Source organism: Ranitomeya imitator, chromosome 2 (genome assembly GCF_032444005.1).
Source record: "Ranitomeya imitator isolate aRanImi1 chromosome 2, aRanImi1.pri, whole genome shotgun sequence".
Classification (NCBI taxonomy): Eukaryota; Metazoa; Chordata; class Amphibia; order Anura; family Dendrobatidae; genus Ranitomeya; species Ranitomeya imitator.
The window spans coordinates 479,884,191-480,028,369 of record NC_091283.1 but is presented as its reverse complement, the minus strand read 5'-3'; the positions used below and the strand labels follow the sequence as shown (position 1 = coordinate 480,028,369).

The window sequence follows — 144,179 nt, the reverse complement described above, 5'->3', positions numbered from 1 at the left end:
CCAGGATGAGCCACATGAAAGGCACGAACAAGATCGGGAGCATGGACATCAGAGGCAAAAACCCAGGAATTATCTTCCTGAGCATAACCCTTCCATTTAACCAGATACTGGAGTTTCCGTCTAGAAACACGAGAATCCAAAATCTTCTCCACAATATACTCCAATTCCCCCTCCACCAAAACCGGGGCAGGAGGATCAACAGATGGAACCATAGGTGCCACGTATCTCTGTAACAATGACCTATGGAATACGTTATGTATGGAAAAAGAATCTGGAAGGGTCAGACGAAAAGACACAGGATTAAGAACCTCAGAAATCCTATACGGACCAATGAAACGAGGTTTAAACTTAGGAGAGGAAACCTTCATAGGAATATGACGAGAAGATAACCAAACCAGATCCCCAACACGAAGTCGGGGACCCACACGGCGTCTGCGATTAGCGAAACGTTGAGCCTTCTCCTGGGACAAGGTCAAATTGTCCACTACATGAGTCCAAATCTGCTGCAACCTGTCCACCACAGTATCCACACCAGGACAGTCCGAAGACTCAACCTGTCCTGAAGAGAAACGAGGATGGAACCCAGAATTGCAGAAAAATGGCGAAACCAAGGTAGCCGAGCTGGCCCGATTATTAAGGGCGAACTCAGCCAAAGGCAAAAAGGACACCCAGTCATCCTGATCGGCAGAAACAAAGCATCTTAGATATGTTTCCAAGGTCTGATTGGTTCGTTCGGTCTGGCCATTAGTCTGAGGATGGAAAGCCGAGGAAAAAGACAAGTCAATGCCCATCCTACCACAAAAGGCTCGCCAAAACCTTGAAACAAACTGGGAACCTCTGTCAGAAACGATATTCTCTGGAATGCCATGTAAACGAACCACATGCTGGAAGAACAATGGCACCAAATCAGAGGAGGAAGGCAATTTAGACAAGGGTACCAGATGGACCATCTTAGAAAAGCGATCACAGACCACCCAAATGACTGACATCTTTTGAGAAACGGGAAGATCAGAAATAAAATCCATAGAGATATGTGTCCAAGGCTTCTTCGGGACCGGCAAGGGCAAAAGCAACCCACTGGCACGAGAACAGCAGGGCTTAGCCCGAGCACAAATCCCACAGGACTGCACAAAAACACGCACATCCCGCGACAGAGACGGCCACCAAAAGGATCTAGCCACCAACTCTCTGGTACCAAAGATTCCAGGATGACCAGCCAACACCGAACAATGAACCTCAAAGATAACTTTATTGGTCCACCTGTCAGGGACAAACAGTCTCTCCGCTGGACAACGATCAGGTTTATTAGCCTGAAATTTTTGCAGCACCCGCCGCAAATCAGGGGAGATGGCAGACACAATTACTCCTTCCTTGAGGATACCCGCCGGCTCAGACAAACCCGGAGAGTCGGGCACAAAACTCCTAGACAGAGCATCCGCCTTCACATTTTTAGAGCCCGCAAGGTACGAAATCACAAAGTCAAAACAGGCAAAAAACAGCGACCAACGAGCCTGTCTAGGATTCAACCGCTTAGCAGACTCAAGATAAGTCAAGTTCTTATGATCAGTCAATACCACCACGCGATGCTTAGCTCCTTCAAGCCAATGACGCCACTCCTCGAATGCCCACTTCATGGCCAGCAACTCTCGGTTGCCCACATCATAATTTCGCTCAGCAGGCGAAAACTTCCTGGAAAAAAAAGCGCATGGTTTCATCACTGAGCAATCAGAACCTCTCTGCGACAAAACAGCCCCTGCTCCAATCTCAGAAGCATCAACCTCGACCTGGAACGGAAGAGAAACATCTGGTTGACACAACACAGGGGCAGAAGAAAAACGACGCTTCAACTCTTGAAAAGTTTCCACAGCAGCAGAAGACCAATTGACCAAATCAGCACCCTTCTTGGTCAAATCGGTCAATGGTTTGGCAATACTAGAAAAATTGCAGATGAAGCGACGATAAAAATTAGCAAAGCCCAGGAACTTTTGCAGACTTTTCAGAGATGTCGGCTGAGTCCAATCATGGATGGCTTGGACCTTAACAGGATCCATCTCGATAGTAGAAGGAGAAAAGATGAACCCCAAAAATGAAACCTTCTGCACACCAAAGAGACACTTTGATCCCTTCACAAACAAAGAATTAGCACGCAGGACCTGAAAAACTGTTCTGACCTGCTTCACATGAGACTCCCAATCATCCGAGAAGATCAAAATGTCATCCAAGTACACAATCAGGAATTTATCCAGGTACTCTCGGAAGATGTCATGCATAAAGGACTGAAACACTGATGGAGCATTGGCAAGTCCGAATGGCATCACTAGATACTCAAAATGACCCTCGGGCGTATTAAATGCAGTTTTCCATTCATCTCCTCGCCTGATTCGCACCAGATTATACGCACCACGAAGATCTATCTTGGTGAACCAACTAGCCCCCTTAATCCGAGCAAACAAATCAGATAACAATGGCAAGGGGTACTGAAATTTAACCGTGATCTTATTTAGAAGGCGGTAATCTATACAAGGTCTCAGCGAACCATCCTTCTTGGCTACAAAAAAGAACCCTGCTCCTAATGGTGACGATGATGGGCGAATATGCCCCTTCTCCAGGGATTCCTTCACATAACTGCGCATAGCGGCGTGCTCAGGCACAGATAAATTAAACAGTCGACCTTTTGGGAATTTACTACCAGGAATCAAATTGATAGCACAATCACAATCCCTATGCGGAGGTAGGGCATCGGACTTGGGCTCATCAAATACATCCCGGTAATCAGACAAGAACTCTGGAACCTCAGAAGGGGTGGATGACGAAATTGACAGAAATGGAACATCACCATAGATTAGCGAAATTAGGATTATTTAGTCTAGAAAAAAGACGACTGAGGGGCGATCTAATAACCATGTATAAGTATATAAGGGGACAATACAAATATCTCGCTGAGGATCTGTTTATACCAAGGAAGGTGACGGGCACAAGGGGGCATTCTTTGCGTCTGGAGGAGAGAAGGTTTTTCCACCAACATAGAAGAGGATTCTTTACTGTTAGGGCAGTGAGAATCTGGAATTGCTTGCCTGAGGAGGTGGTGATGGCGAACTCAGTCGAGGGGTTCAAGAGAGGCCTGGATGTCTTCCTGGAGCAGAACAATATTGTATCATACAATTATTAGGTTCTGTAGAAGGACGTAGATCTGGGGATTTATTATGATGGAATATAGGCTGAACTGGATGGACAAATGTCTTTTTTCGGCCTTACTAACTATGTTACTATGTTACCATGTACCCCCTGACAACCCCAGCTGGACACCGACATGGATTTCCAATCTAATACTGGATTATGGGCTTGTAGCCATGGCAACCCCAACACGACCACATCATGCAGATTATGCAACACCAGAAAGCGAATAACCTCCTGATGTGCAGGAGGCTTGCACATGGTCAGCTGGGTCCAGTATTGAGGCTTATTCTTGGCCAAAGGCGTGGCATCAATTCCTCTCAATGGAATAGGACACTGCAAGGGCTCTAAGAGAAACCCACAACGCTTAGCATACTCCAAGTCCATCAAATTCAGGGCAGCGCCTGAATCCACAAATGCCATGACAGAATACGATGACAAAGAGCAGATCAAGGTAACGGACAGAAGAAATTTTGACTGTACCGTACCAATGGTGGCAGACCTAGCGAACCGCTTAGTGCGCTTAGGACAATCAGAGATAGCATGAGTGGAATCACCACAGTAGAAACACAGCCCATTCAGACGTCTGTGTTCTTGCCGTTTAACTCTGGTCAAAGTCCTATCGCACTGCATAGGCTCAGGTTTAAGCTCAGGTAATACCGCCAAATGGTGCACAGACCTACGCTCACGCAAGCGTCGACCGATCTGAATGGCCAAAGACATAGACTCATTCAAACCAGCAGGCATAGGAAATCCCACCATGATATCCTTAAGGGCTTCAGAGAGACCCTTTCTGAACATAGCTGCCAGCGCAGATTCATTCCATTGAGTGAGCACGGACCACTTTCTAAATTTCTGACAATATACCTCTATCTCATCCTGACCCTGACAAAGAGCCAGCAAATTTTTCTCTGCCTGATCCACTGAATTAGGTTCATCATACAGCAATCCGAGCGCCAGGAAAAACGCATCGATATTACTCAATGCAGGATCTCCTGGCGCAAGAGAAAATGCCCAGTCCTGAGGGTCGCCGCGCAAAAAAGAAATAACAATCAAAACCTGTTGAACTGGATCACCAGAGGAGCGAGGTTTCAAGGCCAGAAATAATTTACAATTATTTTTGAAACTCAGAAACTTAGTTCTATCTCCAAAAAACAAATCAGGAATAGGAATTATTGGTTCCAACATAGCTTTCTGATCAATAGTGTCTTGAATCTTTTGTACTCTTGCCGAGAGCTGATCCACAAATGAAGACAGACTTCTAATGTCCATCGCTACACCTGTGTACTGAACCACCCAAATGTCTAGGGAAAAAAAAAGGCAAAACACAGTGCAAAGAAAAAAAAATGGTCTCAGAACTTCTTTTTTCCCTCTATTGAGAATCATTAGTACTTTTGGCTTCCTGTACTGTTATGAAAGGCAATTCAGTACTACAATGGACATAGCGGTCAGAGCACATACAGTGATCTGACAATAACCCAAAATCATAGAACGAGCTCTGAGACGTGGTAACTCTGCAGACCGCAATCCCTAATCCTCTCCAAACAACACTAGAGGCAGCCGTGGATTGCGCCTAACTCTGCCTATGCAACTCGGCACAGCCTGAGAAACTAACTAGCCTGAAGATAGAAAATAAGCCTACCTTGCCTCAGAGAAATACCCCAAAGGAAAAGGCAGCCCCCCACATATAATGACTGTGAGTTAAGATGAAAAGACAAACGTAGAGATGAAATAGATTCAGCAAAGTGAGGCCCGACTTTCTTAACAGATCGAGGATAGAAAAGGTAACTTTGCGGTCTACACAAAACCCTAAAGAAAACCACGCAAAGGGGGCAAAAAGACCCTCCGTACCGAACTAACGGCACGAAGGTACACCCTTTGCGTCCCAGAGCTTCCAGCAACAAATTAGACAAGCTGGACAGAAAAAATAGCAAACAAATAGCAAAGAAGAACTTGGCTATGCAGAGCAGCAGGCCACAGGAATGATCCAGGGAAAAGCAAGTCCAACACTGGAACATTGACAGGAAGCCAGGATCAAAGCATTAGGTGGAGTTAAGTAGAGAAGCACCTAACGACCTCACCAGATCACCTGAGGGAGGAAACTCAGAAGCCGCAGTACCACTTCCCTCCACCAACAGAAGCTCACAGAGAGAATCAACCGAAGTACCACTTGTGACCACAGGAGGGAGCTCTGCCACAGAATTCATAACATTCATCACCGAGCCATCAGAACTTCTTTGTGACAAAACAGCCCCAGCTCCAATCTCAGAAGCATCAACCTCAACCTGAAATGGGAGCGAAATATCTGGCTGGCACAACACAGGGACAGAAGAAAAACGACGCTTCAACTCCTGAAAAGCCTCTACAGCTGCAGAAGACCAATTGACCACATCAGCACCCTTCTTGGTCAAATCAGTCAACGGTTTAGCAACACTAGAAAAATTGCAGATGAAGCGCCGATAAAAATTAGCAAAGCCCAGGAACTTTTGCAGGCTCTTCACAGATGTCGGCTGAGTCCAATCGTAAATGGCTTGGACTTTAACAGGGTCCATCTCGATAGTAGAAGGGGAAAAAATGAACCCCAAAAATGAAACCTTCTGAACTCCAAAGAGACACTTTGACCCCTTCACAAACAAGGAATTCGCACAAAGGACCTGGAACACCATTCTGACCTGCTTCACATTTGACTCCCAATCATCCGAAAAGACCAAAATATCATCCAAATACACAATCAGGAATTTATCCAGGTACTCTCGGAAGATGTCATGCATAAAGTACTGAAATACTGATGGAGCATTGGAAAGCCCGAATGGCATAACCAGGTACTCAAAATGGCCCTCGGGCGTATTAAATGCTGTCTTCCATTCATCGCCTTGTTTAATACGCACAAGATTATACGCCCCTCGAAGATCTATCTTGGTGAACCAACTAGCCCCTTTAATACGAGCAAACAAATCAGACAGCAACGGCAAAGGATACTGAAATTTGACTGTAATTTTATTAAGAAGGCGGTAATCAATACAAGGTCTAAAAGAACCATCCTTCTTGGCCACAAAAAAGAACCCTGCTCCTAACGGTGATGACGACGGATTCCTTTATATAACTCCGCATAGCGGCGTGTTCTGGCACAGATAAATTGAACAATCGGCCCTTAGGAAACTTACTACCAGGAATCAAATTAATTGGACAATCGCAATCCCTATGAGGAGGTAGGGCACTGGCTTTGGGCTCATCAAATACATCCCGATAATCCGACAAAAACTCTGGAACTTCAGAAGGAGTGGAAGACGAAATAGACAAAAATGGAACATCACCATGTACCCCCTGGAAACCCCAGCTGGACACAGACATAGATTTCCAGTCCAATACTGGATTATGAACCTGTAGCCATGGCAACCCCAAAACGACCACATCATGCAGATTATGCAACACCAGAAAGCGGATATCCTCCTGATGTGCAGGAGCCATGCACATGGTCAATTGGGTCCAGTACTGAGGCTTATTCTTGGCCAAAGGCGTAGAATCAATTCCTCTCAATGGAATAGGATACTGCAAAGGCTCCAAGAAAAAACCACAGCGCCTAGCATACTCCAAGTCCATCAAATTCAGGGCAGCGCCTGAATCCACAAATGCCATAACAGAATAGGATGACAAAGAACAAATCAGAGTAACGGACAATAGAAATTTAGACTGTACCGTACCAATGGTGTCAGACCTAGCGAACCGCTTAGTGCGCTTAGGACAATCGGAGATAGCATGAGTGGAATCACCACAGTAAAAACATAGCCCATTCCGACGTCTGTGTTCTTGCCGTTCAGCTCTGGTCAAAGTTCTATCACATTGCATAGGCTCAGGCCCATGCTCAGATAGTACCGCCAAATGGTGCACAGCTTTACGCTCACGCAAGCGTCGATCGATCTGAATGGCCAAAGACATAGACTCATTCAGACCAGCAGGCATGGGAAATCCCACCATGACATCCTTAAGGGCTTCAGAGAGACCCTTTCTGAAGATTGCTGCCAGGGCACATTCATTCCACTGAGTGAGCACAGACCACTTTCTAAACTTCTGACAATATATCTCCGCTTCATCCTGACCCTGACACAGAGCCAGCAAGATTTTTTCTGCCTGATCCACTGAATTAGGTTCGTCATAAAGCAATCCAAGCGCCAGGAAAAACGCATCAACATCACGCAATGCCGGATCTCCTGGCGCAAGGGAAAATGCCCAGTCTTGAGGGTCACCACGTAACAAAGAAATAATGATCTTTACTTGTTGAACAGGGTCACCTGAGGAGCGAGGTTTCAAGGCAAGAAACAATTTACAATTATTTTTGAAATTCAAGAACTTAGATCTATCACCAAAAAACAAATCAGGAATTGGAATCCTAGGCTCTAACATTGGATTCTGAACCACAAAATCTTGAATGTTTTGTACACTTATAGTGAGATTATCCATCAAAGAGGACAGACCTTGAATGTCCATGTCTACACCTGTGTTCTGAACCACCCAGATGTAAAGGGGAAAAGAGAGACAAAACACACTGCAAAGAAAAAAAAATGGTCTCAGAACTTCTCTTATCCCTCTATTGAGATGCATTAGTACTTTGGGCCACCTGTACTGTTATGACCTGGTGGTCAGGACAATAATGGACCTGGTGGTTAAGAGCACACGGAATGACCTGATAGTTACTGATAATATAGGACGAGCTCTGGGACGTGGGAACTCTGCTGACCGCAATCCCTAATCCTATCAACCACACTAGAAATAGCCGTGGATTGCTCCTAACGCTCCCTATGCAACTCTGCACAGCCTAAGGAACTAGCTAGCCCTAAAGATAGAAAAATAAAGCCTACCTTGCCTCAGAGAAATTCCCCAAAGGAAAAGGCAGCCCCCCACATATAATGACTGTGAGTAAAGATGAAAATACAAACACAGAGATGAAATAGATTAAGCAAAGTGAGGCCCGACTTACTGAACAGACCGAGGATAGGAAAGGTAGCTTTGCGGTCAGCACAAAAACCTACAAAAAGACCACGCAGAGGGCGCAAAAAGACCCTCCGCACCGACTCACGGTGCGGAGGCGCTCCCTCTGCGTCCCAGAGCTTCCAGCAAGCAAGACAACAATCAAAATAGCAAGCTGGACAGAAAAATAGCAAACCAGAGAAAAACAAGCAGTCACTTAGCTTCTGCTGGGAAGACAGATCACAAGAACGATCCAGGAGTGAACTAGACCAATACTGGAACATTGACAGGTGGCATTGAGCAAAGCTCTAAGTGGAGTTAAATAGAGCAGCCAGCTAACGAATTAACCTCGTCACCTGTGGAAGGAAACTCAGAAACACCCGCAGCCACCAGAGAAAGTCCATGGACAGAACCAGCCGAAGTACCATTCATGACCACAGGAGGGAGCCCGACAACAGAATTCACAACACAAACCACCCTTGGGGGTAAAGGGGTTAAGGGTATGTGCACACGTCAGGATTTCTTGCAGACATTTTCCTGACAAAAACCGTACATTTCTATCAGAAATCTGCATGCGTTTTTACTGCGTATTTTACGCGTTTTTGGTGCGTTTTTATACGTTTTTCCCAAATGCATAGAATAGCGGGAAAAACGCAGAAAATCCACAAAATTAATGAACATGCTGCTTTTTTTTACCGCGATGCGTTTTTTTCGCGTAAAAAACGCATCATGTGCACAAAACATGCAGAATGCATTCTAAATGATAGGATGCATAATGTATGCATTTTTAATGAGTTTTTATAGCGTCTTCACCGCGAAAAAACGAAAAAAAAAAAACGCGAAAAACCTGAACGTGTGCACATAGCCTTACAATTGTTTGAATTATTTGACTGTGCCATTGCATAAAAAGGCCTCCACGTTGCTCAGTGGGGTGTACTTTTTTTTGCAATGTCAGCTTATATGCAGTGTTTGTCTCTGTATGCCTTTACATTGCCATATGTCAGAGACATCCACAGGAGATGTGTGTTAGGAGTAATTCCCAATCCACAGTAGTCTTCATAAGTATATTTCCTTTGAATAATTAATTTAGAGAAAGAAAATAAATTGTAAATGGTGAGGACATTAAAGGGGTTGTCCGGCCTTAGAGGGTACAAGTCTGCTATCACTCTATTTGACTGCAGACTTGTGAATCCTCCCATAATGTGCACTGCGTGCTGTGAGGATTCTCTGGTGCAAGCAGCGGGCGCGTGACTTCAAGTATGTGATTTGAATATGCCGACTAGACGTGCGCGACCTCTCTCAATGCAATTGATGCACGTGTATTGAGTGATGCTGGGCACAGTCTAGTCGGAATGTGGCTGGGAGTATGCAAATCACATACTTGCGGTCAAATGACTCCCACGCCTAACACCGGAGGATCTTCATGGCACGCAGTGCGTGCGATGTGAGGATTCACAAGTCTGCAGTCATATAGAGTGATTGCAGACTTTAACTCTACCCCATTAAGTTTTATTTACATATATACAGAATACCGCTATAATGTTAGAATTGCTATAGAGTGATAACAGTACAGAGTGATGATACAGGTACAATAGCCATTAGTTTCATGTTTTTCACACATGCCCATTATAGTACAGGGGTGGACACAACATTGGTGCAGCCTCTGCAGTTGATAGAGGTAAGTGGCCCACTTCTCTCTCTGCACTTTCCGCTCTCTGTTTTTCAGACTACAGGTCACTTTAAGCATGTGGTCTACAGAACAGGTGAGGTGCCTCTGACATTCTGTGTGTGCGTCGGCGCTATGACAGTCCGCCCAAGCGTCGCCGATGGAGTCGTCAGGATCCTGGATAAGGTGTATATATGATTTTTTTAAAATTTGAATTAAGACTTATAGGCCATCATAAACAATGGGTGACTCTGAAATAGTGGGGGCCCTCGTACATTATAGGGACCACTGAGGGGGTCCTTAGAAAATGTTAAGCCCATTATACAGTACTAGATGGTGGCCCGATTCTAAAGCATCGGGTAATCTAGAATATGTATGTAGTTTATTTATGAAGTTTTCAGAATAATGCAATTTATACACAGGATTTGACTGGCTGCGACCAATTAGCGAAGCGTGGTTCAAATTCCGCGCCAATTCGCGGGCGGACTGCGCCTGTTGCTGATTGTTCGCGGCCAGGCATGACCAATCAGTGAAGCAAGGGCGTGCTCCAGGTTTTTGAGGGCCTCGGGCGAAAGCGTCTCAGTGGGCCCCCCTCTTTAACATGTACCACAATTCATGATGCACAGAGACAGCAGAGAAATATAGCTCAGCCAAATAGCATATAACAGCCCACATAGTATATAACACAGCCCATGTAGTATATAACACAGCCACGTAGTATATAACACAGCCAAGTAGCATATAACACAGCCAACGTAGTATATAGCACAGCCCATGTATATAACACAGCCCACGTAGTATATAGCACAGCCACATAGTATATTGTTCAGCCACGTAATATATAGCACAGCACACATAGTATATAGTGCAGCACCCCAGAGACCTGGTCGTTGCAGTAATGTCGCTCTGCCACTAAGAGGAGTGATGGTACATCTGATGGCACTAAAGGAGTTCACCTCACCAGGTATCACAGTCACACACTACATTTCACACTCCGGCCACCAGGGGGAGCAAAAGGTTCTATTTACTAGGCCACTCCTCATACTTTGGTAAAACTGGGGGTTGGATAGGAATTTAGGCAGAAGCTGACTGGGTTTTGTCCAGGCAACATTCCGTGGCAGGGAGTGTTGCGGGGAAGATTCAGAGGGGTCCCTGTCAGGCGTGGGAACCTGGCAGTGACTCCGCGACAAAGACAGATCGTTACAGAGCCGCGCCTGCACTACCTTGCGGCGGCATCTAAAGAAAGGACACGAAGCGAAGTATATTGTGGAGAAGTGAGCAACGAGATCAAAGCACAAAGGAGAGCCAGTAGGAGTCGTGCCCCGAGATCGGCAACATCCTACTGAAGCGCGTAGCCGGTGGCCAGAACGCCGAGGAAGTAACTGACTCCAAGCATTACTTCAAACAGAGGCAGGACAGTTGATTATAGGTTGGCTGTCTAACATACATCACCTAAGCAGACATAGGGGGCAACCGTGGAGAGGGGCATCTCTAGGGTCCCAGAATAGCTCCGAGCCTACCCGTCATACGGGTGCGTCCTAGCCATAACAAACTGGGGGACGAAGCAGAACATCAGAACAGAAACGGCAGTTGTGAGGACTATCCCGAATGCTCAGCAGGGAAGGACTACAACACACAGGTGCTAGTGGTAGGCACTGATTTCTACCTGCAAAGGGAACTCTGGATGTGCCTTCGGACTGGCCGGTCTCAGCCAGCCCTGTTAACAGTGCTCCGGATTGAGGATCCTGAAGTCACCAGTAAAGAGGTAAAGAGACTGCAACCCTGTGTCCTCGTTATTAACTGCACCTCACACCATCGCCACCTACACCACTGGGAAGCCCTGGGGATTCACTTCACATGTGGGAAGGTATACCATCTAGCTGCCATCACATCACCCCAGCAGACCCCAAGCAGCATTGGTCACCCTGACCAAACACCACAGGTGGCGTCACAAACACCTAACAACTTCCATCACCCTTTCATTGGGTGCCCCTTAGCAGGGTCACGGACCGGGTCCAGCCACCGTGACAATCCTAGAACTGAGACAGAGAGGACCGGAACCAAGCAACCCGTGGCCCTGCATCTGGGGGCGCTCCAATAGCACAGCCCAAGTAGTATATAACACAGCCACGTAGTATATCACACAGCCCAATGTAGTATATAACACAGCCACGTAGTATATAGCACAGCCCACATAGTATATAACACAGCCACGTAGTATATAGCACAGCCCACATAGTATATAACACAGCCACGTAGTATATAACACAGCCCACGTAGTATATAGCACAGCCCACGTAGTATATAACAGCCACGTAGTACATAGCACAGCCATGTAGTATATTGCCCAGCCACGTAGTATATAGCACAGTCCACGTAGTAAATAGCAAAGACATGTATATTGCCTAGCCACGTAGTATATGGCCCAGCCACGTAGTATATTGCCCAGCCACATAGTATATAGCACAGATACGTAGTATATAGCACAGATACGTAGTATATAGCACAGACACGTAGCATATTGCCCAGCCATGTAGTATATTGCCCAGCCACGTAGTATATTGCCCAGCCACGTAGTATATTGCCCAGCCACGTAGTATATTGCCCAGCCACGTAGTATATAGCACAGACGCATAGTATATAGCACAGACATGTAGTATATTGCCCAGCCACATAATATATTGGACAGCCACATAGTATATTGCACAGCCACATAATATATTCCACAGCCACGTAGTATATAGCACAGAGACGTAGTATATAACACTGCCCATGCAGTATATAACCCAGGCCACATAGTATAGAGCACAGCAATGTAGTATATTGCCCAGTCATGTAATATATACCACAGCCACATAGTATATAGCACAGAGATGTAGTATATACCACAGCCACGTAGTATATAGCACAGCCCACATAGCATATAGCCCAGATATGTAGTATACAACACAGCCCACATAGTATATAGCAATGTGGGCACCATATCCCTGTTAAAAAAAGAATTAAAATAAAAAATAGTTATATACTCACCTTCCGTCGGCCCCCGGATCCAGCCCAGGCGTTTACCGATGCTCCGGTCCCAAGAGTGCATTGCGGTCTCGCCAGATGATGACGTAGTGGTCTCGCGAGACCGCTACGTCATCATCTCGCGAGACCGCAATGCATGGACCGGACCGTCGCGAGGAGCGGGAAAGGCCTGGGCTGGATCCGAGGGCCGACAGAAGGTAAGTATATAATGATTTTTTAAATTATTTTTAGCATTAGATCTTTTTACTATTGATGCTTCATAGGCAGCATCAATAGTAAAAAGTTGGTCACACAGGGTTAATAGCAGCGTTAGCGAACTGCGTTACACCGCGGCAAAATGCAGTCCGTTAACGCTGCCATTAACCCTGTGCGAGCGCTGACTGGAGGGGAGTATGGAGCGGGCACTGACGGCAGGGGAGTAGGGAGCGGCCATTTCGCAGCCACAGTGTGCCCGTCGCTGATTGGTCTTGGCCGCTTGACTGCGACCAATCAGCGATTTGGGATTTCCGTGACAGACAGACAGACAGAAAGACGGAAGTAACCCTTAGACAATTATATAGTAGATAGGAGCTAAAGTGTGAGTCATAATGCAGTTTGGGGGCTCATGTGGTGCCCATTATACGCTATAGGAGCTAGTGTGGGGCCAATTACAGTATAGGACATAATGTGGGGCCCATTATACAGTATAGGAAATAATATGGGTCCCATTATAAAGTACTAGATGGTGGCCCGATTCTAACGCATCGGGTGTTCTAGAATATGTATGTAGTTTATTTATGAAGTTTTCATAATAATGCAATTTATACACAGGATTCGGCTGGCCGGGCACGACCAAATAGCGAAGCGTGGTTCAAATTCGGCGCCAATTCGCGGCCGGACTGCACCTGTTGCTGATTGTTCGCGGCCGGCCGGGCGTGACCAATCAGTGAAGCCAGGGCTGGTTCCAGGTTTTTGAGGGCCCCGGGCGAAAGAGTCTCAGTGTGCCCCCCTCTTTAACACATACCATGATTCATGATGCACAGATACAGCAGAGAAATATAGCATAGCCAAGTAGTGTATAACACAGCACACGTAGTATATAACACTGCCCATGCAGTATATAACACAGCCACATAGTATATTGCCCAGCCACGTAGTATATTGCCCAACCACGTAGTATATTGCCCAGCCACGTAGTATACAGCACAGCCACGTAGTATATAGCACAGCCACATAGTATATAGCACAGACACGTAGTATATAGCACAGACACATAGTATATTGCCCAGCCACATTATATATTGCACAGCCACGTAGTATATTGCACAGCCACGTAATATATTTCACAGCCACGGCCACGTAGTATATTGCACAGCCACGTAGTATATAGCACAGAGACGTAGTATATAACACTGCCCATGCAGTATATAACCCAGGCCACGTACTATAGAGCACAGCGATGTAGTATATTGCCCAGCCACATATACCACAGCCACGTAGTATATAGCACAGCCCACATAGTATATAGTACAGAGATGTAGTATATAACACAGCCCACGCAGTATCTAACACAGCCCACGTAGTATATAGCAATGTGGGCACCATATCCCTGTTAAAAAAAAGAATTAAAATAAAAAATAGTTATATACTCACCTTCCGTCGGCCCCCGGATCCAGGCGAGGCGTTTACCGATGCTCCTCGTGACGTTCCGGTCCCAAGAGTGCATTGCGGTCTCACAAGATGATGACGTAGCGGTCGTAGTGTACGTCATCATCTCTCGAGACCTCAGTGCATGGACACGAGCGTCACGAGGAGCGGGAAAAGCCTGGGCTGTATCCGGAGGCCGACAGAAGGTGAGTATATAATGATTTTATTTTATTATTATTATTTTTAACATTAGATCTTTTTACTATTGATGCTGCATAGGCAGCATCAATAGTAAAAAGTTGGTCACACAGGGTTAATAGCAGCGTTAACGGACTGCGTTACACTGCGGCATAATGCGGCCCGTTAACGCTGCCATTAACCCTGTGTGAGCGCTGACTGGAGGGGAGTATGGAGCGGGCACTGACGGCAGGGGAGTAGGAAGCGGCCATTTCGCGGGCGGACTGTGCCCATCGCTGATTGGTCGTAGCCACGACCAATCAGCGACTTTGGATTTCTGTGACAGACAGACAGACAGACTGAAAGACAGACAGAAAGACGGAAGTGACCCTTAGACAATTATATAGTAGATAGGAGCCATTCTGGGGCCCATTATATAGTTTGGGAGCTAACCTGGGGCCCATTATACAGTGTGGGGCTTACCGTGGGGGCCATTATACAATTTTGGGCTAATATGAGGATGATTATACAGTGTGAGAGCTAATGTGGAGGCCATTATACAGTTTGGAGGCTAATGTGAGGACCATTATAAAGTTTATAGGCTAATGCAGGGCCATTGTACAGCGTGGAATCTAATGGAGATGCCATTATACATCTAATTTGGATGTAATGCAGGGTCAATTATACAGTTTAGGGGCTAATGTCAGGATCATTATACAGTTTGGTGCTTAACGTGGGGGCCATTATAGAGTGTGGGGGCTTATGTGGGGGGTCATTATACAATTTAAGGGCTAGTGTGGGGACTACTGGGGAGGCCATTATACACTGTGTGGGCCATTAAACAGTGTGGGACATATTGTGGAGGTCATTATACAGTGTGAGGGCCTCTGTGGGTTTCATTATACTGTGATTTGGGGGAGCAGTGGGGACATCATACTGTATATAGAGGATCTGTACATTGGAGGACTCAGTGGACATTATTAAATGTTAAGTGGGCATTTAAGAAGCATTATTGTTATAGGAGCACTCAGAGTATTGTGGCCGTCAAAGGGGCAAAATGTGGACACTATTTTATACGGTATTGGCACAGGGCAATAATATTTTATAGGGGGAAATGTTACCATCCAGAGGGCACAATGGAGGCATTATTATAATGTAAGGTGCACAGGGTAGGCATTCATATGTGGGGCACGAAGAGGAGCTGTTATTGTGCCAAACGGCAGGTACAGTAAAGGGAAACATGCGGCAGCAGCGGCTCAGTATCGGGGTATCAGCAGGTTGGGAATAGATGGGGACGGTGCTGGAAATCTGAGAAGTGAAATGTTTCTTTGTTGTAATCTATGCAGACAGTCCTGGCTGGAGAAGTTGTCATGTCGGTCTGGGCCAGATGGACAATATGAGAAAAATGAATGACATCATCTGTAAGTTCCTATATATAACTGTGCTGTGATCACTTGTATGTTCTGTAGGACTGGTATCTACCACTATATGTCACTACAGTATATGGCGGTAATATCAGTGTACCACCATAGTTGTAACCAGGGTTACCGATTAGCGGCCCACTTAGATGTTTTTCCTCCCCTGAGCTGAACAGATAGCTACGCCTCTGGGTCAGAGTGTCCATTTTTGCCATCATTGTCACATCCGTTTTTCTTGTATGCAAAAATACAATATTCTAAGCTTCTCCTACAGACTAAATATATATCACAGTGCACCCGTACAATAAAAAATATATTTATCACAGTCTAAAAAAGCCAATGATATATATAAAATATGCAATAAAAGGACCACCAGGGTGCGCTGTGCAAAGTTACAGTGAAACCCCACTGTGAAAGAGGAGCTAAAAAGCAAACGCAATGCCACACAGACCAAAGTACCGAGAAATTATACAAAGGCATGGGAAAAATATGGCTTTATTCATGAAATGTCTATGATTACACAACAATCAAGGAAATAAATATATATGTATTTTAAAAACAACACTAATCCAATAATAAATAATGACGCGTAGTGACAGGATATAAAAGGCTGTATATATCTTTACAGCAATGGCTGTTGTGAATTCTGTGGCAGAGCTCCCTCCTGTGGTCACAAGTGGTACTTCGGCTGATTCTCTCTGTGAGCTTCCGTTGGTGGAGGAAAGTGGTACTGCGGCTTCTGAGTTTCCTTCCTCGGGTGATGTGGTGAAGTCGTTAGGTGCTGCTCTATTTAACTCCGCCTAGTGCTTTGATCCTGGCCTCCAGTCAATGTTCTAGTATTGGACCTGTTTCCTCCTGGATCGTTCCTGTGGCCTGCTGCTCTGCATAGCTAAGTTCTGCTTTGCTATTTTGTTTTTTTTTTTTTTTCTGTCCAGCTTGTCTATTTGTTTTTTCCTGCTTGCTGGAAGCTCTGGGACGCAGAGGGTGTACCTCCGTGCCGTTAGTTCGGTACGGAGGGTCTTTTTGCCCCCTTTGCGTGGTTTTTGTAGGGTTTTGTGTTGACCGCAAAGTTACCTGTCCTATCCTCGCTCTGTTCAGAAAGTCGGGCCTCACTTTGCTGAATCTATTTCATCTCTACGTTTGTCTTTTCATCTTAACTCACAGTCATTATATGTGGGGGCTGCCTTTTGCTTTGGGGTATTTCTCTGAGGCAAGGTAGGCTTATTTTCTATCTTCAGGCTAGCTAGTTTCTCAGGCTGTGCCGAGTTGCATAGGGAGCGTTAGGCGCAATCCACGGCTGCCTCTAGTGTGGTTGGAGAGGATTAGGGATTGCGGTCAGCAGAGTTCCCACGTCTCAGAGCTCGTTCAATGTTATTGGGTTATTGTCAGGTCACTGTATGTGCTCTGACCTCTATGTCCATTGTGGTACTGAATTACCTTATCATAACAGTACTGGAGGCCAAAAGTACTAATGATTCTCAATAGAGGGAAAAAAGAAGTTCTGAGACCATTTTTTTTTCTCTGCACTGTGTTTTGCCTTCTTTTTCCCCTAGACATTTGGGTGGTTCAGGACACAGGTGTAGCGATGGACATTAAAGGTCCGTCTTCATGTGTGGATCAGCTCACGGCAAGAGTACAAAATATTCAAGACTTTGTGGTTCAGAATTCTATGTTAGAACCGAGAATTCCTATTCCTGATTTGTTTTTTGGAGATAGAACTAAATTTCTGAGTTTCAAAAATAATTGTAAACTATTTCTGGCTTTGAAACCTCGCTCCTCTGGTGACCCAGTTCAACAAGTTAGGATCATTATTTCTTTTTTACGTGGCGACCCTCAGGACTGGGCATTTTCTCTTGCGTCAGGAGATCCTGCATTAAGTAATATCGATGCGTTTTTCCTGGCTCTCGCATTGCTGTACGATGAACCTAATTCAGTGGATCAGGCAGAGAAAAATTTGCTGGCTCTGTGTCAGGGTCAGGATGAGATAGAGGTATATTGTCAGAAATTTAGAAAGTGGTCCGTACTCACTCAATGGAATGAAGGTGCGCTCGCAGCTATTTTCAGAAAGGGTCTCTCTGAAGCCCTTAAGGATGTCATGTTGGGATTTCCTATGCCTGCTGGTCTGAATGAGTCTATGTCTTTGGCCATTCAGATCGGTCGACGCTTGCGTGAGCATAAATCTGTGCACCATTTGGCGGTATTACCTGAGCTTAAACCTGAGCCTATGCAGTGCGATAGGACTTTGACCAGAGTTGAACGGCAAGAACACAGACGTCTGAATGGGCTGTGTTTCTACTGTGGTGATTCCACTCATGCTATCTCTGATTGTCCTAAGCGCACTAAGCGGTTCGCTAGGTCTGCCACCATTGGTACGGTACAGTCAAAATTTCTTCTGTCCGTTACCTTGATCTGCTCTTTGTCATCGTATTCTGTCATGGCATTTGTGGATTCAGGCGCTGCCCTGAATTTGATGGACTTGGAGTATGCTAGGCGTTGTGGGTTTTTCTTGGAGCCCTTGCAGTGTCCTATTCCATTGAGAGGAATTGATGCTACGCCTTTGGCCAAGAATAAGCCTCAGTACTGGACCCAGCTGACCATGTGCATGGCTCCTGCACATCAGGAGGTTATTCGCTTTCTGGTGTTGCATAATCTGCATGATGTGGTCGTGTTGGGGTTGCCATGGCTACAAGTCCATAATCCAGTATTGGATTGGAAATCCATGTCTGTGTCCAGCTGGGGTTGTCAGGGGGTACATGGTGATGTCCCATTTCTGACTATTTCGTCATCCACCCCTTCTGAGGTTCCAGAGTTCTTGTCTGATTACCGGGATGTATTTGATGAGCCCAAGTCCGATACCCTACCTCCGCATAGGGATTGTGATTGTGCTATCGATTTGATTCCTGGTAGTAAATTCCCAAAAGGTCGACTGTTTAATTTATCTGTGCCTGAGCACGCCGCTATGCGGAGTTATGTGAAGGAGTCCTTGGAGAAGGGGCATATTCGCCCGTCATCGTCGCCATTAGGAGCAGGGTTCTTTTTTGTAGCCAAGAAGGATGGTTCGCTGAGACCTTGTATAGATTACCGCCTTCTAAATAAGATCACGGTTAAATTTCAGTACCCCTTGCCGTTGTTATCTGATTTGTTTGCTCGGATTAAGGGGGCTAGTTGGTTCACCAAGATAGATCTTCGTGGTGCGTATAATCTTGTGCGTATTAAGCGAGGCGATGAATGGAAAACTGCATTTAATATGCCCGAGGGCCATTTTGAGTATCTAGTAATGCCATTCGGACTTGCCAATGCTCCATCAGTGTTTCAGTCCTTTATGCATGACATCTTCCGAGAGTACCTGGATAAATTCCTGATTGTGTACTTGGATGACATTTTGATCTTCTCGGATGATTGGGAGTCTCATGTGAAGCAGGTCAGAACGGTGTTTCAGGTCCTGCGTGCTAATTCTTTGTTTGTGAAGGGATCAAAGTGTCTCTTTGGTGTTCAGAAGGTTTCATTTTTGGGGTTCATCTTTTCCCCTTCTACTATCCAGATGGACCCTGTTAAGGTCCAAGCCATCCATGATTGGACTCAGCCGACATCTCTGAAAAGTCTGCAAAAGTTCCTGGGCTTTGCTAATTTTTATCGTCGCTTCATCTGCAATTTTTCTAGTATTGCTAAACCATTGACCGATTTGACCAAGAAGGGTGCTGATGTGGTCAATTGGTCTTCTGCTGCTGTGGAAGCTTTTCAGGAGTTGAAGCGTCGTTTTTCTTCTGCCCCTGTGTTGTGTCAACCAGATGTTTCGCTTCCATTCCAGGTCGAGGTTGATGCTTCTGAGATTGGAGCAGGGGCTGTTTTGTCGCAGAGAAGTTCTGATTGCTCGGTGATGAAACCATGCGCCTTCTTTTCCAGGAAGTTTTCGCCTGCTGAGCGAAATTATGATGTGGGCAATCGAGAGTTGCTGGCCATGAAGTGGGCATTCGAGGAGTGGCGTCATTGGCTTGAAGGAGCTAAGCATCGCGTGGTGGTCTTGACTGATCATAAGAACTTGACTTATCTCGAGTCTGCCAAGCGGTTTAATCCTAGACAGGCTCGTTGGTCGCTGTTTTTTGCCCGTTTTGACTTTGTGATTTCGTACCTTCCGGGCTCTAAAAATGTGAAGGCGGATGCTCTGTCTAGGAGTTTTGTGCCCGACTCTCCGGGTTTATCTGAGCCGGCGGGTATCCTCAAAGAGGGAGTAATTGTGTCTGCCATCTCACCTGATTTGCGGCGGGTGTTGCAAAAATTTCAGGCTAATAAACCTGATCGTTGCCCAGCGGAGAAACTGTTTGTCCCTGATAGGTGGACGAATAAAGTTATCTCTGAGGTTCATTGTTCGGTGTTGGCTGGTAATCCTGGAATCTTTGGTACCAGAGAGTTAGTGGCTAGATCCTTTTGGTGGCCATCTCTGTCGCGGGATGTGCGTTCTTTTGTGCAGTCCTGTGGGATTTGTGCTCGGGCTAAGCCCTGCTGTTCTCGTGCCAGTGGGTTGCTTTTGCCCTTGCCGGTCCCGAAGAGGCCTTGGACACATATCTCTATGGATTTTATTTCAGATCTTCCCGTCTCTCAAAAGATGTCAGTCATTTGGGTGGTCTGTGATCGCTTCTCTAAGATGGTCCATTTGGTACCCTTGTCTAAATTACCTTCCTCCTCTGATTTGGTGCCATTGTTCTTCCAGCATGTAGTTCGTTTACATGGCATTCCAGAGAATATCGTTTCTGACAGAGGTTCCCAGTTTGTTTCGAGGTTTTGGCGAGCCTTTTGTGGTAGGATGCGCATTGACTTGTCTTTTTCCTCGGCTTTCCATCCTCAGACTAATGGCCAGACCGAACGAACCAATCAGACCTTGGAAACATATCTGAGATGCTTTGTTTCTGCTGATCAGGATGACTGGGTGTCCTTTTTGCCTTTGGCTGAGTTCGCCCTTAATAATCGGCCAGCTCGGCTACCTTGGTTTCGCCTTTTTTCTGCAACTCTGGGTTCCATCCTCGTTTCTCTTCAGGGCAGGTTGAGTCTTCGGACTGTCCTGGTGTGGATACTGTGGTGGACAGGTTGCAGCAGATTTGGACTCATGTAGTGGACAATTTGACCTTGTCCCAGGAGCAGGCTCAACGTTTCGCTAATCGCAGACGCTGTGTGGGTCCCCGACTTCGTGTTGGGGATTTGGTTTGGTTATCTTCTCGTCATATTCCTATGAAGGTTTCCTCTCCCAAGTTTAAACCTCGTTTCATTGGTCCGTATAGGATTTCTGAGGTTCTTAATCCTGTGTCTTTTCGTCTGACCCTTCCAGATTCTTTTTCCATACATAACGTATTCCATAGGTCATTGTTGCGGAGATACGTGGCACCTATGGTTCCATCTGTTGATCCTTCTGCCCCGGTTTTGGTGGAGGGGGAGTTGGAGTATATTGTGGAGAAGATTTTGGATTCTCGTGTTTCAAGACGGAAACTCCAGTATCTGGTTAAGTGGAAGGGTTATGTGTCATGATCCCAATGGCAGGGGATCACAAAAGGACAAGCACAAAAGCAAAACAAGCTCTAGGGTGATGGAACCTGAGCTGACCGCGATACTGAACCTAACACACAACTAGCTGTAGCCGGGGAACGTGCCTACGATGATTCTAGACGTCTCGCGCCAGCCGAAGAACTAACTTCCCCTATTAGAAGAAACACAGACCTCTCTTGCCTCCAGAGAAACACCCCACAGAAATAGCAGCCCCCCACATGTAATAACGGTGAAATGAGAGGAAAGCACATACGTAGTTATGAAAACAGATTCAGCAAAATGAGGCCCGCTAAAGCTAGATAGCAGAGGATACAAAAGTGAACTGCGCGGTCAGCGAAAAACCCTTCAAAAAACCATCCTGAAATTACTTGAACTCATGTGCCAACTCATGGAACATGAGGAGTAATTTCAGCCCACAAGAGCAACCAGCAACAAGAAATCACATATCTGCAAGCTGGACAAGACAAAAATAAAGCAAAACGTGGAACAGGAAAATCAAAACTTAGCTTGTCCTGAAGATTACAGAAGCGGGTAGCAGAGGTAAAAAGACACACTGATTACATTGATAGCCGGCCAGGAAATGACAAGAAAGCCAGGCTAAATAGGAAACTCCCATATCCTGATGGAACAGGTGGACACCAGAGACCGCAGAGAACACAAGTCACCCAGTACCACCAGTAACCACCAGAGGGAGCCCAAAAACAGAACTCACAACAGTACCCCCCCCTTGAGGAGGGGTCACCGAACCCTCACGAGAACCACCAGGGCGACCAGGATGAGCCCTATGAAATGCACGGACCAAATCGGCAGCATGAACATCAGAGGCAACCACCCAAGAATTATCCTCCTGACCATAACCCTTCCACTTGACCAAATACTGGAGCTTCCGTCTGGAAACACGAGAATCCAAGATCTTCTCCACAACATACTCCAATTCTCCCTCCACCTGACCAGAGGAAGAACGAGGATGAAACCCCGAATTACAAAAGAAAGGAGAAACCAAGGTAGCAGAACTAGCCCGATTATTAAGGGCAAATTCGGCAAGCGGCAAAAAGGTAAACCAGTCATCTTGATCAGCAGAAACAAAACACCTTAAATAAGTTTCTAAGGTCTGATTAGTTCGTTCAGTCTGGCCATTCGTCTGGGGATGGAATGCAGACGAAAAGGACAAATCAATGCCCATCTTAGCACAGAACGTCCGCCAAAATCTAGACACAAACTGGGATCCCCTGTCAGAAGCGATGTTCTCCGGAATACCATGCAAACGAACCACGTTCTGAAAAAACAGAGGGACCAACTCAGAGGAGGAAGGTAACTTAGGCAAGGGTACAAGATGAACCATCTTAGAAAAGCGGTCACACACAACCCAGATAACGGACATTTTTTGAGAGACAGGAAGATCCGAAATAAAGTCCATGGAAATGTGCGTCCAAGGCCTCTTTGGGATAGGCAAAGGTGACAACAATCCACTGGCCCGAGAACAGCAAGGCTTAGCCCGAGCGCAAACTTCACAAGACTGCACAAAAGAACGCACATCCCTCGACAAGGAAGGTCACCAAAAAGACCTGGCCACCAAGTCTCTAGTACCAAATATTCCAGGATGACCTGCCAACGCAGAAGAATGGACCTCGGAGATGACTCTACTGGTCCAATTATCCGGAACAAACAGTCTTTCAGGCGGACAACAATCAGGTTTATCCGCCTGAAACTCCTGCAAAACACGTCGCAAGTCTGGAGAGACAGCCGACAAAATCACCCCATCCGTCAGGATACCAGTAGGCTCAGAATTTCCAGGGGAGTCAGGCACAAAACTCCTAGAAAGAGCATCCGCCTTCACATTCTTTGAACCTGGCAGGTATGAAACCACAAAATTGAAACGGGAGAAAAACAGTGACCAACGAGCCTGTCTAGGATTCAGACGCTTGGCAGACTCAAGGTACATCAGATTTTTGTGATCAGTAAAGACCACCACACGATGTCTAGCACCCTCAAGCCAATGACGCCACTCCTCAAATGCCCACTTCATGGCCAAAAGCTCCCGATTACCAACATCATAATTCCGTTCAGCGGGCGAAAATTTTCTAGAAAAGAACGCACATGGCTTCATCACTGAGCCATCGGAGCTTCTCTGCGACAAAACCGCCCCCGCTCCAATCTCGGAAGCATCAACCTCAACCTGAAAAGGAAGCGACGCATCTGGCTGACGCAACACAGGAGCGGAAGAAAACCGGCGCTTAAGTTCCTGAAAGGCCTCCACAGCCGCAGGAGACCAATCCGCAACATCAGCACCCTTCTTAGTCAAATCCGTCAAAGGTTTAACAATACTAGAAAAATTAGCTATGAAACGACGATAAAAATTAGCAAAGCCCAAGAACTTCTGTAGACTCTTAAGAGATGTAGGCTGCGTCCAGTCACAAATAGCCTCAACCTTGACGGGATCCATCTCAATAGTAGAAGGGGAAAAAATATACCCCAAAAAAGAAATCTTCTGGACTCCAAAGAGACACTTTGAACCCTTTACAAACAAAGAATTGGCCCGCAGGACCTGAAACACCTTCCTGACCTGCTGAACATGGGACTCCCAGTCATCTGAAAAAACCAAAACATCATCCAAATACACGATCATAAATTTATCCAGATATTCACGGAAAATATCGTGCATAAAGGACTGGAAGACAGAAGGAGCATTAGAAAGTCCAAAAGGCATCACCAAATACTCGAAATGGCCCTCAGGCGTATTAAATGCGGTTTTCCACTCATCACCCTGCCTTATCCGCACAAGATTATACGCACCCCGAAGATCAATCTTAGTGAACCATCTAGCCCCCTTAATGCGAGCGAACAAATCAGTCAACAATGGCAAAGGATACTGATATTTGACTGTAATCTTATTCAAAAGACGATAATCTATACAAGGCCTCAAGGAACCATCTTTCTTGGCCACGAAAAAAAAACCTGCTCCCAAAGGGGACAAAGATGGACGGATATGTCCCTTTTCCAAGGACTCCTTAACATAATTCCGCATAGCAGCATGCTCTGGCACAGACAGATTGAACAAACGACCTTTAGGAAACTTACTGCCAGGAATCAAATCTATAGCACAATCGCAATCCCTGTGAGGAGGAAGCGAACTGAGCTTAGGCTCCTCAAAAACATCCCGATAATCAGACAAAAATACAGGAACCTCAGAAGGAGTAGATGAAGCGATAGAAATCGGAGGTGCATCATCATGAACCCCCTGACATCCCCAGCTTAACACAGACATTGTTTTCCAGTCCAGGACTGGGTTATGAGTTTGTAACCATGGCAGACCAAGCACTAAGACATCATGTAAATTATACAGTACCAGGAAGCGAATCACCTCCTGATGAACGGGAGTCATATGCATGGTCACTTGTGTCCAGTACTGAGGTTTATTCATAGCCAAAGGTGTAGAGTCAATTCCTTACAAAGGAATAGGAACTTCCAGAGGCTCCAGACTAAACCCACAGCGATTGGCAAATGACCAATCCATAAGACTCAGGGCAGCGCCTGAATCCACATAGGCATCGACGGAAATGGATGATAAAGAACAAATCAGAGTCACAGACAGAATGAACTTAGACTGTAAAGTACCAATGGCAGCAAACTTATCAACCTTTTTTGTGCGTTTAGAGCATGCTGATATAACATGAGCTGAATCACCACAATAAAAACACAACCCATTTTTCCGCCTATAGTTTTGCCGTTCACTTCTGGACTGAATTCTATCACATTGCATTGTCTCAGGTGCCTGTTCAGAAGACACCGCCAAATGGTGCACAGGTTTGTGCTCCCGTAAACGCCGATCAATCTGAATAGCCATAGTCATGGACTCATTCAGACCTGTAGGCGCCGGGAACCCCACCATATCATCTTTAATGGCTTCACAAAGGCCATCTCTGAATTTTGCAGCCAGAGCGCGCTCATTCCACTGAGTAAGCACCGACCATTTCCGAAATTTCTGACAATATATTTCTGCTTCATCTTGCCCCTGAGAGAGAGCCAATAAAGCTTTTTCAGCCTGAATCCTGGTTCCTCATAGAGCAAACCCAATGCCAGAAAAAACGCATCCACATTAAGCAACGCAGGATCCCCTGGTGCCAATGCAAATGCCCAATTCTGAGGGTCACCCCGCAGGAAAGATATAATAATCTTGACCTGCTGAGGAGGGTCTCCAGAGGAACGAGATTTCAATGAAAGAAACAACTTGCAATTGTTCCTAAAATTCAGAAAACTAGATCTATCTCCAGAAAAAAACTCTGGGATAGGAATTCTAGGTTCAGACATAGGAGCATGTACAACAAAATCTTGTATATTTTGAACCTTAGCAGCAAGATTGTTCAGGCTGGAAGCCAAACTCTGGACGTCCATGATAAACAGCTGAGGTCAGAGCCATTCAAGGATTAAGAGGAGGATAGAAGCAGCCAGGCTGCAATTAAGGCTAGGCAGCAACCTCTGGGAGAGGGAAAAAAAAAAACTTCCTCAGACTACTTTTCCTCCTACTTCAGCCAATACGATTACCACTTTCGGGCCGGCTATACTGTCATGATCCCAATGACAGGGGATCACAAAAGGACAAGCACAAAAGCAAAACAAGCTCTAGGGTGATGGAACCTGAGCTGACCGCGATACTGAACCTAACACACAACTAGCTGTAGCCGGGGAACGTGCCTACGATGATTCTAGACGTCTCGCGCCAGCCGAAGAACTAACTCCCCCTATTAGAAGAAACACAGACCTCTCTTGCCTCCAGAGAAACACCCCACAGAAATAGCAGCCCCCCACATGTAATAACGGTGAAATGAGAGGAAAGCACATACGTAGTTATGAAAACAGATTCAGCAAAATGAGGCCCGCTAAAGCTAGATAGCAGAGGATACAAAAGTGAACTGCGCGGTCAGCGAAAAACCCTTCAAAAAACCATCCTGAAATTACTTGAACTCATGTGCCAACTCATGGAACATGAGGAGTAATTTCAGCCCACAAGAGCAACCAGCAACAAGAAATCACATATCTGCAAGCTGGACAAGACAAAAATAAAGCAAAACGTGGAACAGGAAAATCAAAACTTAGCTTGTCCTGAAGATTACAGAAGCGGGTAGCAGAGGTAAAAAGACACACTGATTACATTGATAGCCGGCCAGGAAATGACAAGAAAGCCAGGCTAAATAGGAAACTCCCATATCCTGATGGAACAGGTGGACACCAAAGACCGCAGAGAACACAAGTCACCCAGTACCACCAGTAACCACCAGAGGGAGCCCAAAAACAGAACTCACAACAGTTATGCTCAGGAAGATAATTCCTGGGTCTTTGCCTCTGATGTCCATGCTCCCGATCTTGTTCGTGCCTTTCATATGGCTCATCCTGGTCGTCCTGGGGGCTCTGGTGAGGGTTCGGTGACCCCTCCTCAAGGGGGGGTACTGTTGTGAATTCTGTGGCAGAGCTCCCTCCTGTAGTCACAAGTGGTACTTCGGCTGATTCTCTCTGTGAGCTTCCGTTGGTGGAGGAAAGTGGTACTGCGGCTTCTGAGTTTCCTTCCTCAGGTGATGTGGTGAAGTCGTTAGGTGCTGCTCTATTTAACTCCACCTAGTGCTTTGATCCTGGCCTCCAGTCAATGTTCTAGTATTGGACCTGTTTCCTCCTGGATCGTTCCTGTGGCCTGCTGCTCTGCATAGCTAAGTTCTGCTTTGCTATTTTGTTTTTTTTTTTTTTTCTGTCCAGCTTGTCTATTTGTTTTTTCCTGCTTGCTGGAAGCTCTGGGACGCAGAGGGTGTACCTCCGTGCCGTTAGTTCGGTACGGAGGGTCTTTTTGCCCCCTTTGCGTGGTTTTTGTAGGGTTTTGTGTTGACCGCAAAGTTACCTTTCCTATCCTCACTCTGTTCAGAAAGTCGGACCTCACTTTGCTAAATCTATTTCATCTCTACGTTTGTCTTTTCATCTTAACTCACAGTCATTATATGTGGGGGCTGCCTTTTCCTTTGGGGTATTTCTCTGAGGCAAGGTAGGCTTATTTTCTATCTTCAGGCTAGCTAGTTTCTCAGGCTGTGCCGAGTTGCATAGGGAGAGTTAGGCGCAATACACGGCTGCCTCTAGTGTGGTTGGAGAGGATTAGGGATTGCGGTCAGCAGAGTTCCCACGTCTCAGAGCTCGTTCAATGTTTTTGGGTTATTGTCAGGTCACTGTATGTGCTCTGACCTCTATGTCCATTGTGGTACTGAATTACCTTATCATAACAAATGGCACCCCCAAAAATTTTTTTTACCAGGATTACATTCTTTTCAATAATTTTTTATTATATATATATATATATATATATATATATAAGCATTTACACGGTTGTGCAACAGCATTATACAGAAAAAAAAGTTTTTTTCTTTTTATTTTTGCACTTTGTCACTTTAATTGCAGTATTGCACATGGTTGTCTTTTTGTGTAAAGTGATTTTTGTTTTTTTTGCACTCTTTTAGTTATAGTATTTTTTTGTGCAGCCCACTTTGAATGTAATCCTGGTAAAAAAAAATTTTTGGGGGTGCCATTGCTGTAAAGAGAGATATATACAGCCTTTTATATCCTGTCACTACGCGTCATTATTTATTATTGGATTAGTGTTGTTTTTAAAATACATATATATTTATTTCCTTGATTGTTGTGTAATCATAGGCATTTCATGAATAAAGCCATATTTTTCCCACGCCTTTGTATAATTTCTCGTTACTTTGGTCTGTGTGGCATTGCGTTTGCTTTTTAGCTCCTACAGACTAAACAGATATATACGGAGAGCACATGGAATCAATGATCTGAGCAGGAAGAGAAGAGGGAAGGTTTGATCCATGACTTGGATCAAAAATGGGCATGCCTCGGTTTTTGCATTTTTCGGAGGTTTTCCCATGATTTTTGTGATGCCTTTTTTTTTTACTCTCGTTTTTCTTTTCTCTCCAATAAATACTGAAGAAACCGCTAGTAAACACTTTTTGATGCTCCAAAAGGCATCAGGGCATCTTTTCAACCTTCTCATTGACTTGCATTATAAATTTCAGAGTGTCTTCCTAGCAGATAACATCAGAGGAATGGAAATGACATTTCTTGGTGTTTTTAGAAACTTCAACTTTTAAAAGACATTCAGAAGCCTGAACATATGAGCAGCAAGTCTTTGTTACATTCTTCTGAGCATTTTCTGATCTTATTTTCAGGCTTCCGCTGCAGCATACTGAAAAAGACGGTGTGTGCACATACCCTTACTGAGGGACAGGACTGTTAATAATCTAATTATTCTCTTTAAAGTATTGTAACCATCTGCATGGCACGTATTGAGCTTTTTGCCCCATATTTCCGTTGTGTGAAATTTAAAAAAAAAAAAAAAAAAAATCAAATTTAGGCACACATCATGTTTTTTTCCCAAATCTTTTTTTTCTAACCTTTTTGCAATGTTTGATCATGGCTAGCTATGCAAATGAGTTTTTACCTAGATTTTTAAATTGCAATTTAAAGAAAAAAAAAGTCGCAAACTTACTCCAGAACGCGGGATTGGCATAAAAAGTGGAGTAATATTTCTAGACAGACGTGTGCGCCAAACTTATCAAACGTCCCAAAGAACAATTACTTTAAAAATTTGCCTCCTAATAACCCACCCCTTTATTTCTATCCGCTGTGTTTCAGCTCTGCATGCTCCTGACATGTCAGTTACATAGAAATACAGCAGATTTTAATGTCACAACCAGTTGCGAATTTTCCAGGCGGAAGAATTGTCTGCAAATTGTCCACTGGGTGGCAGCACAACCAAAGGCAGGAAATCCTGTCCCCCTACAGGTCCATATTCACTATCACCCAGCAGACGCCATTAGTGTGGAGGTATTACAGGAAGGTATTGAGCCTTGATATACAGAAAAAAGAACACCTGAGCATTTTTTGCACACAAAAAAAACAGTTTATCATTGTTCTACAATAGAAATAAACTGGTACAGTGAAATCGAACTTTTGAGTTATGTCAGGATGGAGGGGATGATCGGTCATCACAGCAGAATGGCCTGTAAGATGACGTTCACTAAGGCTGAATTCACACTAGTGGTTCTTGTTGTGCTGGCTTGACATGTAAGCAATGGTTCTAATCACATCCTTGGAGACACAAACACGCTGATGCCAGTTTTCAGCTCTTTATATATGACATAGATTGTGGATATGGCAAAATGACTGTTGCTTGTGAAAGTGAAATCTTTTTTTACATATGGAAGTAGTATGGCTCTATAGGCTCTAATCTCCAAAAAAAAACATTATTTTCTGTAGAGATCCATCCGATGTACCAGTCATGAGAAATCTAGTGTAGAAGCTATATGCAAATCGGCCAGATGTGCTCTGGGGGCGTCGGTGTCAGTGGAAGAAGCGTTCTAAGTGCATTGACACGCCCCCTGCGCACTTCCAGTCTGATTTGCATATGGCATCTATTCTTGATTTCCCATTAGATCTCTACAAAAAAGGATTTTTTTTATTTTAAATTGGGGCACAAGCGCCTGTTTATACAGCCGTACCACTATTTTTTAAATGTGCTGACAGGTTCCCTTTAAGAAAAATTACAGAAGGAAAGACAGATTTATATAACACTGAGAAACTGGGCATCTGTGGCCTGTACAAATAATAAGGTAGAATATCACCCCAATGGATCTAGTCAGTGGCAGGGGTGTAACTATAAGAGGGTGCAGAGGTTGCAGTTGAACCTGGGTTCTACAAAAGGCTCAAAAATGTTCCTTTGCCCAAACGACAAGACCAATACTATTAAAAGTTGTTTTTTTTACTACTTACATTTTTGGCTGAAAATCCTTTTTGAAACTAGGTTTCGTTAAACAATTTTGCAGAGTTGCTGGCTGCAGAATGGGTTAACTGAGGATCTTACAGTGAGCTGGTCCTGATGGTCCAAAGTGAGAGTTTTTAACTCTTTCATCTGTCCTTTCTGAGCTTTTTTTCAGCTAATTCATAATCACAGACCACATTCAATTTCAATGTGCCGGGAAAGAAAGTCTGTAAAAGCCAAACCTTGCAAAATGTTTAATGAAACGTAATAAAAATGATTTTTAGCCCAAAATGTATGCGATTAAGTAAGACAAAAGTGATCCAGGAGGTGGACAACCCCTTTGATAGTTGGGAGCCCTGCTGGATTTTTTGCATTGGGACCTGAGAGCTTTTGGTTACACCACTGGTCAGGCAGCGACTTGGGGAACCTGCCTTGTTTTCGGCCTCTATTGAGGCACATCTTAAGGATTCTTCTACTTTGTTGAAACTCTCTAGCTTCATAGAAAACACCTTAAACAATACTCCCTATACCTGGTGAATCCAATGTGAATGGACGTTTTACAAATTCTATGTCCCATCAAAGTTTTCTCTGATAGCTAAGATGTGAAAGACGCAACCTTTCGTTATTCCGTTGATTCGCCCTAAGGGTGGAGAGAAAACAAGTTTTGTCCTGTTTGGGCCGGGGTCTGCCATGTGATGCGGGGATGGCATTCCTGAGATACCTGTTGGATTTCTATACAAAAAAAATCGTCTTCTATCTTGCTGGAGCAAATAAGGTTTCAGTGCTCAGAGCCAAGATGTGTCAGCGAGTCAAGGTCACAGAAGTATAGACACAATCAGAGCTGTGCGGGGATGTAACTATTCCAGCAAAGCCCCGGGGCCTGTTATATCTGGTACAGTTGTACTAGACGTGCTGAGGAGCACATGGTGGTGGCACTTGCTCCACAGTAGCTCAGCAATGTATGGGGCTTCACAGTAGGGGCTCTAGTCCTTTCCCACATTAGTCCATCTACTCTTCAGTGGCTTCGATCACTCTGGGTTCCCACGATATGTTATGTTGGTGAAGGTGGACGTGGCGCCTTTGTACAGCGGGTTGTGAGCCTGAAACAAGAAAACTGTTAGTAGGAGGCAACTAGCTTCATCACTCGTGTGTTTCATAACAAAGACATCCTCTCAGCTCCCCTTAGACTATATGTACACTGAATTTTTCAAGGCATTCACAAACGTTGAGTTTTTCAAGCAGAAACCACTTCAGGAAGCATTCATTTTCGGGGAGTTTTTTTTTTTTTTTAAAGAAGTTTTTGAAGAGTTTTTTTTCTTTCGGAAATATTGTTTGCAACCTTTTCATTGGCGATTCCATCAGGAGCCACTTCATATAAGTGGCATGCCCTGTCTTTTCTTACACCAAGCATTTTCAAAAACACTCAAAAAACCTCCCCACTCAAGTGGATTTCTCTTAAGAATGGACAAAAAAAGTCTTTGAAAGATAAGTTTGGTTAAGATCTAATAAAAAAAACTCATCAAAATATCTGCGTGGACATACTCTTACAATAATGAATTAGTCCTTTAATACCCAGGCCTGAAAGGGCCATGATGAACAGAATTTTTTACTTTTTCAGATTTTGCCTCTCCATTTTTAATAGTTGTACTGCGGCCTTATTTTATGCAGGAGAAATTGTATTTTTTGTTAAACTGGCCACAACATGGAATAGTGGCTGCAGAGCTGAGGGAAACGTGTTTTAGTTTTTAATTTCTCATCTCAGTTGCAGAGATATTGGCCTATAAAGTTTTGATTCTAATTTCCGCTTCAACCAAGGGGCCATTAGAAGAGATTCTTCTCTGGATGTGGTTACTTTTTCCCCTGGAGGACATTGACATAAGCAGGAAGCATCATGCAGGGATTAAAAAAAAGAGCACATCCCAAGAGAATGTCAGACCCAGATGTCTCTGTGTGAGACATGTAATGACACACAGCCCTGCTCTCCTCACTGATCTCACTGCGGGGCAGGGGAGTAGAGCTGAGCAGTGTGTCATTACTAACACCTCTGCACCTGACAGTGACAGTGCTGTGGGATGAGAGCTACAGATACAGAAGTATTTGTAATGACACACAGCTCTGCTTCCCTCCTCTGCTTGAAATGTCAGTACACTTCTATTGCTGTTTTAAATTCTTTCATGTGATTTCTATTGCATGCTTTGTTCTCCAAGAGATCAGAAAAGAACAATGGGGAGTGATGTAAAATTGTAGTTCCAATTATGACTCATGCACTGAAAAGAGATTTCCTCTTTTTACATTTTGCTATATAATATAATGCCTGCAGAAAATTAAGAAAATAAAAATTATGATGGGAGTGCTTCTTTAATTACACCTGTTGATTCAATCATCCTCCTGCACACAGGAAATAAAAGCAACAGTTTCGATGACATAACGAAATGGGTGCAAAATCTCCAATTTCTTAAAGGCATAGATGCACTTAACATTACGTGACTAACTTTCTGGAGAAGTTTCCCCAGAAAAATACCAGCAAAATTATCCTAATCAGCAGCATAATGGAAATGTCCACATAATGGCAGGAAGTCTTTCTACCCCAAGGGCTGAGTCCTGACTTTACGCTTTACCCATTAATTGGAGCTCGGTTCATCTCTCATCAGAAAATGTGCATTTGCCACGCTAAGAGTCTTTGCAGAAGAAAATCCCATCATACTTCACTATGGGAAAAAAGTTTTGCACTGACTGATTGTTACAAAGCTGCAGCTGTAATCAGACTATGGCTGCCATGGTGAAAAATTTAGTTTTTTTTTCTTTTTACCCATAAATTATTTGTTAATAGTATGGTTCTCATTCTTACCGTGTCCCACTTAGCTTTTGATCTCTCCTCTTCAAATTTGGCAAATTCACGTCGGTCATGAATGGTAATGAGCAGCTTCCAAATTAGCAGCGCCACCAATCCCACAAGCAAAATGGCACCCATGACTGACATTAAAACCACAAGGATGTCAGGACCCTGAGGACATTCTGTGTGTAAAAAAGGGATATTAAGTATGTAAGTGAAGTGTGAAAATGAAAGATATAACTGTGATGCTGAGTCACTTCTCACGGCCAAACCGTGAGTTAGGATAGTCAAGAAATCCGAGGTCAAAAGCCAGGAAAGTACATCATAAACAGAAGGAAGAGACAAAGGAATGGTCAGATAATGTCATAATATCAGGAATATAGCAGATCAGAGCAGAAGAAGTTAAACAGAAGGGTGGTCAGAACGTGGTCCAAGGTCAGGCAACAAAAGATCTACAAACAGAACACAAGGCACAGAGAGACAAACTACACAGGAGCTGAATGTACATCTGGCAGAGGTCTGGGAGTAACAGCCCAGTTAAATAGGCTGGCAATCATCTGGGACAATGAACACATGGAGACAGCTAGTGCCTCCCATTCTCACATTGGACGGCCGAGCTGTCAATCAACACACTGACAGCTCAGCATGCTCCTGCACCAAACTGGATGACTGAGAAGTGAATCAAAGTACTGACAGCTTCGCTACGCCCCTGTACCAGACTGGACGGCTGAACTGTCAGTAACTGCATCCCAGACACACTGACAGGTGCAACCTTGACAATGACATCTACTTTGTTTCCATTGCTACACAGACCCTTTAACTTCCTTAAAAATATACAGCTCTGGCAAAAATTAAGAGACCACCTCATCAAAACCCTGTTATGGCCAGCCCAATCTCCAGACCTGAACCCCATTGAAAACCTCTGGAATGTAATCAAGAGGATGATGGATAGTCACAAGCCATCAAGCAAAGAAGAAATGCTTACATTTTTGCGCCAGAAGCAGTGTGAAAGACTGGTGAAAAGCATGCCAAGACACATGAAAGCTGTGATTAAAAATCATGGTTATTCCACAAAATATTGATTTCTGAACTCTTCCTGAGTTAAAACATTAGTATTGTTGTTTCTAAATGATTACAAACTTGTTTTCTTTGCATTATTTGAGGTCTGAAAGCACTGGATTTTTTTTAATTTTGACCATTTCTCCTTTTAAAAAAAAAAATACAAAATTTATTGCTTGGAAATTCAGAGACATGTTGTCAGAAGTTTATAGAATGAAGGAACAATTTACTCAAAAATATACCTATGAAGAGAAAAATCAGACAAACTGAACATTTTGCAGTGGTCTCTTAATTTTTGTCAGAGCTCTATATTAAAAGAGTAACTAAACTTTAATTTAATTTTTATAAATTTGTAAAGTATGGAAAGTTATGAAACATTGCAAATCCCTGAACTGATATCAGAATGTACTAATTTGGAGTACCAATGATAGCAGTGAAATGGTCAGCTCCTGTGTCTCAATAAGCTGCTGCAGGAAATTGTTTTGATTAGCTTAACACACAGAGGAGGAGACAGGGGCTGGCCCTTCACTGCCATCATCTGTACTCCAAGTGAGTGTGTTCTAATAATAATGCAGTTGAAGCAGGCAAATAGACTGGGGAAAATCAGGGTTTAGATGCCACTTATCACTTATAGGAACTAAGATAAATTCCCTAATAAAGTTAGTTGCAAAGTTTCATAATGTTCCATCCAAGAAAAAAATTAGATTTTAAAAAATGTCTGCGACATGGAGACATGAAGCCAGACACCACAAGGATGACTTCCTTTATTACTAGATTCTCTACTACTATTACCTCTACAATCACTACAATTCTCATTGATGGGAGAGAAGAGGAAACATGGGCAATTATTGTTATTGGTGCTCATTTTATAGCTTATGTAAAACAAGAATGTCATTTTTTTAATGCGCTGGATCTGATTTTCATCCACTTTTGGTCTATGTGTCCATTTTTTACCATCAATATGGCATCTCTTATGCTTAAATAAAATCATGATTGCTCTGCCCATTTTTTTTGCAGACAATGGTGAATGGACTGTGTTTGGTAGATTTTCAGTCTGTTAAAAACACGGAACACATATCATATGAGAAAAATTGACTTTTGAATGGGCCTAAGTCAATCATTTTCAGATTACAAATAGAATTAATCTAAATAATACATTTACTGTATTTTTTCAGACTATAAGACACACCAGACCATAAGACTCACCCCAAATTTTCAGAAGGAAAATAGGGGAAAAAAATGTGTAAAATGGGTGTCCATCTTATCTTATCAGGGTCCTAATTCAGCTTTCCGGGCGAAATCGGAAGCACTGGTGGAGTGTGGTCACAGGGGGTGTTCAGTGGTCCCAGGCTGGTGCGGCTGGCGCAGTGGCATCTGGCTAATCCCATCCCAGGCTGGTTTGGCAGGTGTAGCAAGTTCAGCAGGTGCAGCAGGTTCGGCTGGTGCGGTGGTGGTGCTCTGTGGTGCGGGGGGGCTCCGCTGGCATTTTGTGAAAGCCCGGAGGCCACCGCACATCCATTGCTGCGATGCGGTGGCCTTCGGGAAAATGAACGCCAGCCCGAGATCACATCTCCCAAGATCTCAGGACGAGATCTCAATCTGAGCATGCGCTGCCCCCGGCGGCCATTTTCCTGAAGGCCGCCGCATCGCAGCAGATTGAGATATTAGCAATGAGATCTCGTCCTGATATCTTGGGACACGTGATCTCGAGATCTCAATCTGAGCATGCACCACCCCCGGCGGCCATTTTCTCGGAGGCCTCCGCATCGCAACAATGGATGTTTTGGGGCCTCTGGGCTTTCACTAAATGCTGACGGAGCCCTCCATACCACAGAGCACCACCGCTGAACCTGCCGCATGAGCCTGGGAAGGGAGTGCGATCGTCATACAGGAATCGCTCAGCTCCTGCTGCTGCCACAGAATTTCTAATTATACTCCGACTATAAGAGGCACCCCCATTTTCCCCAAAAAATTTTTAGGAAAAAAGTGCGTCTTATAGTCAAAAAAATACGGTACTTTGCAAATACACTGCATTACCTATCTCCAGAGCTGTATTTATAATTCTGCTATTTACTCAAACTCACTTCTTGCATGTTTTGAGAACCTATTTAGTTTAGTCTTGCAATCAGGCATGCTGGTAGCATGTAATGGTAGCATCTTAAATACTGCGTGGCGAGGGAGTGGAGGAAATATGAGTATAATTGTTTATTAGACAAAGATAACACAAATAAACACAAAATGCAGTTTTTAAATGACGGTCTTTAAAAAAAAAAATCCATACCTACAGGAGTCTGTGGGAAAAAGTGATTGCCCCTAAACCTAATAGCTGGTTGGGTCACCCTTAGCAGCAACAACTGTAATCAAGCATTTGCGATAACTGGCAATGAGTCTTTTACAACGCTCGAGGAATTTTGGTCACTCATCTTTTGCAGAATTATTGTAATTCAGCCACATTGGAGAGTTTCCAAGCATGAAACCGCCTTTTTAAGGTCATGCAACAGCATCTCAATCTGATTAAGATAAGGACTTTGACTAGGTCACTCCAAAGTCTTAATTTTGTTTTCCTTAAGCCATTCAGAGATTGATTTGCTGGTGTGCTTTGTATCATTGTCCTGCTGCATAACCCTAGTCCGCTTTAGCTTGGGGTCGCAAACAGATAGCCTGACATTCTCCTTCAGGACTTTTTGGTAGACATCAGAAATCATGGTTCCATTTACCACAGCCAGTTTTCCAGATCCTGAAGCAGCAAAACAGCCCCAGACCATCACACTACCACCACGATATTTTAATGTTGGTATGATGTTATGTCTATTCCAGATGTAATGGGACATACACCTTCCAAAAAGTTCAACTTTTGTCTTGTCAGTCCACTTTATGTTCTTATTTTTCAGCAGTGGTTTTCGTCTTGGAACTCTGCCATGCAGGCCATTTTTGCCCAGTGTCTTTCTTATGGTGGGCCATGTAACACTGACCTTTACTGAGGCAAGTGAGGCCTGCAGTTCTTTGGATGTTGTTGTGGGATCTTTTGTGACCTCTTGGATGAGTAGTCGCTGTGCTCTTGGGGTAATTTTGGTCGACCAGCCACTACTAGGAAGGTTCACCACTGTTCCATGTTTTCGGAATTTGTGGATAATGGCTCTCACAGTGATTTGCTGGAATCCGAAAGCTTGAGAAATGGCTTTATAACCTTTTCCAGACTGATAGATGTCAATTACTTTAGTTTCTCATTTGTTCCAGAAATTCTTATGTCTAGCTTTTGAGGAACATTTGGCCTACTTCACTTTGTCAGGCAGGTCCTATTTAAGTGATTTCTTGTTTGAGAACAGCTGTGGCAGTAATCAGGCCTGTGTGTGGCTAGGGAGTTTGAACTCAGCTTCCCAAAGATCTGATAAACCACAGTTAATTTATGTTTTAAGAGGGCACAATCACTTTTTCACACAGAGTCCTGTAGGTTTAGATTTCTTATTCCCTTAATAATAAATACCTTAATTTAAAAACTGCATTTTGTGTTTACTTGTGTTATATTTGTCTAATATTTAAATTTGTTTGGTGATCTGAAACATTTAAGTGTAACAAACATGCCAGAATGGGTCCAGGACTAGGCTAGGATGAGGGACATACTGTATATACCAGGATGGAGGGCATATATATACCAGAATGGGGCCAGGATGAGGGACATATATACCACGATGGAGGGTATTTACATAGGACTCTGTGATGAGCTGTTGGAATGGAGCTGTGGCTGAGCATGAACTCCTCCGCTCTATTCATTCTGTATGGGACTGTCGGAGATAGGCTCGTATCAGCCAGTATGTTATTCAGTGTGATTAGAAAGGAAATCAAGGATTGAAATCTTGTCCTCACTTTCTTGCCTTGTTACAGCTTCAGCCATACTATTATAGTCCTAACAGATCTCATGTAGGAGCTGATCTGCTGTACCAGCTGGCCAAGGGTTAAGAGCCCAGTCTCTGGATTTTTGATGCAGCCCATTAGAAGGAGCAGGATGAATTCCAGTAGAGTTTATGTTTTTCTCACGCACCTCCCTCCCGGCATCTGGGACATGTAAGAGTCTGCGGCTGTGGGTGGGAATTATAAATAATTTCCTACTTAATTTCTAGACTAAAAATCCTTTTTAACATCGCCAGTCACCTACAAGCTGGATATTGAAGGAGCAGTCCGGAGATTTTTTCATTTTTTCCCCTGTGTTAGAAATCATATGTACAGTATGTGTAATGAGTCCAGTAAAATACCCACCGGTCACTGTCTTCTGCTGTTTTCAGCAGTCTGTTCCGCCTCCACATGACTGCATTTGGGACCGGCCGAATCACACTGTCTTCTCTGTGGGGGCGGCTGTTACTTTCTCATCCATCATTTCCAACTTTAAAAAAATGTGCAATTTTTTTGGTACATTTTGCACAAATGTACTCCATTTACCCTCCCCTGTCGTATTTTTTGTAGTTATTTTTTTTACTTTTTTTTGCACAGTTAAAGAGTACCATGCATAAAGTTAAAGGATTATGTGACTTTTAACTCTGAAAAGGCGCCAAACAAGCAAAAGAGCGAACAAATATTTTTTTGAATTTGCACAAAATTTACACCACGTGTGATTTTGATGAATCTGGCATGAAATCATCCAGCGCAAAAAGAACAGATGACGACTTGGGGCTATGGATTTAGATTTTACCAATCCAGCAACTTTTTCAAGGACACCTCCGCCAACTGGAAAACTTCTCTGTGCTGATGAGGAGCAAAAAGCCAGAAACTCTGCCATCCATGGTTCCGTTTAATAGCCCTGGTGGACTTACAGGGTGACTAACTACAGATGCCACTAAAGAGACCATTTTCTTTTCTTTAGAAGGCTAATTTGCATAGTTTTTACAGGGAGCATTTCTTGTAAGCCTCGCTTTATCCCTTCAAGCAAACCTGTACCTTCCAAAAGTAAACTTTACCAACAAGTTAAATCCTGAAACAAATGATAGTAAAGTTTCTTTCCACAGCTGACGACTTCACAGCTCGAATGTGACCACCTAATGTCTGATCATAATAAACAATGTGCTTTTTTATAAATGCTGGAAAGCAAAAATACAAGTCTACTCCGTTATATCCAGCTGTATGTCAATGCATTATTAATTTTTACTATAAGTTATGTTCTGATGGTCACGGTCATATATGGCTTGTTCTGAAGGACAATAGTGGAAAACTCTTACTAGATGTCGCATGCTTACCTGCTTCATTAATGACATACAATAGAGACTTCCCACTGGAGTCCTCATGGTACTGGAACCGGACCACACAGTCATTCTCGTCCTTATAGGTGCAGTTTACTGCATTCTTCCCATTGTCAACTGGAGGCGAAAAAGGAAAAGAAATAAACACCTCAAACATGTGTCTACAAATAAATAGAGTTTCTGGTATATTTCTTACCCTAAGTCATCTGACTAGGCCCTTTAACCCCTTTCTGACCTCGGACGGGATAGTACGTCCGAGGTCAGATCCCCTGCTTTGATGCAGGGCTCCGTGGTGAGCCCGCACCAAAGACGGGACATGTCAGCTGTTTTGAACAGCTGACATGTGCACGTAATAGGCGTGGGCAGAATCGCGATCTGCCCGCGCCTATTAACTAGTTAAATGCCGCTGTCAAACGCAGACAGCGGCATTTAACTACCGCTTCCGGCCGGGCGGCCGGAAATGACGTCATCGCCGACCCCCGTCACATGATCGGGGGTCGGCGATGCTTCAGAATTGTAACCATAGAGGTCCTTGAGACCTCTATGGTTACTGATCGCCGGTGGCTGTGAGCGCCACCCTGTGGTCGGCGCTCACAGCACACCTCCATTTCTGCTACATAGCAGCGATCAGCAGATCGCTGCTATGTAGCAGAGGCAATCGTGCTGTGCCTGCTTCTAGCCTCCCATGGAGGCTATTGAAGCATGGCAAAAGTAATAAAAAAAAAGTTTAAAAAAATGTGAAAAAAATTAAAAAAAATATAAAAGTTTAAATCACCCCCCTTTCGCCCCAATCAAAATAAATCAATTAAAAAATATCAAATCTACACATATTTGGTATCGCCGTGCTCAGAATCGCCCGATCAACTAAAAAAAAGCTTTAACCTGATCGCTAAACAGCGTAGCGAGAAAAAAATTCGAAACGCCAGAATTACGTTTTTTGGTCACCGCCACTGCATTAAAATGCAATAACGGGCGATCAAAAGAACGTATCTGCACCAAAATGCTATCATTAAAAACGTCATCTTGGCACGCAAAAAATAAGCCCTCAACCGACCCTAGATCATGAAAAATAGAGACGCTACGGGTATCGGAAAATGGCGCAAATTTTTTTTTTTTTTTTAGCAAAGTTTGGAATTTTTTTTCACCACTTAGGTAAAAAATAACCGAGTCATGTTAGGTGTCTATGAACTCGTAATGACCTGGAGAATCATGATGGCAGGTCAGTTTTAGCATTTAGTGAACCTAGCAAAAAAGCCAAACAAAAAACAAGTGTGGGATTGCACTTTTTTTGCAATTTCACCGCACTTGGAATTTTTTTTCCCGTTTTCTAGTACACGACATGCTAAAACCAATGATGTCTTTCAAAAGTACAACTCGTCCCGCAAAAAATAAGCCCTCACATTGCCAAATTGACGGAAAAACAAAAAAGTTATGGCTCTGGGAAGGAGAGGAGTGAAAAACGAACACGGAAAAACGAAAAATCCCAAGGTCATGAAGGGGTTAAAGGGCTGATATTGACTTTTAGGATTGCTACCTCCAATAGGTGGCACTAGAGTTCCTGACCTTCTCTATGAAGAGGCACAATTGTATGCCTTGGTGCTGTCTAGAAGAAAACCCCTATCAGAGGCCTCTCTCCCAGCGAACTCAGATCTCCTGCTTTGCACTGATGAGGGGCAAGCACCACAAAGCACGTATCTGAAAATGGAGTTTGCATTTTTATCCTAAGCCATGTGGCAAAGCCCTTTTAAAGGATCGATATTTACATTTTGGATTGCTACTTCCAATACTTCCAATAAGTAGCACTAACCTCTTCTACTCTGAAGAGGCCATGTTCATATTTAAATTCCCAGAGGAATATTACATGGCCTAGAAGTCTCCCTACGCCAATTTAGTGCTCTCCATAAGGTAAGGAGAACCTTTACCGGTTAGACCCCCTTTCAGAGGCCTCTCATCCAGCCAAAATAGACCTCATGCTCTTTGCACTAACTAGGGACAAACACACTAAAACCCATGTCTGCAAATGGAAATTTTGGTTTGCCCAAAGTATTATGGCAAGACTTGTTAAAAGGTCAGTATATTGACTTTTAGGATTGCTACATCCAATCGGTGGCGCTAGATTTCCTGTCCTTTTCTCTCTGAAGTGGCTATTTGCTAAAAGAATGAGATCTGAGCTGGACATCCAATCTAGGATTAAAGTCTTCCTCAGTAGTTCACAGACCTAGTAAGATAGAAACCCATCACAGCATGAGGTATACATCTGACAGGAGGGGTCACCGACTAATTGTAGCTGAACACTACTTAACCCCCCAGTCTTGTCTATCGGTAGTGCCAGATCAGCTCTAATCAAGTGATTGCGCCTAAGCTGCAATACCGATACAGAACATGGACATGAGTGGCGCTGTTTCTGTAAAAATAAATCAACCATACTTTCTAGTGCCACTTCTTTAGAATATAACCCTTAGGTGTCACACTGCTGACTTATGCTTTGATGAGCCTTGTACTTAGGACAGTTTTTTAAAAACTGGTCATATTGCTGGAAAGATTAAAGGGAACCTGACAGCTGATTCATGCTGCCAATGTCGTGCCAATTCTTCCGAATTCTGAAAGGATGCATTACTTACCAAGCTCTGTCACAGATATGATCTCATCACGGCAAATTCTCTTGCACGTAGATTCATCTTCAATCCATGGACCACGCTCAAACTTCTTGCATTCCACACAGCCCCTGATTTACAATGGTAGATATCAGTGACATATACTAAAATACCACATAAGACATCACTCAAAATAAAGATTGTCTGTATTAACTTGTCTGTACATTAATGGTAACATTCAGTTAGCCCTCACCATATACACAGAACTGTGTGTAGCTTCTCATAGGAACTAGTGCAAAGTATGAAAGATAAGTTCTGTGTTTCTGCAGCCACCACTAGAGGGAGCACAGGAGCTTACTGCATACTACTTTACATATACAGTATGCATTAAGCTCCATATCTCCTCCTAGTGGTGAATTTTATATTTCAATTCTATGGATATAAATGAAATTTACAGCTCTGTACCACTGTTTTAATTTTTATTTCACAAATCAATGTTGCACGTGAAAATAAGCATCATTGTAATATATCTTATTAGAGAAATCTGCTTGTTTCCACCGATCTTTAATTTTCCAAATGCTCATTTCACTGGCAAAATCTGTATTTGGGGTGAAGACAGACTTTCCCATTACTGAGGTAGGAGATGGCATTCTATGTAGAGGGGAGGAAGAGTGAGGGGCCAGCACCAGAGCACCTTTTACATAGAACTGCCATCTCCTATCTCAGTAGTATAACAATTTATTTTCACTGAATACAGATTTTACTCATGAATTGAAAATTTAGAAAACTAAAAGATCAGTCCCGGAGGAGAAAAAAGAAGATTTCCCTGATAAGATATATTTCAAAGTTGCTTATTTTCACGTGTACTATTGACTTATGAAATAAAAATTAAAACGAAGGTAACCCTTTAAATCACTATGAACTTTTATTATGAAATCCATCACAAGAACATTTTTATTCTATTTTGTTCTGAGTTCATGGGTGGACATTCCCTTTAAGGAACCATAGTAGTTAACATGAGTAATGAATAAAAGCAGCAATACTCTTTTTTTCCCCAGAGGCACTTATATGTGATTTATATCTGTAGGCCGGTGAAGAAATATAACACTGATAAGGAGTAGGAAGATGCTACAGGGAGTAGTTATGTAAACTGCATGCCAAGAGGGTGCATGCCATAAAACTCACTTCTTAAAGGTACAGGCATCTGGGCAAGTTGGGCATTTTTCACAGGTGTCTCCATATGAACCAGGTTGGGTGCAGTCGCACTTCCCGCAGACACATTGCCCCCTTCCGCTGCACAGGAGCCCACTGCTGGACATACACATGTCTGTGCGGGTGGTGCAGTTACAGTAGTCCCCCGTCCAGTCGGACTCACAAATACAATCCCCGCAGTTACACTGTCCATGTCCTGGAAGGTAGAAAAGAAGAATGTATGGGCAGATAGATATAGAGGAAAGAGAAGTGAGATGTTTTGCTCAAACTCCTGTCTTTACATTATGTGCTTAGAAATTACTTAAATATCAAGACAATTCACACTGCGGCTTTTTCCAAAGGTTAAAAACGTCCGTTTTTCAAGCAAAAAACACTCCTGTATTCTCTCATTCTCTCTGGAGTTTTGTAAGCCCAAATCATATTTTGTTAGAATTTTTTGATCATTTTATAAGGACTTTTTCTACTTTTTATAAGGGTTTTTCAGAGTTTTTATGGCCGTCTTTTTATTGGGAGTTTCTGGACTTTTTTTTTATAAATATCAATAAACTATGAAAAAAACACTTGCGTTTTTAGAAGCGAAAACACTGACAAAACACTCAAAAGGCCTACGCGTCATTTTAGAGTTCCAAGTGACTTCTATTGCAAACTAAAGAGCATCTTAGTAGTGGAAATTGTCTGAAGAATGGACATGTTGCTTCTTTTAAAGGATGTTTTTGTTATGTAATCCCAGGACAGCATGGGGTAGAGGCTGAGACACTGATTTCAGTGATTAGTCACTTATTAGGCTGTGTGCTATGTGTTTTATGAGCAGGATATTATCACTACCGAATTAGTAGCCTGAGTGCCTCCTGGTCCAACCACGCCCCCAGCATTGATTAGCAGCTTACTGTCAATATACAATGTACATAGAAAGGGGGTTGGTGCTGTGGGCAGGGGCAGCTTTCTGAGCTCTGCTTCATCTACAGCAGAGAAAACTCTGATTGTATCACTGCTCCACCAAGTAAACTAAGTGATACATCGCTGTAATCAGGGTCTCTGTCCCTACATTATGCTGCTCTCAGATAAGGTAGTAAAAATCTTGTGACAGATTCCCTTTACATGCTTGGTGTCATTTGGAAGCCATAAATATAAGATTTTCTTTGGAGAGAGAGATGATGATATCAATTTTTATGTGTTTGATTTTTGCTGTTCGGCCCAACATGAAATTCTGTTCTGTGTACAATATAAATTGGGATCAAAGAAGTCATAGCAGTGTACATATTTGATCACTTTGGTTTGACAATGTAAAAAGAGTAATAACTATATACAAAGGCACAGAGATATTTGGCCGGGGCGCAATCCTTGTACTTTGAAAATTGTCACATGACAGATCCAACTGGAATTTTGGCAATGGAAGCAAATATGAAGTTTATAGAAGAGGAATATCACAACTTCAGTGGTTTAGCCTTCCCGATTATCCCACACAGTCTGCCTACTGCATCCTGTTTTAAAACCAAAAATTACAACCTTGTCCCTCATAATTATATTATTCAAGTTAAGACCTACAGTGGGTACGGAAAGTATACAGACCCCTTTAAATGTTTCACTCTTTATTTCATTGCAGCCATTTGGTAAATTCAAAAAAGTTCATTTTTTTTCTCATTAACCCCTTCACGACATGCGCCGTACTAGTACTGCGCATGCCGTGAATCCCCCTTTGATGTGGGCTCCTGCGGTGAGCCCACATCAAAGTCGCGACATGTCAGCTGTTTTGTACAGCTGACATGTGCGCGCAATAGCGGCGGGTGAAATCGCTATTCATCCGCCGCTATTAACCTGTTAAATGCCGCTGTCAAACACAGACAGCGGCATTTAACTACCGCATCCGGCCGGGCGGCCGGATATGACGTCATCGCCGACCCCCGTCACATGATCGGGGGTCGGCGATGCATCAGGAAGGTAACCATAGAGGTCCTTGAGACCTCTATGGTTACTGATGCAGGTCTGCTGTGAGCGCCCCCCTGTGGTCGGCGCTCACAGCACACCTGCATTTCTGCTACATAGCAGCGATCTGATGATCGCTGCTATGTAGCAGAGCCGATCAGGCTATGCCAGCTTCTAGCCTCCCATGGAGGCTATTGAAGCATGGCACAAGTAAAAAAAAAATGTTTGTAAAAATATGAAAAAAATATAAAAAATATAAAAGTTTAAATCACCCCCCTTTCGCCCCATCCTAAATAAAACAATAAAAAAAAACCAAACCTACACGTATTTGGTATCGCCGTGTTCATAATCGCCCGATCTATCAATTAAAAGAAAGCATTAACCTGATCGCTAAACAGCGTAGCGAGAAAAAAATCCGAAACGCCAGAATTACGTTTTTTTGGTCGCCGCGACATTGCATTAAAATGCAATAACGGGCGATCAAAAGAACGTATCTGCGCAAAAATGGTATCATTAAAAACATCAGCCTGACACGCAAAAAATAAGCCCTAACCCGACCCCAGAACACGAAAAATGGAGACGCTACGGGTATCGGAAAATGGCACTTTTTTTTTTTTTTTTTAGCAAAGTTTGGAATTTTTTTTCACCACTTAGATAAAAAATAACCTAGTCATGTTAGGTGTCTATGAACTCGTAATGACCTAGAGAATCATAATAGCAGGTTAGTTTTAGCATTTAGTGAACCTAGCAAAAAAGCCAAACAAAAAACAAGTGTGGGATTGCACTTTTTTTGCAATTTCACCGCACTTGGAATTTTTTTCCTGTTTTCTAGTAAAAGACATGGTAAAACCAATGGTGTCGTTCAAAAGTACAACTTGTTCCGCAAAAAATAAGCCCTCACATGACCATATTGACGGAAAAATAAAAAAGTTATGGCTCTGGGAAGGAGGGAAGCGAAAAACGAACACGCAAAAATGAAAAAGGGCCGCGACTTGAAGGGGTTAATGGACACTCTGCACCCCATCTTGACTGAAAAAAAAAGAAATGTAGTAATTTTTGCAAATTTATTAAAAAAGAAAAACTGAAATATCACAGTCATAAGTATTCAGACCCTTTGCTCAGTATTGAGTAGAAGCATCCTTTTGAGCTAGTACAGCCATGAGTCTTCTTGGGAATGATGCAACAAGTTTTTCACACCTGGATTTGGGAATCCTCTGCCATTCTTCCTTGCAGACCCTCTCCAGTTCCGTCAGGATGGATGGTGAATGTTGGTGGACAGCCATTTTCAGGTCTCTTCAGAGATGCTCAATTGGGTTTAGGTCAGGGCTGTGGCTGGGCCAGTCAAGAATGGTCACAGAGTTGTTCTGAAGCCACTCCTTTGTTATTTTAGCTGTGTGTTTAGGGTCATTGTGGTGTTGGAAGGTGAACCTTCGGCCAAGTCTGAGGTCCAGAGCACTCTGGAAGAGGTTTTCATCCAGGATATCTCTGTATGGGCAGCACGGTGGCGCAGTGGTTAGCACAGCAGCCTTGCAGCGCTGGAGTCCTGGGTTCAAACCCCACTAAGGACAACATCTGCAAAGAGTTTGTATGTTCTCTCCGTGTTTGCGTGGGTTTCTTCCGGGTTCTCCGGTTTCCTCCCACATTCCAAAGACATACTGATAGGGAATTTAGATTGTGAGCCCCATTGGGGACAGCAATGATAATGTGTGCAACCTGTAAAGCGCTGCGGAATATGTTAGCGCTATATAAAAATAAAAAAGAAGAAAAAAAAAGATCTCTGTACTTGGTCGCATTCATGATTTCTTCAATGATAACCAGTCTTTCTGTCCCTGCAGCTGAAAAATACCCCATAGCATGATGCTGCCACCACCATGTTTCACTGTTGGGATTGTATTGGGCAGGTGATGAGCAGTACCTGGTTTTCTCCACACATACCGCTTAGAATTATCACCAAAAAGGTCTATCTTCATCTCATCAGACCAGAGAATCTTATTTCTCATAGTGTGGGAGTCCTTCTTGTGCTTTTTAGCAAACTCTATGCAGGCTTTCATATTTCTTGCACTGAGGAGAGTCTTCCGTTGGGCCACTCTGCCATAAAGGCCCGACTGGTGGAGGGTTGCATTGATAGTTGACTTTGTGGAACTTTCTCCCATCTCGTTACTGTATCTCTGGAGCTCAGCCACAGTGATCTTGGGGTTCTTCTTTACCTCTCTCAGCAAGGCTCTTCTCCCACGATTGCGCAGTTTGGCTGGACTAGGTCTAGGAAGACTTCTGTGGTCCAAAACTTCCTCCATTTAAGGATTATGGAGGCCACTGTGCCCTTAGGAATCTTGAGTACTGCACAAATTCTGTTGTAACCTTGGCCAGATCTGTGCCTTGCCACAATGCTGTCTCTGAGGTCCTTGGCCAGTTCCTTTGACCTCATGATTCTCATTTGGTCTGACATTTTCTGTCAGGTCTTATATAGACAGGTGTGTGCCTTTCCAAAGCAAATCCTATCAGTTTAAAAAAACACAGCTGGAGGTATAAAAATGGGCTATGGTGGACATTCAGCAGCTGCAAATGGAGGAATTGGAGCAGTCAGTAAGAGGAGGCCAAAAGCAAGACATTTTTCAGGCAAGCTACGTGTCAGCAGGGGAAGGTGGGGCAAAATAATTTGAAATCCATGATTGGTTCATTTTAATGAAGGTTAGATCATCAACATTTCGGGTAGCCAGACGTGTCCTTTTTTTGGTCAGTATTGAAAGAGCAGCACTGAAGACTCTTTCTGATAGCACACTAGCCGCTGGGCAAGCAAGCTCCTGTAATGCATATTCTGCCAATTCAGGCCAGGTGTCTATTTTAGATGCCCAGTAATCAAAGGGGGAAGACCTGTGAGGGAGAACATCGATAAGGGAGGAAAAATAGTTTGTAACCATACTGGACAAATGCTGTCTCCTGTCACTTTGAATCGATGCAGCAGTACCTGTCGTGTCTGCGGTCATTGCGAAATCACTCCACAACCTGGTCATAAAACCTCTCTGTCCAACGCCACTTCGGATTTGTGCACCTCTAACACCTCTGCCATGTTGCCCCCTACAGCTCGTGTGAGAACCATCACCGCCGCTGTGTGCTGGGAATGCCTAAAGCAAACGGTCAACAAGAGTTGCTTGTTTGGTAGCCAATATTTGCTCAAGGCATGTGGCATGATATTTTGTAATTTTCCTTTGTATCGTGGATCCAGGAGGCAGGCCAACCAGTAATCGTCATCGGTCATCATTTTGATAATGCGGGGGTCCCTTTTTAGGATACGCAAGGCATACTCAGCCATGTGGGCCAATGTTCCAGGTGTCAATTCACTGCTTGTGCTGGGTTGAGGAGCACTTTCTTGCAAATCAACATCACTTCTGGCCCGCAAAAACCCTGTACCTGACCTTGCAATGCCACCAGTTTCTTTTGCCCCCCTGAGAAGCATCCTCCTCCCATAAATATTCATCCCCATCATCCTCCTCCTCCTCCTCTTCGTCCGCCACCTCGTCCAGGAGAGTTCCCTGAGCAGACAATGGCTGACTGTCATCAAGGCTTCCCTCCTCCTCGGCTGCAGACGCCTGCTCCTTGATGTGCGTCAAACTTTGCATCAGCAGATGCATTAGTGGGATGCTCATGCTTATGATGGCGTCATCTGCACTTACCAGCCGTGTGCATTCCTCAAAACACTGAAGGATTTGACAGAGGTCTTGTAGCTTCGACCACTGCACACCAGACAACTACATGTCTGCCATCCAACTGCCTACTCGTGTATGTGTATCCTCCCACAAATATATGACAGCACGCCTCTGTTCGCACAGCCTCTGAAGCATTTGCAGGGTGGAGTTCCACCTTGTTGCAACGTCGATTATTAGGCGTTGCTGTGGAAGATTCAGCGATCGCTGATGGTTCAGCATACGGCTGGAGTGTACGGGCGACCGGCGGATGTGCGAGCAAAGTCTTCGCACCTTCAGGAGCAGGGCTGGTAACTCCGGATAATTTTTCAAGAAGCACTGCACCACCAGGTTCAAGGTGTGAGCCAGGCAAGGAATGTGTTTCAGTTCTGAAAGGGCTATGGCAGCCATACAATTCCTTCCGTTATCACTGACTACCTTGCCTGCCTCAAGATGTACACTGCTCAGCCATGACTGAGTTTCTTGCTGCAAGTATTTGGCCAGTACTTCCGCGGTGTGTCTGTTGTCGCCCAAACACTTCATTTGTAGCACAGCCTGCTGACCACTAGCTGTTCCATAATGGGACACCTCGGGTGCAACACTGGCAGTTGCAGATGGAGTGGTCGTGCGACTGCACTCTGTGGACGAGCTTTCACTTCTGGAGGAGGAGGAAGAGGAGGGGTTGCGAACGCCTACAGCAAACTGTTTCCTAGACCATGGGCTAGGCAGAACTGTCCCACTATGGCTGTCCCCTGTGGACCTGGCATTCCACATTAACCCAGTGCGCCGTGATGGACATGTAATGTCCCTGGCCATGCCTACTGGTGCATGCATCTGTTGTTAGGTGCACCTTTCTACTGACTGATTTCCTCAGTGCATGGACAATGCGGTCTTTGACATGCTGGTGGAGGGCTGGGATGGCTTTTCTCGCAAAGAAGTGTCGACTGGGTAGGTCATAGCGTGGTACTGCGTAGGCCATCAGGGCTTTAAAAGCTTCGCTTTCAACCAACCGGAAGGGCATCATCTCTAACGAGATTTGTCTAGCAATGTGGGCGTTTAAACCCAGTGTACGCGGATGACATGATGAGTACTTTCTTTTCCTAACGAGAGTCTCTTGTAGGGTGAGCTGGACTGGAGAGCTGCATATTGTGAAACTAGCGGGGGTGGTGGTGGACATGGCAGATTGAGAGAGGGTTGGTGATGGTATTCTTGATATTGGCCTACATACAGTGTTTCCTACCAAGAACCTTGTGATTCCCTGACTGCTTTGGCCTTGCGTCGATACCTCCACATTTGCTGCTGGTGGTGTCCTAACCTGCGGGCTTACAGTGAGGGAAGCAATGTAGCGTTGCTGACTACCTTCATTCTGAGCAGGTGCACCAACGGTAAGGGACGTTTGGTAGTTAGTCCAGGCTTGAAAGAGCATGCTGGTTAAATGTCTACGCATGCACGTTGTATTTAAATTTAGGAGATTCCTCCCTCTGCTAAAGGTCTTTGAGCACTTCTTACAGATAACTTTGCACTGATTATTCGGATCTTGGTTAAAAAAATCCCACACTGCACTCTTCCTACTATGGATTACCTTTTCAGGCATTGCATGCTGTGCTACTTTCACCGGATGGCCATGCTGTCCTAAAACTTGTTTTTGGTTTTGACAAACATTTTTGGCCAGATACGGGCCTGCCAGATGAAAGCTGTTGCGATTGTAGATGGCTGCTGTGGATCATCCTTCTCCACTTCCGAGCTACTGGCAGCGGCACCCTCTTCCCCCAATGGCTGCCAATCTGGGTCAACAACTGGGTTATCTATCACCTCCTCTTCAATGTCATGTGCACCTTCCTCTGTGTCAATGTGTAAGGTGCTATAGCGTTCGTGACGGGGTGTTATGACCTGGTGGTCAGGACAATAATGGACCTGGTGGTTAAGAGCACACGGAATGCCATGATAGTTACAAATAATGTAGGACGAGCTCTGAGACGTGGGAACTCTGCTGACCGCAATCCCTAATCCTATCACGCACACTAGAAATAGCCGTGGATTGCTCCTAACGCTCCCTATGCAACTCGGCACAGCCTAAGGAACTAGCTAGCCCTGAAGATAGAAAAATAAAGCCTACCTTGCCTCAGAGAAATTCCCCAAAGGAAAAGGCAGCCCCCCACATATAATGACTGTGAGTAAAGATGAAAATACAAACACAGAGATTAAATAGATTTAGCAAAGTGAGGCCCGACTTACTGAACAGTCTGAGAATAGGAAAGGATGCTTTGCAGTCAGCACAAAAACCTACAAAAGACCACGCAGAGGGCGCAAAAAGACCCTCCGCACCGACTCACGGTGCGGAGGCGCTCCTTCTGCGTCCCAGAGCTACCAGCAAGCAAGAAAACAATAAAAATAGCAAGCTGGACAGAAAAATAGCAAACCAAAGAAAATACAAGCAGGAACTTAGCTTCTGCTGGGAAGACAGGTCACAAGAACGATCCAGGAGTGAACTAGACCAATACTGGAACATTGACAGGTGGCATAGAGCAAAGATCTAAGTGGAGTTAAATAGAGAAGCCAGCTAACGAATTAACCTCGTCACCTGTGGAAGGAAACTCAGAAACACCCACCAGAGGAAGTCCATGGACAGAACCAGCCGAAGTACCATTCATGACCACAAGAGGGAGCCAGACAACAGAATTCACAACAACGGGGCACCATAGTCTCATCAGGGTCAGATTCTGGCTCAGTACACTGCGAGGGCAATGTAGTGATCTGAGTCAATGGAACAGCATAATAATCTAGCTGTGGCTGTGCATCTGTGCACTCTATGTCCGATTCATCTTGTAATGGGCTTTTAACAATTTCCCTCTCTAACCCAGGCACAGTATGTGTAAAGAGCTCCATGGAGTAAACTGTAGTGTCTCCTGCCGCTTCCTTCACTTTTAGTTTGGGTGAAGGACACAAGGAAGCGACTTGTTCCTGACTGGGAGCATCCACTGATGACTCGCTGCGTTTATATTTCGAACTTTCTGAAGACGAGGCGAAAGAGCTAGAGGCTGAGTCAGCAAGGAAAGCCAAAACTTCTTCCTGCTGCTCCGGCTTTAAAAGCGGTTTTCCTACTCCCAGATAAGGGAGCCTTCGAGGCCTTGTGTAGCCAGACGATGACGCTGGCTCAACACCTCGAGCCTTAGGTGCTATTTTACTTTTCCCACTACCACCAGATGCTCCACCAGCACCACCATCATTACCAGCTGGCAACGACCGCCCACAGCCTCTTCCACCAGATTTCCTCATTTTTGGGACAATGTAACCAAAATAACAACCATTATATGGTACTGTAAAACAAGGTAGACGATGTATATAAACTTGTTGAGAATTTAAATCTCCCTTTTTTTGGGGTGGGAGACTGCACCAAAACTCAGGCCCAGTGTATTACACTACACAATGCAAGTGGCAGAACGTGGCTGGAAGATATACGACAAACTAACAAAACTGACGTAGATCCACTTAGTACCAATTTAAATCTCCCTTTTTTTTGGGGGGGGAACTGCAACAAAACTCAGGTCCAGTGTATTACACTACACAATGTAGGTGGCAGAACGTGGCTGGAAGATATATAAAAAAATACAAGGACTGTAGTACAATTTCAATCTCCCTACAATGATCTCAGGAAAAGTATGGCAGCAATAAAAAGGTCTGCTGCACACGAAAGTGTGGACAAATAAACAAGATAACTGTGCAGAAAGGAGCAACAGAATTTTTGCTTTTAAAAAAGCAGTTGGTTTGCACAGCAGCGTCCAAACAGCAATGCAGCTATCAGGGAACCTTGTAAGGCAGCCTAAGGCTGCCGTCACACTAGCAGTATTTGGTCAGTATTTTACATCAGTATTTGTAAGCCAAAACCAGGAGTGGAACAATTAGAGGAAAAGTATAATAGAAACATACGCACCACTTCTGCATTTATCGCCCACTCCTGGTTTTGGCTTACAAATACTGATGTAAAACACTGACCAAATACTGCTAGTGTGACGGCAGCCTAATAAGCTACAGAGCTGATGCACAAAAATATAAACTCCACTGTCCCTGCAAAGAAAAGGTGGTGTTGGACAGTGGAAATCGCTACAGCACAAGCAGTTTGGGGGGTTAACCTTCCCTCCCTGACTATATCCCTTCTTCTGATGAAGCTGCGGCAACATCTCCCTATGCTAAGATAGGCAGAAGTAAGATAGCGGTCGGCATGCACGCCCCTTTATAGCCCCTGTGACACTGCAGAAAGCAAGCCAATCGCTGTCATGCCCTTCTCTAAGATGGTGGGGACCGAGACCTATGTCATCACGCTGCCCACACTCTGCGTCCTCCTTCATTGGATGAAAAATGGTGCTGAAAACGGGTTTCACGAAACCCGACTTTGCCGAAAGTCGGCGATTTTTCAATTTGTCTGATCCGTTTCACTCAACCCTACTCCCTATATCTCCTCCTATTACCCCATATAACCTCCCTATATCTCCTCCTATTACTCCATATAACCTCCCTATATCTCCTCCTATTACTCCATATAACCTCCCTATATCTCCACCTATTACTCCATATAACCTCCCTATATCTCCACCTATTACTCCACATAACCTCCCTATATTTCCTCCTATTACTCCATACATCCTCCCTATATCTCCTCCTATTACTCCATATAATCTCCCTATATCTCCTCCTATTACTCCATATAACCTCCCTATATCTCCTATTACTCCATATAACCTCCCTATATCTCCTCCTATTACTCCATATAACCTCCCTATATCTCCTCCTATTACTCCATATAACCTCCCTATATCTCCTCCTATTACTCCATATAACCTCCCTATATCTCCTCCTATTACTCCATATAACCTCCCCTATATCTCCTCCTATTACTCCATATAACCTCCCTATATCTCCTCCTATTACTCCATATAACCTCCCTATATCTCCTCCTATTACTCCATATAACCTCCCCTATATCTCCTCCTATTACTCCATACATCCTCCCTATATCTCCTCCTATTACTCCACATAACCTTCCCTATATCTCCTCCTATTACCCCATATAACCTCCCTATATCTCCTCCTATTACTCCATATATCCTCCCTATATCTCCTCCTATTACTCCATATAACCTCCCTATATCTCCTCCTATTACTCCATATAACCTCCCTATATCTCCTCCTATTACTCCATATAACCTCCCTATATCTCCTCCTATTACTCCATATAACCTCCCTATATCTCCTCCTATTACTCCATATAACCTCCCTATATCTCCACCTATTACTCCATATAACCTCCCTATATCTCCTCCTATTACTCCATATAACCTCCCTATATCTCCTCCTATTACTCCATATAACCTCCCTATATCTCCTCCTATTACTCCATATAACCTCCCTATATTTCCTCCTATTACTCCATATAACCTCCCTATATCTCCTCCTATTACCCCATATAACCTCCCTATATCTCCTCCTATTACTCCATACAACCTCCCTATATCTCCTCCTATTACTCCATACAACCTCCCTATATCTCCTCCTATTACTCCATATAACCTCCCTATATCTCCTCCTATTACCCCTTATAACCTCCCTATATCTCCTCCTATTACTCCATATAACCTCCCTATATCTCCTCCTATTACTCCATATAACCTCCCTATATCTCCTCCTATTACTCCATATAACCTCCCTATATCTCCTCCTATTACTCCATATAACCCCCTATATCACCTCCTATTACTCCATATAACCTCCCCTATATCTCCTCCTATTACTCCATACAACCTCCCTATATCTCCTCCTATTACTCCATACAACCTCCCTATATCTCCTCCTATTACTCCTTATAACCTCCCTATATCTTCTCCTATTACTCCATATAACCTCCCTGTATCTCCTCCTATTACTCCATATAACCTCCCTATATCTCCTCCTATTACTCCATATAACCTCCCTATATCTCTACCTATTACTCCTTATAACCTCCCTATATCTCCTCCTATTACTTCATATAAGCTCCATATATCTCCTCCTATTACTCCATATAACCTCCCTATATCTCCTCCTATTACTCCATATAACCTCCATATATCCCCTCCTATTACCCCATATAACCTCCCTATATCTCCTCCTATTACTCCATATATCCTCCCTATATCTCTACCTATTACTCCTTATAACCTCCCTATATCTCCTCCTATTACTCCATATAACCTCCCTATATCTCTACCTATTACTCCTTATAACCTCCTATATCTCCTCCTATTACTCCATATAACCTCCCTATATCTCCTCCTATTACTCCATATAACCTCCCTATATCTCCTCCTATTACTCCATATAACCTTCCTATATCTCCTCCTATTACTCCATATAACCTCCATATATCCCCTCCTATTACCCCATATAACCTCCCTATATCTCCTCCTATTACTCCATATATCCTCCCTATATCTCCACCTATTACGCCATATAACCTCCCTATATCTCCTCCTATTACTCTATATAATCTCCCTATATCTCCTCCTATTACTCCATATAACCTCCCTATATCTCCTCCTATTACTCCATATAACCCCCCCAATATCTCCTCCTATTACTCCATATAACCTCTCTATATCTCCTCCTATTACTCCATATAACCTTCCGATATCTCCTCCTATTACTCCATATAACCCCCCCAATATCTCCTCCTATTACTCCATATAACCTCTCTATATCTCCTCCTATTACTCCATATAACCTCCCTATATCTCCTCCTATTACTCCATATAACCTCCCTATATCTCCTCCTATTACTCCTTATAACCTCCCTATATCTCCTCCTATTACTCCATATAACCTCCCTATATCTCCTCCTATTACTCCATATAACCTCCCTATATCTCCTCCTATTACTCCATATAACCTCCCTATATCTCCGCCTATTACTCCATATAACCTCCCTATATCTCCACCTATTACGCCATATAACCTCCCTATATCTCCTCCTATTACTCCATATAACCTCCCTATATCTCCTATTACTCTATATAACCTCCCTATATCTCCTCCTATTACTCCATATAACCTCCCTATATCTCCGCCTATTACTCCATATAACCCTCCCTATATCTCCTCCTATTACTCCATATAACCTCCCTATATCTCCTATTACTCCATATAACCTCCCTATATCTCCGCCTATTACTCCATATATCCTCCCTATATCTCTACCTATTACTCCTTATAACCTCCCTATATCTCCTCCTATTACTCCATATAACCTCCCCTATATCTCCTCCTATTACTCCATATAACCTCCCTATATCTCCGCCTATTACTCCATATATCCTCCCTATATCTCTACCTATTACTCCTTATAACCTCCCTATATCTCCTCCTATTACTCCATACAACCTCCCTATATCTCCTCCTATTACTCCATATAACCTCCCTATATCTCCTCCTATTACTCCATATAACCTTCCTATATCTCCTCCTATTACTCCATATAACCTCCATATATCCCCTCCTATTACCCCATATAACCTCCCTATATCTCCTCCTATTACTCCATATATCCTCCCTATATCTCCACCTATTACGCCATATAACCTCCCTATATCTCCTCCTATTACTCTATATAATCTCCCTATATCTCCTCCTATTACTCCATATAACCTTCCGATTTCTCCTCCTATTACTCCATATAACCCCCCATATCTCCTCCTATTACTCCATATAACCTCTCTATATCTCCTCCTATTACTCCATATAACCTCCCTATATCTCCTCCTATTACTCCATATAACCTCCCTATATCTCCTCCTATTACTCCTTATAACCTCCCTATATCTCCTCCTATTACTCCATATAACCTCCCTATATCTCCTCCTATTACTCCATATAACCTCCCTATATCTCCTCCTATTACTCCATATAACCTCCCTATATCTCCGCCTATTACTCCATATAACCTCCCTATATCTCCACCTATTACGCCATATAACCTCCCTATATCTCCTCCTATTACTCCATATAACCTCCCTATATATCCTATTACTCTATATAACCTCCCTATATCTCCTCCTATTACTCCATATAACCTCCCTATATCTCCGCCTATTACTCCATATAACCCCCCCTATATCTCCTCCTATTACTCCATATAACCTCCCTATATCTCCTATTACTCCATATAACCTCCCTATATCTCCGCCTATTACTCCATATAACCTCCCTATATCTCCTCCTATTACTCCATATAACCTCCCTATATCTCCTTCTATTACTCCATATAACCTCCCTATATCTCCTCCTATTACTCCATATAACCCCCTATATCTCCTCCTATTACTCCATATAACCTCCCTATATCTCCTCCTATTACTCCATATAACCTCCCTATATCTCCTATTACTCCATATAACCTCCCTATATCTCCGCCTATTACTCCATATAACCTCCCTATATCTCCTCCTATTACTCCATATAACCTCCCTATATCTCCTTCTATTACTCCATATAACCCCCTATATCTCCTCCTATTACTCCATATAACCTCCCTATATCTCCTCCTATTACTCCATATAACCTTCCTATATCTCCTCCTATTACTCCATATAACCTCCCTTTGTCTCCTCCTATTACTCCATATAACCTCCCTATATCTCCTCCTATTACTCCATATAACCTCCCTATATCTCCTCCTATTACTCCATATAACCTCCCTATATCTCCTCCTATTACTCCATATAACCTCCCTTTGTCTCCTCCTATTACTCCATATAACCTCCCTATATCTCCTCCTATTACTCCATATAACCTCCCTATATCTCCGCCTATTACTCCATATAACCTCCCTATATCTCCTCCTATTACTCCATATAACCTCCTATATCTCCTCCTATTACTCCATATAACCTCCCTATATCTCCGCCTATTACTCCATATAACCTCCCTATATCTCCTCCTATTACTCCATATAACCTCCCTATATCTCCTCCTATTACTCCATATAACCTCCCTATATCTCCGCCTATTACTCCACATAACCCCCTATATATCCTCCTATTACTCCACATAACCCCCTATATCTCCTCCTATTACTCCATATAACCTCCCTATATCTCCTCCTATTACTCCATATAACCTCCCTATATCTCCTCCTATTACTCCATATAACCTCCCTATATCTCCTCCTATTACTCCATATAACCTCCCTATATCTCCTCCTATTACTCCATATAACCCCCTATATCTCCTCCTATTACTCCATATAACCTCCCTATATCTCCTCCTATTACTCCATATAACCTCCCTATATCTCCTCCTATTACTCCATATAACCTCCCTATATCTCCTCCTATTACTCCATATAACCTCCCTATATCTCCTCCTATTACTCCATATAACCTCCCTTTGTCTCCTCCTATTACTCCATATAACCTCCCTATATCTCCTCCTATTACTCCATATAACCTCCCTATATCTCCGCCTATTACTCCATATAACCTCCCTATATCTCCTCCTATTACTCCATATAACCTCCTATATCTCCTCCTATTACTCCATATAACCTCCCTATATCTCCGCCTATTACTCCATATAACCTCCCTATATCTCCTCCTATTACTCCATATAACCTCCCTATATCTCCTCCTATTACTCCATATAACCTCCCTATATCTCCGCCTATTACTCCACATAACCCCCTATATATCCTCCTATTACTCCACATAACCCCCTATATCTCCTCCTATTACTCCATATAACCTCCCTATATCTCCTCCTATTACTCCATATAACCTCCCTATATCTCCTCCTATTACTCCATATAACCTCCCTATATCTCCTCCTATTACTCCATATAACCTCCCTATATCTCCTCCTATTACTCCATATAACCTCCCTATATCTCCTCCTATTACTCCATATAACCTCCCTATATCTCCTCCTATTACTCCATATAACCTCCCTATATCTCCTATTACTCCATATAACCTCCCTATATCTCCTATTACTCCGTATAACCTCCCCTATATCTCCTCCTATTACTCCATATAACCTCCCTATATCTCCTCCTATTACTCCATATAACCTCCCTATATCTCCGCCTATTACTCCATATAACCTCCCTATATCTCCTCCTATTACTCCATATAACCTCCTATATCTCCTCCTATTACTCCATATAACCTCCCTATATCTCCGCCTATTACTCCATATAACCTCCCTATATCTCCTCCTATTACTCCATATAACCTCCCTATATCTCCTCCTATTACTCCATATAACCCCCTATATATCCTCCTATTACTCCATATAACCCCCTATATCTCCTCCTATTACTCCATATAACCTCCCTATATCTCCTCCTATTACTCCATATAACCTCCCTATATCTCCTCCTATTACTCCATATAACCTCCCTATATCTCCTCCTATTACTCCATATAACCTTCCTATATCTCCTCCTATTACTCCATATAACCTCCCTATATATCCTCCTATTACTCCATATAACCCCCTATATCTCCTCCTATTACTCCATATAACCTCCCTATATCTCCGCCTATTACTCCATATAACCTCCCTATATCTCCTCCTATTACTCCATATAACCTCCCTATATCTCCTCCTATTACTCCATATAACCTCCCTATATCTCCTCCTATTACTCCATATAACCTCCCTATATCTCCTCCTATTACTCCATATAACCTCCTATATATCCTCCTATTACTCCATATAACCTCCCCTATATCTCCACCTATTACTCCATATAACCTCCCTATATCTCCTCCTATTACTCCATATAACCTCCCTATATCTCCTACTATTACTCCATATAACCTCCCTATATCTCCTCCTATTACTCCATATAACCTCCTTATATCTCCTCCTATTACTCCATATAACCTCCCTATATCTCCTCCTATTACTCCATATAACCTCCCTATATCTCCTCCTATTACTCCATATAACCTCCCCTATATCTCCTCCTATTACTCCATATAACCTCCCCTATATCTCCACCTATTACTCCATATAACCTCCCTATATCTCCTCCTATTACTCCATATAACCTCCCTATATCTCCTCCTATTACTCCATATAACCTCCCTATATCTCCTCCTATTACTCCATATAACCTCCCTATATCTCCTCCTATTACTCCATATAACCTCCCTATATCTCTTCCTATTACTCCATATAACCTCCCTATATCACCTCCTATTACTCCATATAACCTCCCTATATCTCCTCCTATTACTCCATATAACCTCCCTATATCTCCTCCTATTACTCCATATAACCTCCCTATATCTCCTATTACTCCATATAACCTCCCCTATATCTCCTCCTATTACTCCATATAACCTCTTCTATATCTCCTCCTATTACTCCATATAACCTCCCTATATCTCCTCCTATTACTCCATATAACCTCCCTATATCTCCTCCTATTACTCCATATAACCTCCCTATATCTCCTCCTATTACTCCATATAACCTCCCTATATCTCCTCCTATTACTCCATATAACCTCCCTATATCTCCTCCTATTACTCCATATAACCTCCCTATATCTCCTCCTATTACTCCATATAACCTCCCTATGTCTCCTCCTATTACTCCATATAACCTCCCTATGTCTCCTCCTATTACTCCATATAACCTCCCTATGTCTCCTCCTATTACTCCATATAACCTCCCTATGTCTCCTCCTATTACTCCATATAACCTCCCTTTGTCTCCTCCTATTACTCCATATAACCTCCCTATATATCCTCCTATTACTCCATGTAACCCCCTATATCTTCTTCTATTACTCCATATAACCTCCCTATATCTCCTCCTATTACTCCATATAACCTCCCTATATTTCCTCCTATTCCTCCATATAACCTCCCTATATCTCCTCCTATTACTCCATATAACCTCCCTATATCTCCTATTACTCCATATAACCTCCCCTATATCTCCTCCTATTACTCCATATAACCTCCCTATATCTCCTCCTATTACTCCATATAACCTCCCTATATCTCCTATTACTCCATATAACCTCCCCTATATCTCCTCCTATTACTCCATATAACCCCCCTATATCTCCTTCTATTACTCCATATAACCTCCCTATATCTCCTCCTATTACTCCATATAACCTCCCTATATCTCCTATTACTCCATATAACCTCCCCTATATCTCCTCCTATTACTCCACATAACCTCCCTATATCTCCTCCTATTACTCCATATAACCTCCCTATATCTCCTCCTATTCCTCCATATAACCTCCCTATATCTCCTCCTATTACTCCATATAACCTCCCTATATCTCCTATTACTCCATATAACCTCCCCTATATCTCCTCCTATTACTCCATATAACCTCCCTATATCTCCTCCTATTACTCCATATAACCTCCCTATATCTCCTATTACTCCATATAACCTCCCTATATCTCCTCCTATTACTCCATATAACCTCCCTATATCTCCTCCTATGACTCCATATAACCTCCCTATATCTCCTCATATTACTCCTTATAACCTCCCTATATCTCCTCCTATTACTCCATATAACCCCTATATCTCCTCCTATTACTCCATGTAACCTCCCTATATCTCCACCTATTACTCCATATAACCTCCCTATATCTCCTCCTATTACTCCATATAAGCTCCCTATATCTCCTCCTATTACTCCATATAACCTCCCCTATATCTCCTCCTATTACTCCATATAACCTCCCTATATCTCCTCCTATTACTCCATATAACCTCCCTATATCTCCTCCTATTACTCCATATAACCTCCCTATATCTCCTCCTATTACTCCATATAACCTCCCTATATCTCCCCCTATTACTCCATATAACCTCCCTATGTCTCCTCCTATTACTCCATATAACCTCCCTATGTCTCCTCCTATTACTCCATATAACCTCCCTTTGTCTCCTCCTATTACTCCATATAACCTCCCTATATATCCTCCTATTACTCCATATAACCTCCCTATATCTCCTCCTATTACTCCATATAACCTCCCTATATCTCCTCCTATTCCTCCCTATAACCTCCCTATATCTCCTCCTATTACTCCATATAACCTCCCTATATCTCCTATTACTCCATATAACCTCCCCTATATCTCCTCCTATTACTCCATATAACCTCCCTATATCTCCTCCTATTACTCCATATAACCTCCCTATATCTCCTATTACTCCATATAACCTCCCTATATCTCCTCCTATTACTCCATATAACCTCCCTATATCTCCTCCTATTACTCCATATAACCTCCCTATATCTCCTCATATTACTCCTTATAACCTCCCTATATCTCCTCCTATTACTCCATATAACCCCTATATCTCCTCCTATTACTCCATGTAACCTCCCTATATCTCCACCTATTACTCCATGTAACCTCCCTATATCTCCTCCTATTACTCCATTTAAGCTCCCTATATCTCCACCTATTACTCCATATAACCTCCCTTTATCTCCTCCTATTACTCCATATAACCTCCCTATATCTCCTCCTATTACTCCATATAACCTCCCTATATCTCCACCTATTACTCCATATAACGTCCCCTATATCTCCTCCTATTACTCCATATAACTTCCCTATATCTCCTCCTATTACTCCATATAACCTCCCTATATCTCCGCCTATTACTCCATATAACCTCCCTATATCTCCTCCTATTACTCCATATAACCTCCCTATATCTCCTCCTATTCCTCCATATAACCTCCCTATATCTCCTCCTATTACTCCATATAACCTCCCTATATCTCCTATTACTCCATATAACCTCCCCTATATCTCCTCCTATTACTCCATATAACCTCCCTATATCTCCTCCTATTACTCCATATAACCTCCCTATATCTCCTATTACTCCATATAACCTCCCTATATCTCCTCCTATTACTCCATATAACCTCCCTATATCTCCTCCTATTACTCCATATAACCTCCCTATATCTCCTCATATTACTCCTTATAACCTCCCTATATCTCCTCCTATTACTCCATATAACCCCTATATCTCCTCCTATTACTCCATGTAACCTCCCTATATCTCCACCTATTACTCCATGTAACCTCCCTATATCTCCTCCTATTACTCCATATAAGCTCCCTATATCTCCTCCTATTACTCCATATAACCTCCCCTATATCTCCTCCTATTACTCCATATAACCTCCCTTTATCTCCTCCTATTACTCCATATAACCTCCCTATATCTCCTCCTATTACTCCATATAACCTCCCTATATCTCCACCTATTACTCCATATAACGTCCCCTATATCTCCTCCTATTACTCCATATAACTTCCCTATATCTCCTCCTATTACTCCATATAACCTCCCTATATCTCCGCCTATTACTCCATATAACCTCCTATATCTCCTCCTATTACTCCATATAACCTCCTTTATCTCCTCCTATTACTCCATATAACCTTCCCTATATCTCCTCCTATTACTCCATATAACCTCCCTATATCTCCTCCTATTACTCCATATAACCTCCCTATATCTCCTCCTATTACTCCATATAAGCTCCCTATATCTCCTCCTATTACTCCATATAACCTCCCTATATCTCCTCCTATTACTCTATATAACCTCCCTATATCTCCTTCTATTACTCCATATAACCTCCCTATATCTCCTCCTATTACTCCATATAACCTCCCTATATCTCCTCCTATTACTCCATATAACCTCCCTATATCTCCTCCTATTACTCCATATAAGCTCCCTATATCTCCTCCTATTACTCCATATAACCTCCCTATATCTCCTCCTATTACTCCATATAACCTCCCTATATCTCCTCCTATTACTCCATATAACCTCCCTATATCTCCTCCTATTACTCCATATAAGCTCCCTATATCTCCTCCTATTACTCCATATAACCTCCCTATATCTCCTCCTATTACTCTATATAACCTCCCTATATCTCCTTCTATTACTCCATATAACCTCCCTATATCTCCTCCTATTACTCCATATAACCTCCCTATATCTCCTCCTATTACTCCATATAACCTCCCTATATCTCCTCCTATTACTCCATATAACCTCCCTATATCTCCTCCTATTACTCCATATAACCTCCCTATATCTCCACCTATTACTCCATATAACCTCCCTATATCTCCTCCTATTACTCCATATAACCTCCCTATATCTCCTCCTATTACTCCATATAACCTCCCTATATCTCCACCTATTACTCCATATAACCTCACTATATCTCCTCCTATTACTCCATATAACCTCCCTATATCTCCTCCTATTACTCCATATAACCTCCCTATATCTCCTACTATTACTCCATATAACCTCCCCTATATCTCCTCCTATTACTCCATATGACCTCCCTATATCTCCTCCTATTACTCCTTATAACCTCCCTATATCTCCTCCTATTCCTCCATATAATCTCCCTATATCTCCTCCTATTACCCCATATAACCTCCCTATATCTCCTCCCATTACTCCATATAACCTCCCTATATCTCCTCCCATTACTCCATATAACCTCCCTATATCTCCTCCCATTACTCCATATAACCTCCCTATATCTCCTCCTATTACTCCATATAACCTCCCTATATCTCCTCCTATTACTCCATATAACCTCCCTATATCTCCGCCTATTACTCCATATAACCTCCTATATCTCCTCCTATTACTCCATATAACCTTCCCTATATCTCCTCCTATTACTCCATATAACCTCCCTATATCTCCTCCTATTACTCCATATAACCTCCCTATATCTCCTCCTATTACTCCATATAAGCTCCCTATATCTCCTCCTATTACTCCATATAACCTCCCTATATCTCCTCCTATTACTCTATATAACCTCCCTATATCTCCTCCTATTACTCCATATAACCTCCCTATATCTCCTCCTATTACTCCATATAACCTCCCTATATCTCCTCCTATTACTCCATATAAGCTCCCTATATCTCCTCCTATTACTCCATATAAGCTCCCTATATCTCCTCCTATTACTCCATATAACCTCCCTATATCTCCTCCTATTACTCTATATAACCTCCCTATATCTCCTTCTATTACTCCATATAACCTCCCTATATCTCCTCCTATTATTCCATATAACCTCCCTATATCTCCTCCTATTACTCCATATAACCTCCCTATATCTCCTCCTATTACTCCATATAACCTCCCTATATCTCCTCCTATTACTCCATATAACCTCCCTATATCTCCACCTATTACTCCATATAACCTCCCTATATCTCCTCCTATTACTCCATATAACCTCCCTATATCTCCTCCTATTACTCCATATAACCTCCCTATATCTCCTACTATTACTCCATATAACCTCCCTATATCTCCTCCTATTACTCCATATAACCTCCCTATATCTCCTCCTATTACTCCATATAACCTCCCTATATCTCCTCCTATTACTCCATATAACCTCCCTATATCTCCTCCTATTACTCCATATAACCTCCCTATATCTCCTCCTATTACTCCATATAACCTCCCTATATCTCCTCCTATTACTCCATATAACCTCCCTATATCTCCACCTATTACTCCATATAACCTCCCTATATCTCCTCCTATTACTCCATATAACCTCCCTATATCTCCTCCTATTACTCCATATAACCTCCCTATATCTCCTACTATTACTCCATATAACCTCCCCTATATCTCCTCCTATTACTCCATATGACCTCCCTATATCTCCTCCTATTACTCCATATAACCTCCCTATATCTCCTCCTATTACTCCATATAATCTCCCTATATCTCCTCCCATTACCCCATATAACCTCCCTATATCTCCTCCCATTACTCCATATAACCTCCCTATATCTCCTCCTATTACTCCATATAACCTCCCTATATCTCCTCCTATTACTCCATATAACCTCCCTATATCTCCTCCTATTACTCCATATAACCTCCCTATATCTCCTCCTATTACTCCATATAACCTCCCTATATCTCCTCCTATTACTCCATATAACCTCTCCTATATCTCCTCCTATTACTCCATATAACCTCCCTATATCTCCTCCTATTACTCCATATAACCTCCCTATATCTCCTCATATTACTCCTTATAACCTCCTATATCTCCTCCTATTACTCCATATAAGCTCCCTATATCTCCTCCTATTACTCCTTATAACCTCCCTATATCTCCTCATATTACTCCATATAACCTCCCTATATCTCCTCCTATTACTCCATATAAGCTCCCTATATCTCCGCCTATTACTCCACATAACCTCCCTATATCTCCTCCTATTACTCCATATAACCTCCCTATATCTCCTCCTATGACTCCATATAACCTCCCTATATCTCCTCATATTACTCCTTATAACCTCCCTATATCTCCTCCTATTACTCCATATAACCCCTATATCTCCTCCTATTACTCCATGTAACCTCCCTATATCTCCACCTATTACTCCATATAACCTCCCTATATCTCCTCCTATTACTCCATATAAGCTCCCTATATCTCCTCCTATTACTCCATATAACCTCCCCTATATCTCCTCCTATTACTCCATATAACCTCCCTATATCTCCTCCTATTACTCCATATAACCTCCCTATATCTCCTCCTATTACTCCATATAACCTCCCTATATCTCCTCCTATTACTCCATATAACCTCCCTATATCTCCCCCTATTACTCCATATAACCTCCCTATGTCTCCTCCTATTACTCCATATAACCTCCCTATGTCTCCTCCTATTACTCCATATAACCTCCCTTTGTCTCCTCCTATTACTCCATATAACCTCCCTATATATCCTCCTATTACTCCATATAACCTCCCTTTGTCTCCTCCTATTACTCCATATAACCTCCCTATATATCCTCCTATTACTCCATATAACCTCCCTATATCTCCTCCTATTACTCCATATAACCTCCCTATATCTCCTCCTATTCCTCCCTATAACCTCCCTATATCTCCTCCTATTACTCCATATAACCTCCCTATATCTCCTATTACTCCATATAACCTCCCCTATATCTCCTCCTATTACTCCATATAACCTCCCTATATCTCCTCCTATTACTCCATATAACCTCCCTATATCTCCTATTACTCCATATAACCTCCCTATATCTCCTCCTATTACTCCATATAACCTCCCTATATCTCCTCCTATTACTCCATATAACCTCCCTATATCTCCTCATATTACTCCTTATAACCTCCCTATATCTCCTCCTATTACTCCATATAACCCCTATATCTCCTCCTATTACTCCATGTAACCTCCCTATATCTCCACCTATTACTCCATGTAACCTCCCTATATCTCCTCCTATTACTCCATATAAGCTCCCTATATCTCCACCTATTACTCCATATAACCTCCCTTTATCTCCTCCTATTACTCCATATAACCTCCCTATATCTCCTCCTATTACTCCATATAACCTCCCTATATCTCCACCTATTACTCCATATAACGTCCCCTATATCTCCTCCTATTACTCCATATAACTTCCCTATATCTCCTCCTATTACTCCATATAACCTCCCTATATCTCCGCCTATTACTCCATATAACCTCCCTATATCTCCTCCTATTACTCCATATAACCTCCCTATATCTCCTCCTATTCCTCCATATAACCTCCCTATATCTCCTCCTATTACTCCATATAACCTCCCTATATCTCCTATTACTCCATATAACCTCCCCTATATCTCCTCCTATTACTCCATATAACCTCCCTATATCTCCTCCTATTACTCCATATAACCTCCCTATATCTCCTATTACTCCATATAACCTCCCTATATCTCCTCCTATTACTCCATATAACCTCCCTATATCTCCTCCTATTACTCCATATAACCTCCCTATATCTCCTCATATTACTCCTTATAACCTCCCTATATCTCCTCCTATTACTCCATATAACCCCTATATCTCCTCCTATTACTCCATGTAACCTCCCTATATCTCCTCCTATTACTCCTTATAACCTCCCTATATCTCCTCCTATTACTCCATATAACCCCTATATCTCCACCTATTACTCCATGTAACCTCCCTATATCTCCTCCTATTACTCCATATAAGCTCCCTATATCTCCTCCTATTACTCCATATAACCTCCCCTATATCTCCTCCTATTACTCCATATAACCTCCCTTTATCTCCTCCTATTACTCCATATAACCTCCCTATATCTCCTCCTATTACTCCATATAACCTCCCTATATCTCCACCTATTACTCCATATAACGTCCCCTATATCTCCTCCTATTACTCCATATAACTTCCCTATATCTCCTCCTATTACTCCATATAACCTCCCTATATCTCCGCCTATTACTCCATATAACCTCCTATATCTCCTCCTATTACTCCATATAACCTCCTTTATCTCCTCCTATTACTCCATATAACCTTCCCTATATCTCCTCCTATTACTCCATATAACCTCCCTATATCTCCTCCTATTACTCCATATAACCTCCCTATATCTCCTCCTATTACTCCATATAAGCTCCCTATATCTCCTCCTATTACTCCATATAACCTCCCTATATCTCCTCCTATTACTCTATATAACCTCCCTATATCTCCTTCTATTACTCCATATAACCTCCCTATATCTCCTCCTATTACTCCATATAACCTCCCTATATCTCCTCCTATTACTCCATATAACCTCCCTATATCTCCTCCTATTACTCCATATAAGCTCCCTATATCTCCTCCTATTACTCCATATAACCTCCCTATATCTCCTCCTATTACTCCATATAACCTCCCTATATCTCCTCCTATTACTCCATATAACCTCCCTATATCTCCTCCTATTACTCCATATAAGCTCCCTATATCTCCTCCTATTACTCCATATAACCTCCCTATATCTCCTCCTATTACTCTATATAACCTCCCTATATCTCCTTCTATTACTCCATATAACCTCCCTATATCTCCTCCTATTACTCCATATAACCTCCCTATATCTCCTCCTATTACTCCATATAACCTCCCTATATCTCCTCCTATTACTCCATATAACCTCCCTATATCTCCTCCTATTACTCCATATAACCTCCCTATATCTCCACCTATTACTCCATATAACCTCCCTATATCTCCTCCTATTACTCCATATAACCTCCCTATATCTCCTCCTATTACTCCATATAACCTCCCTATATCTCCACCTATTACTCCATATAACCTCACTATATCTCCTCCTATTACTCCATATAACCTCCCTATATCTCCTCCTATTACTCCATATAACCTCCCTATATCTCCTACTATTACTCCATATAACCTCCCCTATATCTCCTCCTATTACTCCATATGACCTCCCTATATCTCCTCCTATTACTCCTTATAACCTCCCTATATCTCCTCCTATTCCTCCATATAATCTCCCTATATCTCCTCCTATTACCCCATATAACCTCCCTATATCTCCTCCCATTACTCCATATAACCTCCCTATATCTCCTCCCATTACTCCATATAACCTCCCTATATCTCCTCCCATTACTCCATATAACCTCCCTATATCTCCTCCTATTACTCCATATAACCTCCCTATATCTCCTCCTATTACTCCATATAACCTCCCTATATCTCCGCCTATTACTCCATATAACCTCCTATATCTCCTCCTATTACTCCATATAACCTTCCCTATATCTCCTCCTATTACTCCATATAACCTCCCTATATCTCCTCCTATTACTCCATATAACCTCCCTATATCTCCTCCTATTACTCCATATAAGCTCCCTATATCTCCTCCTATTACTCCATATAACCTCCCTATATCTCCTCCTATTACTCTATATAACCTCCCTATATCTCCTCCTATTACTCCATATAACCTCCCTATATCTCCTCCTATTACTCCATATAACCTCCCTATATCTCCTCCTATTACTCCATATAAGCTCCCTATATCTCCTCCTATTACTCCATATAAGCTCCCTATATCTCCTCCTATTACTCCATATAACCTCCCTATATCTCCTCCTATTACTCTATATAACCTCCCTATATCTCCTTCTATTACTCCATATAACCTCCCTATATCTCCTCCTATTATTCCATATAACCTCCCTATATCTCCTCCTATTACTCCATATAACCTCCCTATATCTCCTCCTATTACTCCATATAACCTCCCTATATCTCCTCCTATTACTCCATATAACCTCCCTATATCTCCACCTATTACTCCATATAACCTCCCTATATCTCCTCCTATTACTCCATATAACCTCCCTATATCTCCTCCTATTACTCCATATAACCTCCCTATATCTCCTACTATTACTCCATATAACCTCCCTATATCTCCTCCTATTACTCCATATAACCTCCCTATATCTCCTCCTATTACTCCATATAACCTCCCTATATCTCCTCCTATTACTCCATATAACCTCCCTATATCTCCTCCTATTACTCCATATAACCTCCCTATATCTCCTCCTATTACTCCATATAACCTCCCTATATCTCCTCCTATTACTCCATATAACCTCCCTATATCTCCACCTATTACTCCATATAACCTCCCTATATCTCCTCCTATTACTCCATATAACCTCCCTATATCTCCTCCTATTACTCCATATAACCTCCCTATATCTCCTACTATTACTCCATATAACCTCCCCTATATCTCCTCCTATTACTCCATATGACCTCCCTATATCTCCTCCTATTACTCCATATAACCTCCCTATATCTCCTCCTATTACTCCATATAATCTCCCTATATCTCCTCCCATTACCCCATATAACCTCCCTATATCTCCTCCCATTACTCCATATAACCTCCCTATATCTCCTCCTATTACTCCATATAACCTCCCTATATCTCCTCCTATTACTCCATATAACCTCCCTATATCTCCTCCTATTACTCCATATAACCTCCCTATATCTCCTCCTATTACTCCATATAACCTCCCTATATCTCCTCCTATTACTCCATATAACCTCTCCTATATCTCCTCCTATTACTCCATATAACCTCCCTATATCTCCTCCTATTACTCCATATAACCTCCCTATATCTCCTCATATTACTCCTTATAACCTCCTATATCTCCTCCTATTACTCCATATAAGCTCCCTATATCTCCTCCTATTACTCCTTATAACCTCCCTATATCTCCTCATATTACTCCATATAACCTCCCTATATCTCCTCCTATTACTCCATATAAGCTCCCTATATCTCCGCCTATTACTCCATATAACCTCCCTATATCTCCTCCTATTACTCCATATAACCTCCCCTATATCTCCTCCTATTACTCCATATAACCTCCCTATATCTCCTCCTATTACTCCATATAACCTCCCTATATCTCCTCCTATTACTCCATATAACCTCCCCTATATCTCCTCCTATTACTCCATATAACCTCCCTATATCTCCTCCTATTACTCCATATAACCTCCCTATATCTCCTCCTATTACTCCATATAAGCTCCCTATATCTCCGCCTATTACTCCATATAACCTCCCTATATCTCCTCCTATTACTCCATATAACCTCCCTATATCTCCTCCTATTACTCCTTATAACCTCCCTATATCTCCTCCTATTACTCCATATAACCTCCCTATATCTCCTCATATTACTCCTTATAACCTCCCTATATCTCCTCCTGTTGCTTCTTATACCTCAAGAAGTCTCTTACTATTCCCTGTATTTCCATAGGATACAATACAGAATCATTTAGAAATATCTAGCTTCATTCCTGTGTGAAATAATAATGATGATATTACTGTGAACTTTACGCTTGATATTATCAGGAGGTGCAGTTTGCTCCACCATTTCTAAACATGCCTTTCACTGTGTGGCTTATTTTTTGATAAGTGACTGGTTATACTGATGCCAGCCATTCATTTACACATGAATTTATGATTACAAACTAAAGTAGATCTACACTCAAAAAGTTTGTCTGCTCTTCTTGTCAATCGCTGGGCTGTTTTTTCTATATCAACCATTTATGCTCCTGAGCCCTGTCCTTTTTGGATTCTCGTAGATGGATCCAGGAGATAGCTTCTTATTGTATGCAGAGTTATCACTTTGTCACATAGTGACCCAGGCATCTTAGTAATACACAGTCCCTGCTCTGTTTCCTTTACTCTATTGTATGTGTACAGTCATGAATGAAAGTATTGTCACCCTTGAAATTCTTCCAGAAAATGAAGTATTTCTCTTAGAAAATTATTGCAGTTGTATATGTTTTGTTATACACATGTTTATTTCTTTTGGAATAATACAAAAAAAGAGGAAAACCGCAAAGTGAACATAATTTTACACAATACCCCAAAAATGGGCGGGACAAAATTGTTGGCACCCTCAATTTAATATTTGGTTGCATACCCTTTGGAATAAATAACTACAATCAGTTGCTTCCTATAACCAACACACTTCTTACACCTATCAACTGGAATTTTTGACCACTCTTCTTTTGCAATCTGCTCCAGGTCTCTTGTACTGTATTTGAAGAGTGCCTTCTCCCATCAGCAATTTTAAGATCTCTCCACAGGTGTTCAATGGGATTTATATGCGGACTATTTGCTGGCCACTTCAGAACTCTCCAGCGCTTTGTTTCCATCCTCTTCTGGGTGCTTCTTGATTTACGTTTGGGGTCATTGTCATGCTAGAACACCCATGACCTAGGATGCAAATCCAGCTTTCTGACACTGGACAGTAGATTGCAACAGAAAATCCTTTGGTATCCTTCAGATTTAATGTTGCCTTGCACACAGTCAAGGCACCCAGTGCCAGGGGCAGCAAAACAACCCCCAAAAAATCTTTGAATCTCCACCATATTTGACTGTAGGCACTGTGTTCCTTTCTTTGTAGGCCTCATTCCGTTTTCGGTAAACAGTGGAATTATGTGCTTTACCAAAAAGCTTTATCTTGGTCTCATCTATCCACAAGATGCTTCCTTGGAGGATTTTGGCTTACGTACATTTTGGCAAACTGCATTCTACTGGTTTTATGTCTCTGTTTCAGCAGTGGAGTCCTCATGGATTTCTTGTCATAGCATTTAATTTCATTCAAATGTTGACCGATAGAACGCGCTGACACTGATGCACCCTGAGCCTTCAGGACAGCTTGAATTTCTTTGGAACTTGATTGGGGCTGTTTATCTACCATCCGGACTAACCTGCATTGCAACTTTTCATTAATTTTTCTCTGCCGTCCACGTTCAGGGAGATTAGCCACATTGCCATGGGTTGTAAACTTCTTGATTATGTTGCTCACAGTGGACAAAAGAACGCCAAGATCTCTGGAGATGGACTGGTAAGCTTGAGATTGTTCATATTTTTCAACAATTTTCTTTCTCAAGTCCTCAGCCAGTTCTCTTCTCCTCTTTCTGTTCTCCATGCTTAGTGAGGCACAGACAGACACACAATGCAAATAGAGTTAACTTCTACATTTTTTATCTGGTTTCAGGTGTGATTTTCATATTTCCCACTACTGTTACTTGCAACAGGTTAGTTTGAACAAGCATCACATGCTTGAAAAAAAAAAGTTGTTGACATACAGTTTTGGAAAGGTGCCAAAAATGTTGTCCTATTTTTGAGGTTTAGTGTGAAATTATGTCCAATTTGCCTTTTTTTTGTTTTTTTGTGTTGTTCCAAAACACCCAACGGAAAGAAATACGTGTATAACAAAACATGTGATTGCAACAATTTTCTGGGAAAAATGCTTCATTTTCTGGAATAATTTCAAGGGTGCCAACACTTTCGGCCTTGGCTATATATGACATTTTTTAGAATGTATCATACAAAGTGTGATTACAATATATTCTTCCAAAATGTCAGGATCTACAAGGCATAAGCTAAACTCTGGTCCTAATCTGCCTAGTTCATGTCTGACTCTTATGTACATGCATGTGTCCGTTCTCAGCAAACCCCAGTGGAGAAACAATTTGGAGTCGGGACACAATTTATTGCAATTAGGAAAAAAGTTATCATTTCCGGCCTACAATTAAGATTAGTCTGTGAATTTAATAATGAATCATAGTACAAAGAAAACCAGAGAAAAGTAGTAAAATAAATCCAGAGAGCAGATTTTAAAGAACATCACATCTCCATTTTTAGTGGTGAGTGTGGACATTGGAGTCAGAAGAGCCCTGGTGTTTACCCCTATTCCAAAGTGCTGGGACCCTGAGCAAGAGGAGGGGCCCACTTGCCATCTGAGACACCGGCACGCTATGGAGCCCGTGCTTCGAGGACTGGCACTGGGCCACCCCCCACCGTGCTTTAAACTGTTTGAAATACTTACCTCTCCCTGTTCCGCAGCTCTGGTCTCTTCCACATCTTCTGACTCTGTGACATCTCAATGCAGAGGGTGTGATGGCATAACTACAGTGCACCCTCTGCCAAGCATTGCAGAGAGTCAGAAGATGCTGAAGAGACCGGAGCTCCAGCCAGCAAGGAACGAGAAGAAGTGAGTATTTGATTATTTATTTTTGATGATTGGTCCATCATCTGGGGCCAATTCTGTATGGAGCATTATATTTGGCCCATTCTGTATGGAGTGTTATATGGGGCCCATTATTCTGTATAGAGTATTATATGGGGCCCATTATTTTGTAGGGAGCATTATATGGGGCCCATTCTGTATGGCGCATTTTATGGGGTTCATACAGATGTCCGCTGCTTTGGTCTGCTCAAAATCTTTGTTCTCTCTGTGACATCTCAGTGCAGAGGTCGCGCTGACGTCACTACAACGTGCCCTCTGCACTGAGACGTCACATAGAGTCAAGATGCTCAGGAGACCTGACTAGAACACTGACAGCGAAGCAGGGACACTAGAGCACTGGCAGCAGGGAACGGGGAGAGGTGAGTATTTTTTAGTTTTTATAAATGGAGCAATATATGGAGCCCATTATTCTGTATGGAGCAATATATGGGGCATATTATACTGTATGGTGCATTATATTGAGTCCATTATTCTGTATGGAGCATTGTATGGGGCCCACTCATGAATGATTATATGGAGCCCATTCTGTACGGAGAATTATATGAGGCCTATTATTCTGTTTGGAGCATTATATGGGGTCAGTTTTCTGTATGGAGCATTATATGAGGCCCACTATTTTCTACGGAGCATTATATTTGACCCATTCTGTATGGAACATTATATGAGGCCCATTATTCTGTATGGAGCATTATAAGGGGTCCATTATTATCTATGGTGCACTATATGGGACCAATTAATCTCTATGGTGCCATATATGGGGCCATTATTCTGTATGGAGCATGATATGGGGCCATTATTCTGTATGGAGCATGATATGGGGCTCATTATACTATATGGGGCCCATTATACTGAATGGAGCAATATATGGAATCCATTATACTGTATGGAGGGCTATGTGGTGTCCATAATACTGTATGGAGCACTATGTGGTGCCCATAATACTGAATGGAGGACTATGTGGAGCCCATAATACTTTGAGGAGGACTATACTGTCTGGTCTAAAATGAAAAGTCTGCAGTCACTGTGACTGCAGACTTTTGAATTCCCCCCCAGAACACATTCTGTGCGCTGCAAAGATTCACCAGTTTCTGAGCTATTGTAGAATTTACAATATATATTACTCATGTAATGTAAGAATTACGGTAAGTGAAATCTTTGACATTGTACTATACCTATATTTCTCTGCCATATCTGTACATCATAAATTGTGGTACGTGTTAAAGGGGCCCACTGAGATTCTTTCGCCAGGGGCCCACGAAAACTGAGGCTTGGCCCTGCTTTCCATGATGGCTAATTTCCCCACCCCATTGTTTTCTGTAGTTTTCCCATAGAGAAAAGGCCTGTGCAAATACACCCCAACAGCAAAGTGGATGTGACCAACTAAAGCTCCCCAAGGCCTCATAGCACACTCTATGGTAGTGAAGACTTTGAAAATCAGATGGTAAACTATGCTAAAATACCTATGTCAACCTGTTAAATGAGTTGTCCATATTTAGCATGAAAGTCTGGAGTCAGTCTGTGTGACTGCAGATTTGTGACTTCTCACACCACGCACAGTGCACGCTGTCAGGATTTTCTAACGCCAGGAGCAGGCGGTCATGTGATCACAAGTATGTGATATGCATATTTCCTGCCACATTACAACTAGAGATGTGATGCCTTACTCAATTCACTTGTACTGAGCAAAGCTGCGCATGGATAGTCAGAATGTGGCCAGGAGTATGCAAATTGCATACATGTGATCACATGACCACCTGCTCCTGACCCCTGTGTGTGATGTGAGGATTCATAAGTTTGCAGTCAAATTGAGTGACTGCAGACTTTCATGCCAATCCTGGACAACCCCTTTAACCCCTTCACGACCTTTAACTTACCCACCTTGGACATATGGATACGTCATGGCAATTTTGCACTGGGTGATCAGCTGATTAAATAGCTGCCACCTGCCACTCACTGCGGGGAGTGGTGCTGCACCACTCCTGGCAGATTAACCCCCTAAATGCTGCAAACGATATATATTTTTTAAATATGCTGTGGCTGTATAACACCCGGGAGACATGCAACTGTAGGGACTCAAACATATTTTAGCACACCTTATCCGAGCATGTTCACTCATCACTAGTAACTTTAAATAGCATTTTTTAGGATAGATGTGACTGAAAAATGACGATTCTGGCATTTAGATTTTTTTTTCTTTCCTGTAGATTGGCTTAACAAGAGTGATGAGATGGGATGGGGGTTTTCAGACACCCATTGACTGCATTGGCAGCCCTTAAACATTCCACCATCGCATTGTAGGAGGGTGATGGACAATTCGGACTGGTGCCTCACCACTCAGCAAAATTGATCCACACTATATACTGGGTTATTGCGTTAATATCCCATGTTCACATGTTTAAAAAAAGTAGACATAGTATGTTACCCAGGACGTTAACATGGTCCATTGGACTTTAAATGGCAGATTTAGCCTCCTTAAGTATACAGACTGATACCTACATCATTTTATGTTCTGATTCTTAGAGTTTAGCAGTTCCATTTTTAGCCTGAATAGATATTATCCTGTATTTGTACTTTAGGTAGGGTTGTTGTACCAATTCTGTCTAGTGGCTTATTTTACTCTGATGCAGCTAGAAATGGGCGCTAATGTGCCCCAAGTACTGGATGCCAACATGCCACCTGCCTTGTACTGGGTATATAAATACAGGGCTAGGGCAGGGGGCCGATTTCTTGCCCAGCGTGGAGGAAAGACTGCCAACAACTATGTCTATGCCTTAGGTCTTCTACTCTGCTAGATCTGTTGCGGGAAGGATGCCAAAGGAGTTGTCCGTTACTTTCACAGCAGAGACAGCACTGCATGCCAGTCTATATTTCCTGGTAAATAAGGTATATTGCAACATAGCACTGTTAGTTTTCTTCAGAAGTGATGATTGGGACGAATGAGAGGAGCCGCTGACTGGCCAAATTGCGAGAACAGGGTCACGCCGGTCATCCTAATATAACATCATCTCTCCCTGGGTTTGTTTGCATTGTACACTTTTCCTATAATCAGTCAGTGAGGAAATTCCACCAAGAAAATTACTTCTCCCGTTAGTTCACAAACACCATAAGCAATAATACAAGAGGTGCCAACAATGTAACAGTAGAAAAACATCCACAAAATTCCCAAAGAGAGGCTGGTCAGGAGGAGTTGCATTGCCGCAGACACCCTGTGGCTTTCTGAATCTGGACGGTACCTGCAAATCCCTGCAGAAATCTATTATTGCATAGCAAAGTGACTTTTTATCTTTCATGATGCTCGATTTAAAGAGAAGCGAGCATAATAAAATAACTTCTTGTTCAAATCAGATGTTTGTGTTAAATATATTTCTGAGATATTTTTGGCAGTGATTTTTATTTTTACATCTCACAATCTGTATTATAAATTAAAAAAAATCAGACTTCCTGTGTCAGGAAACAACCCATGTACATAGCCACAATGGTGACATCCCAACCCTATCTTTTGTACTCAAACATCGAAGGAGCACTTGTAAAGGTAATTTGCAAAGAACGGGGGTGAAGGGTAAGCACTGACATTGACCTGTCATTATAATCCTGTATCAGCTGATAAGGACAGGTAGTGTGAATCTAAAACAAATTCCTAATGGCTAATGTGAAAATTGCAAGATTACTATTTTTTTAAAAGAAAGATCATGATATGAAAAGAAAAAACATTGGACAAAAGCCGGATTTAAAAAGTAGGTCATTTTCTGATGATAGCTTCCATGTAAAAACAGTAACTATACTGTCAAGTAATTTTTCAAAATACTGTAGGTTGTCCTGTTTGTACATGAGAATAACATTATCTCTGGCCAATATATGACTGGTATTATTATTATTTATTATTATAGCGCCATTTATTCCATGGCGCTTTACATGTGGTATCTTGCATTTTAATCAGGTTTCTCCTCTGCAGACTGTCTCTTAATTTGCCTTTGTTGCTATGCCCGATGTGAAGAGACAAGCTGCTATGATTTCTCATGTACAGGGCACAGCACACAGAGATGGATTCCTGCTCTTTTCCCTCATTTTTCACTCAGACAAAAGCAGTAGCAAAGAGGGCAACACACAGCAGTGCTATGCAGTGTAAATGTGAATCCAGCTCTAGGGCTGAGGCGAAAGACTTGTTAAAAAGCACAGCACAATCTTTCTGTGTCTCCATCTGCTCTTTCCCTCTCCATAGAACAATTATTCTTATATAATAATTGTATTATTATAATATTAGGAACTTAACTCTTACACTATGGTGCTCTAGTAGTCGGTATTCTGTTGAGTAACTCTATGTTGAGCTGTTTTGTTTTTTCAGAGTGGGTGACAAGTTCAGGAGGCAGAGGAAATCATAGAATGTTTGAGTTGGAAGGAACCTCCAGGGTCATAATGTCCAGTGTTCACCGCGACCCTCGATTAAATGCAGGATTCACTAAACCATCTAAGACATATGTCAATCCAGCCTCTGTTTGAAGACTTCCATTGAAGAAGAACTCACCACCACTCGAGGCAGATTGTTCCACTCACTGATCACCCTCAAATGAGAGAAAGTGGCTCGTAAGAGGAGAAAGAACCAGAATTTTCTGATAAGATATATAACAAAGTTTCTTATATTTACCTGTACTATTGATTTATGCAAAGTTTCTTAAAAGTACATTTCCCTTTTTACAATGAAGATTCAACACTTCAACCTTATGTGTACATCCGGAGCTGAATAGCAAAGACATACAGTGTTGTCATAGGGAAAAAGGCACAGGAGTATTAAAGGGAACCTGCCAGGTCCCTGAAATTGCCCCAGTACAATTTAGAACATGAATACCACCTTCCCAATAATGTCTTTGACAATAGCGGTGATTATATTCTGACTAGTCCGAGGGGCATATCTGAGTGCAGCCTGGTTTTACGCCTGCTGGGTGTGACTGACATCCTTCTTTCTCACGGCGTTTCTTCCTCTGCGCTTGAGGACTCGTGCATAAGTGCGATGTCTTTGTGGTTATGGCAGTTTCAGATATCCAACACGTTTCCTTATAAATACTATTTTTGTAGTAATTTCTGCAGAATCATGATGTGGAAAGGTCAAAGTAGAAAATCTGCAATGTTATGTATCATTTTCAGTATATGTGCAAGTCTGTGCAAGCTGTACATTCTTCAAATAGTCAGGAGATATGTGTGATAGATAGGCTGCGGACACACCTAGCTGAGCTGAATCCCTGAAATTATCCTGTAAAAGCCTTGATTTTTTTTTGTAACACTGGCAGCAAGCAATATTACGTGCAACCTCTTCTCAGAAGTAAATCAATGCTGCGCTGCGTAAAAACACAGCAAAAATTCATGATACTCAGTAGTAGTAAGTAGTACTCTGTTTTTCTTATAACTATAAATTATAGCCCAAAGTTTTTTGAAAGGGAACAACCCCTTAAAATATAAATATGCCATCTAGAAGATACAAAATGCCACAGAAAGTAATAATAACATTTGGATGCCCGGTGCTAGCAAAACTACTATTTCTATCCTCAAAAGTCTAGAAGACATGGGAATTGTTACGCGTTTCGAACCTTTAAACTCACTGGTTCTTATAGCTGCATAACAGTTCGAAATACGTAACACTCCCAGGCCTTATAGAGCTTTTGACTAATCTTTTTATGGAATATACATAAAATAACAATCCCTTTTTCCCAGTGCTAGAGATCTCAACATTTTGCCAATGTTCTGTTATTCCTCCTGGAAATGTATGAAATCATCGAGAACTGGGTGTTTCCCGCTGTCTGATAGCGTAGGGACACAGACCATTGACTAGAGAGGTGACACCACCCAGTTGTCAACATTTTCATTCATTTTCAGGAGGAATAACAGAGGATTGGAATAACACAGTTTTTAAGAAAAACAGACATGTCAGGAGAAGTGACAGATGCTAGAATGAAGGAGAAGGCAGCCCCTATAAAGACAGTCAGCAACTGCGGAGGGGCATTGAGAGTATCACAAGCCGTGTAACAGCTTTTACTAAGAAGCTATGGGACGATGTGCACGTGGATATTTTTGGATGGGACTGTTTGACTTTTGGCCAGGTATTTCCTCTTTACGAATCCTTTATCACCATCCAGCTAATCATAAATACTCAGACTTCTCATCCATTTCCTAATGGATCCATTTCCTATTTTTTAGTCACTCTGAAATCAGGAGCGGTCTACTTAGTTGACTATTGTAGATCAGCAGTAATGATGAAAGGGGAAATGTGAACCAGGAGGCAAGAATCCAAGCCCTGCAGCAATAAATACCTGTCAAAACACCACAATGATTAGTGACATGTGGGTGGTGCTAGTAATGACAGAGGTGGTGACTCAGGAGCAGACTCACCGCGTTGTGTGCTAAACAATAGATGAAATCCTGCGTCCCAGACAAATGTGATAATGGAGTTAACTAATATTGCACAACATGACTATGTCACCACTTCCGACCTATGTTCATAAAAACAAATAGCACCACTCCCATCACAGTCTGGACTACATGCTACCTGGTACCTCTCCTCCCATCACAGTCAGGGCTGGTCACTAACTGGCACCACTCCCATCACAGCCTGAACTACACACCAGCGGGCATCATTCCCATCACAGCCCGGACTACACACTAATGGGCACCACTCCCATCACAGCCCAGACTACACACTAATGGACACCATTCCCATCACAGCCCGGACTACACACTAATGGGCACCACTCCCATCACAGCTCAGACTATACACTAACAATCACCACTCACATCAAAGCCCGGACTACACACTAACGGCACCACTCCCATCACATTCTGGACTACACACTAACGGGCACCACTCCCATCACAGCCCGGACTACACACTAACGGGCACCACTCCCATCACAGCCCGGACTACACACTAACGGGCATCACTCCCATCAAAGCCCGGACTACACACTAATGGACACCATTCCCATCACAGCCCAGACTACACACTAATGGGCACCATTCCCATCACAGCCTCGACTACACACTAAGGCCGGGGTCACAATTGCGAGTGTGATGAGAGAAACTCGCGTGAGTCTCTCACATCCATACCTGGCACTGCCACCAGGACTCAGACCGGAGCATTCAGCTGCATAGAAACACATGTAGCCGCACACTCCAGTCACGAGTGCCGGCGGCAGTGCCGGGTATTGATGAGAGAGACTCATGTGAGTTTCTCACATCACACTCGCAAGTGTGACCCCGGCCTAATGGGCACCACTCCCATCACAGCTCAGACTACACACTAACAATCACCACTCACATCAAAGCCCGGACTACACACTAACGGCACCACTCCCATCACATTCTGGACTACACACTAACGGGCACCACTCCCATCACAGCCCGGACTACACACTAACGGGCACCACTCCCATCACAGCCCGGACTACACACTAACGGGCACCACTCCCATCACAGCCCGGACTACACACTAATGGGCACCACTCCCATCACAGCTCAGACTACACACTAACAATCACCACTCACATCAAAGCCCGGACTACACACTAACGGCACCACTCCCATCACATTCTGGACTACACACTAACGGGCACCACTCCCATCACAGCCCGGACTACACACTAACGGGCACCACTCTCTTCACAGCCCGGACTACACACTACAGGGAACACCCAACACAGCCAGGGCTACTCACTAATGGGCACCACTTCCATCACAGCCCAGACTATACACTAATAGGCATTGTTCCCATTACAGCCAGGGCTACACACTAACAGGTACCATTCCCATCACAGCCAAGGCTACTCACTGATGGGTACCACTCCAATGACAGCCAAGACTGCACACTAATAGGCATAATTTCCATTACAGCCTGGACTAAACACTAACAGGCACCATTCCCATTACAGCCAGGGCTACCCACTAACGGGCACCACTCCCATCACAGCCCGATCTCCACACTAACGGGCACCACTCATCACAGCCAGGACTACACACTAATGGGCACCACTCTCATCACAGCCCAGACTATATACAGTTAGGGCCAGAAATATTTGGACAGTGACACAATTTTCGCGAGTTGGGCTCTGCATGCCACCACATTGGATTTGAAATGAAACCTCTACAACAGAATTCAAGTGCAGATTGTAACGTTTAATTTGAAGGGTTGAACAAAAATATCTGACAGAAAATGTAGGAATTGTACACATTTCTTTACAAACACTCCACATTTTAGGAGGTCAAAAGTAATTGGACAAATAAACATAACCCAAACAAAATATTTTTATTTTCAATATTTTGTTGCAAATCCATTGGAGGCAATCACTGCCTTAAGTCTGGAACCCATGGACATCACCAAACGCTGGGTTTCCTCCTTCTTAATGCTTTGCCAGGCCTTTACAGCCGCAGCCTTCAGGTCTTGCTTGTTTGTGGGTCTTTCCGTCTTAAGGCTACGTTCAGATTGTTTCCCGACGCTGCGTCGGGCGACGCAGCGGCGACGCACGCGTCATGCGCCCCTATGTTTAAGAAGGGGGAACGCATGCGTTTTTCTTGTTGCGTTTTCCGACACGTGCGTCGTTTTTGACGCTAGCGTCGGACGCAAGAAAATGCAACAAGTTGCATTTTTCTTGCGTCCGATTTTCGTCAAAAAACGACGCACGCGTCGCAAAACGCAGCGTTTTTGCGTGCGTTTGCACGCGTTTTTTCGTGCGTCGTGCGTTGCGTCGCCGACGCAGCGGCGCGCAACGCTAATCTGAACGTAGCCTTAGTCTGGATTTGAGCAAGTGAAATGCATGCTCAATTGGGTTTAGATCTGGAGATTGACTTGGCCATTGCAGAATGTTCCACTTTTTGGCACTCATGAACTCCTGGGTAGCTTTGGCTATATGCTTGGGGTCATTGTCCATCTGTACTATGAAGCGCCGTCCAATCAACTTTGCAGCATTTGGCTGAATCTGGGCTGAAAGTATATCCCGGTACACTTCAGAATTCATCCGGCTACTCTTGTCTGCTCTTATGTCATCAATAAACACAAGTGACCCAGTGCCATTGAAAGCCATGCATGCCCATGCCATCACGTTGCCTCCACCATGTTTTACAGAGGATGTGGTGTGCCTTGGATCATGTGCCGTTCCCTTTCTTCTCCAAACTTTTTTCTTCCCATCATTCTGGTACAGGTTGATCTTTGTCTCATCTGTCCATAGAATACTTTTCCAGAACTGAGCTGGCTTCTTGAGGTGTTTTTCTGCAAATTTAACTCTGGCCTGTCTATTTTTGGTATTGATGAATGGTTTGCATCTAGATGTGAACCCTTTGTATTTACTGTCATGGAGTCTTCTCTTTACTGTTGACTTAGAGACAGATACACCTACTTCACTGAGAGTGTTCTGGACTTCAGTTGATGTTGTGAACGGGTTCTTCTTCACCAAATTAAGTATGCGGCGATCATCCACCACTGTTGTCATCCGTGGACGCCCAGGCCTTTTTGAGTTCCCAAGCTCACCAGTCAATTCCTTTTTTCTCAGAATGTACCCAACTGTTGATTTTGCTACTCCAAGCATGTCTGCTATCTCTCTGATGGATTTTTTCTTTTTTTTCAGCCTCAGGATGTTCTGCTTCACCTCAATTGAGAGTTCCTTTGACCGCATGTTGTCTGCTCACAGCAACAGCTTCCAAATGCAAAACCACACACCTGGAATCCACCCCTGACCTTTTAACTACTTCATTGATTACAGGTTAACGAGGGAGACGCCTTCAGAGTTAATTGCAGCCCTTAGAGTCCATTGTCCAATTACTTTTGGTCCCTTGAAAAAGAGGACGCTATGCATTACAGAGCTATGATTCCTAAAGCCTTTCTCCGATTTGGATGTGGAAACTATCATATTGCAGCTGGGAGTGTGCACTTTCAGCCCATATTATATATATAATTGTATTTCTGAACATGTTTTTGTAAACAGCTAAAATAACGAAACTTGTGTCACTGTCCAAATATTTCTGGCCCTAACTGTACTAACGGGATCCACTTAGACTACACACTAATGGGCACCACTCCCATTACAGCCAAGACTACTCACTAAGAGGCACCACTCCCATCACAACCAGGGCAACACACGGAGTCCGGTATGTGCACTGAATGTACTGGGTTGCTCCATTTTCTCCAGAAAAAAGCTGGAAGCACTGCAAAGAACCAGTAAAGGTCAAACTTTACAGAGGAGGAAGAAGAGTATAATATCCCCATAAAACAGTTGTTCAAGTTTTAGATAAATAAAACTTAAAGACAGTTTTCTTAGTGGTCAGGTGATAAGTGTCAGATCTATGGAGGACCCATGGTTGGGAGCAGCCACCAATCATGAGAATAGGAGGTTCAAGCACGTCTATCAAAGTCTATGAACTGATGGAGTTAGCCGAGCATGGTAAGTGACAGGTGTCAAAATTCTAGAAGTCCCCCTTAGGTCTCATTGTGAGATCCATGATTTTTCTTGTATGTAAAAACAGGGACCGTTGTTCATCAGTTTTGTTGATCCGATTTTTATGAGTGTTTAGTCACTTTTTACCAGCAGTGATTTTTACTTATGAAAAAGGAAATAAATTGTAAATCTTCTCCTTTACGTTACAATGTTAATCACAGCCAGCACACAGTCTGCACACTGATGCAAGTCATTTTCACAGACCCCTATATTTACAAGTGTAATTTTGATCCATGATCAAGGTCAAAAACAGATGTGTCACTGTGATATTTTGTGAACCACTTGTAAGTCTGAATGAGGCCTAAGGGTACCGTCACACAGTGCAATTTTGATCGCTACGACGGCACGATTCGTGACGTTCGAGCGATATAGTTACGATCTCACAGTGTCTGACACGCTCCTGCGATCAGGGACCCCGCTGAGAATCGTACGTCGTAGCAGATCGTTTGAAACTTTCTTTCGTCGTCTAGTGTCCCGCTGTGGCGGCATGATCGCATGGTGTAACAAAGGTATGCACGATATTGTATACGATGTGCGCATAGTAACCAACGTCTTCTACATCGCACATACGTCATGAAATTATCACTCCAGCGTCGTACATTGCAAAGTGTGACAGCAGTCTACGACGCTGGAGCGATAATGGTGCGATACTGGAGCGTCACGGATCGTGCCGTCGTAGCGATCAAAATGCCACTGTGTGACGGTACCCTTAGTCACCTTATAGAAAAAGTTATACAAAGCGACAAACTCTCCACAATACTTTATGTTTCCATTCCTTGTTATTTTCAAGATCTTTGCTGTCAGTGACTAAGAACACTTTGTCTACATCCAAGTACCCTTGAACCCAGTGTGCACCTTGTAGCAAGTATTTGATGTATATCTACTATGATGTTACTTCCTAAATGTTGCAGCGGCTTTCTGCTCCATCATTAGAAATTAATTGCTTAACAATAGGCTATTACCAATTTATTTCTAGTAATGCAGCTGAAAGCCACTGTAACATTTAGGAAGCAGCATTGCAGGCGAGGCATCCTGGACATGTGCTGCTAGTGCGCTGACTACCATATGTAACCCAAGTCTTTAAAGAAGCACTCATCCGCCCATCAAAATGTTTAACCTATTAATACAGTGGGGCAAAAAAGTATTTAGTCAGTCAGCAATAGTGCAAGTTCCACCACTTAAAAAGATGAGAGGCGTCTGTAATTTACATCATAGGTAGACCTCAACTATGGGAGACAAACTGAGAAAAAAAAATCCAGAAAATCACATTGTCTGTTTTTTTAACATTTTATTTGCATATTATGGTGGAAAATAAGTATTTGGTCAGAAACAAAATTTCATCTCAATACTTTGTAATATATCCTTTGTTGGCAATGACAGAGGTCAAACGTTTTCTGTAAGTCTTCACAAGGTTGCCACACACTGTTGTTGGTATGTTGGCCCATTCCTCCATGCAGATCTCCTCTAGAGCAGTGACGTTTTTGGCTTTTCGCTTGGCAACACAGACTTTCAACTCCCTCCAAAGGTTTTCTATAGGGTTGAGATCTGGAGACTGGCTAGGCCACTCCAGGACCTTGAAATGCTTCTTACGAAGCCACTCCTTCGTTGCCCTGGCGGTGTGCTTTGGATCATTGTCATGTTGAAAGACCCAGCCACGTTTCATCTTCATTGCCCTTGCTGATGGAAGGAGGTTTGCACTCAAAATCTCACGATACATGGCCCCATTCATTCTTTCATGTACCCGGATCAGTCGTCCTGGGCCCTTTGCAGAGATACAGCCCCAAAGCATGATGTTTCCACCACCATGCTTTACAGTAGGTATGGTGTTTGATGGATGCAACTCAGTATTCTTTTTCCTCCAAACACAACAAGTTGTGTTTCTACCAAACAGTTCCAGTTTGGTTTCATCAGACCATAGGACATTCTCCCAAAACTCCTCTGGATCATCCAAATGCTCTCTAGCAAACTTCAGACGGGCCCGGACATGTACTGGCTTAAGCAGTGGGACACGTCTGGCACTGCAGGATCAGAGTCCATGGTGGCGTAGTGTGTTACTTATGGTAGGCCTTGTTACATTGGTCCCAGCTCTCTGCAGTTCATTCACTAGGTCCCCCCGCGTGGTTCTGGGATTTTTGCTCACCGTTCTTGTGATCATTCTGACCCCACGGGGTGGGATTTTGCGTGGAGCCCCAGATCGAGGGAGATTATCAGTGGTCTTGTATGTCTTCCATTTTCTAATTATTGCTCCCACTGTTGATTTCTTCACTCCAAGCTGGTTGGCTATTGCAGATTCAGTCTTCCCAGCCTGGTGCAGGGCTACAATTTTGTTTCTGGTGTCCTTTGACAGCTCTTTGGTCTTCACCATAGTGGAGTTTGGAGTCAGACTGTTTGAGGGTGTGCACAGGTGTCTTTTTATACTGATAACAAGTTTAAACAGGTGCCATTACTACAGGTAATGGGTGGAGGAAAGAGGAGACTCTTAAAGAAGAAGTTACAGGTCTGTGAGAGCCAGAAATCTTGATTGTTTGTTTCTGACCAAATACTTATTTTCCACCATAATATGCAAATAAAATGTTAAAAAAACAGACAATGTGATTTTCTGGATTTTTTTTCTCAGTTTGTCTCCCATAGTTGAGGTCTACCTATGATGTAAATTACAGACGCCTCTCATCTTTTTAAGTGGTGGAACTTGCACTATTGCTGACTGACTAAATACTTTTTTGCCCCACTGTATATTGCAATCATCATATTATATAGCATTGCATACTTACAATTGCTCATTTTACCTTTCTACCCAGCTAATTCTTCTCTTTTCCATTAGGTCTATGATATCATATGATGTCTGACTAGTTGAATCCTTCTAAGCTCTGTGTAGAAACAGGAGGTCAATTTACCCTGCATGAGTCATTAGTCACTGCAAAAGTTCCTGGCAGGGGGAAGAGCGAACAGCTGGGTCAGGAGTTGAAGAGGGGAATGCTAAATGCAGAGACAAGAAACTTCTTGTTTCTACATAGAGCAGAGAAAATTGAAATATTTGCTGGGTATAAAGGCAAAATGAGCAATTGTAACTACACAGTGCTATATAATATGATGATTGCAATATAGTAAGAGACTAAAATTTTGACGGGAGGGCTTCTTTAAATAGTCTGGGCTCAAGATTGATTTATTAATGCAAACTACCAGAGACAGAGGTGCAGCTGCTACCTATATAGTTAGTGCCCAGTACTACCTGTTGCATGACTGTGCACAAGATTGCTGATTATTATCATTCACTGACAGCAAAGATCTTCAAACTGGTAAAGAACTAGAAAACATTGGGGAACTGATCAAGCACTTTACAGTACAAACCGGGACTAAAAAACATGCCAACTTTTGCCCAACAAGTGGTTGCGGCAAAAATGTTGCAACTTTAGGTGTTTTTACAACCAACAACTTTTAGAATAATGGTCAGAATTAGGGTTGAGCGACTTTTACTTTTTTAGGGTCGAGTCAGGTTTCGCGAAACCCGACTATCTCTAAAGTCGAGTCGAGTGAAATCGGCCGATTATGGCAAAAAGTCGGGGATCGACCGAGACACGAAACCCAATGCAAAGTCAATGGGATTTTTTTCTCTCTCTCTCTCTCTCTCCCCTCCGTCCCTGAACAGAAAAGCTGGTGTTACACATTTCAAATCGCTACAGCGCACAAGCGACAAGATGACGATAGGCGTCTACGCCCCTAAGACCTATGTCATCACTCTGCCCACGCTCCTTCATTGGCTGAAAAAATGGCGCCAAGCGCATCATACGAAATGCGACTTTGGCGCGAAAGTCGCGTACCGCATGGCCGACCCCACACAGGGATCGGGTCGGGTTTCATGAAACCCGACTTTGCCAAAAGTCGGCGACTTTAGAAAATGAACGATCCGTTTCGCTCAACCCTAGTCAGAATTTATTGAAAGGGACGTGGGCACAAACATTATGGAATAGCAATAATATATTGCATCCCACAACATGAGTGTACATTTTCTGACTTTGGCACACTGGCAGCTGAAGGATGTGCCATATTCATTACTGCTTAATGAATTACACCAATGTATGAAATGCCAGTTCTCCCCAATGTAGGTTAGAAAGCTGTATAAACTTTATACATGGATTAACTCTTTAGGCTGAAGCTCATTTTTTAGGCATCTTTTAAGAAGCCCTTGTCTATTTCCACTTGTCCCTATATGGGTGTAAAAAGCCAAGCTGAGTTTACATGTTTATGGGGAGATGTCTGGAGGTCATCGGCAATCTTTGGTGCCAGTCTCGGCGGATAAGATGGGCTGTAGGAGTTTGAGTCATTGTGGTCAGTTTTGCCTCCTACACAACATATCTTTTGGTTACTCATTATTAGTTGTGAAATATAAATCTGTAAGTGTGTAAATCTGTACTTCTTACCTGAGCACATCTCGCCCTTGAACCGCAGGCAGGAGAAGTCATCACATTCACAGTATTTTCCCCAAACTTTTCCAAAGTCATTGTTATGACACACACACTGGCCACAAACGCACTCCCCTCTCCGGGAACAGATGCTACCCTTCTCACTTTGGGTACAGCGGTCTTGTTTGGTAGGATCATATTCTTCCTCCGAACACTCACAGTGGGGTCCCAGCCATCCAGCATGACATTGGCAAATACCACAGCTCAGTGTCCCATTGCCATCGTTACATAAGGGACTGTATGGTTCATCATTTTTCTGACATTGGCAGTCACACTGAAAGTGCACTGTCACAGTAAGACTGTCCTTAAACCCAACTGGTTTAATGGTGAACGTCTTCACCCTTTCTTTAGGACAACCTCGTACTTTGGCTTCAATAGAGAAAGTCACCTATGAAATAAACATTAAAGGTATAGAAGACATAAGGAGAATGGGGCCAACCATTACAATCACAGAGAAGATCACCTAAAACTTATCATACAGCACCAACGTATCTAAGACCCTCACATGCTTGACAATTAATGGAGAGAACCATGCATTTGCAGCAATTTTCTAAGAGCAATGGGGCACCATGCTTATGATAGATGCAGGTCCAACCATCAGATATTTATGGCATATTCCATGGATTTGACATAAGTGTCTCAGATGGGAAAACTATTCCAAATCAAAGAGAAGGTACCCCTGCTCGAGACCCTTTCTTACGAACCACAGTGTAGACCTACCTAATAAACTAGAGTTGAGCAAAATTTTTACATTGCTCTGGTCTTGTATTATGAAGTGGCATCCTTGCCTGGCATCATAGGTGCTTCTTGGGTTTACTAGTCCCTGCGATGTGGTGTGTGGCCTCATGGTGTTGTGGGGGTTAGTAAGAACAAGGGGTGTCCAGGATGTGGGTCTGAGGATGAGAAGACATCCTTGGTACGGTTGCCACAGAGGGCCAGACTGGACGTTTGACAAGGACAACATGTTTTTACTCAGCTCAACCTGCTACATAGGTGGCCAGGCATTCATTTGTATGGCCGGCATGTCATGCTACAAATGCATGACCTAATTATACTTCCCTTGACTTGCATAAGAATAGATGAGATGGAGGACAGACCACGGAGAACATTGCTCCCTGACTGTGCAATCTGCATATGTACATATCATTTCCATACAACAGTAAAAGCAAACATACCATTGAGTCAGCAGCGGTCATAAAAAAACTGGCCCCATGGCATGTCTGTGGTATAAAATCTAGATGTAATCCCGCTGTGTAACCCTGTCTGCACACAGCAGGAGCAGGCGCTGTATAATAGTAAGGAAATTCTGCACTTCAGCTGCAATGGACTCCAACAGTCCCATATTAAAAACACATGATCCACTTCTGGCATTCCTAGTGTTACCAAGGAAATCATTCAGGAATGCATCCGAAAAAAAGCGTCCAATCACAGGGCTGCATTTATAATGCATCAGGACTTCATTAGTAAATATTATTATTCTTTACTTCGTTAGCCTATTGTTTCTTACAGCCTTCTATATGGTAGTACTCTTCTCCCACTTTGTAAACTATACCTGCATGTACCCTAAACATAGGTAATATAGAGTAACCAATCCACTTAGCGGTCGGCCTAACGCTCTTTTGGTTGACAGCTGTCATCCTCTATATACAGTACATGCATGCTCGGCGCATCTAAGTGTGCATGTGTTTTCAATAGGGAAAGGTGAGTAAGCTTCTGATAAAAAAACTCTGGCATTGGCTTATCTCCTAGCTAAACAAAGGGATTGAGTGTAAGTTAAATGGAACCTGTCGCAACAATTTTACTTCTGAAACTAGTCGAATGGCTGTACAACTCCTAGTATAACAATGCTACTCAAATGGCCCAACTCATGCAGCATCCTCCTCCTGCCTCTGCAATGGCTTTCTCCTTTGCACGTAGGGTTGCCATTGCACCCTGATGCGCTCCTGTGATGCCATGCTCACCACTACCGAGGACTGCCTTTCAATCCTTTGTCAAATACAGCCACACTACTCTGTTGAGTAACTTTGTTACACCGCTGGCCAGTTCTGCCTGAACTCTGTGACAAATCAAGCTCTTGTATATTGCTGGGTAATTCTAATACACTGCAGGATAGTTCTGCCTGGATTCTGTCACAAACTCAACTCTATGCTACACTGGCATGCCAGCACTTCTTCAAACATTGGCTCAAACTCAGCTTTGCTATTTCGCTGAGTTGACTCTGCTGTGTTGCTGGAATACTTTGGCCTCAGAATCGCCTGTGTAATCCAGTTCTGCTGCTCTGGCTCCTCCTTGCTGAGTCCACTTTTATGTTGCCGTCCAACACTCATACACTAGTTGGCATGACTTCTCCACTCCATCAGTTTCAGTGGTTCGAGCTCTGTTTTCCCAATTGTGTAACGTCAGTCTCTGCTGTTCAAAATGGATTACTTTGGTGCACCAAGGTCATCTATCTTATTGCACTGCTAATCCAGACCATGGGCTTTGAGGACCCACCTCACCGGGCGAGAGATAGCAAACAATAAAAGTGATATTGTTTTGTAGCAATCCATTTGGCCAGCACTCAGTAATCAAGCTTTCAAGTCACATGCAAGTTAGCCTGGAAGTACTTTTGGGGAGTGTCAATGTGTTCAGAGTGCATTGCCACACCCTCACTGCACCTTCAGGCTAATTTCCATGAGCTTTCAAAGTTTACTTCAACAGAACATCAGATTAATACAAAAAGCGTATGATTATTGTTATACTAGGACCTATACAGCCCTACCACTAGTTTCTATAGTAAAATTATCCTGACAGATCCCCGTTAACATGACGATCCTGCACTTCCCCGACATAATCTGACGAGATGTGGCTCCCAATGCCATGCTGAATGTAGTTTCCATAGCAGTAATGTAGTTCCAATTTCATGTATTCAATGTTTGCATATTATAGTATTTCAGAGTGCAGCTTTCTTAGCTATATTGAATAGCTGTGACAGCTTGCACCTGCTCACACTTCTCTTATTCTGTTTGGAGGTGCTGGTCAGTTTTTTGATATAGAATGTTGTGGCACCCCTAGGGGTATTTGCCACAAAAATAGTTACTGACAGTAAATGCAAATACTAAAATAGCAAGACTGCACTACCACCTCCGGCCAGAAGGGGGAGCTCCAGAGACTCCCCTTGATCCATTCTGGTCTGAGAGAAGAACTGGCAGTTGGGCTAAGGAGCTGAAAGTGTGAGGTCATACAGTTGAATCTCTAACAGCCCTGTGACTGTTACCAGGCCTAAATCACCGGCCTGAGGAGAAGAGGGATAGAGAAAAAGGACATTGTGAGAACCGGGTAGCATTAATCACTACCCAGAACAGGCGCAAAGACGGATACCGGATCCGTGGCTGTATTCATTACATATAATACAGCAACCGGAAAAACGTGAGGTGATATCAGCTTCACTAGGGTCGGACGCAGCAACAGACACAGAGTTCAGCGGTACTCCTGGAGGGGGTAAGCCGATAAAAGGACTCGGGTTGCCCGTTGAACCAGGACCCGGAGGGGACAGATTGGGCCGGCAGCCAGTTCACATACAGCAGCAGGGCCACACAGATATTGCGTACAATAAGAGGCGAAGACCCCGGCAGGGTCAAAGTAACTCAGAGTTCCCATACAGACTCCGGTGACAGGACTGGTTGTAAATCCTTTTTTGTTAAAGTAAACTGGTTAAACGTTTCAGTGCCTCAGTCTTTCATTTGGACAATAGCTATCTATCCAGGATCGGGATCGTCACCGTTGGGAGAACCTGCTGCTGATCAAGTAAGTGCCTGTCCCCTCACGATACCCTTTACACTGTGCATTGCCTGAGGCCACAGCACCGGGTCAAGCCACCCGTGACATCCCCCTCAAGAGACAGACCCCATTGGTCCGGTGCTGGGTACCCCGGTCTCTTGGGCGTTACAATGTCATGCTGATTGACAGCCAACTGCCCTAAATGCTGGAAGCCGGCTGTCAATCAGCATGACATCTGCAGTTGTACTGTCTACAGAGCAGGTCGGAAGAGGAAGAGCTGCTCAGCTGAGATGGAGCAGTTAAATCTCCATCAGTGACCACTCTGAGCCATTATTGAATATTATACAAAAATAACACTGCCCAGGAAAGGCTGTACTGGGCCACTGGCCCTCAAGGGAGGCCAGCATGACGGGGTCACGGGGAGTGGCAGAGCCTCAGGGTGGGCAAGGGCAAGTCGGGGTTAAATAATTTGCTTGGGCTGTGTACTTTTGAATTTGGACAGAGGGGCGGGTGAGGTTTGGATGAGGCAGGGAGGAGCAAGCAGGGGGAGCTTACTGAGGGGGTGATATGGATAAGAAACTGACAATTTCACCTCAGTAACTGCCACACTCACCTGCTGGTTCGGCGGTGGCTGAAATCCCCACCCACCCTCCCTTTTTTTCTTGTTTCGATTTTGTTTAATCGCGTTTATTTTAAGGTTATGTTTTTGTTTAAGAGAAAGGAGAAATTTTTGTCATAGCAGTTAGGCAGGGGAGGGAGGTCCTCGAAGTTGGTGGAAAGAGGGGAATGGCGGATTCTAGGGGGGGGACCTCTAGTGGTCCTGGACTCCCCCGGAGTGGATTGCGAGTGGATGTGGTAGATCAGCCCGTGGAGGGGCTGATTAAAGGATTTGGTAATCGGTTGGTTTGGCCGGGTTGGTCATTATCTGCCTCCAAGCTGGTGCTTAGCGGCTGGAGGCAAGACTAAGCCTGGAGGCCAAGGTACACAATTTGAATTTCTGCAAGGTTATTTTGGAGGCTTCGAGGACCACCACTCCCTGGGGGGATATTGTTTACATGTTGTATTTATGTTTAATAAAAGGCTGCTGTGGCCATTTAATCCAAATCTGGTGTAATGTCGTTATTCAGGAGGGGATCTTACGATAAGGCAGATTACGAGAGATCCGATGCAGTAATTAAGGTTAGGCATTTAAGTCAGTAAAGGCGGTCATGAGTCACGTGCACCCCTTACATCATGGATAACCCCTTTAAAAGTATTGCCAAGGTGCGTGCCTCATTTGCAATGACTCTCTGGCTGACTTGTGCACATTGTGGCACTTCTAGGGAGATTATAATGGAACATTGCATGTGATCAAACTTAATATTAATGGTCAATATAAACCTCTCTTGGGCAGTTATAGGAACATGTTATTTCATGCACCCACAATTCGCAATCTCAATTTTAGGATCAATATTGGCTCAGTGGGTAGCACTGTTACTTTGCAGCTCTGGGTTCAAATCCCACCAAAGACAATATCTGCAAGTAGTTTGTATGTTCTCCCCGTGTTTGCGTGAGTTTCTCTGTGTTCTCCGGTTTCCTCTCACACTCCAAAGACATACTGATAGGGAATTTGGATGGTGAGCCCTGATGGGGACAATGATGATAATGCATGTAAAGCGCTGCAGAATATGATGGCGCAATATAAGCAAAGCATAATAGCAAATAATATTAAAGCCCATGTGGTTGTGCTAAATTTACTTGGAGAAACCTATAAAAACCGTTGGTGTGTGACAGCGTCCTTACACAATGAATGGAGTGAATGTACAGAATCCTGACGCTGCAGGCAGAACATTTGATTCTTGTTTTCTCTACAGATAAATCAAATCTGACACCGCTCTTGTTTGGTATAGAAAGCTGTGGTTGGCCTCTCATCAGGAGGATGTAGTTAACAAGAAACATGTGTACAGTAGTGATTACAGCCGTCATATGGGCCACATATGTTGGGATCGTGCAGGAATCTCGGATGGCTGAAAGGATAGGTGACAACTTATTGATCGGTGGGTTTCTGACAGCTCGGGGGTCACACTGATCAGCAGTAATGGGAAACTTTTATGCCTGTTAGAATGGAGGGGCAATGCTCATGCCCGACTTCAGCTCCATTCATTTCCTATGGGGCTGCTGAGTTGTATACTCGGCTTTTTTCGGCAGCTCCATAGCGAATGAATGAAGCAGCGGTCAAGCGTTGAACCTAACGATCCAACTTGTAATTGGGATAAAACAGTGGCGTAGGAAGGGGGGGGCGGTCCGCCCCGGGCGGCACAATGCTGGGGGCGGCCGGCGCTGCAGGAGAAGAAGATAAAAAAAAAAAAAAAAAAAGACGCCCCTTTAAATCTTCGGGCGGCGCCGTCCGCCGCCACGACCAGGGCCAGCTCCCCCCACCCCCGGGTCCCGCCCCCCGCTCTAATACTCACCTCTCCTGGTTCCTGCGGCTTCAGCGTCCTCTGACTCTGCGACGTCTCAGAGCAGAGGGCGCGATGACGTCACTACTGTGCGCGCCGCTCTGCCTCTCTGTCCTGAGCGTCGCAGAGCCGGAGAGACGCTGACTGGCTGCACCGGACCTGCGCTGGGAACGGGAGAGGTGAGGATTTTACTTTTTTTTTTTTTTCTTTATGTCTGACTGTCTGGGGCTGGGGCAATGCTGGAGACCATGGGGCAGATTGCTGGACACACTGGGGCAGTACTGGAGACCATGGGGCAGAATGCTGGACACACTGGGGCAATACAGGAGACTCTGGGGCAGATTGCTGGACACACTGGGGCAATACTGGAGATCATGGGGCAGAATGCTGGACACACTGGGGCAATACAGGAGACCATGGGGCAGATTGCTGGACACACTGGGGCAATACAGGAGACCATGGGGCAGATTGCTGGACACACTGGGGCAATACAGGAGACTATGGGGCAGATTGCTGGACACACTGGGGCAATACTGGAGACCATGGGGCAGAATGCTGGACACACTGGGGCAATACTGGAGACCATGGGGCAGAATGCTGGACACACTGGGGCAGTATAGGAGACTATGGGGCAGAATGCTGGATACACTGAATACTGGAGACCATGGGGCAGATTTCAGGACACATTGAGGCAATGCTGGAGACCCTGGGGCAGACTTCTGGACATACTGGGGCAATACTGGAGACCATGGGGCAGATTGCTGGACACACCGGGGCAATACTGGAGACCATGGGGCAGAATGCTGGACACACTGGGGCAATACAGGAGACCATGGGGCAGATTGCTGGACACACTGGGGCAATACAGGAGACTATGGGGCAGATTGCTGGACACACTGGGGCAATACAGGAGACCATGGGGCAGATTGCTGGACACACTGGGGCAATACAGGAGACCATGGGGCAGATTGCTGGACACACTGGGGCAATACAGGAGACCATGGGGCAGAATGCTGGACACACTGGGGCAATACTGGAGACCATGGGGCAGAATGCTGGACACACTGGGGCAGTACAGGAGACTATGGGGCAGAATGCTGGACACACTGAATACTGGAGACCATGGGGCAGATTTCAGGACACATTGAGGCAATGCTGGAGACCCTGGGGCAGACTTCTGGACATACTGGGGCAATACTGGAGACAATGGGGCAGATTGCTGGACACACCGGGGCAATACTGGAGACCATGGGGCAGAATGCTGGACACACTGGGGCAATACAGGAGACCATGGGGCAGATTGCTGGACACACTGGGGCAATACTGGAGACCCTGGGGCAGATTGCTGGACACACTGGGGCAATACTGGAGACCCTGGGGCAGATTTCTGGACAGATTGAGGCAATGCTGGAGAATCTGGGGCAGACTTCTGGACACACTGGGGCAGATTGCTGGACACACTGGGGGTAATATACTGGACACACTGGGGCAATGCTGGACACTGGGGGTAATATGCTGGACACACTGGGGCAGACTGCTGGACACACTGGAGAAAGGCTGGACACTGGGGCAGATTGCTGGACACACTGAGGGCAGATTGCTGGACACACTGGGGGTAATATGCTGGACATACTGGGGCAGATTGCTGGACACACTGGGGGTAATATGCTGGACACACTGGGGCAGATTGCTGGACAACATGGGGGTAATATGCTGGACACACTGGGGCAGATTGCTGGACAACATGGGGGTAATATGCTGGACACACTGGGGGCAGGACTTGAGGCATGGGCAGAATGTAGATACGGGGCATGATTGGAGACACGGGGCAGGATTGGATCATGGGGCAGGACGGATACGATGGAGGCTGGTGGGGCAGGATGGGGAGATCATATGGGGTAGAATGGATACTCATGAGGGCAGGATACGACAACATATGGCTGGAGCCAGGAATGAGATAAACGGGGCCAGGGTGGGGAATATTATTACCATAGGGGATAATTAAGGGATATTGTTACTGCAGTGATGTATTTATTTTATTTTTTGAGTATACTGTTTTAAATGGGGGGGCGGTCCTGTTACTGTGCAGAGTGACACTATATCACCTTTTTTTCTTCATGTGGTGTAATGTAGAAGTTGTGAAAAATTAAGTAATGTGTTCTGCAAGCGGAGCTCGAGATAACTGTGTTATTTCCTGCAGAAACGAGTCCTGGCTGGAAGGAATGATGGCGGTCTGTGCTGGATGAAAGATGAAGGACTTCACCTAGAGACGTCACTGGTGAGTCAGTGTTACCTATACACTGACACTATACACTGTATACTATATAGAGGTCCTGTGTATAATGTCACCAGCGATCTCTGTATTACCTCTACACAGACACTGCATACTAAGTACAGATCTCCTGTGAATACTGGCACTTATGGTGATAGTATTGTGTTTTTTTTTTATTACTGATCAGTATTGTAGTATTCAGTCACTATGTGGTGGTAATATGTGGTCTGGAAATGGTGCGGTGGTATTTGTCCCTTGTATGTAGTATTATTCGGTCACTATGTGGCCTGGTCATGGTGTGGTGGTATTAAGTCACAGGTGTGGCATGTGGGGGTGACACCATTAGGCCCAGTTTAAGTTCTACAAAACAGGAAAACCATTTTTGGTAACCTTTGTGTGTATTGAGCTGGGGGGGGGGCGCCAAACTCGGGAACAGCCCCGGGCGGCAAAAGCTCTAGCTACGCCTCTGGGATAAAAGTTCCCCATTCGGGAATAAAAGCTCCGACATCTGCAGATCAGTACAGGACCGATCTCCGAGATCTGTCAGACACCCACCGATTAGCAAGCTATCACCTGGATAGACGATAACCTGTTTTCAGTGGACAGCCCCTTTTACGCTGACGTCAAAATCTGAAGCGTATGAGTGACGTATAGAGCTGTATATTTATGGAACAGACTGCTTATAGATGTTTCAGCACATGATGTCATTTACCAGCCAGAGAGAGATCTGCTGACATGCAATAGATGACCATTTGTCTTTATGACCCATAAATTACTACATTTCCATCACTGGAACGTGCAAAGGCATAGAACCTAAAGCTTGCCAGGTGCCATTACGAGAACTGAGCCTTCTTGGGGTCATGTATGTAACAAAATAGGACCTAAGAGCTGTAAGGTGAAATTGAATGTTTCAATTGACTCCTTGAAAACATGGCCTGAAATTGTCTTAAGGGGAGTCTGTCAGCAGAAAATGACTACACAGACCAAGCACAGGCGAGCGCTGCACCCTTGGCCTGGCCGAGCAGTTCAGTACACCTTCCCAACTGTTTTCCTCCTCCTCTGGCTCCTGTAAAGCCATAGCTGAGCAGAGAGAGTAGGTGGAATGGTGCACTGAACTGTTTATCCACACCAAGGGTGCACTTGTGCTTGATTTAAACAGTCATTTTGTGCTGACTGACTCCCTTTAATAACTTTATGACTTTTTTCCTTTTTGCTTTTACCTCTCTGTATTTCAGCAGCCATAACTTTTTATATTTTTTTAGTGATGTGATAGCATAAGGCTTTTTAATGGTACAATAAATTACTATGTTTCGCTGCTGCTTGTGGGGTACATATCTGTTACCCAATATAGAAAAAAAAGCAGTTTTTAACTTTTTTTTTTTGCTTATTTTTACACTGTTGTTTTACATTAAAATACTGATTGCATATTCATTCTTCACTGTCATGTAGATATCTATCACATGTAGTTTTTTTTTCTTTTATGTCACGTGTGCCACTAAATGTATTTTATACTAAATAGTCACATTTATATATGCCCCCAAAAGACAGAGGGCCATTGTACAGGGTTTAATTGCGATAAAACCTTACAAAAACATTGTATGATTGTTGGAAAGGCCATAACTCACCGTGTCCCCAATCTTCAGGCCTGAGCAGGACTTTAGGCCTGGTGTGACTTCATTGTTGGTGCACGTGGCATTGAACAAGAGTGACAGCTCCTCTGGGAGATCACGAACTTCTAGTTCTACTTTGGAGCGGATCTTCTGTACTCGCCATGTGGAGATAAAATGCATTTCAATGATTACATAGATGAAGGTTTACATTCATACCCATATCTTTTTATGAAGGGAACCATGATGATTGGTAATCTCCAACCTCTGGCTTTCAAGATTTGATAAACCACTGCCACTGTTATCCAACACAAGCCACGAATCGTCTAGGCATGCTGGGAATTTTAGGCCTCTATACACATTAAGTAGCTGTTGGCTAAATGACTGTTTGGACAATAGCTATCTCTCCTGACTCCACCATTCACAGGCCTCCTCCGCCCAGCCAAGCGCTCCTGTGTTCTCCATGAGAGAGACACTGGCAGACTCCTCTAGAAACTCATTTCCCAGAGGATAGACTATTGGAAATCCAACGTGCCGGATCCTTCTCTCCTGTGATAATATCAGTCATGGGAGAATCTGTAGCCACCATACACATTAGATGGCTACCTTACCAGAGTCCTCCATGGACAGCAGCCATCAGCTTAGTCAAGAACTCCCGTGTTCTCTATGAAATAGCTGCTGCCAGACTCCTCTAGAACTAGGCTCATCTCTGAGATAAAAAGGATAGGCTATTGGAAATCCAACATGCTGGGTCCTTCTCTCCCTGAATCATTAGTTGTGGTAGAGTGGTTAGCCCCCACACACATCAGACTAGTGGCCAATCCCCCAAATAATGGCGTATTCAACCTTCTTTATTCTAATGTGTATGGTGGTCTTCAGCTTTGCAACATCAGGATAGCGGCAGGCCACTGATATACATGCTCCGAGAACGTAGAAGGTTGGTGCAGAGTCTTACCTCATAGGAATCCACAATGAGCTGGATAACGTTGCTGGAATCTCCGGATAATGTGCCTACTGTGGCCCCTGGGATCAAGTCACTGTATTTCTAAGAGACACACATGAATGTTTGAAAGGGAGCAACGTTATCGTTTTAGTATGAGTATTTTTTTTATATTATTATTTTCAATGGAGCACAAGGTAGGTGATTTAAAATTATGTTGTTTTTTTTTTATTTTAAAAAATATATTTTTACTGACTTCAATGGTCCTCTTAGCAGACTTGAAGCTGCGATCATCCGATCGCCTGTGCCATACATAGCAGTGCCCCTCCTCTCCTTTGCGCTCTGAGTACTGTGTTACCCGCCGCTCTCACAACATTAGCAATGTCATATGACCTCTGCAGCCTATCAGAGGCCCCAGATAGACGGCAGTCTTCACAATTAGATCCCATGGAAGAAACATAAGGCTTGGGGCCAGTCTGGGAGGTATGTATATATTATTTTATATTTATGCAGCTCACTTGTGCAATTAAAGGATTTTCCAGTACAGACAACCCCTTTAAAGGAGTAATTCAGGATTAGAAAAACATAGCTGATTTCTTTTAGAAACAGCGTCACATCTGTCCTTGGGTTGTGTCTGCTAGTTCCCTCCAATTGAATCAGGCAACTGTATTGCCACATGTAACCTCTGGACAGGTGTGGCGCCATTTTGTAAGAAAGAAGATTTTTTTAAAAATCCTTTCACTTTTTCTCCTGTAATATTACATAGATGCACTACTCACCCTGTAGAGGTCAAGGACTTTATCTGTGACAGCAAATACAAGATTAATGTTTTTCTGTGAGAGTTTGTCTGTCAAGAGTCCGATAGATGGATAATCCTATGGGGGAGAGAAAAGAATACATCCCATTACATTGTTTGTCGAGTGCTGGACGGAGTTATCTTTAGAGAATGCATTTATCCATTCTCCTTACTAGGGTGGTAGATTGTGTGTAATGGTTGTCTTCTCCTAAATGGCAGTGCCCATCATTGGGTTGAACAATGCCGGCAAGTCTTCCATCCAAAGCTATATGAGTTCTGGCATCTGTGGTAAATACCAGGAGATGGGATGATTCGTTCCTCCAGCCAATTCTTTCCTGTCAATTAGAAATAGAGAATACTGAGCTCTTATAACCAGCCCCAGCCCCATACTCCGGCCCCATTCTCTGCCCCATTCTCCTGCCCCATTCTCCGGCCCCATTCTCCGGCCCCATTCTCCGGCCCCATTCTCCTGCCCCATTCTCTTGCCCCATTCTCCGGCCCCATTCTCCGGCCCCATTCTCCTGCTCCATTCTCCGGCCCCATTCTCTGGCCCCATTCTCCTGCCCCATTCTCCTGCCATATTCTCTGGCCCCATTCTCCTGCTCTATTCGCCTGCCCTATTCTCTGGCCCCATTCTCCTGCCCTGTTCTCCTGCCCTGTTCTCCTGCCCTATTCTCCGTCCCCATTCTCTGGCCCCATTTTCCTGCCCCATTCTCCTGCCCTATTCTCCAGCCCCATTCTCCTGCTCTATTTGCCTGCCCTATTCTCCGGCCCCATTCTCCTGCCCTATTCTCTGGCCCCATTCTCCTGCCCTATTCTCCGGCCCCATTCTCCTGCTCTATTCGCATGCCCCATTCTCCAGCCCCATTCTCCTGCCCTATTCTCTGGCCCCATTCTCCTGCCCTATTCTCCGGCCCCATTCTCCTGCTCTATTCTCCGGCCCCATTCTTCTGCCCCATTCTCCTGCCCCATTCTCCTGCTCGATTTGCCTGCCCTATTCTCCGGCCCAATTCTCCTGCCCCATTCTCTGGCCCCATTCTCCTGCCCTATTCTCAGGCCCCATTCTCCCACCCCATTCTCCTGCTCTATTCTCCTGCCCCATTCTCCGGCCCTATTCTCCTGCCTCATACTCCTGCCCCATGTTGGATATCCGAACTTACGTCACACACTGCAGCCTGCATAACAGCATCAAATCCACCCTCGGGGGCATCACGGTTCCGGGATACAAGCTGCTTTCTGACCTCGTCGTTAAACCGCTCCACTCTGTCTGTGAGAGCAAGGACGTGTTTATACCCAAAGATAGGTAAGCAGGTAGTTAAAATGCTGTAAAATAAAAGAAGGTTGTGCTCAGTCATAATTATTTTTTTGGGGGAAGAGGGCAAACCCCTCACATCAATGTACCTATAAAGGCTCGTATTTATTGGATGAGTCCTATCTGAAGCACTCGGACCGATGTTATTTAATAAGTCAGTGCTGAATACCGATATTATTCACTGGTCAAACCTGTCTGTGATAAAAAAATACAGCATACTTTGATTTCACTCCGAAATCGGATGGCAAGCACCCATTTATATGTATGGGCGCATGGAAAACATTGGACTGCACAGGATGACATTTGAATGCAGTACGATTTCTGTGGACTCACGCAATGGAGAAATTTTCTTCTCCAACTTCTCCTTATCTGTGCTACGATTCTCTCATCTGAGACAATCAGATCTATTCTGGCACTTGGCTCAAACTTTGATCAGAATTTGATCGGAGTGTCCTTACCATAATTGATCCAATTTTCTTGGAAGAGAGAATACACACTAGTTTGACCCTGGCTTAAGTATAATTTTACTGGGTACTAAGGTAGAATTTATTACTGGGTCCACTGTTACGATACCAGTATAACAAATGGCAGGGGCAGATGGGTGGGCCCTGTTACAAATGTTGTCCTGGAGCTCATTTATGGTCTGGAGATGGTAGATACTGGAGCACATAGTAAACACAAACAAAAAGTCAGTATCAAACAAGATCATCTTTCTTTCATAGAAGCCATGGTGGTGATTAGCTAAAAAATTTCTGTTCTGGTACCTGACATTCAAGTAAATTAGCAACCCTGCAATGCACTATAATAGCTAATGGAAAAGGGGACCAAAGCAGGAGATGTTCTTCTTTGACAACCATCAGCACAAACAAAGAGTATCAAAAGGAGTTGTTGTCATGAGACGACCCACTGTACTCACAACCCACTAACTCAAAGACCCTAAAAACGATGATCGATGTGAGCAGAGTGATTCTTGGATAGGTGATACCTTGCTTAGGCTGTGTGCACACGTTGCGGATTTTTCCCGTTTTTTTGCTATAAAAACGCATAAAAAATGCATACATTATGCATCCCATCATTTAGAAGGCATTCCGCAATTTCTGTGCACGCATCGCGGTAAAAAACGCAGCATGTTCATTCATTTTGTAGACTTTTTGCGTTTTTCCCGCTATTTAATGCATTGGGAAGCTCTGGAAAAAAACGCACAAAAAAGTGTCCAAAAACGCGCAAAAAACGCATGCGGATTTCTTGCAGAAAATGTGCGGTTTTGCTCAGGAAATTTCTGCAAGAAATCCTGAACGTGTGCACATAGCCTTAGACTGTAATACCCCTTTAAATGGATTTGTCATCTTTTTACAAGATGTAAATGCTTCTATTCTCTGGGCGTTTCCTTATATTTTGTCCCTGCTTGTCTCCAATTAGGAGGTATGGCCCCTTATTTCCTGTATATACATCTATAGTCCATTTAACAAGAGGGCGTGGCCTTTAAAAAAAAGCTTACATGGAGTTGAGGATCCGCCCACTTGGCTATCAAGACTAGACCTACATACAGGGAATAGGGGGCCATATTTTCAACAATGGAGAGGAGCAGCAGCAAGAGAAAAACATCTAAGGGTACGTTCACATTAGCGTTTTGCGGGGCTGCGTCGGGCGCAGCCGCGGCGACGCATGCGTCATGCTCCCCTATATTTAACATGGGGGCGCATGGACATGCGTTGTCTTGCATTTTGTGACGCATGCGTCTTTTTTGGCGCAAGCGTCAGGGCGCAGAGGACGCAGCAAGTTGCATTTTTTTTGCGTCCAAAATCATGCCAAGAAAGGACGCATGCATCACAAAACAATGCGTTTTGCATGCGTTTTTGTTTGCGTTGTGTGATGCGTCGCCGACGCAGCCCTGCACAACGCAAATGTGAACGTAGCCTAACAGATTCGGGGAAAACACCAGGTTAAAAAAAGACATAATTATGGCAAGTAACCGGTCTTATTTAAGTCCGTTTTACACAAGCAATTGACATGATTTCACCCATATAACTTGTTGATTCCTTGGTCATGAACGGTATGCAGAATTAGTTCTAGGTGATCTGCCCTGCGCGGTCACTGTGTTCCTATCCGACACGTCTGTTAGGGGATTTTTAGGCAGCGAGCCAGCCCACGTCTTAAAATATTTACGATCCCTCCTTTCTTTCTAGAATCTGAGATTATCTAAAGGAGATTTACTTGGAGAATGTGTGAACACAAATAAACAGAAGAAATATGAAAGAACTAGGGCGAAGGGGAATGGATATTCATGGCAGGCAATACATTTCCCTGGGCAGGCAACTGGAATGTCTCTATAAATGTGTCACAAAGGTTTCCCCCTTGTAAAAAGGAAGGTATTCAGCGAACTGGGGGGCACAGTCCGAAAAGACCCCTGTGCAAGAACAAAATATGGGCCCTTCGCAGTCCATCTTAATAAACAATGCCACCTGCTTTGGAGATGGTCTTGGACCCCCTTACCTCTTGGGCCCTCATACGACCGCCTCTGATTCAGAGGGGCTTTTATCCAAAATATTCGTCTGTCACTAGGACACCTGTGGTCTCTAACCTACAACTCTCAGCATGCTCTGACAGTCTCCCGCCAGGAGTTAGTTTTTGCAGGATTTGCAGAGCAAAATGTTGGACAGCTGAGTACAACGCTCTACTTCTAGCAGTTACAATGACAATGAATGGAGGCCAAACATGCTGACCGCCTCTTCATTCATGATAGATCTCTGCAGAGCACTGCTCCTGGGATCTCTTTGGTTCTGAGATCCCCACCAGTCGCTTAAAAACTGCCCAGAAGCGCTCAGCTCCTGCTTGAGAATGCGCACAGAGCAGTGTAGGGGCTCAATAGAAACTTATGGGTCCATACTCCGCTCTGTGCATGTTCTCAGGAAGGAGCTGAGCACTTCTGCCTGCTGAGAAAAGCGCTTCTGGGCAGTTATTTAAGTGAAAGGTGGGGGTCTCAGGACCCGGACCCCACTGATCAGGACCCGGACCCCACTGATCAGGACCCGGACCCCATTAATCAGGACCCGGACCCCATTAATCAGGACCCGGACCCCATTAATAAGGATCCGGACCCCACTGATCATGACCCGGACCCCACTGATCAGGACCCGGACCCCACTGATCAGGACCCGGACCCCATTAATCAGGACCCGGACCCCATTAATCAGGACCCGGACCCCATTAATAAGGACCCGGACCCCACTAATCAGGACCCGGACCCCATTAATCAGGACCCGGACCCCATTAATCAGGATCCGGACCCCACTGATCATGACCCGGACCCCACTGATCAGGACCCGGACCCCATTAATCAGGACCCGGACCCCACTAATCAGGACCTGGACCCCATTAATCAGGACCCGGACCCCATTAATAAGGACCTGGACCCCACTGATCAGGACCCGGACCCCACTAGTCAGGACCCAGACCCCACTGTTCAGCAGATCATGTAATAGGGTAGAACATATTTAAAAAATGGTATTTGGATTCCCAGTATGTGTATGACCTGACCCTATTGATACAGAGAACAGTAATGCCTAGTTGCCAATTTTTTCGCACATTTCCAGGAGAGATAACAGAGGAATGGCAAGTATCTACTAAAACCGGCATGCTTTACTTAAAGATGACCAATTTTTAGCTATAGAGAAAAAAGTGTTCTACACATAACTAATACAAACTGCTAAAGTTTAGAAACTATGTTGTAACACTGATTGCAGAGCACAAGTCTTTTTAGGGAATGTTAGTTTTTTACATGAAGCCATGCTTTTAGGCTACTTTCACACATCAGGTTTTTTTCATCAGCCACAATCTGGCGAATGTTGGAAAAACCAGATCCGGCGCAGATTGTGAATAACTGATGCGACGGATCCGTTTTTTCAATGGATCCGACTAGCATATCTAGATTATTGGATAAAAAAAATTTTGGAGCATGATCCGGCGCTTCCGGCTTTTTCGCCGGAGACAAAAAACATTGCTATGGACGTTTTTTCCAGAAACGGCAGATTTTCCGGATCTAGCGAAAAACAGACGAAACGCAATGTCATCCGGTGGAATCCGGCACTAATACAAGTCTATGGGAAAAAAATGGATCTGGAGGCAACATTCACCGGATCCGTTTTGTTTAAATTTAGCCGGATTGAGCCTGACAGAGAAAACCTGATGTGTGAAAGTAGCCTTACATGTGGTTGAATTTTAATAAAGCTGCATTCCTGAGAAATGTGTGTCTCTATTCATATGTAAATGAGATGTTAAGTGCTTTTCTCTGTGACAAAGCACTTAAAGGGAACCTGTCATGTCGAAAATAGCTTTAATCAGCAGATATGGGGTTAATCTGCAGCTTAATAGCATTCTACAGCCATGCGGCCACCGCACTGAAAGCCCGGCTACTGGGAGAAAATTCACTTTATTCCTTCCAGCAGCCTCCAGCTTTGAGCCATAGAAGAGCAGCCTGTGCGTCTTCAGTCAGTGATCGGCGGCTGTAACTGCGCCCCGGTACTGACTGGCTGCACTGTACTGATGCACTGTAGAGCCTGGGTATCAGTCAATGCAGGGGCATGGTTAAAGCCGCCAATCACTTTGATGACTGAAGCTGTTTCTCCATGATTAAAAGCAAGAGGCTGCCGGGAATAAAAAAGTTAAGGTCCTCCTGGTAGCCGGGCTTTCAGTGCGGCGGCCACGCAGCTTCATTTAACTCCATATCTGCAGGTTAATAATGTTTTTTTGCATGATAGGTTTTTTATAAGGAGACATTGCCTCCCGAGTTTGTTTCCTTACCCAGCACCAGCCTCTTTAGCTTTATTGATGATGTCTGATGTTTTTGTCTGATGCTTAACATCACAGAAACAATGAGTGTTCAATCGAGCTCTTTGGTGCTGGTGCTGGACAGAAGAACATCAGATTGCAGAGTCTCCTTAAAGCGAACCTGTCACCAGGTATGACCGATATGAGATAAGACCACCACCTTCCAGGCCTGATATACAGTAGGGTCTCGTCATCCACATGGAGCAAGAAGGAGGGAGGCATCGCCAGAGGAAAGGAGACACTGGACCAAGAACTGCGACACCCATCAGACCAGACCGCCCCGCTGGTGAGTATAATAAATTCACTTTTTCTTCTCTTACAGGTCGGGATGGAGGCAGCTATACAGCAATATAGAATGCTGTATATCAGCCGTGAAAGGTGGTGGCCTTAGATCGTATCGGCCAAACCTGGTAACAAGTGCTCTCTCAGGCCCAAAGCACTTAACAGCTCATTTGCATATGAATGAAAACGCTTATCACTCGGGAATACAGCAACAGATGGAAAGTATAAAGATGATGATGAATTACACTACATTACATTACATTTTAAACACCTGCATGCCCATATGTGCAGTCTGGGGTATGGTTGAAAATTGATCTTACAGACCGCTTTCCTTTAAATAAAATGGGAAACCTGTTAGTACTTACTCTCTGCATGGGTTGGTGATAACTTCTGGAGGAGAGACGTACATATATGGTGACATGGGCTTGTCAACAAAAGCTCCGAAACCAATGCGTAGGTTGCTGGTCACTTTATTCATTCTTTTTGCCAGTTCAGTGCCTAGTGTCTGGATACTCTCCAAGTCATCCTTCATAGAGTAAGACAAGTCCATAAGATAGTAGATGTCAACGGGGTAGTCCTCCACTTGCCGAACTTGTACCGTGAACACCTTAGAATCATCTAATGCGAAAAATGAATCACATCTTCTATTAACGTCTCATTTTTCAACACTGGGAACTTCTATTGTTCACTTGTTAGTACTTATCATGCCCCCAATATATCAGTAATGAGTATTTCACTCCAGTGCTTTGCGATGGCATGCAACATGATAGAGAGGAAAAACATAGGTTTCCTACTTCAAAAATCCCTTTTTTTAGTCTACATGGTCTTCAGTTGCTCAAATCACATATGATCAGCTGTGATCTGAGGGGAAACTTAACAACAAGTGTTCTATTTCCCTGCAGTGCCTCTGCAGGACAAATATAGTATTACATAGCTTTTACATTGAAATCAGAAAAGTAATCCTGGTTCTCCAGAGTAAGAGGAATTCTTTGTAGCCACAAGAAGAGGAGAAACCTAACTCAGAACTCACCACTACAGTTTCCTAATGCAGACAATCCCTTTCAGTCTTTCCCACATTACATTACTCCATATCTGATGCATTACTATGAAGTCTTGATGTTCCTTTACCTGGTCTTAGAAACAGTTCAATCTTCTGTGGGGTCATCTGGGTGATCTTTTCAGTTTCCCCGCCTGAACCTTTGTCACTTAGAGGTATGTTAGCTGAAAAACTAATTTCGCTGACTGGGTATTCAATGTATTCTTGGAGACAACCATTAGCGAGAAGATCTGTCTTTGTATCACAGCGGGAAGCCCCTCTTCCAAAGTCCTGAAGGACAGAAGTAGATATAGAAGACAGACCACTTAGATGAGCAATGATGATGGTACATTTGGGTGCCCTTATTGAGGCCAGGATTATACTTTATAAAAAACCATGCAGATATTGATTTGTTTTTTAATTAGCTTAATTTTCATTGTATGAATTTGTTAATTTCCCTTACAATAAATATAAATCATCGGTAAACATAAATCATTTACCCTCCAGCCTCCCAACAATGATCTAGGATCCGTGAGGAAACCAGGTAGTAACTTTTCAATTTCGCTGCAGCACCTCCACAGGGGAAATAATGCATTACACAGTTCTCATTTTAATCAGTTAATTCTGTAGAGCAGGATGGGACATAGCAGGCTGTCTAGAGCAAGAAACGACTTTTGAAATTGGATTCTGCTGTGGCCAAAAGATTCGGACTCTCCTCTATCAGCTGAAGTCAATTTAATAAATTGCATAGCCTCTTCAAAGGGTGTTTCCCGATAATAAAAATTTTGGGGGAAGTATTCACATGATAAGTCACCAATATGAAATCAGATGGAAACACCAGATCAGGATAAGGCTGGATGTAAACTCCTTGAACAGAGCTGCAGAATTCAGCTCCATTCAGTGCGTAGCGGCCACTGTCTTGTCCTGCAGAACAGCTCCTATTCTTTTGAAGTGAGAAATAAGTGATCTGTGGCGGGAGAACAAGTCTGCAGTCAGTCTGTGTGACTGCAGACATGTAAAAATGCTGACAATGCACAGCTCTGTGAGGTTTCTTGGTGTTGGTGCTGGTAGTGAACGGCGCGTGAGTGCACGTATGTGATTTACAGACATGCGGTCACATGCCGACTAGATGTGCGTGGCGTCGCTCAGTGCAAGTGAAATGTCTAGTTGGAATATGGCCAGAAATATATAAATCACATACTTGTAGTCACATGACTGCCTGCTCCTAGATCTGGACGATTCACAAGTCTGCAGCCACATAGAGTCTTCAGACATATAAACTAAGGCCGGACAACCCCTTTAAGCACATCTATACTTTGAGAGAGCAGCTTTAAATACCATATCTCTGTGGAGGACCCACCATGTCTCAAGTTAATTGACCATTTATTGCCTGCCAGCCCCCCCCCCCCCCCTCCACCACACGTATTAAATTGTTTATTATGGATACTAGGGTTCTCTGACGGCGAACAACAGGTGATTCGCTTTTCGTCAGGGAATGCTAACTAAAAGGAATTATCCAAGATGGACCACCACTTTAATGTCAAGTCTGCCATTTAGGAATCTTGAATAGCTGTGTGACAGCCATCTTTATTGGTGCCTGTCATAGTTGTCAGATAGTTTTCCTAGATCTTTTTGACAATGACATGACAAGGCAGTTCATGCTCAGAAACCCTCCAATGTGGCTGAATTACAACAATTCTGCAAAGATGAGTGGGTCAAAATTCCTTTACAGTGTTGTAAAAGACTCATTACCAGCTATTGCAAACACTTGATTGCAGTTGTTGCTGCTAAGGGTGGACGAACCAGTTATTAGATTTAGGGGGCAATCACTTTTTTTTTTTTTTTACACAGGGCCCTGAAGGTATGGATTTCTTTTTCCTCTAATAATAAAGACCTTCATTTAAAAACTGCATTTTGTGGTTACTTGTGTTATCTTTGTCGAATATGTAAATTTGTTTTGTGATATGAAACATTTAAGTGTGACAACCATGCAAAAGAATAGTAACATACATAGTAACATAGTAACATAGTTAGTAAGGCCGAAAAAAGACATTTGTCCATCCAGTTCAGCCTATATTCCATCATAATAAATCCCCAGATCTACGTCCTTCTACAGAACCTAATTGTATGATACAATATTGTTCTGCTCCAGGAAGACATCCAGGCCTCTCTTGAACCCCTCGACTGAGTTCGCCATCACCACCTCCTCAGGCAAGCAATTCCAGATTCTCACTGCCCTAACAGTAAAGAATCCTCTTCTATGTTGGTGGAAAAACCTTCTCTCCTCCAGACGCAAAGAATGCCCCCTTGTGCCCGTCACCTTCCTTGGTATAAACAGATCCTCAGCGAGATATTTGTATTGTCCCCTTATATACTTATACATGGTTATTAGATCGCCCCTCAGTCGTCTTTTTTCTAGACTAAATAATCCTAATTTCGCTAATCTATCTGGGTATTGTAGTTCTCCCATCCCCTTTATTAATTTTGTTGCCCTCCTTTGTACTCTCTCTAGTTCCATTATATCCTTCCTGAGCACCGGTGGAAATCAGGAAGGGTCCAAACACTTTTTTCACACTTTTTTCTCCTGTTTGGTGGGTGATCCATGTGTCTGTATATATTTCATGCATCGTGCAGTATATATGTGTGTATGTCTGTGACTCAGTGTATTTATGCTTGTTTGTGTTATGAGACAGGAAGTTCTCCTTTGCAGCCAAGTAATACATAACGTCATGTACCCTCTGAGCTAATGTCCTACTAGTCCATTACTCGTCGCCTGGATGCCTCATGATTCATTCTAACATCCACTATAAATGTTGCTACTGTTCCCACATAAGTATCGATATAGAAGTTTATTAGAGCGGAATAGGAAAGAGTCAAGAATAAGGAGCATGTAAATGTGTTACCTTGACTGACACATACTGTAACTATATCCCCGAAGGCAGCCGGGACCCACCCTTTATACCTGATCTGAGCAGTTGCAGGCTTGTAAACTAGATATCCTGCAGCTATATAAGTGAACAGGCAGGAAGGAGTGAAGACGTTGGGATGGGCCCCACCGACAACACTGGAATTTCATTCTGGGTGTCAAGACCAATGTGAGCCATAGATGTAAAGATCCAAGCACCATTTTAGAATTTTAATGCTTACTATCTTTGTACTCCTTTGAACCCTGACATATTTTACCACATTGTACTTTGTAGGTCAAGTTGTCACATGAAGAGCCAGGGCAATAGTGACTTATTTGATCTTGACTCAATGAACCCACAAAAAACTGTGACACTTTATTTTTGCAGAAAATCACTTGTTTGCCTTGGTGTGTAGATTAGTCAGCAGAGTCATCTAAGGGAATTAAATGGGTGCCCTTGACTTTAAAAGTTAAGCTTAATGGTCCCAGGGTGGTCTCAAGGTACCGTCACACTCAGCGACGCTGCAGCGATATAGACAACGAGCCGATCGCTGGAGCGTCGCTGTTTAAGTCGCTGTAGAGACGTCAAACACAGCAACTCCAGAACGATGCAGGAGCGATCCAGTGACGTAACAGCGACTCACTTATCGTTCTCGCTGGTTGTTAGCTCTATGTAAAACATTGCAGGCATCGTTGCTTTTGCTGTCAAACATGACGATACACGCCGACCTGATGACGAAATAAAGTTCTGGACTTCTAGCTCCGACCAGCGATGGCACAGCGGGATCCTGATCGCTGCTGCGTGTCAAACACAACGAGATCGCTATCCAGGACGCTGCAACGTCACGGATCGTTGTAGTTCTCGTTGCAAAGTTGCTGAGTGTGACGGTACCTTTAGAAATAAAAAAAAAAACATATACACCTCTCAGACCTGTGGTGATCCTCTACACTTGAGGTGAGTATAGGTTTTCTGGACCCATTCACATTAAAGGGTTATTCACAAAAAGGCAAGTTTTTGAATAGGGAAGACCGTGTTAATCTCTGGTGTTCCAATAGCTAGGACCCCCAGGGATCTTGATATTGAGCCTCTGGAACACCAAGAATGGGGCTCTGCAGCCCAGTGCTGAATTGAGCAGAGATGCACATACAGGGCCTCTGCTCTATTTATTGTCTACGGGACTGCGGCGTAAGGCCGAACATTCTACTTGGCAGTCCCATGGACAATGCATTGGGTAGATGCCGCTCATGCACACTATTGTAGATGAATTTGTAAAATTCATAAAGACATCTTCAGAGAGGGGACATATCACATTGAACATATGGGATTAATTATAACTGGGGAAGTGAGAAAGAGCTGACACTTCCACCTCCATTGAAGTAGGATCTCCTGCTGTGAACATGTAAATACAACAGGGATCTGCTGAGAACCAGCAAGTCTTGGATTCGTATACTCAGAGGCTCAGAAGTACAAAGGCTTCCTCTGTGAAAAGGAATTATAGTATCTCAGACATATGAAGCTAGTGATGAATGTTGGGGTTGGCATTGATCCAATATTTATGGGAGATATATTTTCGGCGTTGTAGCAAATGGACAAACAAAATAATGCATTCACTCACATTGCCGTAAGTCCATCCGAACACCTCCAACTTAATATTGGTCAGATGGACGATGCTATCCATTGTCATAATCCAGTCCGCAGTTTGTTTTCTGCTTTCCTCTCTCTGGACTGGTCATGCGGGGGTTAACGCCCTCGGCCTCATTTTGGAGCTGGCTGGACTTTTTCAGTCCTCTGCAGTCTGCTGGCCAGCATCAGTGATATTCATGCTTCCAGGCTAGGGCATCTGATCCGTATACCCTGGTGATCCTTCTGTCTCTGACTTCCCCCATTTGTGTGAGACCTGTTCCCTATCCCTGACTTAGTGTTCATCTGGTGGTTTTCTTACAGTGTATGGCTGCCATCACACTAGCAGTATTTGGTCAGTATTTTACCTGAGTATTTGTAAGCCAAAACCAGGAGTGGAACAATTAGAGGAAACGTATAATAGAAACATATGCACCACTTCTGTATTTATCACCCACTCCTGGTTTTGGCTTAGAAATACTGATGTAAAATACTGACCAAATACTGCTGGTGTGACGACAGCCTATGACTCGGCCTGATCTCTGAACCCCGCCTCTTGCTTTCCGTCTCTGATACCTCGTTCACCGACCAGCTTTGACTTTTGGCTTGAACACAGACTTCGTCTTACGTCTCACGGTTTGGATACCGTTCTCCCGTTTGGCTCTGACTTCTGGCTTGCCTCTGACTGTCGCTCTGACCTCTGGTACTTCTGCTCCTGACAGTTTCTGACTCTGCTCGTCTGACTCTTTCATTACCTATGAAACCTGTGAGCATGCTCAGTCTTGCTACGCTGTGAGTGTGCAACCTCCGTTCCCTCACCCGCACCCCCTGGTGGAGGTTGCGCTAAACTGCACTGCAGCCGCATCACATCCACGTCATGTTTCATCTCTATAGAAAGATAAAATCGTGATAGGAAACATAACAACTATGTCTCCCTCCAGGAATCTCCATAGTCGAAGATATCCTCATAATTGTGGAGCGCCCCCAGACACAGGGCCGCGGAGTACTCGGTACCGGTCCTCTCTGTTTCAGTGCTGGGGTTGTCACGGTGGCTGGACCCGGTCCGTGACCCTGCTAAGGGGCGTCCAATGAAAGGGTGATGTAGTTTGTCAAGGATTCGTGACGCCACCTGTGGTATTCAGTCAGGGTGACCGACGCTGCTTAGGGGTCCGCTGGGGTGATGGAATGGCAGCTGGATGGTATACCTTCCACAGGTGAAGTATATCCCCAGGGCTTCCCAGTAGTGTAGGTGGCGATGATGTGAGGCGCAGTTAATAACGAGGACACAAGGTTGCAGTCTCTTTACCTTTTTACTGAAGACTTCGGGGTCCTCAATCCAGAGCACTGCTAACAGGGCTGGCTGAGTCCGGCCGGTCCGAAGGCACATCCAGAGTTCCCTTTGCAGGTGGAAATCAGTGCCTACCACTAGCGCCTGTGTGTTGTAGTTCTTCCCTGCTGAGCATTCGGGATAGCCTTACACTTGTTTTTTTAGCTCTACACTGTTAACATTGCTTTTGGGACATTTTGGCAATTAATAGTGTATAATTTTAACATAATGAATGATCTATTAATTTGCAAAAAAAAGTGTGCAATATTAATAGATCATTCATTTTGTTAAAATTATACAAGACCATTATGACCATTATCATCCACATCGATCTTGTTCATCACTTGTCATATTTTAGTTTTAAAAAATTTTTTGGGGTATGCACGAATAGGGAATATACTGTAACTGTAAAATAATATATTTGGGTCCACCACTTTATATCTGATATAATTTTTATTATATCTACATATTTGTAATTCTGTCTTAATACGCGTACATATTTTATTAATTCTTTTATTTAATTGCCATTTCTACCTAATAAAGGCATTTTTTAATTGATTTTCTGCTTGTGATATACTTTTTGGCTATCCATGTTTTTGGTTGGTGTGGTTTGTATAAACTATTGGTGGTGGCAGCTAGTTCCTTTTATTATTGTGGAGTTGGCAGTGACTGTATCGGGGTATATACAGTGGCATGTAAAAGTTTGGGAGCCCCTGGTCAAAATTACTGTTATTGTGGACAGTTAAGCAAATTGAAGACAAAATGATCTCTAAGGCTAAGTGTACACGCTGCGGATTCCATTGCGGAATTTTCCGTAGCGGATTTGCAAAATCCGCAGTGATAAACCGCTGCGGATTTTACTGCGGATTTATCGCGGTTTCTTTTGCGGTTTCATCTGCGGATTTTAACCTGCAGATTTCTATTGGAGCAGGTTGAAATCCGCTGCGGAATCCGCACAAAGAATTGACATGCTGCGGAAAATAAACCGCAGCGTTTCCGCGCGTTTATTTCCGCAGCATGTGCACTGCGGATTTGGTTTCCCATAGGTTTACATGGTACTGTAAATGCATGAGAAACAGCTGCGGAAACACTGCGGATCCGCAGCAAAATCCGCAGCGTGTGCACATACCCTAAAAGGCCTAAAGTTAAAGAAGACACATTTCCTTTGTATTTTAGGTGAAATTTTTTTTTTCATATTTTACATTTTAAAAATTACAAAAAGTAAAATGAAATCGGATGTGTATATACTATACTGTACGTTCACTGAGGGCTTCCTAATATCTGGCCTTGTCCATCACTCATCAGCCAATTGCCTAAGGCCGGCTTCACACTTGCGAGTTTTACGGACGTAAGAGCGCAGAAACTACGTCCGTAAAACTCGCAAAAAATACGGCACAATTATTCTCTATGCCCCTGCTCCTATCTGCCGTATTTTACTGATCAGTATTATACGGCTTTCTACGGCCGTACAAAATCGCAGCATGCTGCGTTTGTCACCGTACTGCGCAAGAAATACGCCAATGAAAGTCTATGGAAGCGGGAAAAATACGGATTTCACACGGACAAGCAGTGTGACTTGCGAGAAATACGCAGCGCTGTTAGAGAGAAAAGCCGGTAATTCAGTGCGGTGTACAGTAAAATCACACTGACAGCTTACAGTAGAATAGGTAGAATAAATGTGTACACATAGAATAGGTATATATATATATATATGTGTCAGTGAGACACATATATGTATATATATTAATATTTTTTCCAGCGCTATACAGCTTGAAAGCCGGTAATTCAATTACCGGCTTTTTCTTTCTCCTTCCTAAAACCCGACATGATTTGAGACATGGTTTACATACAGTAAACCATGTCTTCTCTCCTTTTTTTTTGCAGATTCCACACTACTAATGTCAGTAGTGTGTATCTGCAAAATTTGGCCGTTCTAGCTCTTAAAATAAAGGGTTAAATGGCGGAAAAAATTGGCGTGGGCTCCCGCGCAATTTTCTCCGCCAGAGTAGTAAAGCCAGTGACTGAGGGCAGATATTAATAGCCTGGAGAGGGTCCATGGTTATTGGCCCCCCCCTGGCTAAAAATATCTGCCCCCAGCCACCCCAGAACAGGCACATCTGGAAGATGCGCCTATTCTGGCACTTGGCCACTCTCTTCCCATTCCCGTGTAGCGGTGGGATATGGGGTAATGAAGGGTTAATGCCACCTTGCTATTGTAAGGTGACATTAAGCCTAATTAATAATGGAGAGGCGTCAGTTATGACACCTATCCATTATTAATCCAATTGAATGAAAGGGTTAAATAAAACACAAACACATTATTTAAAATTATTTTAATGAAATAAAAACAATGGTTGTTGGAGTATTTTATTCTACGCCCAATCCAGTCACTGAAGACCCTCGTTCTGTGAAAGAAAAAACATAATAAACCAACAATATACTTACCCTCCGCAGATCTGTAACGTCCAACGATATAAATCCTTCTGAAGGGGTTAAAACATTTTGCAGCAAGGAGCTTTGCTAATGCAGGCTGCTCCTCGCTGCAAAACCCCAGGGAATGAGTCTAAATATAGATCAATGAGCTATATTTAGCTTCATTTGCGGTGAGGCGCCCTCTGCTGGCTGTTTATAGATCGTGGGAACTTGCCTAGAAAGCCTGGGAGCTTTCTAGGAAATTTCCCACGATCTATGAACATCCAGCAGAGGGCGCCTCACCGCAAATGAAGCTAAATGTAGCTCATTGATCTATATTTAGACTCATTCCCTGGGGTTTTGCAGCGAGGAGCAGCCTGCATTAGCAAAGCTCCTTGCTGCAAAATGTTTTAACCCCTTCAGAAGGATTTACATCGTTGGACGTTACAGATCTGCGGAGGGTAAGTATATTGTTGGTTTATTATGTTTTTTCTTTCACAGAACGAGGGTCTTCAGTGACTGGATTGGGCGTAGAATAAAATACTCCAACAACCATTGTTTTTATTTCATTAAAATAATTTTAAATAATGTGTTTGTGTTTTATTTAACCCTTTCATTCAATTGGATTAATAATGGATAGGTGTCATAACTGACGCCTCTCCATTATTAATTAGGCTTAATGTCACCTTACAATAGCAAGGTGGCATTAACCCTTCATTACCCCATATCCCACCGCTACACGGGAATGGGAAGAGAGTGGCCAAGTGCCAGAATAGGCGCATCTTCCAGATGTGCCTGTTCTGGGGTGGCTGGGGGCAGATATTTTTAGCCAGGGGGGGGCCAATAACCATGGACCCTCTCCAGGCTATTAATATCTGCCCTCAGTCACTGGCTTTACTACTCTGGCGGAGAAAATTGCGCGGGAGCCCACGCCAATTTTTTCCGCCATTTAACCCTTTATTTTAAGAGCTAGAACGGCCAAATTTTGCAGATACACACTACTGACATTAGTAGTGTGGAATCTGCAAAAAAAATGGAGAGAAGACATGGTTTACTGTATGTAAACCATGTCTCAAATCATGTCGGGTTTTAGGAAGGAGAATGAAAAAGCCGGTAATTGAATTACCGGCTTTCAAGCTGTATAGCGCTGGAAAAAATATTAATATATATACATCTATGTGTCTAATGACATATATATATATATATATATATATATATATATATATATATATATATATATATATACAGTATATATATTTTTTTTTCTTTTTGGGACACATGGATCATTTCTATAGCGGTATGTTGGTTTTGCAAGCCTGCGAGAAAACCATGCAGTACGGATGCCATACGGATTACATACGGAAGATGCCATGCGCAAAAAACGCTGACACACCCTGCCTACGGAGGAGCTACGGACCACTATTTTCGGGACATTTCAGCGTATTACGGCCGTAATATACGGACCGTATTTTCATACGCTGAGTGTGAAGCCGGCCTAATTGTGTTAATGATTGTAGTGCTGGTTTGTGAACATTGGACGATGGCGGTGAGATATACAGTATGTGGGATCTCCTGGCTGTTCCCTGACACTGACACACACCTTCTCCTTTAGGATGAAGACACTGAGCCCTGTTCTTGGTGTTCCAAAGCCCCAGTCTTGTGATCCCTGGAGGTCCAGAGGGGATAACTTGCTTTTTTTGGGAATAATTCTTTAATTCTTAAAGCAGGGGTCAATCTGGTTAATTGTAGCCTTGGAGGTCAGAAAAAGGCAAGCTAGTTTAACACTATATACACAGATAAGGTTCGTCATGAATCTGCCTTACCATTCCTTTGTCTCTGGGGAGTTTGTAGTCCATTACTTGGAGACTGTAATAAAGTGTGACAGTTTCCATTTGTTGCAGCTCCCCTTAATTCACATCATATGCTGCTATACTTTCTATTCAGGGAGGTACATAGATGCTGTTAGGGTATGATCTACCGTATGTATAAAATGGCAATAATATTTTTATTTATATTATGAATTCCCCAATTCACCCAATGTAGTAGTGCAATAGGGACTTCGAAGATCCTGTTCAACCACAAAGTGGATTGTTGATGGCCTGTTTACCCCATTGACTTTCATTTTTTACATTCATTGATGCGGGTCATTATAAATGGCAGACAAGCTTCTTTTTTTTTTATTAATAGCCCTTCTCTTCAAAATGGAAAAAAATGCAATTTCCACTGTCCCCATGTGATCCTAACTATAACTGACCCTCAAGACAATAAAGTGATTCACACGGGGTCTGGAAATGACGTGTCTACATTTAATAGGGAAGCAATCAAATCCCAATCTGCAGTATACCCAAACATCCAGTGATTCATGTCAACCTCTGATTAAAAATGATGATGTGACACAAGCTTTCCACATAGCTGAATGTCAAACATGGAAGTATACAATATACTATTGGAATTTGTGGGTTGTGGTTTTTCAACTTTACAGCTAATAATATACAACCTGGTATAGTGTGGAAAAAATAGAATTAGGGTATGGGTACGCAATGATTTTTTTTACAAGCGGGTCCGCTCAGAAATCCACCTGAAAAAGAGCTTAATAAATGCTAAAAAGAATCAACATATGTGTCGTAATGTAAAAATGACTTCTTTTGCATATGTTCAGTCTTATGAGTGTCTTTTAACCGCATCAGGTCTTCAAAGACATGACCTGACCATTCTTCTGCCAGCTTCAACGCTCACTACGTAATGTAAAAAAAGTTTTTAAAAAAATCACCGCTGGCAAAGACAATGGATAAAAATGATGAAGAAAAGACCAAAAAGGTTTAAAACAAAGAAGCTTTGGGACGTCATGTGCACATACCCTTATAAAATCAGATTGGTAAAAATAGTACATTCTGCGAAATGGATGCGGCAGTAAAACCATCATTACAATTTAAAGGGCATGTCCAATTTTTGACAATCCCCACAATGGTCAAAGGACAGCAAATTGATCACCAAATATCCAGCTGCTATGAACCCCAGTGATTAGTGGTAGTTTGTGGGAAAACCTGGTAGTAAGTGTTGAACTTCCCTGCATGGTGGCAGTGGTCACCAAGGCATTTCACTTGCATAGTATTATGTATAGTGCTACATGGCGGCCATTCAGATGTGATACAATTAGGGCTCATAGCTACCCAAACGGGAGTCTGTCATACAGAGCAATAAATGGTTGTGGTTATCTTCATGAGTCAATGCATTTAAAACGTTATTCCCAAAATACTAAGTTATCCCTTATTAATAGGACCAGGGATACCGTAATTACTGATTTTGGGATCCCCATGATCAGGACACTTGTCCCTGGACTTTTGGATCTGCAAAGGTCTTGAATGGAACTACGGAATATATCCTTGACGTCAGCGCTATTCATTGTCTATGGGACTGCCAGATAAAGTGCAGCGCTCCACTATTTCCGTTAAGTCTGGCAGAAGGGCCATACCTTAATTTAAAGAGAACCTGTCACTTGCCATAAATATGTATTTTTTATACCTGCTATAAATGCAGCTATTCTTTTGAATCTGTTTTTTTTGTGTTCCTGCTTTTCTCCATTCCTGAGATATACCCCCCTCTTCCCTGTAAATAAGTCTAGTTGTGCTAGTCAAGTGGGCGTGGTCTTCAAGAAGATATTCACAGGGAAACATTAAGGTCCACATCCATTTGGATAACAAGACTACATTTAGATACAGGGAAGAGGAGGCCAAAACTCAGAAATGGAGAGGAACAGAATCAAATGGAAAGGAACGCCAGATTCAGAAGAGTAAAAAAAAAACAGACATGAAAAAAATGACATATATATAGCAAGTGAGGGGTCTTCTATAACTAAAGAAGGGTTACTGGGTTGATGATTGTCACCAATTAGTAAATCTCGGCCTAAAAGAGCACTTAAAGAAGACCTTTCACTGGATTTTTTTTTTTTTATTTAAACTGAGCACCTCCTCCAACTGTTGCTGTTCCACTGATTCTGGAGCATATTTTCTTTTGTGTCCCTTTGTTCCAAAGTTACGCCCCCTGGTAACAAATATTCAAATTTTCCCATCAACCCACAGAGCTTATACAGAACTTCCCTGTGGGTTTTTTCTTCTCTGAAGCTGACCAATCAAAATAGGCCACGCCCACAGAGACGTTCTCTACACGCTCAGCTGATTCAAGGGAAAATTTGTATCTAGATTAACAAGAGGCATAACTTTGGAACTGAGGGGAGTAGAAGAAAAAGTAAATCTGTTCCAAAATCAGTGGAGCAGCCCCAACTGGAGGAGGAACTCAGTTCAAATTAAAAAAAATCCAGTGAAAGGTCCCCTTTAAGTGGGTTGTAGAACCAATAAAAAAAAACTGCAATGTGCGCATCAGATACGTTCTACTCCAACCGCCCTGTCCATTCCGGACCATTTCCATGGACACCAGCAATCCACAGCAGGATTCTCAGTGAGTGTGTTGAGATACTCTGCATTACGGATTCAGTGACTCACTTTTTTGGACAATTTGAACTCCAGACTATTAGTAAGTGGGACATTTAATAACAGTAAACTCCGCTTTTATATTTTGAGATATAGAGGAAGGACCACCCTGCACATTGCAATGCTTATTGATTTCTGTATCCTTATTGGCATAGGTTTGGCGGATCCCTTACCGCCTCTTACAGCAGTGGTCCATACATTGGGGTGGGAGCACCAGGTTTTACTGTCCAATTGACAGTTTTTGTTTATTGGGTTGTAGAACCAATCTGAGGGGTTTTCTGGTAGAGAAACCCTGGAAGTCCAGCTGGTTCGTCTGCTCCGCCAGCGGTCACATAATATGTAAGGAATGACTTAAACATATAAACTAATAAGTCGTTGAGCAGAAGCTTCAGCTCCAAGTACAAGGATTCCCAGATGTTAGACGTGCTGGAGGAGCTGAGGGTGTGGACCTGGCACGCTGTCAGGCGTGCTCTGTTACATCTGTCTGGGAGACATAGCCCCACGTGTAGTATGAGTCCAGGGAAACATTGCCTTATTAGGAGGGTGAGGGAAAGCATGAAGGACCTACAGACCAGCTGAAGGGGTTAGGGAGGGAGAGCTTCGCGGATTCATCCAAATAACGCAGCATAATAGCCTTTGACCACAGTCCAATATTCTCTATCATAGTAGTCAGCTTCTACGTAACCCAGAAACACAATCTCGCCCTACAGAAGAACCTTACCTCTTGAGAACACCAAGCACATACAGGACTGACAGCTAGACATTTTTGGCAGGAGCTCACCCCTCGTGAAGAGCAGATGGACGCTGAAATATACAGATATTGCACATGTCACATACAGAAAATATATAGATCTCGAATACTGACATTTTCTTGCACAGAGCAAAAGTACAGGTTATGATAAATTGTCCCATTTTCTAGTAAGGCACATGCAACAATGTAGGGAATAGCATGCGCAATCTGACTTTTCTGAGCGCCTGTAGAATCGGGTCCATTGACAGACTACAGACTTCTGTAAACAGCAGCGTGCTGAGGGAAACAGCACGAAACCTGAACATTCAGCGCAATTCCAATACTCCAGTGTTCAAAGCAAACAATTTGGGAAATATTATACTGGGGAATCACTGGTTAAGCAATTTTTATTTATTTGGTTACAGATTCTTCAATTGGATAAAAATCTAAAATGTACGCAAATCATTAAAAATGCTTTCCACATCATGGAGGACCTCTTTCATATAGGAGCGGATGATTACCAGGGACTGGCTCCCCAGACCCCTTAACTACTGTAATAGTCAGGTAATTACCCTCCAGCTGTTACTGCTGGGGATATATGGCATTACATGGCTGACATGAATAGCAAGTAAGAGCTGTTGCTTGTTGGTGGTGGGCCCCAAGCATAGAAGCCCCATCCCTTGATGTAAAGGGGATGTTTGCATTGGACGACCCCTTTTAACCTTTATTTCTAAAGTTTTTAACCTAGGAATAAGAATGGAGCCAATATTCCAAAACGCACAACCTTGTAAAGCTCATTTTCTGCATGTTCAGAATTAAAAGCCTTAAGGGCGTAGTCAGACGGCCGTATAAATCGGGTCCCGAGACCGAAATGCAGTGCTCGGACTGGCTGGCGGCTCTCCTTAACTGAGCATGACAGCTTCATGTAATTCTATGCAGCTATCACACCCAGCTCAGGAGAGCCACCGGCCAGTTCATGCATTACGTTCCAATCTCGGTCCAATTTATACGGCCGTCTGACTTGTTTTTTCTACAAGGCTTTGGCTAAATGCCAAATCTTGATAAATTTAATTTGTAAAGCGCTGCGGAATATGTTGGCGCTATATAAATAAAATTATTATTATTATTATTATTATGAGTTACCCCTCAAAATAATACATTATCTATGCAAAGGATAGATGATAAATGTATGACTGCTGGGAGCCCTAGAGACCACTATTAAGGCCGGGATCATACATGCGAGAAACACGTCCGTGTCTCGCATGTGAAATCCAAGCTCTGGCGCTGGCACTCCAGAGTGGAGCGTGCGGCCGCATAGCAACACATGGAGCTGCACGCTCCGCTCCCAAGTGCCGGCGCCAGAGCTTGGATTTCACATGCGAGACACGGACATGTTTCTCGCATGTGTGATCCCGGCCTAACAATTATACTCATCTCCGGTGCTGGTGCTGTTCCAGCAGTGTCGGCACTGGTTCTCCTGGGGATCGAGTAACATTAGGTCACGCAATCTCTTTGCCCAGTCAGCGCTGGTTTCACTCTCCATGCCATCAGAAGTATCACATACATCCAGAGGAAATGAGAGAACAGCAGTGCATGCATGCGATACGTCGAAAGAAAAGGAGAGTGAATCCAGTGCTGATTGGCCACAGGGATTGCGTTACATAACAATGTTACACGATCCCAGGGACAGCCAGTGCCAACGCTGCTTGAACCGGAGTTGAGTATAAGTGTAATTATTTTACAACGGAGAAACATGAGTATTCAAAAGGAATTGTCCAAATTAATGGACAACCCCTTTAACTATCTCTAACAGTTCCATAAATAATACATTGACTAGCAATGTGCAATCAATGGCCATGCCATTTAATTCAATACGGACCACAGCAAGGAGAAATTGTGTAGATATTGGTGGCAGTCCTAGTATGGGATTCCTAGCAATCAACCATCTATCACCTATCCAGTAGAAAGATAAAGGTAATTTGTGGCTAAACCCCTTTAAGGTGGCTCAGTGGGTAGCACTGCAGCCTTGCAGCACTGGGGACCTGGGATCAAATCCCACCAATAATGTCTGCAAGGAGTTTGTATGTTCTACCCTTATTTGTGGGGGTTTCCTCTGGGTTCTCCAGTTTCCTCTCACACTCTAAAGACATACTGAGGGAATTTAGATTGTGAGCCCCATTGGGGACAGTTTTGGATACACCAGGGTTACTTACTGGTAACAGGTTTTTCTGGAACCCATGACGGCACACCTGAGAGAGGGGATCCGCCCAGCCAGGACAGGAAACCCTACTGAAAATAAAAGGGCGGTACCTCTCCCTCGCTTCAGTTGGTTTTCAGAGCATGAGAGGCCCCCCTGGTTGGTACACATGGCAATCCAACACCACATCATATTAACTAAAAAAGCACCCAAAACAATAGTGCACACCGAAAAGGTGATAAAGGGGGGGAATATACAGGTGCCGTCATGGGTTCCGGAAAAACCTGTTACCAGTAAGTAACCCTGGTGTTTTCCCTTCCCCCATGACGGCACACCTGAGAGACTTTTGTAGAATGAAACCTTAGGGAGGGACCACCGCTTGGAGTACCCTTCTACCAAAGGTTAGGTCAGCAGAGGAGGAAAGGTCTAGCCGGTAGTGCTTGAAAAAAGTTGAGGGTGAGGACCAGGTAGCAGCCTTGCAAATTTGATCAATTGATACCTCAGCCTTTTCCGCCCAGGAGGTAGCCATGGCTCTGGTAGAGTGAGCCTTGATGCCTTCAGGAACCGGAGTGCCACCCGCAGAGTAGGATAAACTAATGGCCTCCCTAATCCATCTAGCAATAGTACTTTTAGCTACCCCACACCCTCTTTTGCTACCCTGAAAGGCTATGAATAGGGTTTGGTCTTTCCTCCACTGACTAGTCATAGATATGTACTGTAACATAGATCTTCTCACATCTAGCATGTGGAACTTTTGTTCCCCTGGATTTTTGGGATTACTACAGAAAGATGGTAAGGTAATCTCTTGAGTCCTATGGAACTTTTGAACCACCTTGGGGAGATAAGCCGGGTCTGGTCTTAGAACGATCCTGTCATCAAAAACCTGAGTATAAGGAGGGGATATTGACAGGGCTTGCAAATCACTTACCCTACGTGCCGATGTTAGGGCTACTAGAAGAACTGTTTTAAGGGTAAGTAACTTAGGTGATAACTCCTGTAAGGGCTCGAAAGGGTGTTTAGTTAGAACTTCTAAGACCAAATTTAGATCCCAAGGAGGGATTTTTGGGATAACGACCGGCCGAGATCTACTGCAAGATTTTATGAATCGTGAAACCCATCTATTTGAGGCAAGATTACAGTTATACAGGGCCCCCAAGGCTGAAACCTGAACTTTAAGGGTGCTGGTTGCTAACCCAAGATGTAATCCGACTTGCAGAAATTCTAGGATAGGACCCACTGGAGCCACCTCCCCCAATGGTTCACCCAGGAAGTCAAGAAATTTTTTCCATGTCCTACCATTGATTCTAGAAGTTATGGGTTTTCTGCTTTTCAACAGGGTGGAGATTAAACCTGGTGAGAATCCATGGCGACTTAGTAACGCCCTCTCAAATTCCAGGCTGCCAGATGGAAGCCCTTCACCTGAGAGTGGGTTACTGGGCCCTGGGTTAGTAGGTCCGGAATTTCTGGCAAAATCCATGGATCTGTTACCTACATCTGTCTTAGAAGGGAGAACCATGGTCTCCTTGGCCAAAATGGAGCTATGAGGATAATCCTCGCCTGATCCTCTCTGATCTTCCGGATCACAGCTGGGATCATCACTATCGGGGGGAATGCGTAGGCCAGAGAAAACTTCCAAGGTATTAGTAGGGCATCTACTGCAAAGGGATGTTCTCTTGGATTCAAGGAGCAGAATTTTCTGACTTTTTTGTTGTGAGAATTGGCAAACAAGTCTATTTCTGGTGAGCCCCAGGCTTGGACTATTTGTTGAAATATCTGGGGGTTTAAGGACCATTCCCCCTGTCTTAAGCCTCTGCGACTCAGGAAGTCTGCTTGAGTGTTTTCTATGCCCCTGATGTGTAGTGCCGACAGAGATAACAGGTGTTGTTCCGCCAGTTGGAAGAGGAGTTTTGACGCATTCATGAGGCCTTTGGACCTCGTTCCCCCATGATGATTGACATACGCCACCACTGCTCGATTGTCTGTTAGGATTCGAGTATGGCGACCCTGGAGTAAAGGGAGAAAATGTCTTAGGGCTTTCTCCACTGCCCATAGCTCTTTTTCGTTTGATCCATAGTTTTTTTCTCGTATGGACCAGGTACCTTGTACAGAGTGAGATCTCAGATGAGCTCCCCAACCTGTACCGCTTGCGTCGGTCGTGATGATGTCTATGACCGGATTTTTCCACCGGACCCCCTTTGTCAGGTGGTGTTCTACAGTCCACCAAGCTAGGGAATCCCTTACGCTCAGGGAGAGACATAGATTTCCTTCTAAATGCCCTCTTAACAGTCTTTGAGCTGAGAGAACTTCCCACTGTAGATGTCTTAGGTGGAATTGTGCCCATTCTACTGCCGGTATACACGATGTTAACGAGCCTAGAAGGGACATCGCCTTTCTGAGAGTCATTGCGGGTTGACGTATTGCTGTACTGGTCAGGTTTATTATCTTGTCCACTTTGTTTTGTGGAAGGAGGCAGAGCTGACGCTCGGAGTCCAGTATTAACCCCAGGAAGGACTGTATTTTTACTGGCAGTAGTCTGGATTTGGGGATGTTTATTATCCAACCCAGCTCCATTAGAGTTGATGTTACCACTGATATTTGATGAGTGCAGTGGGACTCTGACCTCCCTATTACCAGGAAATCGTCCAGATATGGGACAATTACTACATCCCGGGACCGGAGGTATGACATCACTTCCACCATCACTTTGGTGAAAACTCTGGGGGCTGTAGACAGGCCGAATGGAAGAGCTGTATATTGAAAATGCTTTACCTGATTTTGAATATAGAGAGCTACCCTCAAGTATTTCCGATATTCCTGATGTATTGGTATATGGTAGTAAGCATCCTTTAAGTCTATTACTGCCATGAAGCAGTGTTGGAAGAGAAGTTTTATGGTCGTGTTTATAGACTCCATCTTGAAAGTGTAGTTCTCTATGGATTGGTTGAGCTTCCTTAGATTTATAATAGTTCTCCAAGAACCATCCGGTTTTTGGATCAAGAAGAGGGGGGAGTAAAACCCCTCTCCTTCCTCCTGAACCGGGACTTCCTGAAGAACCTTTTTGTGGACAAGTCCCAAGATCTCGGTTTCTAGGGCAGATTGTTCCTGCTGAGACTTCCGTCGGGGAGTTATTATGAAGTTTCGTCTGGGAGGACAGACGAATTTTATTTTTAGGCCGTCTCTGATGATGTTCGTGACCCAGATACTGGGGGAGATATTTACCCAGGCCGGAAAGAAGAGGGAGAGTCTTCCTCCCACTTCTGGCGTAATGTCATTGGGGGGATTTTTTTGCCGATGTGGAGGGGCCTTTAAACATATAGCCCGATCCTCTTTTATCTCTAAAATCCCAACTTTTCCTCTCCCCTGGGGGGCGACCTCTATTATATCTTCTCCTCCAAAAAAAAGGTTTTTTAGGATCTTTAGGGATGTTGGGAAAACCTTTCTTTTTATCTCCTGCATGTTCCAGGATGTCTTCAAGTTTTTTCCCGAAGAGAAGTTGGCCGTCACATGGAATAGAACACAGTTTGTGTTTAGATGGCAAATCCCCCGGGCAACCTTTGAGCCAGAGGGCTCTTCTTGCCGCGTTGGACAAACCCACGGCTCTAGCTGTTAGTCTTGCGGAATCCGCAGAAGAGTCTGCCAAAAAAGCTGCTGCTCCTTGTAGCAAAGAAATATTTGCAAGGATGTCAGTTCTGGGTACTTTGTTTTTCAGCTGATCTTCTACCTGATGTAGCCAGACCATTAGGGCACGGGCCGTACATGTTCCCGCAATCGCCGGCTTAAGGCCCCCCACTGAGGCTTCCCAGATGTGTCTCAGGAAACTATCTGCTTTCTTATCAAGCGGGTCTTTGAGAACACCAGAGTCCTCTAACGGAAGGGATGATCTTTTTAAACATTTGGCTACTGCCCCGTCAATCTTAGGGATTTTTTCCCAGGACTCAGAGTCTTTATCCTCAAAAGGATATCTCCTTTTGGATGAAGAGGGCAAGGAACCCATTTCTTCGGGCTTTTTCCACTCTTTGTCAATTAATGCTTTTATTTTTGCATTAACCGGAAACGTGCGTTTCCTTTTTTCTTCTAGGCAACCAAACATGACATCTTCTAGTGACCTAGGTGTCTTCTCCTCTTTAAGCCCCATTGCAGATCTAACTGCTTTGACCAGTTTATCTACGTCCTCAGTTGGGAAACATGGACGACCTCCTGAATCACTGTCCGAGGAGGAATCTGAAGACTGGACAGAGGCCGAGGAGGTAGAGGGAGACCGGGATGTTTTATGACTCCCCTGTCTCTGAGAGGCATCTGAGTCTGTGGACGCCTTACGGCTTCTCCTTCTTGGTTCGCTAAGGGCCAATTTTAAGGAGTCTTTTATTTCAGCCTGTATTATGGCTTTTAGGCTAGTGGCAAAATTAGGGGTCTCTTCTTGTATGGTTTTCGTAATGCAGTCAGCACAGAGATCCTTCTGCCACTGAACTGCAAGCGGGTTTCTACAAAGGGCACACTCTCGGTTCTTTGTTTTACCAACCGCTTTCCTGGACCCCTAGTGATCAAAACAGACAAAAATGGACCCTGTTACCATAAGGGTGACATTCACGTAGATCACTCACCACTACCGACAATCAAGGGTACCGATTTTGGAGGCTGGACAGATGCACGTGAAGCGTCCCTCCTGGACGCCGACGAATCCTGCCGGACAGAACGACTGCTGTTCCTACCACTTGAGCGGCTGCTCTTGGTATGCTGGTGGCTCGGCAAGGCATCTGGTGAGAGCTCCATTTGCTGCTGCTGCTGCTGTGAAGGCGGCTGCTGCTGCTGCTGCTGCTGCTCCTGTTGTCCTACTTCCATGGTGAAGTGTATGGACATGAGCGCGTCTTCTGTGGTCTAACCCCCTTTTATGGGGGTCCACTGCACTCCCCGCCTCCTTCGGTGCCCAAATTAACCCCCTCCCACTCTCTGCCGTGCCGCCGGAGTTCCCTTTCACTGGCCGGCGTTCTCATCATGGGCGCCGCCATCTTGGATCCGGCGCCCGCCCCCGACGTCACGCGGGCACACCCATTCCCAGCGTGCCTTGCGCGTGACGTCAGACGAGCGACCCGGAAGCGGCCACCGCACCTGGACGCCGGCAGAGAGGGGAGGGCGGCGTGGCAGCCATGGAAGGGAACACAGCCCTCTGACCATGCTGCTCAACGCCCGCTCGGACGCAGAGACCCGGGGGACCTGTGGACGGCGCTTCCAGACTTCCGAACCCGACGCACAGGCGCTGCCTGATTCTTCCACGCCGGGACGGGACCTGGGTAAGTGAACCGCCGTGTTCAGTAAGAGGGTCCCTGTCAGGACAGGAAACCCAACTGAAGCGAGGGAGAGGTACCGCCCTTTTATTTTCAGTAGGGTTTCCTGTCCTGGCTGGGCGGATCCCCTCTCTCAGGTGTGCCGTCATGGGGGAAGGGAAAAACACCATTCCCTTTAGCATATAAAATGCTAAAAAACAGGATAAGTGAAGAGAAATGATCGAAAATATACAAGTGTACCACAGATTTTTTACAGCATTCATTGTATTGTAAAAATAATCTGAAAACATGATTCTCCAGGTCAGTATAGAGATACCAAATTTGCACAGTTTTTTTAAGTGATAAAAAAACTTGTATGTTTGTAGAAAAAAAAAGAAATTTTGGTTTGTATTGCCATTTTCCAAACCTTGTAATGATCCTTTGTTTTTTTTTTTGATGGTCTGTGAGGGCTTCCTTTTTGTCTGTCGACAGTTTTACTATACCAAGGTAGGGAATATATGAGGTTTTGATCAGCTTTTCATTGTATTTTTGTAGGTCTAGGAAGGAGCAGTAACTGAAAAACAGCAATTCTGGCATTTTGATCTCATTACGGTGTTTAGCGTATTGGTTATTTAATTTTATATTTTTGATAGACTGAATTTTTATGGACGTTTAGTGTTATGTAGGCAATCCAGTGACACAGTGTGCCAGCAATCAGAGCACATACAGTGATCTGACAATAACCCAAAAACAATAGAACGAGCTCTGAGACGTGGAATCTCTGTAGACCGCAATACCTGAACCTATCCTAACACAACTAAAGGCAGCTGTGGATTGCGCCTGTAACTACCTATGCAACTCGGCACAGCCTGAGGAGCTGACTAGCCTGAAGATAGAAAAACAAGCCTGACTTGCCTCAGAGAAATACCCCAAAGGAAAAGGCAGCCCCCCACATATAATGACTGTTAGCAAGATGAAAAGACAAACGTAGGGATGAAATAGATTCAGCAAAGTGAGGCCCGATATTCTAGATAGAGCGAGGATAGCAAAGAGAACTTTGCAGTCTACAAAAAACCCTAAAGCAAAAAACCACGCAAAGGGGGCAAAAAGACCCACCGTGCCGAACTAACGGCACGGCGGTGCACCCTTTGCGTCTCAGAGCTTCCAGCAAAAACGAATAGACAAGCTGGACAGAAAAAGTAGCAACAAAAGCAAAGAAGCACTTATCTAAGCAGATCAGCAGGCCACAGGAGAGATCCAGAAGCTCAGGTCCAACACTGGAACATTGACAAGGAGCAAGGAAGACAGAATCAGGTGGAGTTAAATAACAAAGCAGCCAACGAGCTCACCAGAACACCTGAGGGAGGAAGCTCAGAAGCTGCAGTACCACTTGTGACCACAGGAGTGAATTCAGCCACAGAATTCACAACAGTACCCCCCCCTTGAGGAGGGGTCACCGAACCCTCACCAGAGCCCCCAGGCCGACCAGGATGAGCCACATGAAAGGCACGAACAAGATCTGGAGCATGGACATCAGAGGCAAAAACCCAGGAATTATCTTCCTGAGCATAACCCTTCCATTTAACCAGATACTGGAGTTTCCGTCTAGAAACACGAGAATCCAAAATTTTCTCCACAATATACTCCAATTCCCCCTCCACCAAAACCGGGGCAGGAGGCTCAACAGATGGAACCATAGGTGCCACGTATCTCCGCAACAACGACCTATGGAATACATTATGTATGGAAAAGGAGTCTGGGAGGGTCAGACGAAAAGACACAGGATTGAGAATCTCAGAAATCCTATATGGACCAATAAAACGAGGTTTAAATTTAGGAGAGGAAACCTTCATAGGAATATGACGAGGAGATAACCAAACCAGATCCCCAACACGAAGTCGGGGACCCACACGGCGTCTGCGATTAGCGAAAAGTTGAGCCTTCTCCTGGGACAAGGTCAAATTGTCCACTACCTGAGTCCAGATCTGCTGCAACCTGTCCACCACAGAATCCACACCAGGACAGTCCGAAGACTCAACCTGTCCTGAAGAGAAACGAGGATGGAACCCAGAATTGCAGAAAAATGGAGAGACCAAGGTAGCCGAGCTGGCCCGATTATTAAGGGCGAACTCAGCCAACGGCAAAAAGGACACCCAATCATCCTGGTCTGCAGAAACAAAACATCTCAGATATGTCTCCAAGGTCTGATTGGTTCGTTCGGTCTGGCCATTAGTCTGAGGATGGAAAGCCGAGGAAAAAGACAGGTCAATTCCCATCCTACCACAAAAGGCTCGCCAAAACCTCGAAACAAACTGGGAACCTCTGTCAGAAACAATATTCTCAGGAATGCCATGCAAACGAACCACATGCTGGAAGAACAAAGGCACCAAATCAGAGGAGGAAGGCAATTTAACCAAGGGCACCAGATGGACCATTTTAGAAAAGCGATCACAGACCACCCAAATGATTGACATCTTTTGAGAAACGGGAAGGTCAGAAATGAAATCCATCGAAATATGTGTCCAAGGCCTCTTTGGGACCGGCAAGGGCAAAAGCAACCCACTGGCACGTGAACAGCAGGGCTCAGCCCTAGCACAAATCCCACAGGACTGCACAAAAGTACGTACATCCCGTGACAGAGATGGCCACCAGAAGGATCTAGCCACTAACTCTCTGGTACCAAATATTCCAGGATGACCAGCCAACACCGAACAATGAAGTTCAGAGATAACTTTAGTAGTCCACCTATCAGGGACGAACAGTTTCTCCGCCGGACAACGATCAGGTTTATTCGCCTGAAATTTTTGCAACACTCGCCGCAAATCAGGGGAGATGGCAGACACAATGACTCCTTCCTTGAGGATACTCGCCGGCTCAGATGAACCCGGAGAGTCGGGCACAAAACTCCTAGACAGAGCATCCACCTTCACATTTTTAGAGCCCGGAAGGTACGAAATCACAAAATCGAAGCGGGCAAAAAATAACGACCAACGGGCCTGTCTAGGATTCAAGCGCTTGGCAGACTCGAGATAAGTAAGGTTCTTATGATCAGTCAATACCACCACGCGATGCTTAGCTCCTTCAAGCCAATGACGCCATTCCTCGAATGCCTACTTCATGGCCAGCAACTCTCGGTTGCCCACATCATAATTACGCTCAGCAGCCGAAAACTTCCTGGAAAAGAAAGCACATGGTTTCAACACTGAGCAACCAGAACCTCTCTGTGACAAAACCGCCCCTGCTCCAATCTCAGAAGCATCAACCTCGACCTGGAACGGAAGAGAAACATCTGGTTGACACAACACAGGGGCAGAACAAAAACGATGCTTCAACTCCTGAAAAGCTTCCACAGCAGCAGAAGACCAATTAACCAAATCAGCACCCTTCTTGGTCAAATCGGTCAATGGTTTGGCAATGCTAGAAAAATTACAGATGAAGCGACGATAAAAATTAGCAAAGCCCAGGAATTTTTGCAGACTTTTCAGAGATGTCAGCTGAGTCCAATCCTGGATGGCTTGGACCTTAACCGGATCCATCTCGATAGTAGAAGGGGAAAAGATGAACCCCAAAAATGAAACTTTCTGCACACCGAAGAGACACTTTGATCCCTTCACAAACAAAGAATTAGCACGCAGGACCTGGAAAACCATTCTGACCTGCTTCACATGAGAGTCCCAATCATCTGAGAAGATCAAAATGTCATCCAAGTAAACAATCAGGAATTTATCCAGATACTCACAGAAGATGTCATGCATAAAAGACTGAAACACAGATGGAGCATTGGCAAGTTCGAACGGCATCACTAGATACTCAAAATGACCCTCGGGCGTATTAAATGCAGTTTTCCATTCATCTCCTTGCCTGATTCTCACCAGATTATACGCACCACGAAGATCTATCTTAGTGAACCAACTAGCCCCCTTAATCCTAGCAAACAAGTCAGATAACAATGGCAAGGGATACTGAAATTTAACAGTGATCTTATTAAGAAGGCGGTAATCAATACATGGTCTCAGCGAACCATCCTTCTTGGCTACAAAAAAGAACCCTGCTCCCAGTGGTGATGACGATGGGCGAATATGTCCCTACTCCAGGGATTCCTTCACATAACTGCGCATAGCGGCGTGTTCAGGCATGGATAAATTAAATAATCGACCTTTAGGGAATTTACTACCAGGAATCAAATTGATAGCACAATCACAATCCCTATGCGGAGGTAGGGCATCGGACTTGGGCTCTTCAAATACATCCTGATAATCAGACAAGAACTCTGGGACCTCAGAAGGAGTGGATGACGAAATAGACAAAAATGGAACATCACCATGTACCCCCTGACAACCCCAGCTGGATACCGACATAGAGTTCCAATCCAATACTGGATTATGGGTTTGCAGCCATGGCAACCCCAACACGACCACATCATGCAGATTATGTAGCACCAGAAAGCGAATAACTTCCTGATGTGCAGGAGCCATGCACATGGTCAGCTGGGTCCAGTACTGAGGTTTATTCTTGGCCAAAGGTGTAGCATCAATTCCTCTCAACGGAATAGGACACCGCAAAGGCTCCAAGAAAAACCCACAACGTTTAGCATAATCCAAATCCATCAGATTCAGGGCAGCGCCTGAATCCACAAACGCCATGACAGAATACGATGATAAAGAGCATATCAAGGTAATGGACAGAAGGAATTTGGATTGTACAGTACCAATGACGGCAGACCTATCGAACCGCATAGTGCGCTTAGGACAATCAGAAATAGCATGAGTGGAATCACCACAGTAGAAACACAGACCATTCCGACGTCTGTGTTCTTGCCGTTCAACTCTGGTCATAGTCCTATCGCACTGCATAGGCTCAGGTTTAATCTTAGACAATACCGCCAAATGGTGCACAGATTTACGCTCGCGCAAGCGTCGACCGATCTGAATGGCCAAAGACATAGACTCATTCAAACCAGCAGGCATAGGAAAACCCACAAATGACATCCTTAGGAGCCTCAGAGAGACCCTTTCTGAACAAAGCTGCCAGCGCAGATTCATTCCACAGAGTGAGTACTGACCACTTCCTAAATTTCTGACAATATACTTCTATATCATCCTGACCCTGGCACAAAGCCAGCAAATTTTTCTCAGCCTGATCCACTGAATTAGGCTCATCGTAAAGCAATCCGAGCGCCAGGAAAAACGCATTGACATTACTCAATGCAGGGTCTCCTGGCGCAAGAGAAAATGCCCAGTCCTGAGGGTCGCCGCGCAAAAAAGAAATAATAATCAAAACCTGTTGAATAGGATTACCAGAAGAATGAGGTTTCAAGGCCAGAAATAGCTTACAATTATTTTTGAAATTAAGAAACTTAGTTCTATCACCAAAAAACAAATCAGGAATAGGAATTCTTGGTTCTAACATAGATTTCTGATCAATAGTATCTTGAATCCTTTGTACATTTGTAACGAGATTATCCATTGAAGAGCACAGACCCTGAATATCCATGTCCACACCTGTGTTCTGAAACACCCAAATGTCTAGGGGAAAAAAAAGACTGAACACAGAGCTGAGAAAAAAAAATGATGTCAGAACTTCTTTTTTCCCTCTATTGAGAATCATTAGGTTGGCTCCTTGTACTGTTATGTAGGCAATCCAGTGACACAGTGTGCCAGCAATCAGAGCACATACAGTGATCTGACAATAACCCAAAAACAATAGAACGAGCTCTGAGACGTGGAATCTCTGTAGACCGCAATACCTGAACCTATCCTAACACAACTAAAGGCAGCTGTGGATTGCGCCTGTAACTACCTATGCAACTCGGCACAGCCTGAGGAGCTGACTAGCCTGAAGATAGAAAAACAAGCCTGACTTGCCTCAGAGAAATACCCCAAAGGAAAAGGCAGCCCCCCACATATAATGACTGTTAGCAAGATGAAAAGACAAACGTAGGGATGAAATAGATTCAGCAAAGTGAGGCCCGATATTCTAGATAGAGCGAGGATAGCAAAGAGAACTTTGCAGTCTACAAAAAACCCTAAAGCAAAAAACCACGCAAAGGGGGCAAAAAGACCCACCGTGCCGAACTAACGGCACGGCGGTGCACCTTTTGCGTCTCAGAGCTTCCGGCAAAAACGAATAGACAAGCTGGACAGAAAAAGTAGCAACAAAAGCAAAGAAGCACTTATCTAAGCAGATCAGCAGGCCACAGGAGAGATCCAGAAGCTCAGGTCCAACACTGGAACATTGACAAGGAGCAAGGAAGACAGAATCAGGTGGAGTTAAATAACAAAGCAGCCAACGAGCTCACCAGAACACCTGAGGGAGGAAGCTCAGAAGCTGCAGTACCACAGGAGTGAATTCAGCCACAGAATTCACAACAGTTTAGATACCAGATATTTGTAAGTTTTACAATTTGTTATAGGTTTAAAAACTTTTTTACATTTTTTTATTTTTGCACTTAATTTTTTTTAAGTCCCCTTAAAGGGGTTGTCTGGCCTATAATGACAAGTCTGCAGTTACTCTATGTGGCTGCAGACTTGTGAACCCTCAAAGTGGAGGCTTCTTTGGCGGCACAATCATGTGATCGCCAGTATGCAATATGGATACTCCAAGCCACAATCCGACAGAAACAGTCTAGTTGAATTGTGGCCGGGAATATGCATGACTATGTTCCCAGCACTGACACCGGAGAATACTCACTGCATGCAGTACATGCAATGTGAGGATTCACAAATCTACAGTCAAAGTAAGACCGGAAAACCCCTTTAGGCCGGTTTCACACGTCAGTGGCTCCGGTACGTGAGGTGTCAGTTTCTTCACGTACCGGAGACAGTGACTCACGTAGACACATTGAAAGCAATGTGTCACTGCACATGTCAGCGTGTTTTCACGGACTGTGTGTCCGTGTGCAAAACACGGAGACATGTCAGTGTTCGTGGGAGCGCACAGATTACACGGACCGATTAAAGTTAATGGGTCCGTGTAAAACACGGACGCTGTCCGTGTGCAGTCCGTGTGCGGTGCAGGAGACAGCGCTACTGTAAGCGCTGTCCCCCCCACGTGGTACTGAAGCGGCCATTCATATCTTCTTTCCAGCAGCGTTCGCTGGAAAGAAGATATGAAAAATCCTTTTTTTTTTGTCCTCGTGTTTAAAATAAAGATCCCTGTCGCCACCCCCCTCCCACCCCCTGTGCGCCCCCCCGCTGTTGCTAAAATACTCACCCAGCTCCCTCGCAGCGTCCTGTCGTCGCCGCACCTTCTCCTGTATGAGTGGTTACGTGGGGCCGCCGATTACAGTCATGAATATGCGGCTCCACCTCCCATAGGGGTGGAGCCTCATATTCATTACTGTAATAAGCGGCACCACGTGACCGCTCATACAGGAGAAGGTGCGGCGAGGACAGGACGCTGCAAGGGAGCTGGTGAGTATTTTAGTAACAGCGGGGGGGCACATAGGGGATGGGAGGGGGGTGGCGACAGGGATCTTTATTTTAAACACGAGGACAAAAAAAAAAGGATTTTTCATATCTTCTTTCCAGCGAACGCTGCTGGAAAGATGATATGAATGGCCACTTCAGCACCAGATGCAGGGGACAGCGCTTATCTCTAGCGCTGTCTCCTGCACGCTCCGTGTGGTACCCAGTCGGCACACGGGCGGCACATGCGTGCCGCACGTGTGCCACACTGATGTACCACGGGAGCTCACGGAGACACGGACACGGATAATTCCGGTAACGATTTTTCCGGTACCGGAATTATCTGGACGTGTGAGACTGGCCTTAAAGGACTCTAACATTGGATCTTACGATTGCTTGTTCTATATACTACAATATCACATGATAGCAGTATATAGTATAAACCATTAACTCCTATGAAGGACCAAGATGGCAGCCATGGAGCCTTCACTAGGCCCCTACCTGCCATGGTGACCCACTGGAATTAAGCAATCGCATCATGCTGGACGATATAAATTGGTGTATTGGTGCCCGCTCAATATAAATGTCTATATCAGAGATTGAGTACAATTTCTAAATGGATAAACAACAGCTCCTATGCTCCCTCCACACTTCCAGACCCCAGTGTGACTGTATCGTTATGTCCATTTGTGTTAAAGACTATGAGAAAAAGAAATGGTGACATGGTCCACCTCTAAAAATGCTATGTATGACAACATGTAGACATTTTGCCAGGGCTATGTTCGGTAATGGGGTTGTAACATTGGCACAGCCAGAGACAGAGTTAAGGGCAGGGAGACTAGGCATCTGCTTAGGGCCCCCGCTACCACAGGGGCTCTCAGCCAGTGGAGTGCCGCTAACAGCGGCACAGCACGCAGCCGCTATAGGGCCCATGAGTAATGGAGGCTTGGCGCAGCTCCACGCATCACGCATTCTACTTATCTATGATACCGATACAGTTGAAACCAATGATGGAGGAGAGCACGTCACATGATGTTCCCTTTCCCACCACTCCCCCTTTGCCTCTGACGCAGCAGGCATGTGATGATGTCGCTTCATCGTGTTCCACGCTGTGCTAGCAGTGGAGCTGAAGAGATGTGCTGCAGAAGCCAGAGCTGCGGGGGAACAGGGAGAGGTCAGTATTGTATTTATTTTTTTATAATACAGCTGGACTGTGGGGCTGCATGTGTGTGTGTGTGTGTGTGTGTGTGTGTGTGTGTGGCTGTATTATACTGTGCATTTGGGGGGCTGCATTATACCGTGTGTATGTGTTGGGGTTGCATTATACTCTATGAGGGGGATGCATTATATTCTTGATATAAATAAATAAATAAATATTTTGAGCGGTCATTTGGATCTTTTATATGTTATTAATAAAAGTTAAATTTTAAATGATCTTATGATTGGTGAGCTTCATTGAGTTGGTCACTTCATAGTGGCTGCTCTGGTGTTATAAGTCTAGAGAAGTACCAATATCTGTGCAGTGTGGGACACCTTTGTGTTTTATCTATTTATCGAGTGATTGGATTGTTTATATCGGAAGAAAAATAATTGTTCTCAGCAGCACATTGCCCGGTGAATACGGCAGACATGCTGCTGATAACATGATACTGTATGTTAACAGATTGATTTACTAGGCATTGTTCTGTGCCCATCATTGTTCCTCAGCCGCTGTAAAGAGGCCAGGAAATAAGTGTCGACCGACTTCATTATTTTCGATCACACTCATTTAGAGGCCTGAACTCAGCACATGTAAATACAGCTGAAATGTTTCTGTGTGATGGTGCAATATGTGAGCATTTGGGGTCCCACTTTAAAGTTTTGCCCAGGGCCCCACTTTGTCTAATACCGGCCCTGGGTACAGGAGAAAAACTGCATTATTTTCCTCAGATTCCCCATCATTCATTATAGTGTCACAATGCGGTCACATATGGTGAGCTTAGCGCCATTATACATGTGGGAAATCTCCCTGACAGAAGTTAGCAATTATAAGCCTTCAGACATCATACAATGGATCCCGGCTGCAGGTTATAATCAGTAAGTGTGGATGTCCCGGGTCATTGGGAATTATGCCATATTGTGCTGCGTACAGTCTGGGCATTTTAATTTACAATACGTCAATGATTTTCAAGCGGAAACTGCTTCAAAAGACGCTCATTTACGCTCCTTTCTATCAGGAGTTTTTGGAGGAGTTTGTCTTTACCAAAAGGGATTATAAAGGCTTTTGGAAGAGTTTTCCATTTTGAAGCAGATCCCATCCTCCATAAAAAACAGTGTGAACTTAGTCTGACATCCAGACCGTCAGGTTTCATCGCTGCTGAAGGAAATAGGCAAGAATTGTAAAGTGTGTGTATAGTTCATGTATAATAGAAGGTCTTTTACTACCATCTTTGACCCATTTGGCAGGGCTGACGCTGGGTACATGGCAGGGACTGCTATGTACTGTTATAATACCCTTCATCTGGTCACAATACTTGGCAGTTTTCTAGTTCAGCCCAGAAATGTCACTGCCCATTTAAGGCAAACCACAGGGAATATATCGCAGGCGCGGGCGAATGTGTTCTTTAGCCCTGACATCACTGCATATGAGCGGAATTAAAGTAAATTCCCATGTAGACAAGGCGCCTCGCCAAACAATGACATATACAGTATAGAAACATATGTACAGGACGTGGGAAGAAGTGTCTGGGCCTATGTGCCACACTCTATACATCTACATATATGTTTAGCAGTGGACAAATACTAGGACTGTACATCTACTACTCCCAGCATGCCCTGACAACTCTATACACTGTGGAACTACAACTCCCATCACTCTATGACATCTCAAGCAATTGGAGAGCTACTACTCCCAGCATACCCTAAAACCCCTATACACTGTGGAACTACAATTCCCTGACTTTTGGATATGGGATGGACCCCACTCCTTCTTAAAACCACCATAACTACTGTAAACCTAGGTACTAAAATAAATACACAAAACACATTATTTTGGTTGTCAAAATGGCCACAGCTTTTATTCAAATCACAGGATTAAATAATCACAGTAGGAGTCAGGTGGAGTGCTAGTACATTGGGATTCACAAGTACTGCGATATCCCCAGCTGTCTGACATACAGCACCAGGACAGACAGCCATAAAGGGGCGGCACGCACTGGCTTGCCATTCAAGCAGAGCCAGTAAACTTTCAGGGCACCAATGACCCTATTATCCTCACCCTGTGCTTAACCACTGTGCCCGCCCCTGATTGATGTTACCATTACAACGTCCTTGAGGCTGGCCACCAAAGCCGAGCCTGCTCACCACCATGAGGTTTTACATCCTCTATTAGTTAAAATGAGTCCACCTTAACTTGTCTGCAACTTCCACCTGACTCCTAGACCGCAAAGCCGTGACGGGTTATAAATTCCAAGTCTCATTTGACACTTTTTTTTTTTTTTTTATAATTAAATCATTTTTGCAAACTTAAAAATTAGGAGTCCCTGCAAAAGCATTAATGGGACTAAACCTGGCAAACCCCCGACTCACAAAGAGTCATCCTACAGCGCTCAGGAGAGGAAAAACCCCCTGTGGAGGAAACCTCCAGGGAACCATGGCTGAAGGATTGCCCTTCCCTTGGGCTTAGAAGGTTGCCACAAATAATAACTCTTTATAGCCAATATACAATTGAACCTGGTACAAGATATACAATGGCAAATTCAAAAATACAATAAAGCATTTATCATTATACAAGCAATAATTAAAAAGTGTAAGGACAGAGATTATAAACAGGGCGGGAGGGCGGGTAATGTTTCCTCCTGTCCATCGTGTGAGAGAAAGAGGGAGAGCCAGAGTTGCCTCCCCTATATAAGCCCTACCCTCCTCACAGTAATACACCAGGCACAAACATCTAAACTCCTTCCTCTTAAAGCAACATCACTCTTGTTTAAAATCTACACTGCAATACAAACAAAGGCTGCAGGAGTTCTCAGTCCACCCATCCCCAAGTCATGTCCACCTCCGTCTAGTCTCCGGTGGTTTCTTTCCTTCTAGGCCATGCTGAGGTATCATAGATCTACTACTCCCAACATACCTCGATACCACTATACCATGTGAAACTACAGCTTCCCTTATAACATTCCAGGCTATTGTAGATCTACAACTCCCATCATTCTATGACATACTGAGGTATCATAGATCTACTACTCCCAACATACCTCAATACCACTATACCATGTGAAACTACAACTTCCCTTAGGTTCAGATTGCGTTAGAGCAATCCGTTTAGCGCTAAGCGCTAGCGGATTGCGCTAAAGCAATCTCTTTTTCGGGGTCGCGTTTAACGTCCCCGCTAGCGCAGATCCCCGATCTGCAAGAGCGGGGAACGGACCTCGCGCGCCACAAAACACTGGCACATCGCTAGCGCGTGCCGAAAATGGCACGCGCTAGCGATGCGCGTTACCATTGCAGCCAATGGGCGCGCTAACGGACGCGTTGCACAGCGTTAATTTCGCCATGCAACGCTGTCCGTTAGCGCGGTCCCACTAACCATTATAACATCCCAGGCTATTGTAGATCTACAACTCCCATCATTCTATGACATACTGAGGTATCATAGATCTACTACTCCCAGCATACCTCGATACCGCTATACCATATGAAACTACAACTTCCCTTATGACATACCGGGGTTTTCTATGTCTACAACTCCTAACTTGCCCTTACACCTTTCATACCCTGAGAAACGACAACTCCCATCATTCTATGACATTCTGATAGGAATACCCTGACACCTCTATTGATAGTAGGATCACAACTTCCATCATTATTTTGCATCTCCAACTGATGACAATCTACAACTCCCAGCATGCCTTGATACTTTTTTTTGACTGTGGAACTACAACTCAGCATACTCTTACATTTTTCTGAAACAACAACTGCCATTGTTCCGAAGCTTTTTAGCTGCTGTTGATCTACAACACCCAACATGCACCAACATTTTTATTATCTGTAGACCTTCAACTTCCAGCATACCTGACTCTGCTATTACATGTGGAACTACAACTTCCAGCATACCGTGACCTCTACAGCGCTGTGGAAGATCAACAACTCCCAGCATACCTGACACTGCTACTACATAGGGAACTACAACTCCCAGTATACTGTCATACCTCCAGCTGCTGAGGAGATACAACTCCCAGCATTTCATTTGCTTTCCAACTACATCTCCCAGGATATCCCGAGATGCTAAGACCTATAGTTTCCAAAAGTCTGGGGAACTACAGGATGCGGGTTACTTCTTTGAGACATTATCTTCTATCTGTATTGAGCAGCTCTCTAGGAGCAGAGGAAGCAATAACCCCACCTATGCCTATGGGCATTAATACATCTCATAAAACTCTGTCCACTTACCACAGTTAGTAGAAGCAATGCATAACATGAGGACCAGACATCTGTATATGAGAGATATCATTGTTCTCCAAATTTGGGGGGTACAGCTCTGTATACTTGCCTAGAGCCTCCTACAGCTTCTATGCTGACAATCAGCTGGGCGCCTGAGTGTACCAACTATAGTCATCACAACTCCTCCCTAGTCCCTTGTTCACACCCAGCTTCTCCTTTACTCATTCTTATTACACCCCTCATAGTTAGAGATTCCATCTGCTCACTGCTGCCTCCCTCTGGCTAACTTAAGAAGTGCAGGTAATTAATCCAATTGTTACTTTCTTAACATGTGAAATATTCATGCCAATTTTGTACTACATTTTATATATGTGACACTAATCTATTCATTTATTGACCAGGACATTTTTTTTAATTTATTTTCTTTATTCCCTACTCTTCTTCCAAGAGCCATAACATGTTCAATTTTCCATTGACATGGCCCTATAGGGGCTTGTTGTTTGCGATATGAGTTATAGTTTTGAATAACGGCAATAACTTTACCATACAATGTGTTGAAAATTTTGAAAAAATTTTTGTGTGGCAAGATGACATAACTTACTGTTAGTACCATTTTGGGGCACATATGATGTTTTGATTGCTGTTGAATATTTTGGGGGGAGATATGATGAACGAAAATCAACAATTCAGACATGTTGATTTATTTTTCCTCCTTACAGAATTTACCACAAGGGTTAATTTATTTTTTGTATTTTTTAGATTAGACTTTCACGCGCGTGGTAAGACAAAATATGTTTGTTTTATTTCTTTATTTTTGTACAGAGAAAAGAGGCCGATTCAAACTTTTATTTATTTTTTTTTCATTTTTAAAAAAAATGTTTTCTTCATTTCACTTTATTTTTGTAGTCCTCCTAGTGAATTTCGATCTCCTCCTAGTGAATTTTGATCTCTTATTCTATAGCCTGCAATTTTACAGTATTGCAGTAAATGGCAGAAATAATTATCTTCTATGATGCCCCCCAGAATGCCTCGCGACTGGTAGGCGAATGGTGCTGAAATAGTCATTTCATGCGGTCACCCCACTTGTTAGATTGGGAGTGGCATTTAAGTGGTTAAAGAGCAGGTCTGATGCAGGTGGCAGAAGCTGACTTCACTGCAAACTTAGGGAATTCTTTTACTTCTAGGTGACCTGGTTGGTGCTCGCTTCCCCTCCCCGCCCGACCGGACTGGCAGAGACCAAAACTGCTGAGTGAAGAGTCTGAAACTGGTGAAGATTGTTGATCTTATTGTTAATATTAATAAATATTTAATTTATGGTTAGACGCTATGGCGAGAGGGTTGGGGAGGAGAAAGGGAGGAGCTCTGCTTCTATCTTCTCCACTCTTTCCTACATAGAATCTTATAAGCACCAACTGTCATCTCCTATCTCAGTAACAATCTGTCTCCATTGAATACAGATTCCATTCATTAAAAATGAAAGATGAGTCCAGGAGGAGAAAAAAAGCAGATTTCTCTGATATGGCATTACTTATTTTCATTTGTAATGCAAATTTGTATAATAAATTAAAAGATGGTTATTCCTTAAGCAAACAGAGAGTGGTGCCCATTTTGATATTTGATATTGAATGGGGGGGCTTGATTTATGTTTCGAAGTGCACTATTTTTATTAATGAAAACACTACCCAATAAAATAGTTACAGTACG

The 144,179-nt window shown here is 43.7% G+C and overlaps 1 protein-coding gene across 1 annotated transcript; it reads right to left on the bottom strand.

The window, feature by feature from the left end:
- Window positions 1–29,748: 29,748 nt before the first annotated feature.
- ITGB3 (integrin subunit beta 3) lies at window positions 29,749–142,641 on the bottom strand. The gene is made up of 15 exons (XM_069751334.1): window positions 142,485–142,641; window positions 122,182–122,264; window positions 108,801–108,999; window positions 108,038–108,290; window positions 102,412–102,574; window positions 101,425–101,586; window positions 101,235–101,330; window positions 100,471–100,560; window positions 99,534–99,668; window positions 89,398–89,827; window positions 43,294–43,516; window positions 42,136–42,239; window positions 39,512–39,631; window positions 33,243–33,409; window positions 29,749–31,494 (listed from the first exon to the last, which is right to left on the bottom strand). The coding sequence occupies exons 1-15, from the start codon at window positions 142,543–142,545 to the stop codon at window positions 31,423–31,425; spliced, it is 2,358 nt and encodes a 785-aa protein (XP_069607435.1). The 5' UTR covers window positions 142,546–142,641; the 3' UTR covers window positions 29,749–31,422.
- Window positions 142,642–144,179: the final 1,538 nt, after the last annotated feature.

Coding starts and splice junctions, on each gene's coding strand:
- ITGB3 (XM_069751334.1), bottom strand. CDS start 142,545: ATGATATCTCTCATATACAGATGTCTGGTCCTCATGTTATGCATTGCT. Junction 108,291..108,800: donor TGAACTGTTTCTAAGACCAG/GTAAAGGAACAT, acceptor TTTTCGCATTAG/ATGATTCTAAGGTGTTCACG. Junction 102,575..108,037: donor ATCACCAACCCATGCAGAGA/GTAAGTACTAAC, acceptor TTTATTTTACAG/CATTTTAACTACCTGCTTAC.